Source organism: Cannabis sativa, chromosome 5, assembly GCF_029168945.1.
Source record: "Cannabis sativa cultivar Pink pepper isolate KNU-18-1 chromosome 5, ASM2916894v1, whole genome shotgun sequence".
NCBI classification, from domain to species: domain Eukaryota; kingdom Viridiplantae; phylum Streptophyta; class Magnoliopsida; order Rosales; family Cannabaceae; genus Cannabis; species Cannabis sativa.
Genome location: NC_083605.1, coordinates 71,054,316 through 71,176,544, shown reverse-complemented (window position 1 = coordinate 71,176,544; position 122,229 = coordinate 71,054,316). Strand labels below are relative to the sequence as shown.

Sequence of the window (122,229 nt, the reverse complement as noted above, 5' to 3'; positions counted from 1 at the left end):
CATTCGTCCAAAAAAAAAAGAAAACTCATGCGGATTGCCAGCGTGGCAAATCATTCCCTATATAAACCTGAATCTGCACCAAATTCAAAATCCAAAACAGTCTTTCCCTCCAAAAAACCAAAGAAAACCTTCAAAGTTTCTGGCAATGGAAAATTGGAGTAAGAGATTCTTGATTCCTTATGAAAGATTTAAAAGCCAAATTTTGATTTAACTCCAAAGAAGAAAAGGGTTTCTCGGAAGAGAAAATTCAAAAAGAAAATATAGGGGGAACACGACTAAGGCATTTTTTCACATTGTATACCAGTGAATCACCATAACCATTGCAAAGTCATTAATAACAATGGGGAACAAAAAGAAATACAATGTTACTAATCGAGATGTTTTGTTTTGTTTTGTTCCCCATTGTTACTAATGACTTTCCAATGGTTATGGTGATTCATTGCAGGTACAAAACAAAAAATTGCAAAAAAATGGAAATTAGTTAAATATGGTGAAAAGTAGAATTTTATTTTTAGAAGCAGGTGGTTCCAGGATTTACAACAAAGGTTTAGCATTATTTCAGCATTTTGAAGTAGGGACACAAAAGAAAATGCTATGCTGAAGCAATGCTCTAGCCCCTGGGAGCATGTGAAGTTAGAATTTTTGGGGGGTTTTTAAAATCTATTCTCACTGATCTGGAGGTTTCGGAAAAAATGTTGAAATAAATGTTTACTTATTTAACTAAATACCCCTAAATCTTTAACCCTAAAACCCTTTCACTAATCTATCAACTTTTCATTTCAATTTCCCTTTCCAGGAAACACCTAACCGCACCATCTTCTTCACCTTAACCCCATATCCACCATTTTCATCTTCTTCCCTGAGCCTCACACTTATCTTTCACCTTCACCAACCACCATTCTTGATCATTTCGAGCTCCTCTCTAGTTTGGTTGGAGTAACACTATTGAGGAGGACGAGGACTCTCCTAGCGAAGAGTTTGAGTAACTCGAGGGGTTTTTCTTGGCTTGACATTTTATTTTTAGTTTATTTTAATTAGTTTTTGTTTTTTTTTTGTTCATTGTTCTGTATCTTGTTGTTGTCTGTATTAGTATTGTTGCTATTATTGTGTGTTCACTGTTGTTTTGAGAGGATTCTGTTTGTTTAGTCTTGTTTAACATGTCGCTCGATGATGGAAATTGTTGTGTTTCCCTCTATTTGTGATGTGCCTGATCTCTTTGTGTCTTATGTGCTTGTTTTAAGTGTTCTTGATATCTAAATTTCTTGCTAGTAGTGATTCTCTAAGTAGGTGTGTGCTTATAATATCCCACTTTGCTTTGAGTTTTCTAGAATAACGACACTTTGAGAAAGTTTTTGCGAGTAGAATTGTTTAGTGTGGTCCTTAAGTAAAAATCCTAGCTAGCATTACATCTTAGAAATGATATAGACCATTTTAGACGATTGAGCCTTTTGAGCTATCCCGTTGAATCGTAACTTCCCTTAGTCACCCTTATTTGAGCTGATTTGCCTATATGTTCTTAACAACCATCAATGATTGTAGTCCTTGCCCATGAGTTCTTTTATCCTTCAATAACTAAACTTACCCTCTGAAATTTTTCAAGAACAAATTAGATGCGAGTTGTTAGATGAGTGGATTCCTCTTGGTAATATTGTGGTGAGCTCTTCCTAGTGTTATTTGTGTAACAACATTGGGGACAATGGTGGGATTTAAGTTGGAGTATGTGGGAATGAGCTCACAAGACTGTGTATATAATTCTCTTGCTATATATATATACACACACATGCATCTACTATATTTGTCAGATTTTAGCAAAAAAAAAATGAAAAAGAAACTATATATATAGTACCAAAAAAAAAAAAAACAAATATATTATCAATGAGAGCCAGTTTCTTGAAACTAAGTTTAAGGTGTATCACCCCTTTTTCAAAATTAATTTGTATTAACTCTCTCTGTTTATATGTTAGTTGGAAAGTAACAATAGCAAGAGAATTAAAGTTGAATCAAATCATTCATTGTGGGTTAAAACTACATTTTGGGTGAGAGCTTGAGAGAGAAAGAAAGGCCATTGATAAATTGAGGAGGTTAGGTTCCAAGCCATAGAAATACTAACTTTTATCCTACCCTAATCTAAGCCTCACATTACAAGCCTAATAAAGTCCTTTTGATCTTGAGTGTAAAGCTAGACTACATTAGTGGAGAGGATTGCACTAATTCAACTTATGAGAGCAAAATTTTTAAACTTGAGGATCGAAGTTAGTTATAATAGGGATTCAAAAGTTTTTGTGGGAACTATTTGCATACTTTATTGATTAAATTGCTCAGCATAGGCATTAACGATATCTATAACATTCGAAACTTGATTGAGACACATAGGTTTAAGGCATATTCACTACCATCATTTCCATCCATTCCACATATTTTTTAGAGCATTTTCTTCGCTAAACCAAATCTAAATGAGTTGTATCGTTTTGTTACTAGTATTTTTATTGTTGCTATTTCGTTTGTTTTTATTGTTTCTGTTTTTCATTACTCGAGGATGAGCAATACTCTAAGTTTGGGGTGTGATAACTCTATGGTATAGATTTATTTTTAGTGGCTTTAAACCTAAATTATCATAAAAAGAGTAATGAAAGTGTGTTGTTTGTTAACTTTAATTAGTTTTTATCTTTATTTCTTATTTAGTAAACTAGCTTTTAAGTCTTGTAAAAATTATTATTTTTAGTTGTGCTTATTTAATTAAATGTTGCTTGTTTGCTGTTGGGAAAAAAGAGTTAAAGTACCAAGGAAAAGAAAAGGATGCGAAGTCAAAGTGGGCATAGATGTTGAAACTTGTTGAATTGCTGAGCAAATGCTAAAACAAATTCAACATTCTGGGCTGACATGGTCAAAGTTATAAAGAGAATTTCATCCATCCACATCAACACTCGTGTGTCAGCCCAAACCTAGTAGGCCAAAAATGGAAAGAAATAAGTTTCTATTTTAAGGTATTACATTGTACCCTAATAACCTAACAACTAATGAAGTACAACCACCTTCATCAATTTTCTTAGCTCAACTGCCATTTTTAGAAGGAATTAATTGCAAAGAAGAAAAAATACAAAACAGGAAGGAGAAAAAGGGAGCTTCAAATTTAAGGAGAAAGACAAAAGGGACAAAAGGAGGCCTCATCATTCTTATTTATAGGATTTGTCTTCTTCTACTCATCTCTACTATTTTTATTCTGCAATTTGGTTTGATATAAGAATATATTGAACTAAGTGGTAGAACTTACTTTGTGAGTTTTGAAAAAAAATCTCATAAACACAAAAAAAATTATGTTATCTCTGTGCAACTTTGCTGAAAGAAAGCTGTAACAACTGGAAAAATCCTAACTAAAGAGATTAGTTATTCAAGTCACTTTTAAATATAATACAATTTTTGGAAGTGTTTTTATTGTAATAGCAGCCATATTTTTTTTTTTTTGCAGTTTAATTACAGGTCTTTTAAATTTGATTCATTACCCTATCATTCTCATTAGTTTCCATTTACTTAAGTTGTGATTAGTTGAATTTTGGAGACAATCTTACTTATCACTTTATTACTTGTGTGACTGCGTATACTTACGTACTTTAATTTTCACAACACTCATCCCAAAAGATCAACTACACAAGCATATAATGCTCCATCTTCGATTTCGGAAAGTGTTCTGAATCGACGCTTCTAAAGATCTCGACACCCTTATCTACCAGCCGAGCATGGGAGAACAAGCTGAAAGAGCACCAAGGAAAGTCACAAAATTAGGGCCAATGTGATAGATTTCTTGCATTATTCCAAAGAGCTCTAGAGCATCACATTTATTACTAACTAATTACATGTTTGTTGTAAAAACAAACCCCTTTAAGCTATTATGGGGAAATATCAGGAAAAGCAATGCTTGTGTTCCACCCTAAAATTCTTTACTTGAATCACTACCATTTATAGTTGATGGAATGAGAGTATCTTTAATTTGTATGCAAGAAGATGAGCCAGAAGCACATCGCTGACAAAGGGAGCTGTGAATATCTATCTATGCATATTTGCAAAGAATGACTTTCTAGCATCAGTATAAATGCAAATTGCAACATAAGACAACCATTTTCACATCAACAGAATCATTTCAGAGATTAAATCCAAAAGACCAAAATCTCATTAAACCCGACCCATTTTAGAGATTAAATTCAAAACTCATTTCAGAAATTAAATCCAAAAAAAAATCAAATGATATGTTGATAAGATCAACACAATGAAATCAACACACTACATCAAATCATTAGACATTGGAGTAAAAGACCACAGAAGGTTCAACTGAATCAAATCATGTTAAAAGGGTTACTAAAGAAAGAGCCCCTAAATAAACCAAAAGAAGAATTGATATAACAATTTCAACAAAAATATGCCAAGAAGCAGGTGAAGAAAGAAAAGTGTGGGCACCAACAGATGCAAGCAGCAGGGGAATCAATGCAACTTGCCTGGAAGGTAATGCCTTTTTCTTTTGTTATTTTTAATGTAAGAGAAGGCTCTCAAGAAATGGCTAAATCCTATGTCATTTCCCTCTTCTCTTCCTTCTCATTTACAAATTTAAGAAAAATATATATACTAACTGAAAAATTGTGAGAAATTCGGTAAGCAGATTAGTCAACAGAGATCACAACAACCGGCCAGCAAACTCCTCGGCGTACAGCCACTTTGGCAAATCAAGATCAAGAGTAAGAACCATTATCTTGGTACATGTGGCTGGCTAGACTATGTAATAATCAGATAACACACTTAGTTGGATTTACTAAATAACAGAAACAAAAGTAAAATTGGTTTTTCTGGTTTTTCCAGACTAATGCTGTTGATGCACATGCACTCAAACTAGGCAAAACCATCTACTTCAATGGTTTTAATATAGCACAGTTATGATCATCCAATAAATTGAGGTAAGGGTAACCCCACATTTGTTTGAGCCTTCAATTCAACTCAACAACAATTTTCCCAGCTCAGTGGTCATCGACATGCTCAAACTCGTCGATATAATTTATCAGAAAAAAAAAAGTACAAGTGTGAACATTAAATAAAGTTACCATGCTTCTTCATGGCAATAATGCTGACTTTAGAAGAAGGTCGGATCATCAACTTCCTCTTTCCCCTCTTCCAACTATTTTCCCAAACTCAACATGAACTGCAGAAGCGCCTCAAACTCTGCTGCTTAGGGTTTTGCGGGCTCGAGCATTCTTTATTAGTATAAAGGTTCATTTTAATATAAGAAATTGGAGTACCATATTAACACATTTAAGCATTAATAAGGGCTACAACAAACAATCTCACATGTATGATGTATATATATATATCAATAACATGTACATAGCATATGATGTAATTCAAACTAGAAATCTCTGCTTCTTACTTCATACTTAAAATTATTGTAAATCTATAATCCTTAGGTTTGTATACAAAAATTTAAGAGTACAATCATAAGTTATGAAGCAACAAACACATTCTCCAATCAGAATTAAGTGAAAGTGAATAACCTGTTTAAGACACCATGACACTTAATAGCATCATGGGCAGCTCCCTTGATGACCCCAAAAGCAACACTCTGAAATTGCGGCATTAACATGAGAAGCTTAAAGTGTGAACAAAGGTGATTCCAAGTTAATTTGTAGGCAAGAAAGTAAGTTTCAGCTTAGATTCTAAGCCGGAAAATTTCAATCCAAATACAACCAAGTCTGCTGTCTTTTTCTTCATATGTTCAATTAGTATTTCATCATACACAATCGTCCTGGCTTCACTTAAAACTTTGCGCTCTCTCAAGTTCGAAAAGACCTTCCTTGCCTCCTCTATAACATCATGCTTACACATTCCAAATATAACAGCAGAGCATACAACATCATCCGGAGGACATCATTCTTGCATCATCTCACTTACCACTGCAAGGATATCTGCAGCGTTTCAAGCATGAATAGTGTATCTGATGGAACACAAGACATCTAGATTATCCTATTGTAGCAAGCACAAGCCTCTTTAACATTTCCATCTTCAACAAAAACACTCTATTGCAATAATATAAGTTGATGAGTCTGGCTAAACATTCATATCATTCATTTCATCTAAAAGTGACAGTGCTTTAGTTGCCATCCCAATTCTATGGAAAGCCTCCATCAGTTTATTGTAGATTGCAACACACTATAATAACCTCTGACTTTCCAGTCCTCAAACACTTCCATTGCCAGAATTTGGCAAAATCATCCATGACAGAAGATCCCAACTTCTTCATCTGCACAAGCAACTCACAAAACTCATCCATTTTTTTCATCTCTGCATAAGACACCACAATGGGATTAAAAGTCTCAGAGTTTGGCCCTAGAAAGAGCTTGTGTGCCTTGTCAACTCGATTAACATTACTCTGAATCCATCAAATCCTTCAATTCAACAAATGACAAGCCTATCCAACTCTCCCATCTACAACAAAAGCCTGAACCAATGTCCCCTCCCTCCTTTACACAAACCATTGATTATAGTTGTATGAGCTATAACATCAGGTTCAACTCTGTCTCTTCATTTCCTTCCAAACCTGTGAAGACCCTTTATCAAAATCATGAAAGTAACACTCTCCTCTCCTCCACCAAACCATCATCCTTAAAGTCCTCATAAATAGACAAAGCCAAATCTAAATAAGCCATTTTAATTAAAGCATCCATTATCCTATTATACAAAAAAACAAAAAACAAAAAAACTCTTGCTTGTAACATTTTTGCTTACCAGCCCAATGGAAGAACTTTGAAGCTAAAGCTGGTTCAGTTTGTACCTTAAGGACATTAGCCACAAGTTCTGGGGTGACCCTTCGGAGCTTCTTCAGCTAAAAAACGACAGGTGGCCTCCATTTAGAGAGATCGGGCGGCTGGGATTGGTGGCCACCTTGGACAATGGGGCGGTTCTATAAGTTTTGGGGATTTTGGTCTGTTCTTAGCTCTTATCGTTTATTTCTTTCTTCTTCTTTTTCTTCAGTACATTATGGTAACACTGGACAAAGTTGGAGAAGAATGCTTCTTCTTAAGCTCATTGAACTCACCTATACACCAACACTATTTTTTTAGAAGTGATAATTCCAATCTCTTTCACGCCCGAAATATATATCAGAATATTTTTTTATAACTGTATTTATTATAATTATAAATTAATTTTTATAAATTTTTGAAAAATTTTAAATAGTTTATAGTACCAAAAATAGAGTGTGATATTTCAATTTACTACCAAAAAACTTCAAACTAATTTTCGGTATTATAAACTATTTGAAATTTTTCAAAAATTTAAAGGAATGATGTTGTGAGTATAATAAATACCGCTATGAAAAAAATATTACAGTATGTGTTTCCAAGCAAAGAGGTTGATTAAGAGGCAATTCGTGAGTCCAGATCAACTCCAAAATCAATGCATTCATGCATGCATGCATTCTAATCAAGAAACATATTTGAATTGAATCTACACTTGTATAAAGAAAAATATTCCCATTTCACCACAGATGCCCAACAACACATATTTCAAAAAAGTTGGTACTAACTAACTGAAAAGAAAGCTACCAAACTTTATAACATTCCCTCACCTCACCTCATCTCACCTCAAGGTTCCATCTCAATGCATTTGCAAAATATAAAACATTTTAAGGTTAACTAACAATGAAAGAAAGCATATCAGTTCAATGACAAACAAAAGCCACAGACTGATTGATATTCATGTCAATTGTAAAATAACAATAATAATAGTAATCAAAATGAGAAACTAAACATGTATATAATCTAGTAGAGTGCATAGTTCTCCGAACCAGGCCCGGGGCAGATGAGCTTGTAGATACTCCTAACAACTGGAAGAATGGCAAACAGTGCAAGTTGGAGCTGTTCTGAACTGCTTGTTCGAATTGATATCTGACCACTAAGCTTGTTGTTCAACCCTGCACGAACGGCTACCTTGTAGTTCCTTCCAAGAGAAAACTGAGACTGCAAATTAGCCCCCAATGCAAGGTCCCCTCTCCACTTCACCAAAGACAGTCCAAGAGAGGATTGATCTTGGCCAATGGGAAAATCTGCCTCCCTCAGACGCACTTCTAAATTCGCTCCATATGCCGAGTCACTCTGTGATTTGACAACTCCAGTGCTGCCCACCAACACAACCCGCTTCCCAAGCCCAGTTTGGTTCTCAATTTTGAATCCAGTGGAAACATTTTCACCTAAGAATGTCACAGATGTTCCAGCAGTTGTCTTGTTCTTTCTGAAACTTTTGAACTTTGTCTCACCACGGACGATGTATGCAAGTTGTTTTCCAATGTTTTGAATGTCAAAGCCAGCCATACTTGATCCATTGTCCCCATGCTTAGCAGCAACTGAGGAATCCAGATGGATATTGAATTCTTTTTTATCCTTGGTTACTTGAACAGCAACAACCCCTGGAAAACGGTTGACAATGGCAAGGGTTTGCTCAAGGTTAACACCGTCATAACCGCAATCATGATCCCAGCCATGGGTGTCCAATACCGGCCTTGCCAGCAATTGAGAAGTGGGCTCCAAGAACCGGTACCTGTAAGCCGGATTATCACCATCAAAAGAAGGAGGCAGAGCCATATCAGGTAAGGCAACTGGAACAGCAGCAGGAGTTCCATTTTCGGGGTCATCTTCACCAGCAAAAGCCAACTCTTCAGCACTAACCTTACCACCCCTCTTCTTCATTTCTTTCATCCGTTTCAACTCCTCTCTCCATTGCTTCTTTTGAAGGAGTTTCACCCTGTAATCATACTCCTCCATATATGCCTTCTTCTGCTCTTTGCTAAGCTTAGCAATCTGGAAATTCCTGAGAGGTTTGAATGGTGGAAGCTGATCATACTCATCTTCTTCTTCACCATCAGAATCAGACAAGTCATCCAAATCAATATCAGAATCACCAATCTCTCCACCTTGATCACCTGAAAGTTTTGGATGAGCACGCGACTGCAAAAGCCAGGACAACAAGTATGGAAGGGGAGGCGAACGAGAACGAAAGCCAAAGAGCTTCTTGTGATCCACTGACTCCTGTGGTTTTGAGAGGTTGCTTGCCTCAGATAATATCTTCATAGAATAACTCAAGAGCAACAACTGAGATCGCCAAGCTTGACCATTCGGGAGCACTTTCTCACCATCCCTATTCTTTCTACAAGAGGAATGGTTCTCAGCCAGTGATATAGGATTCATCAAACTTGGACTCATAGTTCTAAGATCACCAACAGCTTGTCCAATGGTCTGCTGAACAATTTGAGACCGCTGAGCAACAAACAATTCATAGTTCAGGGGCGTACCCGATGGTCCATCGGGTGGAGAGGATGCAGCATGAGTCAAAGTAACAATGACACTTCTCCAGATCGAAGGGCCGAGCACAGAAGTGATTGATCTTAACATTGGCATGTCATTAAGATCTCTGCTATGAGTGTCCAGCCTATCGACATAGAGAACAATATCAGGTGGGCATTTCTTTGTGACATTCTTCACTGAAGACAAAATATTTCGATTAGCACTCTGTTCCATTGCAGCTGGTTTGAGACCCGGAGTATCAAAAACCCTGATCTTGACTCCATCCACGGTTCCAACAATTTCCTTCACACTGGTTGTGGAGGGTCCAAATGCATGAATTGGGATCTTCTCTTCTCCGAAAATAGAGTTTATGGTGGCACTCTTGCCAACACCTGTTTTCCCAATAACAAGTATGTTCAAGGAAAAGTCCAAATCATCATTCCCCTCTGATTCAAGCTGGAGAGCCTTGGCCTTTGCACTTTCCAGGCTGAATGCTTGGCCAGCTTGCCTTCCCGAAACAAGTGCCAACCGGTATAGAACCTGTCTTGCTATTGAATCCTCAATTGAGCCACCTACTCTCTTAACAAGTCTTAAGTACTTCACCCTTAACTGTTGAAACTTCTCCAATCTCTGTTTCTCTTCCTCACTCAAGCTTTTCTCTGAGTCTCCACCAGCAACCAGATTTGATGGCGAGAAAAGGCTCGAATGAGTAGGAGTAGGACGGGAGGCCGGCCTCACTGATGGAAGTGAGGACCCTAAACCAGCAGGACGCTCAACAGAGAAAAGTCTGGATCCATCTGAACTAGTTATAGTGATATTGCCACCATCCGAGGAAGCACCTGTAGCTGCTTTCAAAAGAGTTTGCCAATCTTTGCGAGAATCAAACATCTCTTTCCCACCTCCCTCATCATCATCAGTGTCTACTTCTTCATCCGAGTCTGTCACAATTTGACCGTCAATTCTCTGCGAATGATCATGCGAACTATCAGCCCCGGAATGAGAACCTGCTCCTGATGCTCGTTCCAACTCTTCCAAGAACTGCTTGGCAGAGCTTCCAAAGACAATATCTTCATTTTCATCATCTGTACCAGAACCATCAATCTCACCATACTCCTCAGGAAGATGTTTCTCCTCATTTTCACCTTCTACCATCATCTCACGGTTTATAATTGAGGTTGGCTCTTCAATACTACTTCTAGTATTATGAGTTAACTTTTCATCCTGTTGCAAAGTTTCATCTTTTGGTAAATCAGAGACAACACCGTTTTCAATCACGAGGTTGTTCTGCTGAACTTCTGAATCAGCTTCTTCTCTTCTTGATACGTTCTTGGTGTCAACTTCATCAAGACCACCAATAACAACAGGTTCCACTGAAACATTTCGATTGAATTCAGGATCTGTAAGCATCGATTTTGGGCCAACTGTGTCAATTGACTGAACTTCTTCATCATTATCACCTTTCTCAACCACAAGGCTTCTGTTCTGAACATCAGAATCAACTTCTAACACCCCTTCTTCTTTCCCTGATATGTTCTTGGTATCAACTTCATCAACACCACCAACAACAGGTTCCACCAATTCAGAATTTTTAGGCATCGACTTTAGATCAACAGTGTCAGCTGACTGGACTTCTTCATCATCATCACCACCACCTTTCTCAACCACAAGGCTATTTTTCTGAACACCAGCTTCTAACGCCCCTTCTTCTTCTATTCCTGATATGTTCTTGGTATCAACTTCCTCAACACTACCAACAATATCAGGCTCCACCACAATATTTACATTGGAATCAGAATCTAAAGGCATACCAGAGAAAACTTCTTCATCATTTGCACCTTTATCTACTTCAAAATCAGCTTCTATCCCTCCATCTTTTCCTCCTTTGGTATCAACTTCATCATCAACACCACCAATAACAGACCCCACAACAATATTCTCATCAGATTGAGAATCTGGGACAACTTGTTGTACCAACTTCTCTTCTAAACTCACATAGCTATCTTTAACATCATTTCCACTATCCCCAATTTTACCTTGTTCAACTTCTACATCTCCACTGACCCTAAACCCTGACTCCCCACCATATTCTTTAACCAATTTCTCAGCTTCTAATTTTACCTCCTCACCATCAAAATGGTCACTTTTCTCCACCACCAAAACCTTATCCCCTTCTTTGTCATCATTACTAACACCATTGTCAGCCACCAAATCCTTCTCCTCCTGTTTCTGAGGAGTAACACCTCCACCCTCTAATAAACTCTCAACCCCAAGTACTACAGCCGACTCTTCCTTAACCTCCAAAACCCCAACTTTCGAACCATACAAAACTCCATCGTCATCACTTTCATCATCAACAACAACATCATCGTCATCAATGGAAACCTTGGCAATTGGTCTCACACCACCACTAAGCATATTAACAACCCCAGCACCCTTCTCACCATTATCATCAAAATTGTAAGGAGAAGAAGCATCAACAAGGTCGGAATATTGAAAAGGAGAAAACGAACCTGTTGAGAATGAAGAAGGCGGCGTCATGGTGGTTGTTGTTGGTGTTGTGGAATCAGGCGAAGAGGGAGACTTTAAGGGCTCCATTGGAGAAAGTGAAAAGGGGTATGGAGGAAAGAGATAAGGGATTTGAGGAGTGTGGGAGAGAGTGAGTAACTTCGATAGCTCTGTTTAGTTTGGTTGGGAGGGAGAAGAAGAAGAGAGATAAGGCTTACTTTGGTTTGGACGAAACCTTTCTCTCTCTGCCTTTTGTCTCTACTTACCACCCTATATACATACGGCTTTTAAAACTTTTTTTACTTTTATTTTTGGTTTTCATTTTATATATGTATATATAGTTTGTCTTTTTTATTTTTGCTTTAAATTTAATTTGTGTTGCCATTTTCTCACCAAACTTCTCCCTATTCATCTTAGTCTTTCGTCTTCTAATTGTTATAGCAAACAATTTTTAAAATTGAATTATAAAAGGTTGCAGATGAATTAAAATATCAATAATTTGATTGCCCATATTATGTGTGCCAATGTCAAGCAAATTCTTCGTCTTATACTTTCAAAATGATCAGATGTGGCGTGATATGCAGTCAATGAAGGAAAAAGCGTTTACTTTCCTAGATCCAGAGTATATGCTGATGGAATTTTGTAGAGGACTGCTTAAAGCCAGGAAGTTTTCTCTTGCTAGAAACTATTTAAGGGGTACAAACAAGTTCTGTTGCCTTGGCATGAGAGTCTTGTCATTCAAGCTGCAAGGGAATATTTTTTCTGTGCTTCAAGTCTTGCTTGCCCTGAAGTAAGTATCAAATTGGAGTAAATAGTTTCTCTCTGCTTCAAGTTTAAGTTGTTTTTCTTTTCCTTTTTATTTGGTTGTTTACAATGCATAATAATTCTTATATACCATCTTGCATTGTGTTATGATGATGTGTCAATATCCTTAAAGTTAATTGCATCTGCATGTTATTTAATAAGCATGTTTCATAGTCAACTTGGCTTTTCTATTATTGTTATTGCTTTTTTATTTTATTGTTATTCCTTTAGACTATCTTGGTAATAGCCTCTTATTAACGTGCAGGAAGCTATTGCTAGAGAAGCTGCATGCAGTTGCTGGTGATCTGCGACTGGCACTTGATCTCTGCCTTGTTTTGGCCAAGAAAGGACATGGTCAAGCTTAGGACTTATGTGCTGCAATAGCAAGGGGTCCGGCACTTGAAAATATGGATGTTAATTCTCGAAAACAATTACTTGGTTTTGCTTTTAGCCACTGTGATGAAGAATCTATAAGCGAGTTGCTTTCTGCATGGAAAAATCTAGATATGCAAGGCCAGTGTGAGTGAGACTTTAATGACGTTGACTGGGTCAAACTCTCCAAGTTTCTCAATTCAAGGTTCTTCAAATATGTTAGTATCAGACGGCATAGTTCACCTAAAAGGTGGTTTTAAAGCAGTTGAGGATCGAAATGTACATATCAGTAACATAAAAGATATTCTTTCTTCTGTTTCTAAAAACTCTTACCTCTTTTAGTAGAAAATGGAAAACTTTTGTCATTTGCTGCTTTGCAACTTCCATGGTTACTTGAACTGAGTAAAAAGTTCTAGAACACAATATGTGAGTGTGAGAACACAGGCTGTGGTTACCGTTATTTCTTGGTTAGCAAGAAACGGTTTTGCTCCTAAAGATGATTTGATTGCCTCTCTATTACTGAAGAGAAAGACATTATTTGCTGTTCCTTTCTGTTAAATCTTGTGGATGCTTTTAGTGGTGTAGAAGTAATAGAAGAGCATCTGAGAAGACGAAAAGATTACCAAGAAATTAGTAGCATCATGAATGTGGGAATGATATATTGCTTGTTACACTACTACGGGGTCGAGTGTGAAGGTCCTGCTCAGAGAAAATTTAAAGAAAAACAGACACCAGGTACTGGTGATTCGCTTTTCCATTAATTATTAAATGTTCCACATTCTATACATGTCCCTGATATCTTTATTTTTTTTTTCTATCATATGCTTGCAAATCTATGAACACATTGATGAGAGCAGCTTGGAAGTCTTAGCAAAGATGGTAAAAAACCTCCATAGCATTTATGCTGACTCAGTGCCAGATGGCCTCGTGTCATCAAAGGATGTGTATAAACATTATGTCCTCGGTTTGTTGAAGAATTTGGAGACAAAGTCTAGGACAGATTTTTCTGATAAGAGGCCTGAAAACCATCAGGGGTTTGTATGTCAACTTGAGCAGAGCTTTGAATTTTGCAGAAAGTATATCAAACTTTTGGCCCTGTCTGATGCTTTGGACATTATAAAGCAGTATATGACTGTAATTATACCTCTATATCATTCATTTGGCACTCCTCCAGATGATTCAACTTGGTAGGACTGCCTTCTGATCCTCTTAAACTTTTGGATGCGACTAACTAATGAAATGAAGGAAATTATGGCTCTTTCTGATGCTGAAGAAATTCTTGTATTTAGTCCAGATTGCTTAAGTAGACATCTTAATGCTTTCATGAGGCTTGTGATTGAGGATAATGTTTTGCCAAGTCAGGGCTGGAGCACGGTTAATGTTGATTATGTAGTGTTGAGAATCATGGGGTTATGGATTAACTGGTGATCCTGCTTTTGAAATTTTCATGTTCGGGAGAGCTATGCTTTTTTCAGGCTGTGGATTCAGAGCTGTTGCAGAAGTTTATTCTGATGCAATAAATGCTCCAAATGGTGATGCTGAACTTCAAGATCTTCCCCCATTTCTACTTAAATGTTTTGGAGCCCATTCTGCAAGAATTGGCTGTTGGTGAATCTCAGAAACGCCAGCACTTCTATCATATTTTGTCTTCTGTGAGTAAATTGGAAGGTGATCTGGATGATTTGAAGCAAGTCAGACATGTAATTTGGAAGAGACTTGTAAAGTTCTCTGATGATCTACAGATATCGGGATCTGTTAGAGTTTACATGCTAGAGATTATGCAATTTCTCATCCGAGTTACAATCCAATATTGTACCATGGGAAGGGTGGGATGAGTCACTCAATACAATCGAGTTTCTTATTCTCATATCCTCGTCTGGAGTCATGTCTAATATCATCTCCAATTCTACTTTTTAGGAGGATCATCATGCCATATTTTGTTTTGGAGCTCGTTAAGGCGGATCAGCAACTTTTGGCAGGAATTATTGTGACAAAATATATGCACACAAATGCATCTCTAAGTCTTGTTAATATTGCAGAGTCCAGCCTTAATAGGTTTTTGAAGAAGCAATTTGAGGTACTGCAAGCTGATAAGATTACCCTTTTACAGGCAACTTCACATGAAACTTTAAAGAACTATGTTTCCAGCTTAGTGTCCAAATTGGAAACTCTGCTCCAATCTGCAAATTCCTTAGTTTCTAATAATGTGAAATGAAAAAGATAATCAGAATAGTTCTTTTTTGGGTTAAATGAATATAGAAATATTAGTGTTGTGAGTAGTGCTAGTAGTGGTTGTACAAAATGTCTCCATATGTAATCCATTTTTGTTAATTTGCATTTTATAGGAACTATGAGAATTAAGAATATATTACCTGAAGAAAACTTGCATTATAATAAAAATGTTTTCTCTTGTTTAAATGAGTCGACAATATGATGTTGTGTTACTTTATTTAATTATTTTAATACAAATCTTTCTTCTTTCTTTTTTGTTCCTTTCTCTTCTCACATATTAGCAAATTTAGCATTATTTTTACGTCTTTGGGTACTTGGCAAAGACTCTTCTTGTGTTTCACCTAGTCCCGGAGGCATAGCCTTTGGATGCACGTTCGTGAAGTGAGGCAGTTATTATTATAATTTTATGTCAGTGTGTGTTGCCAGTTTCTTTGACAAAAAAAAGTCAGCAAACGACAGTGATATCAAAAATATACATTTTAAATTATTGAGTTTGAACAAAAATATACAGTATCAATTACTTTTAATTTTTTTTAATAAATTCAAAGCAAAATTAATGAAATTGAATGAAAATTACAGTACTACTAACATAAAACACGTTGAAAAAATTAATATTGAAGTTGTTTGTTGTGGTTTTTGTTTTGTGATCGTGCTATGGCGTCAAGTAGTCATAGTGCTAGTATATTAGCTGATCAATATGACCAAATTAATATTGAAGATGAGGAGGAAGGAGTATTGATTGAAGGGGATACGGAAGGTGAGGAAATTATTTTTGATGATAGATGGTGTCTTGTTGGGAAGTTTTTGACTGGAAGATCTGTAGATTTTGATGCCATGAGACATTTAATGGCCTCCTTGTGGCAGCCGGGGAAGGGAGTGTATGTCAAAGAATTAGAGACTAATCTATACCTCTTTCAATTTTATCACGAACTTGATATTCAAAGTGTTATAGATGGTAGTCCATGGACGTTTAATAAGGCTCCATTGATCTTTCATAGGCTGAAGAGTGGGGAGAACCCGAGAATGGTTCATCTACACAAAATAGACATGTGGATTCAAATACATGATCTTAGAACCGGGTTTATGATGGAGAAAGTTGTGCGTAGTGCAGGAGGGTATGTGGGTGCCTATGTGAAATCAGATCCGAAGAACTTCAACGGGATTTGGCGTGATTACTTGCGGGTTCGAGCTACTATTGATATTGAGAAACCATTGAAGCGTCGTATGAAGCTATGCAAAGAAAATGGAGAATGGATCTGGGCGAATTTCAAATACGAACATTTGCCTACATTTTGTTTCATTTGTGGGATCATTGGTCACTCTGAGCGCTTCTGTCCTAAATGTTTTGACCACGATTTTGATCAACTTGGGAAGCCATATGGCTTAGGAATGAAGGCACAAATGCGAAGGAAGAATTATCTGATCGGAGCACAATGGTTGAAGACTGGAAATGAAGATTCTTCATCGGCAACTGGAGGCTCTGTTCGTCGGTCAGAAGCTGCAAATTCGGCTGAAACTTTGGCTGATACTGCTACGAAAATCATGGAAATTGATTCCATGAAATCAGGCCATACGGATTACACTGCACCAGCTGGAGAAAATGGCTGTGATAATAATGGAAAGGAGAGAGTTTTGGAAAAGTCTGGGGAGAATATTGATAGCAATAAAGTGGAAGAATTAGTCAACCTTAGTGAGAAGGATATGACTATTATGTTGGAAAATAAAAAAAGAAGAATGGATATGGTAAGTCTGAGGGATCACGTGGCTATGGGCAACATGGACAAATCATTGTTGGGAAAAGAAAGTATTGTTGGGTCTGAGCCAAAAAACATGTTACAGGTGGGTCTTGGTTCCCAAGCCCACCAAGCATTATGAGTCTATTATTTTGGAATTGCCATGGGCTTGGGAACCCATGGGCCTATCAATTCATTAAGGACCTTGTGGGTCAAAAGAAACCCAACTTTGTTTTTTTTATGTGAAACTCTTTCAAAAAAGGATACTGTGGAGAAGCTTAGAGTATCACTTGGTTTCGATGGGGCGTTTTCTGCGGATGTTCAAGGTAGAAGTGGAGGAGTGGCTATGTTATGGAGACATGAGGAGGAAGTCCAACTACTTGGTTATGGTCCAAACTACATTGATGTATTAATAGAAGCTAGGGAGAGTGGGAGATGGAGATTAACTGGTTTATACGGGGAGCCAAATAAAGCTTACCGTAAGAAGACTTGGGATCTTATCAGCGGTCTAAAAGCTAAGTATGATTTACCTTGGTGCATTGTGGGTGATCTTAATAATGTTACATCGCAACAAGATAAACATGGTGGAAATCCATATCCGAACTGGTTAATTGAAGGCTTTTGTGGGATGCTAGATGAGTGTGGACTCCATGATCTAGACTTGAGTGGTTACCCGTACACATGGGAACGTGGGCGTGGCACGGATGAGTGGATTGAAGTGCGTATAGACCGAGCTCTGGTTTGTCAAAGGTGGTTGAGTTTGTTTCCTACGGTCAAGCTATACAACTTGGAAGTTTCAACCTCGGACCATTGTCCTTTACACTTGGTACCCGCTAACTTGAGTCATACGACTTCTACTAACAAAGTTTTTCGTTTTGAAAATTGTTGGCTGAAAGAGCCATTATGTTATAAGGTGGTTGAGGATACTTGGAGTCAATATGAAAGAAGTTCGATTATGGAAAAGATTAAGGGTTGTGGAGAGGTTCTTGTTGAATGGGGAAAGGACTACTCGGGTAATTTTAAAGCAAGAATCAAGGAATGTAAAGATGAAATTCGTCGTTGGAAGAATGGGAGAGACTCGGTGGCAATTAGTAGTTATAAAGCAGCCCAACTTAAGCTTAATAACGTGTTACTGCAGAGGGAGATTTTTTGGAAACAAAGGAGCAAGCAGCTGTGGCTTAGGGAAGGTGATCAAAACTCGAAGTTCTTCCATGCCAAAGCTACTGCTAGGCGGCGTAACAATGTTATCCAAAAATTAAGAGATGATGTGGGGAATTGGGTTGGTTGGGAGGATGAACTTCCTACTGTTGTATCTGCCTATTTCTCTAAGCTTTTTGAAGCTGAAGCCGTGGACTTTGGGGCTGTAATTGCTTGTATACAGCCCCGTATAACAGCAGTTCAGAATGATCAGTTGGTTAGTGATGTTACAAGCGAGGAGATTAAAAAAGCCTTGTTTCAAATGCACCCAGAAAAATCTCCTGGACCGGACGGAATGACCCCGGGATTTTATCAGAAATTTTGGCACATTGTTGGTGAAGATATTATTACTATGGTACGAAACTTTTTCTCTACTGGAGTTATTCCTAGTGATTTAAATAAGACAAATATTGTTTTAATCCCTAAGAAAAAACTCCCTGAACATATGAGTGATCTTAGACCAATTTCCTTGTGTAATGTCTTATATAAGATTATCTCTAAAGTTCTTGCTAATAGATTGAAAGAAGCTCTACCTGATGTTATTTCTAATACACAAAGTGCTTTCTTGCCGGGTCGTTTGATTTCGGATAATATTATGGTTTCCTTTGAGATCATGCATTATTTGAAAAGGAAAAGAATGGGAAAAGAAGGCTTTATGGCTCTTAAACTTGACATGAGTAAGGCCTATGATAGAGTTGGGTGGACTTTTTTAGAAGCCATGCTAATCCGAATGGGTTTTGATTTTCATTTTGTTGCTCTAATTATGTCTTGTGTCACTACTGTGTCCTACAATGTCACACATGGGGGGAGAGTAATGGGCCCTATAATCCCAGGCAGAGGAATTCGACAGGGTGATCCACTTTCACCTTATCTTTTTCTGGTGTGTGCTGAGGGGTTATCTTCACTTTTGAAACATTATGAACACAATCGTTGGTTAACTGGTTGTCAAGTTGCAAGGGGTGCGCCTCGTGTTTCTCACATGCTTTTCGCTGATGATAGCTATGTCTATTGCAAGGCTAATAATGAGGAGGCTGCAAGAGTGTTGCAACTTTTCAATGTGTATCAAAGAGCCTCGGGTCAACAGGTTAATCAAGCCAAGTCCTCTATTTTTTTCAGTAAAAATGTTAATGAAGGTACTCGGGCAGGATTGTGTACTACTCTGGGTATAAATGAAGCCATGGAAAATAGTATGTATTTGGGATTACCTTGTACAATGGGTCGAAACAAGAATGCAATACTTGGTTTCCTTAAAGATAAAATGCAGAAGAAAATATTCTCTTGGGAGAGTAGATTTTTATCTAAAGCAGGCAAATAAGTTCTTTTAAAGTCTGTCGCCCAAGCGTTGCCTTGTTATGCTATGAGTGTCTTCTTACTCACTAAGGAAATCTGCTCTAATCTTGAAGGAATGATGTCCAAATTCTGGTGGAAATCTCAGTCTAATTCTTCTAGTAAGGGCGTGAGTTGGATGAGTTGGAAGAAACTTTGTCGCCACAAGTATGAGGGTGGTATTGGCTTTCGGGACCTTCGTAATTATAATCTTTCGTTTCTTGGAAAACAGGGATGGAGATTATTGACCAATGAGAATTCTTTGGTAAGCATGATTTACAAAGCTCGATACTATCCTACATGTACATACCTCACGGCTGAGATGGGTCCAAATCCCAGTTTTATTTGGCGAAGCATTTTAGAAGCCAATGACCTGGTTTGTGCTGGTGCAAGAAGATCGATTGGAGGAGGGACATCTGTTAGTATACTGCGTGATCCGTGGCTTCCCCACAACCAAAATCCCTTCATCGCTTCCAGCCACCCTGCTCTGGTAGATAAAATGGTCTCTAATTTGTTTTTCGGTTGGGCAGAAAAACTGGGATATAGAGGCGTTGAATGATTTATTTGAAGAAAGGGATAAAGAGCTAATTATGGCAATTCAACTCAGCGACTCTGTGGAAGAAGATCTCTGGTTTTGGAACCAGTCTTCATCTGGTTTGTATACAATTAAGAGTGCTTACTCTTATTTGCAGCAGGAAACTACCACGGCTGACTTGGTGCAGAACACAGATGGCTTTAAAAAGCTGTGGCAATTGGATATTCCTCAAAAGGTTCAACATTTCTTATGGCGTGCAACATCGGGGTGTCTTCCAACTAAAGTTCAGCTGAACACAAAACATGTGAATATTGAAATGATGTGTCCATTTTGTAATTTTTCTGCTGAAACAATATTTCACATTCTTCTTGGCTGTAGCTTTAGTCAATCGTGCTGGTCCTTATCTATAGTGAGCGCTGCTGGTGCAAACTATACTGAATTCAGCTGCTGGTTTTTCGATTTAATAGCCTCTAAACCTCCGGATGTGGTGCGAGAAGCAGCTATGGTTAGCTGGAAGATTTGGGCGGTCCGTAATGATCTTGTGTGGAATGATAAAACTTGTTCAGCGTATGAAGTGGTACGATCGGCTAGAGTCGTCCTTGACCAATGGTTAAGTGCTCAAACACAAAAACATGGGGCATTATTAATTGATGATATTAATAATGTTAATGAGCACTGGCGGAAACCAATGTTAAATACGGTTAAGGTTAATGTTGATGGTGCCATTTTTCAAGCGGAAAACAAGTTCGAATTTGGTTGTATAACGAGGGATCACAATGGACAACTTATTGAAGCTATTTCTGGGAGCCGAATTGGCTTGGTTCAACCTGAAGTTGCTGAAATGATTCGGGTGAAAGAGGCTTTAAGTTGGATCAAACGAAAGAAGTGGTTAAATGTAGTGATAGAGACCGGTGCTTTAATGGTGGTTCAGGCGATTAAAAGTTCGATCAATATGCCATCACAATTTGGTCTAATTGCTAGAGACTGTCGAGAGCTTCTTTCTACTTTAAATAATATTTCTTTAATGTTTGTTAAACGGTCTGCTAACAAGGTTGCTCATTGCATTGCAAGAGCGTCTAGTTTAAAGTCAGATTGTATTTTCAGTGAGGCTAATGCTCCTTTAGAGTTAAGGTCTATTGTAGCTACTGAAAGTTATTGAATAAACACTATCTTTTATTCAAAAAAAAAAAAAAAAAAAAAACCTTAAAACTTAAGGCACAATTATTACTATTGATTGTGTGAGATTACAATTATGAACCAATAAACGACAGTGAAATTTAAGTCAATAAACGACATAGAAAATACAAAAACGACATCAAAACAAATATCTTAAAATAAATTGACAGCTGTGGGATTTGAACCCACGCCCTTTCGGACCAGAGCCTAAATCTGGCGCCTTAGACCACTCGGCCAAACTGTCTGTTTTTCATTCTCTGTTAGTTACATATTTAATATATAAATAAAATAACTACAAATTAGAGACAAAAGTCAACAATTATATTTTCAATTTACTTGAAGATTATTATCAAGTAATTTTGACTTTTTTAAATTTACTCACTAAATCCAGAGGTGGTCGGCGGCGAGCCCTGATCGGAGTAAAATAAGGTAGCGGCGGCAAATGGGTTTAGAGAGAAACCTTGGGAAATTGGCTACAACAATCGAAAAATCCTCTCTTTTCTGTTAATTGTTTGAATCGAGACTCAACACATTATGGACAGCACTGCTCGCAGAAGATTGGATTGTATTTCTCATCACCTTTTACAGCCGTATCAACCCACTCATTTTCTTCAACCAGTGAGTTTATTGTAACTCCTTTTTGTTTTGTTTCTTACATTTTGGTTGGTGATTTCCTGTGTTTGATTATTATTGTTATGTTTTGTGAGAAAGGGGTTAGTCAGTAATGGGCAATTGGAAAGTGAAGTGTTTGAGCCTGTGATCATTGGTGGTATGGTTTTGGACATTCATGCCACTCCTTCAACTCCTGCAAGTCCAAGGACCACTACTCCTGGAATGGTATACAATTACTCTTTTAATTTCTACTTCAGTCGCTCGTTTGATAATGTATTGTATGTATTTTCATTCCAGGCCTTTTTAATGGCTATGAAAAATGCATTATTTTCATGTTGTTGTAATGCCCATTTGAATAATGGCTGCCATTTCATTGTGGCTTAAACTTTGTTTTAATGGAATGGATTTGCAATTTCTATTAGAGGCATTTTTCAGATAGAATAAATAGGGCTGAAAAAAATCATGCCCCTTGAATTATTATTGATGTTATAGTGAATTATGAGACTTGTGTTAAATATTCTCCATCATATTTTGCCCCTCAAATTTTTCGAGTGTCAAATCTTATCCCTTTTGTTATAGCAAATAAAAGTTCCGGGGGCAAAATATGGTAGTGATTATACTTCCGGAGATGAAATTGTTAAACATTCAAAGCTGAGGGGGAATATTTAACATCGCTAATAATTTGGGGGGTACAAACTTATTAAGGACAAAGTTTAGAGGGGAAAAATACCTATATATTCTTTCAGATAATAGGTTCTTGTTACAATATATGAGAATTATATAATTCTTTCCTTTGGGATCTTTTTACTCTCAGATAAACTATGTATTGGGTGGTGTAGCAAGAAATGTTGCAGAGTGCATGTCAAAGCTTGCAACAAAACCTTTTATGATTAGTGTCTTGGGTCTTGACATGGCAGGTACTTTGCTACCATTGTTTATTATTGTAATTTATAGGCTTAGTGCAGGCCATATTTATGTTGTTTCTCAAAGAAGAGTGAAATGCTTAAATTCTTATTTTTCATCATGACCAATTCAGTTGTAGAGATTTTATACACATAAGTTTATTCATGCCATTTTATCTGCTGATTAAAATTCAGCTGTATAAATATACTAGTATTTGTGACACTGAATGTATATTTTCTTGGCCAAGGAAATATGTTGCTGGATCACTGGAAATCTGCTGAGCTATCAACCAAAGGTAACCCCAAATATGCTTAGTCCATTGAGACTTTTGATTTGGTCTCATTTTAATTACATGTTGCCTATATTAGTTTCTCTCTCTCATCAAAATTTGGTGTTTTATCTCTAGAAGGTTTTGGCCAATGTAAGTTCCAACTATTTATTTAGTTTCTCTCTCTCTTCAAAATTTGGTGTTTTATGTCTAAAAGGTTTGGGCCAATGTAAGTTTCAACTATTTATTTGGAATAATGGTTTTTGAGTAGGAATTCTGAGGCAGGATGTTATCAAGACTGCTGTTGTAAGCAACATATTTGATGTTACCGGAGAGGTGGTGGCTGGTGTTGCAAGCGTGGAAGCTATTGTAAGTACTTAAACACGAAGGATTAAATTTTGGCAGCATAAAATTAGCACTCCCAAAACTTGATCTTTGTATTATTTAATGTAGTTATTTCCATTGAGTTAAGCTGATTTTATGGTGCATGGTGTAGGAGAAGTATCTTACACCAGATTGGATCCAGAAATTCAAGCACAATATTCATTCTGCTCCTGTTATGATGGTTGATGCGAATCTGAATCTTTCAGCTCTAGAATTTTCTTGCCAAAGTACTTTGCATAAACTCTTGTTCTTTATCCAATTTCCCTTTGTTCTCTTCTGTTAATATATTGTTAATATGGGTTCCTTTCACTTTCTCAGTAGCTGCATCATCGAATACTCCAGTGTGGTTTGAGCCTGTATCAGTTGCAAAATCTCGAAGAATTGTGTCGGTTGCCAAGTATGTGAGTGTTGTACCACTTTCCCATTATATCAAGATCATCATATGCTCTATTTTATGGATTTTCTTTTATAACAATTGACATGTCTTATGGTGGATTTCTTCAGGTAACTTTTGTTTCGCCAAATGAATATGAACTTATTTCCATGGCTAATGCTTTAACTGGTGGAAGCGAGTTTTCTTTCTCTTCATTTGAAAATGACAACATAGAATCTTTGCTCCAAAGGTGGTATCAAATTTGTTGTTGTCACACTTGGCTCGAAGGGAATGTTATTATGCTCTAATGGAGAGCCAAGATTTACGAGCGTTGATCATGAAGGGTACAAACAAGATGTTACTGGAAGAAATTTATATAAGACCGTCGCTTCAGCCTGTCCTCGTAAACTTTTCTCTGACTGTACTAAATCAGAGACTCTTCTATTTGCTATCATCTTCCTGCTCTTCCTGCATCAGTTGTGAGGCTTACCGGGGCTGGTGATTGCTTGGTTGGCGGGACACTTTCTTCCATTTGTGCTGGTTTGGATGTGATACAAAGCTTGGCAGTCGGCATTGCAGCTTCAAAAGCTGCTGTTGAAGCTGAGGCTAACGTCCCCAATGCTCTTGATTTGGCCTCAATTGCAGGTATGACAAGCATTTGTGTCAAACTCGTTTTCGCTTAATGAATGGCTGAATTATGTTCTTATTATATTTCATATTAAGGGTTAATTGCGGCATAACTACCTAAAGTTTTGAGTATGTAAATGGCATAAACTTAATAATTTTTTTAGCGGCATAAGTACTGTTAGTGAAAACTATAAATTTTTTTTTCATTTGAATTTATTAAAAGAATATTTAAAAATAATTTATACTACATGTTTTTATTAGACCTATAAATGATTTAAAATGTGGGCTTTATAATGAAGTCTGTACTCATAAAACTAGATAAAAATTACAGTTTTACAAATATTAGTACTTATGTTGCTAAAAAATCATTGAGATTTTGCTGGTTATAAACTCAAAAATTTTAAATACTTGTGCCACTATTTACCCTCATATTAATAAGGCTGGGTGTGTGTTTATTTCGAAAAGCACCTAGAAACAAGATAACAACCTGTAATCAACACTGGTTTTTCTATAAACTCGTTTATGCTTATGCAACTTATCTTTTTTTTAAAAAAAAAAAATGCAGAGGATGCAAGGTTGGTTTACTCTGCAGCCAAAGTTGTGTGCATGGAACAATGGTCTGAAATCAATTTTTTTCTTCATGAAGCGAACCATATCGAAACATTCAGCTGCGTCGACGAACAAACTATCATTCTCCTGTACTTGAAAGCAAATGCAGTGTAGGTTTTCATAATTATACTCAAGTTAATTCATGAAATATGCATTATATTTGTTACTGTGATTCAGTTTCGAGCAATCTCATTTATCAATGAGTCATATCATAAATATCTCAATTTTAATTTGCTTGAGCTGAATAAGCCTTGGAGAAATTTTTGTCAAATTTTCAGGTTTGTTTGGAAGGAGATAGACTTTTTTTCATATAATAAAGTGCATTAGTAATTAAATGTTAATAAACATATGGATTGCTATATTTATTGGCAGTTGATTTTTTTAGACTTTTCCTTTAATTTAAAATTTATACCTTTTTGTCTAAATTTAATAAATAGATTTAGGGCGTGTTTAGAAAGTTACAGTGTAATTGGATTTATGTGTAATTGAAGGTAATTACACAATTTGACATGTTTGTTTGACCATGCAATTACATTCTAACAGTGTAATTGGAGGTACTTGAGGTGTTCCAATTACACTCACCAATTTTCATGGCCCCTCATGAGAATTGAGTGTAATTACTAAAAACTTTCTATTTTAAACATTAACTACTAAAAAAAATTTATTTTTCGGTGTAATTACTTAATTATTTTTAAATAAGATATTAGGAATTCATATGTAATTACTACCTCATATTCAAACACACTTTGTATTTTAAAATATAATGTAATTATTAGACTCTGTAATTATTGCTCTATTAATTACAGTTGCTAGTAATTATACAATTACTTTCAAACACACTCTAAATATATGTATGTATGTATTTGGAAAATTGACCAAAATCTAGGTTAATTTATTGTGTAAAAAGGGAAAAAAAAGAATTCATAAGACTAAATCTAGTATTAAAAATTTGTCAAAAATATAATAAAATCTAGTATATTGTTATAAAATAATATAAAATAGATAACAAGAAAAGAAGAAGAAGAATATGAAGAGAGAAAGAGAAACTCAATAAGAATTTTTTCAGTTTTTTATTCTAATGGGGCGAATTCCTATTCAAAAATATGACTAAAAGAATGAGAAACAAAATCAATGTAATAAAGGAAAATACAACCAAGCATTAATATTGATAATTAATTTGGTAATTTGGACATCCATAAATAATATTTCATAATACTCCCTATTGGATGTCCACAAAAACTATCTCATTAAAAACCTTACTGGAAATACTTGGCCAAAAGAAAAAGAGTGCAGTATGAATTAACTCCCCCTCATTAAGGCATTCGTGGAGATCTTCTAATCGAATAATTTCAATATGTCGTCTTTTCAAATGTTGATGCTAGTAATAACTTTGTGAATAAGTCTGCAAAATTGACACTTGATTGAATTTGTTGAACACTAATATGCATTTTCTTGAAATGTATAAAGAAGAATTTGGTGAAATGCGTTCTAATTATATTTCCTTCAATGTACCTTCCTTTTAGTTGAGCGATGCAAGCAGTATTATCTTAATAGAGAACTGTTTGTGTTGATACTTCTTTATAGAGTGCAATTCATATGTTTCTTGAATATGCTATGTCAATGATCTCACTCCCAGACATTCTCTACTTGCTTCATAAAATGCAAGTATGTTAACATGATTTAAAGTTGCTTCGTTAAAAACCTTGTCAGGAAAACCCAGTGGGACAAAACCTGATCTAAGGAAAAAAGAGTGCAATATAAATTTCATATTCATAACTATTTGCAAGTTGCCTCGTTAAAAATCTTGCCAGGAAAACTCAGTGGGACAAAATCTGAGCTAAAGAAAAAAGAGTACAACATGAATATGTCTTCCCCTCATGCACATATGATCCGTAATTCTTTTGGTGATAATATATCTCATAAGATTATTGTTATCACTTTTAAAATATCATCGTATATTATCTATGATCGTATTTCTATAACTCTTCCAGAGTATATGTTGACTTCTAAATTATTGAAGGGTTCCTGGAACATCAATATTTATCCAACTAATTGTATCATTCATGTGTGTATACAATTTTGTTCATACTAAAATTTAAAATTTTAAGTAGATATGAACATAACACATTAATGATAATATAAATTTTTATTTGTGACAATGATGGTACTCCAAGACCATATATTTGTTCCATTCTTACTGTATGATCTTAATTTTCTTATCAAATGATCAAATATCTATAATTCTTGATGCATATGAAGTACTTCAGGACTTCTTTACTAATGAACAAACTATATACATTTAATATTTCTCAATATACAGAAAGAAATAAAAGTTTGTTCTTCAATTAATCAAAAACTCTTCAAGAGTCTATCACAACGTATAATTTACAAATTTATATTGCATAGACAACCATACGTGTTTTTCAAATAATAATTTACTTACATGTCTTTATTTCATACAAAGATCTTTTTCATATAGTGCGTGCGACTTTAAATTTATATCACTTAAGACGTGTATTAAATTCTTCTAGAATTTTTAGATAAGGTTTATTTCAAATTCTCACTATATTAGGAGCTCTAATTAAATAACTTTTTGTTACAATATTTATGTGACACTTATAAATCCTTATAAAATATATTTCAGGCTATAATCAAATCATGATTATATTTTCTCAATATTTAAGCTTTATTTCAATCAATCTCATGTCTATGCAAACTTTGTACAACAATTCATTATGTACAAATACATATATGCAAATTTTTTATTAGAAATATTTATTTGCATACTCTATAGGTCTTACTTCACTTTATGCGAGTAAACTTGCCTGAACTGTGTCATAATATTTTGGCCAAAAACAAAATGTATGTCGATAATTCTCGACAAATCTAATGTCATGATCATTGCTATATCATGTTAGTTTATTGCATATGCAAACATTCCTCCCATCTTGACATAAATTATAGAGATCTCTTTAAATTACATATTTTTCAAATATGTTTATCATTTATAGGTATCTATATAGAACCACTTCATGGATTCAATTATAATCAAATATGTTATGTCTAACTTCTCTAGGGAGTCTCTTCTAGAGTACCGTTTCCATCACGGTTATTATTTTTAAATTATCAATACTTTATATTATTAAGGTATCTCTAGGAGCACATCTACATTTAACAACTTCAGGACAAATCAAATGAACATTTATTAATAATTTCAACATTGTTCATTTACGCTTCAGGCGTTTTCAACTCATTCTAACTCAACTTTAAATAATATTGATTTGCAGTTGGTATATATCATTTTGAACTATATCGTTCTTATATACTTTGTGGAAGGATCATTTTTCAAAAATTATCATTGATCCCAACTGCTCCTCTCCCCCTGATCGAGAATTTTTAAAAATTGTGATATCTAATAATATTAATACATCTGTATGGATTTCAATATATAACAATGAATCAATATTTGTTTAAACCCATATATACTAAATGACATTGAACTTCGGGTTTAAGTTCAATAGTTATGAACTTAAAAGAACAAGATACCTTAAAAGAACCATGAATCTTGGATTACATTATCAGAAGTTCTTAGCTATCCTAGAAAGATACAGCAATGCTGACTGGAATACTTTATCAGATGATTCCAAAGCAACCAGTGGCTATATTTTTAGTATAGCTAGAGGAGCTATTTCTTGGAAATAAAAAAAAAAAAACAAACCATTTTGGCAGAGTCCACCATGCAGTTTGAAATGATAGCACTAGCAACTACTAGTGAAGAAGCAAGTCGGTTGAGGAGTCTGCTAGCTTAGATCCCTTTATGGAAAAAACTGATACCAGCTGTGTTAGTCCACTACGATAGTACTGCGGCTATTGCAAAAGTTCAGAGTCGTTATTATAACGGTAAGAGACAACAAATACGTAGTAAACATAGTACTGTTAGAGAGTTCCTCTCTATTGGAGCAGTAAGAGTGGATCATGTACGCATTGATGAAAACTTAGTCGATCATTTGACGAAAGGATTAGCTAAAGTGAAAGTTCTTAAAACCTCAAAAGGCATGGGACTATTGCCCTTAGAATAGATGAGTCACTCATAATGGTAACCCGACCTTTAAGACTGGAGATCCCAAGAAATAAGTTCAATGGGTAATAACAAGTTATGATGTGATAAAGAATGAGATCATGCTATGTAAAGCATGAATTCTTGAAGTAATATAAGGTTGAGATAATAGAAACTCTTAATGAGATCTATAGTCTATGTAGAGTGGAGTACCGAACTACAGGAGTACGCTTGATAGACTCACCAACGTGAATGTAGAAGTGGGGTTGCTTCCTATGAAATTTGCGCAAATTTCTAGAGCGTTCACTACATTGGGATAGACGTGCATGGCCATTAAAGCTTGGGCTTTTGGACTACACCCGAGAAAAGTTGTGTGTGGTACATCGTTAGAGATAGAGTTCAAGACTACGAGTCACTCTAGTATATTCTAAGTTGTATTCATAATGCAAAGGTTCAAATCGAAAGATACATTTGCTCAATCTTATTACTTAGGATACTGCTCGAGAAAACATTTTTAAAAAAATTTAAAGTGGGGGATTGTTAGAATTTTATGAAATCTTATAAGAAAAAAATAAAATATGAAGTGTGTGAGTAAATGGAGTCTCGCATAGGATAAAAATACTTCATTAGAAGTGTATATAATTTTCAAGTTTGGAACTTGGGTTGGGGCCCCAAGGGGTACCCAGTTTTGTGCGCATGGGTGAGGACTCACACACCGGACTACCACACGCGCGCGCTCGCCGCCGCCACTCTCTGTCCATGTCGCACCGAGCTGGCGGGTAGGTGGGTGTCACTTTGTTTTTCTAGAGAAAATGTATTTATTAAATTATTATTATTATTTATTTAATTAATTAAAACAGTTTTTTTAAAACGTGTTTAATTAATTGGTAAACAAAGGCTTCCTAATTTTTAGCATCGTTCCCACGATCTCACATTCTAATGTTCCCTTCAGTAACGTCTTTCTTCCCGCTACTACCTTCGGTGTATTGCCTATATAATGCATCCATACCAACGGGAGAAATACATCTCTCTTTCTCACTGAAAAACATATACGATATATACATACGATTATATTACATATATATTCCAAGCAGTAATCGATTTTTGGGTTTGGTATTTCGACAGTTCTCTATCATACAATAAAGTTCTGATACAATTTGTTCGACTGTGCTATTTTATCCTGAGGACGACAAGGTTGATAGTTTGTTTGCACATATCTAAGCAGTGCCTCGAATGTCTTAAAGAGAACGACTTAATTCGCAACTTAATCTGAATTCTAATTCAATAAATTCGTTCCTTTTATTTTCTGCGATAACTATTTTTACAACAATACATTTCATTTCAAACTCAGATCAAAATGTTATCTTAAGCCATTTCCTTTAGTTTAATGCAGTATCTAATTAGTCCAAGAAAGGGGCTGTTTAGCCTTGCTAGCTAGTCAAAAGTTGAAATAGATGGGTCGGTGGTGTTTCCAATTTCTGTATACCATAATCTAATATCCAATTCCAATTTCCAAGTCAAGTCATTTTTGTAACTTTGTTATCCCCAAAATACTTTTTAAATTAGACCCACAAACCAACAAAACAAGATCCTAGCAAAGTATGAAATATTATGAATGGAATCTTCTCCCTAGCTATTGGTTATACAATCATAGGTTTTTGACCCCTTTTTTAGGCTCATCAATTTTTTCAAATTGGACAACAAAGTCACGAGGCTTCTGTCTAATTGTGTGGAAAATCATGTTAAGCTTACATATATGCACTATAACATATATGTACGGTCATGATCATGATCATGATCATGAATATCTCTTTTAACTTGTGGTTGGAGCTGGAACTTGGTGCCCATTTCTAAAAGATTTTTTTTTTTCTTTTACATATATTTATAATCATGTATATATAAAATACATTGTGTTTTATTTAGATAGTAGTTATAAAAATTTATAATTACAAGTACTCTCATACCACGAGTAATTTATTTTTATGTATATGTATTGATTCATTTATTTATATAAATATATATGTACCATTGTTTTATGTATTATTTGGTTTTGAGATAAAATAATGTGATTCTACTATATATTAATTGCTTCAACGAGGAGATACTTGACCTAAATAGCAATAATAGACCAGTTTTAAAATTAATAATAATAAAAAAGTGTAATTAGGTGATTCTACTATTGATTGATTATGGTGATGTCAATGACTCAATTTACAGGACAGGAAATATCTTGTAGTAGTGGATCTTAATAATTAATTACAAGAGTAACTTTTTTTTTTTCCTTTTTTGAGAAAAAAGGTCTCATGGAACACCAAAGCAAACAACTCTAATAATGGGAGAGAGACACAAAATTGTATTCATTAGTGTTAGAATTTCACCAACACCACACAACACAGAAACCACACAAGAATAACATAAACATGAATTTTAACAAACAGAAAACAAACAACACAATGCGTATAGAGCTTCAAACTTTCCCTCAATTAATTGTGAAGAGCCTATTTCTCTTTCTGAACTTCCTTGGACATGGTTCAGTTCATTTATTACTAATCTTAGTAGTAGCACAATTACAATCACACTTGGCTATGGGTAGAAGCGGATTAGACTTGTGCTTAGGACCCACTTAGTTCAAAGACTCAAAATTCTTTTAACCCTTTTATAAATTATTATTTTTTTTCAATTAAATAAGGGTTCAAAAATATTTTTTCCCTATGACCCACTCAATTTAAGGGTCGGCCTTGATTACAATCAATGGCAATACTAATGTTGGACCTCGTTCTTCCATCTTGTTGGGTTTTCAGCTCACCTTAACACCCACATTAGTATGATATTGCCCGTTTTAAGCCTTAACCCTCACGATTTTATTTTTAGGCACATTCCCAAAAGGTTGCAAACTAATAGACTAAGTGGAACACTTATGTTCAATGCAACTCTTGTAGGTTTTATGGTACTAAATCAGGTACGAGCAGAATAAAAGTTTCTATCATCGTACCACATCTTCATAATCACCATATGTATATATATTATACTCCTAAAAGTAAATAGATGAAAAGATAATTTACCTCTTGAAGCTTATCAAGTATCCTTGATTCTTTTTGTATGTTGTATTATTGGTTGATCTCAAAATACTCACATGGTAGTCTTCTAAATCTTCTACCATACACAGGGACTAGTGTGGGCTATTAGAATAAAGTATATACAAAATTTTTATTCAATTCTCAACACATGAGCAAGAGTTATTCTATAGTTATGTAGTTATGATGGAGAGAAAAGATTAATCAAATTAATCCTTTTTAAGCTTACCAAAAATAATACATATGATTTATTCGTTATATTTAAATAAAAACGTTTTATTTAATTAATTATTTAAATTAAATTTTTTTATTAAATTATATTTAATTATTTGAATAAATAATATAACTGAATCCTGTTACATATTTATTTCCTATAATCGATTGAGAAGATCTCTCAACTACCTTGAGAGAATATATCAACCGATAAAAATATCTATAACAACTTTTTAAATTCAAATTTTAAATAAATATTATCTTCTAAATTAATTAATTAATTAACTCAAAAATAAAAATAAATTATTTATTACAAAATAAATAGTTACTATATATTGACAAATCAAAATAGATTTTTTGAGCTTCTATATATAATTTTTATTCCTACCCTTGATAATATTTTAAGGTGGCGATCTGGAATCATGGACCAATAATTATAAGTTCTAATACACTAGATTATTTATTGAATCTAATCAATCAAATAATCATGTTTATTAATTGTATAATTACTTTACTATAAATATGGAATTGAACTCTTAGTATAGAATTATATTTACTAAGTTTTATTATAGTGACCATTGATATAATAAAGTCAAATGACTAGCCCTCCTTGTATCGATTCATAATTAGTTTTGGTTAAATTATTGTTTTACCTTTCTAATTACTTCTTTATTTTTTAGTACCGTTAATTCACCAGTGAAAGTATAATTTATATCCAATCTAAATTTGTGCACAACTTTTCAGTTCCAGAATTAACACTTTAATGGAACCAACATTCGATCCGTTAGAAAAGTCATAATTCCGTAATTGTAGATCATGTTCCCAGCCATCCATATTATTAGATTCCTAAAATAAAAATTGTAAGAATCATATTCTCTGAAATTTTAACGAGTGAATCAAAGAAACTAATAACATAAACAAGAGTTCACGATTACTCAAGATTTATGTCGATCTACTATTGATCATCTTTATCATATATATATGAATTATATCTTTATAGTAAACAACATGTGTAATAAAAACAACTTAATTACATATCGATTATTGTCATATATAATCTCTATTATGTACAACCTTGACCTAGATGTCATTTTATACATCAGCAATTTGAATTGAAATTGTTTGTACCACATAACGGGCATCAGTGAATCACACTAACAACCATTGATTAAAAAATTTTATAACTTTAATATATTATTGACTGCTTTATTCATGGTTAATTCTCTTTACAATACAAGTCACAACAATATGTATATATATATATGAATAAAAAAATTTATGATATTTATATATAAATTATTTAATATTAAATATTAATAATTTTTTTTTGAAGACATTAATAATTTAACATTCAAGCATATATTAAAATGTTCAACTTATATTTATAAATATAATTATTTTTTCAGGAGTATCGAATTGAAGTAATTAATATGAATCAACTAAATACACATACTTAATTATTATACATTATTATTCTATTCTATATTATATACAAATTCTTCTTAAATTTATTATCAATTTTTTTAACATTCGACACAACAAGAAAATTGTGGTTGGATAGATCACTTTTATTTGTACTGATTTGTTACGTTATCTTATAATTATTATTATCTGCTAATATAATGTTGCCTATTAATTAACTTTGTTCATGAATGAACCTTATGTATGGTGGTATTGTTTTTTTCTTCTTCTACTTTTATTTTAAGGCTGATATTGTTATGGTTCTCTCCCTCCAAAAAAAAAAAAAAAAAAAAAAACTAATCACGAGATTGAGTAAAGAGTAATTTTTACTCTCTCATTATTAATTTTGCTTAATTAATTAGGCCTCTATAATTTTTTCTCAAGTGGTCCCAACAGGCGTACGAAATAGTCATTAGAAAAAAGAGGAAAAAAAAACTAGGGAGGCATGATTGATCTATTATATAAGGAAGGAAAGGAAGTAGATGTTATATATGGGGGAGTAGTTCATAACTCTAGCTTAGATAGAGTAAAAAAACATATCTAGAAAAAAAATCAAAGGAATTAAATGAGGAATTATGGCCGTTTGATAAGCGCGATGGCGAGTTTGATGGTGGTGATCTCGACAATGATGATGTGTTATGGGGCGGAAGTTGCAAGCGCGCAGCTTAGCAACGCGCAGTGCCATGAGGAGAGAAGGATTGGGCTGAACGCGTGCAAGGCGGTGCTGGTTGGGAGGCCTCCCTCGGCGGCTTGTTGCCAACGAGTAAGGGTGACTCATGTTCAATGTGTTTGCCAAGTTATAACGCCCAAGCTGGCTGCTTATATCGATCTCAAACGTGCTATTCCTCTTATTCAAGGCTGCGGTCGCCGTGTTCCTCGCCACTTCAAGTGTGGGAGTAAGTCAATTAATCAATTATAAATACTCTTAATTAGTAGTACATATGATCACTCAACAAAACTAGGTTCCACACATTAATTGAGCATCATTCCAATTATATCCATGGATTTTGTAAATTATTATAAGGTTAATAATTAGTTATTAGTTAGTTTTCTTTTTTATTTTAATAAAATTAGAGAATATATAATAGTGTCCCATAATCAATTGAAAGACAGTACACTTAATTATAATAATGAGACGTGCTACCGTTAATTTTGCTATTACAACTTCTTAGTCAATTTCCGTACTTAAAAATACATGCTAATTTTTTTTTTTTAATTTTTTTAATAACAATATTCGTTATAGTTAAAACATCATTCTTGTAAATTTTTAAAAATTTTAAATAATTTATAATGCCAAAAATAAGTTTGAAATCTTTTGAATATTCTTGATAGACTGGAATATTAGTAACTCTGTTTTCAATATTGTGAATTATTTAGAATTTTTCAAAAATTTATAAAGACGATATTATAACTATAACGAACACTGTTATGAAAAACTTTTAAAGAAAATATTTCGACATGTGATTTCTAATATAAAAATTGACTAAAAAATTATAATGAGAAATTGTAATTAGTACTCCTCAAATTATATATATAAATATAATACAATTCATTAATGGTGATGAATAATAAATTGATGAACTTTTGTATATATATTATTTAGATTTTGCTGGGAATTGAAGTATTTATTCTCATTTTGGTATGTATGCAGGCATCACTACTCCATGAGATGAGAGGCTATATACATGTGTAGGACGTTATTGAAGAGAGGCGTTTAGACGTTTTTATCTATATATGTGTAATAAGTGAGTGGCATGCATATGATGTCTGATGCTTAATATAGGAATAAGGAAGGAATCATTGTTAAAATTAATAGTACACATGCATCAAGTTATTAATTCAGATCCATTTAATGGTGTCAAAATAAGCTCACCTTCCATTTTAATTTTGATGTTATGTCATCATGACTACTTGTTCCTTAATTAAGTTGCTGAGCTCACTACACACAGCCACTGCATATATACAATTGCATGAAATGAATAATATCATGATTTATTAATATTATTCAATATTCACAAGCCAACAAACAGCCAAATCAATACAACTCCAACTAAACAAGAATGATTTCACTAATATATGATATGGACAAATTAACAGCCAAAAAAATTAAGGGCAAATAAAGGAGACAGAATTACTCATTTCATCACCTTAATTTACAAAATTTTAAAAATAATAATAAAAAAAAAAACAAATCAAAAACTTGCGTCTGCCGGGAGTCGAACCCGGGTCTATTGCTTGGAAGGCAATTATCCTAACCGTTGGACTACAAACGCTGTTGCTGAAAGTTCTAACTTTAATAAAACATATAAATTAAAGTTCAAACTAATAACATATTAAATGTTTTTTTTTGAACAATATATGAATGAACTGCTTCTGTTAATCACTACTTGACAACTAACACCAAAACAAAATTCGCTAATCTTCTTAACATCCCCAACTCAAGCTTATAAAGATAAAAATAATTGGCTTATTTGTATTTTAGGTCCTTAAATTGTGGCAAGCTAGTTCTTAAATTTTATTTTTGGGACAAATTAGTCCCCAAACTATATAAATTTTGGCAAATTGGTCCTCAAACATTATGTTTTGACAAATTGGTTCTCAAACTTTTATTTTCTTGAAAACATAAAGTCTTCACTCTTTAATGATGGTATTTTATTTATTTATTTAGTTTTGTATTAATTTTAAATATATTTATATTAATATACGTTATTAAATTAAATACATACATATTTTTTTATATATATATGTACTTTTTTTAAAATATGTCAAAGAAGAAAAAAATAAACCAAGACATATTTTTTTAACATATGCTAAAATAAGAAGAAAAATATATATTTTTATTTATATGTATTTTTTTTAATAAAATCAAGATATATTTTGAATATTACAAAACTATATATACATGTGAACCAATAATTTTTTTATGAACAACACTTACACAAAATATTTCTACTGCCGAATAATTCTTTTGCACTTCATGCAAATATTCATTCTCATCAAATAGTTAGATGTGTATACAAAAAAAAATCAACTATATATAAGTCAATAAAAGTTTTTAGATGCTTTAATCATTTCTTAATTATATAAAAGAACTTAATATGATATCTATTTATATGTGTAGTAAAATATTATTTTGTAGCTAAAATAATATTTTTTTTTATAAACTTACATTATATTAACTTATATTCAGCGACAAACTCATGAAATTTTACCAAATGTAAATTTTAAATAATTAATAAAGATATAGATACAATTAAAAAATATTAAAATTATAATACTATATATTCATAAATCAGTAATAAAATATACTATAAATGTTAAAATATAAAAACGTGAGGGGGCTAAAATTTCTTCTAGACATTATAAGGGTTCCATTGTTTATGTTTTTTTTTATTAATAATATATATGAATAAAGCATATTTTAAGTATTTTGGTAAAAGATTAAATATTATATGAATACTTAAAAATAAATAAATAAATAAAATATATTAATATAATTTTATCAAAGTATTAAAATTAAAAAAAATGAAATTATTTAAATTTAACACAAAAAAATAAATTAAAATAAGTAAAATAAATAAAAATAATAAAAAATATTCATATCTAAAAGTAGTGACTTAATGTTGCTAATAAAATAAAAATCTAGAGATAAATATACTAAAAAATAAAGTGCAGTGATAAACTTGCCAAAATATATATAGTTTGGGGACTAATTTGTCAAAAAATAAAATTTAAGAACCAACTTTACCTCACATATTTATATTATATTATTATTAAAGTTTCTTTATTTTCTCCATATCATATTAAAATTATTTATTTTAATATATTGTATTCATTTGAAAAAAATAAATAAATATAATAATATTACACACATACATTCTAAATGAATTTGAAAAAGTAATATAACATTTTTAGCTGAATGAATTGTAATTCTTTATATGTATAGCTAAATCTTTGAGCTATAACAGCTCATTCAATGGAGCAACATTTTTTACCTCTTTTAGCTAAATTTTTTTTAACTATCAACTACTTTACCTCTTCTATTGTGAGTGTTCTTGTACTTGATCAACTTTACTTACTAATATGAAATTCATGTTTATGAATGAAATGTTAGAATTAATATTGTGGACTAATATAATCATAAGCTTAATACCATAAACACAATCATTAACTATGTGCCCAATATTTGTTCATAACCATAATGGGATGGTTGATAAATTAATTATGTATTAGAGGCACATGAGAGCACCATTTATATTATAATTGGCCCATTAAATTATAGTATACCATAAAAGGACCACTTAAGCCCTATTAGTGAGTAACCCCTTAGGGTTATAAGGGTATGAGATGTATGTATATATATGTCATTGATGGTAGAGTGGTTTTAAGGTGTATGGTAATAAGAAAATAGGGGATTGCTCCACATTGTGGCTCTAAGGGTTTGGGTTCAATCTTGAAAACTTGTTGGTGATTCTTGTTGGAGGCATTCAAGCAAAATGACTCATGTGGATGGATTGGGAGGTATGTGTATTTATGAATTTGATGCTCTAAATAAATATTGATCTTGGTTGATGATTATGAGTAATAAAGATTAGCATTTAATGTATTTTTGTTAGCTCATAATATGTTGAAAGTTTAACAATTGGTATCAAGAGCCAAATTATTGATTTTAGAGCTCAAATTTTTATAAACCCTTTTTTATTCAAATCTGAAATTTGTGATAATTATTTTCGGATTAATGTGTTAATGTTGTATAAATATGAGTTCTGTGATTTTAAATGTGTTCATATATGTTTTGGGAATTTTTTTTTTATATTTTCCATGGAGGAACATGGAAGTTTAACAATGGAGGAACCCATTTCAGATTTACCATTTTTGGTATATCATTTTGTGTTTTTTGAATTAAATGGGTGTTGGAAAATAATAGAGGGTTGAAAATGGAACAAAACCCCTCAAACGGCGTCGGATTTGGTGGCCGGAGGTGGTATATCCGTCCGGGTCACGAACTGGGTCGCGCCGATCCGGCTTGCAGACCCGCGGACCCGAATGTGGGTTTTTTTGGTGACAGGGACGACAGAAACGACATGTCGTTTGCCACTGTCGGGCAAAAACGACATGTCGTACGCCCTTCGGTTCAGCCCCCACGAGCAAAAAACGACATGTCGTTTTATTGGGGCTCTGGTTGTCGTTCGCGTTGAACGACATGTCGTTTCCAAAAAACGACGTGTCGTACTAACGGGAGACTCAGCCCTTTGCAGCGAAAAACGACAGGTCGTTTATGACCCAGCTGCATGTCGTTTTCAGCAAACGACATGTCGTTTTTCATAAACGACACGTCGTACGTCAGATTCCAAAAAAAAAAAAAGGCAGGAGCGTGGGGGCGCGTGCATGGTCTTTTTTGGACCATTTTTCACCAATTTATTTTTTTTCCATTTTTAGCATTCTATCATTCTCACATCTTTATTTTATGCATAATATTAATTCATGAATTTATTCATAATCTTAGTTATTAATATTATCTTGTGATGGCATAAATTAATGTTTATTTAAACAATTAATGCTTATTTTCTTACCTATCGTAAGATTAAGTATGGAAAATTATTTGGTAATGAGGAACATTTAAATATTAATTTATTTAAATATTGTATCTTCCTCCCATATAAGATTAAGATCCTTATAAATAATTAATTATCCTATCGATAATAATTGTTTGCTAAGGATGCTTAATATGGTGAAGAAAATTTTATTAAATATTATGAATCACAATTTATCTATCCTTTCGATAGTAAATTAATGTATTTGATTATAATATTTAATAGATTGTTCTTACCTGTGTATGAGTTCTACTTTATTAATTTTGTCTAAGAACTCTAGCATACATGATGATCATTTGTTATTTTGCGATCATTTATTTATGAGAGAAAGAGCACAAATGACATGATTTTGTTGTAACATGCATTTAATGGTTATTGCTCTTGTTTCTCATTCAGCTTTGAGCGTTCCAAGAAACTCTGCCATGTTGACGCTAAATGGAACCAACCATAAGCAGTGGGTTGAATCCCTCATGCTAAATTTGACTCTTATGAGAGTGGACTTGGCCTTGAGAATGGATGCACCTCCTAAACCTGCTGATGATGCCACTGAAAAGGATAAGAAATCCTATGAGGATTGGGAGCATTCCAATCGTTGTTGTTTGATGCTTATGAGGTATCACATGGATGAGTCCATTCGTGATAGTATTCCTCAGATTGAAAATGCAAAGGATTTTCTTGCTGCCATTAAGGAAAAGTACAAAAAGTTCTCAAAGAATGAGAAAAATGAGTGCTTGACTTTGTTCCATCGCACTAATTATGCTGATACGGGTGATATTAGAGCCCACATTGACAAGCTCATGGGTTGTTACCAAAAGCTCAAGGGCATGGGATTGGATCTTGGTGAGGATTACATGGTGTGGTTTGTGATGGAAACCATTCCTTCTCAATTTGATTCGATCAGATCAAGCTACAATGCTCAAAAGGAGCAGTGGACCGTCGAGGAGATGACTGCTATTCTTGCCAAAGAAGAAGAGGACATGAAAAAGGGGAGAGCAAGAAGTATCTCCATGGTGACCAATCCAAACAATTCTCATAAGAGAAAATTCACTCCCAACAACTCTAGTGACCAAAGGTTTCATAAGAAGAGAGCCACCAATCCTAAGGGAAATGGACAAGCAAGCTCTTCTTCAACTGGTCATAAGAATGAGTTTTTCAAAGGGAAGTGCAACTTTTGTCAATGCTTCGGGCATAAGAAAGCTGATTGCCGAAAGCTCAAAGCTCACTTAGAGAAGAAAGGTAATTGTCTTGTGATGGTTTGTTTGGAATCCAATATTATTGATGTGCCCTCAAACACTTGGTGGTTAGATACTGGTGCTACAATTCATGTTACGAATTCTTTGCAGGCAGTGACAAGTCGAAGAAGGCCGAGTAGGTTGGAGGAGTATGTGTACATGGGAGACGATACTAAGTCAGAGTTGAATTTTTTGGAATTTGTTAATCTGGTTGAATGTTTGGGCATTTTTTGGAGTTGCATGATGTTGCTTATTTACCCTCTATTAGGAGGAATTTGATCTCTGTATCTATTTTGGATAGACTAGGTTATAGTCTTCATTTTGGAACTGGAAAACTGACTTTGTATCGTGACTCTATGTTGATTGGAAATGGAACTTTGTGTGGAAACTTATATAAGCTTGATTTGCTTGATGTTGTTCCTGTTACTTCTCCCTCTTGTCCTTCTTCTTCTTCTCTTAATGCTGTTGTTGGTTCTAAACGTGCAAGATCAGATTTGAAATCTTCCATGCTTTGGCACAAACGTTTAGGCCATATTTCTAGAGATAGAATGGAGAGATTGGTGAAAGATGGTGTGCTTCAGGATCTTGATTTTTCGACTTTCTTTGCTGTGTTGATTGTATAAAAGGAAAGTTGGATTTGCCAAGGTTAGAAAGAGTAAGTCAGACAGGTCTGCAAATGTGTTAGAGCTTATTCATACTGATATTTGTGGGCCTTTTGTTCCACCTGCTATGGGTGGATATAAATACTTTATCACCTTCATTGATGATTTTTCCCGATATGGTCATGTTGAGCTCATTCGTGAAAAATCTGAATCTTTAGATGCTTTCAAGATTTTCAAGACGAATGTTGAGCTTCAAAAGGGAAAGAAGATTAAAGCTGTCAATTCGGATAGAGGTGGAGAGTATTATGGGCGTTATGATGAGACTGGAAGGAACCCTGGGCCTTTTGCCAAATACTTGCTGGAATATGGTATTGATGCAAGATATACAATGCCAGGGACACCCCAACAAAATGGAATTGCTGAAAGAAGGAATCGCACACTTCTTGACATGGTACGTTGTATGTTGATTCATTCTAGCTTGCCAGAATTTTTATGGGGTGAGGCATTAAGGACTGCTGCTTATATCTTGAATCAAGTGCCTAGCAAGTCCGTCCCAAAGACACCATACGAATTGTGGTCAGGCAAGAAACCGAGCTTGCGTCATTTTCATGTTTGGGGATGTAAAGCTGAAGTAAGGCCCTATAACCCACAATCTAAGAAGCTTGATCCGAAGACTATCAGTGGCTATTTTGTAGGCTGCACTATTGGTTCGAGAGGTTCTAGATTCTATTGTCCTTCTCACACCACCAGGGTGATTGAATCAGATAGAGCTGTCTTTTTTGAAGAAGAATTTAGTTCAAGTCAAGGGTCAAGAGAAATTGTGTTCAGGGAAGAACGTATTTATGTCCCTGTACCTGTTGCTTCCGCTTCCGCTCCTACTATTGATCCCGTGATTGAACAAATTCCAATAGAAGCTCATGATGAACCTCAGAATCATATGCAAGATGAAAATCCTGATATTGAGGGTGGTGAAGTTGTATTGAGAAGATCTGAGAGAGCTCGCAAACCTGCTATTCATGATGACTACCTTGTCTATTTGCAAGAACATGATTATGTTGTGGGAGACGCTTCTGAACCAGTTGCTTATCAAGAAGCCATGAGAAGTCCTCAATCTAAGTTATGGTTGAATGCAATGACAGATGAGTCAAGTTCCATGTCGCGAAACAAAGTATGGAACTTAGTTGTTCTACCGAAAGGTTGCAGACCCATTGGGTGCAAATGGGTTTACAAGATCAAATATGATTCATGTGGACAACCAGTGAAGTATAAGGCTAGACTTGTTGCTAAAGGATATAGCCAGAGAGAAGGTATTGATTACAAAGAAACATTCTCACCTGTCTCTACCAAAGATTCTTTGCGAATCATCATGGCTATGGTTGCTCATTTTGATTTGGAACTTGAACAAATGGATGTGAAAACTGCCTTTCTAAATGGAGATTTATATGAAGATATCTACATGACTCAACCTGTTGGTTTTGAGGAGCCTGGCAAGGAGCATATGGTTTGCAAGCTCAATAAGTCTATTTATGGACTTAAACAAGCATCAAGACAGTGGTATCTCAAGTTTGATGCAGTTGTCACTGCAAATGGTTTCATGGAGAATAAAGTTGATCAATGTATATATATGAAGGTCAGTGGGAGCAGCTTCATCTTCATGGTACTGTATGTTGATGATATTTTGCTTGCTTCTAATGATAAAAATCTATTGTCTGAGACAAAGCAATTATTATCTGACCATTTTGATATGAAAGATCTTGGTGAGGCTTCATATGTACTTGGGATACAGATCCTTCGAGATAGAACTAAAGGTATTCTTCGGTTGTCTCAGAGAACTTACATTGATCGGATTTTGAAAAGATTCAATATGCATACTTGTTCACCTGGAAAGGCGCCAATAGTGAAAGGTGATAAATTCTCAAAGGGCCAATGTCCACAAAATGACAAAGAGAGAGATGAAATGAAAGTGGTTCCTTATGCGTCAGTTGTGGGTAGCCTGATGTACGCTCAAGTATGCACACGTCCTGACATTGCTTTTGTTGTTGGCGTGTTGGGTAGATACTTGAGTGATCCTGGACTTAGCCATTGGAAAGCGGCTAAGAAGGTCATGCGGTATCTTCAGGGTACCAAGAATCATGTGTTGACCTATCGGCGAGCTGACACTCTTGATATAGTTGGGTTTAGTGACGCCGATTATGCAGGATGCGTGGATGATAAGAAATCTACATCAGGCTACATTTTTATGATGGCTGGAGGAGCTGTTTCGTGGAAAAGTGTCAAACAGACACTCACAGCATCCTCAACAATGGAGGCAGAGTATATGGCGTGTTATGAGGCTACTTGTCAGGCAATATGGCTGCGGAACTTCATTTCAGCATTGGGTGTTATGGACTCTATCTCAAGACCGCTGAAATTGTATTGTGATTATTCCGCAGCAGTAGCTTTCTCTAGAAACATTGACATAAAGTACTATTTTGTTAAAGAGAAAGTTACAGAGTCTCTTATTTCCATTGAATACACGCCTAGCACTGACATGTTAGCAGACCCACTAACGAAAGGCTTACCCATATGTGTATTTTTGGAGCATGTTGCTCGGATGGGATTGTTAGGAGCCTAGCTGTTGAGCTCAGTGGGAGTTTTTCTATTATGTATTGAACATGCTAGTATCTTGTATGGAATGCTTATGATTTGCGTTTTTGAACATGCATAATGATATTGTAGTCACTTCTAGTTATTGTTGACATATACATGCATATATGTGTTGTTTATTGAAGTGACAGGTACAAATGGAGATGAATGCGCATAGTCTCAATTTTGTTGTACCTCATGCATGTTTGGTTTGATTGTTAATGATTGTTATTGAATTAAAATGTCTTCAAGGTCAATTCATACATAATATATATATCCCGTCGATATGATACTATGTATGTTTTTTAATTGGTTACCTTATGTGTGGTAGACAATGTTATGGTGATTAATTATATTGTCCAAGTGGGAGAATGTTAGAATTAATATTGTGGACTAATATAATCATAAGCTTAATACCATAAACACAATCATTAACTATGTGCCCAATATTTGTTCATAACCATAATGGGATGGTTGATAAATTAATTATGTATTAGAGGCACATGAGAGCACCCTTTATATTATAATTGGCCCATTAAATTATAGTATACCATAAAAGGACCACTTAAGCCCTATTAGTGAGTAACCCCTTAGGGTTATAAGGGTATGAGATGTATGTATATATATGTCATTGATGGTAGAGTGGTTTTAAGGTGTATGGTAATAAGAAAATAGGGGATTGCTCCACATTGTGGCTCTAAGGGTTTGGGTTCAATCTTGAAAACTTGTTGGTGATTCTTGTTGGAGGCATTCAAGCAAAATGACTCATGTGGATGGATTGGGAGGTATGTGTATTTATGAATTTGATGCTCTAAATAAATATTGATCTTGGTTGATGATTATGAGTAATAAAGATTAGCATTTAATGTATTTTTGTTAGCTCATAATATGTTGAAAGTTTAACAGAAAACTATAATTAATCTTATGAATGAAAAATTTCAAAAAATTTAAGATATTTGGTATGATGAATGTTCTTATATTTGATTAAATATCAATTGAAGATAAATAATTGGACAGAAATCTGAGAGTTAGTCTATCATTGTATTTGAGAGTAGTGTTGCCGTTAACTTCTTATTACAACTTCTTAATCAACTTTCGTGTCTGAAAATATATGCTCAAATATTTTTTTCATGATAGCGTTTGTTATGCTTACAATATTATATGTATATTTTTTAAAAAAAGTTAAATAGTTTACAGTGTCAAAAATACATTTAAAATTTTTTAAATACTTGTAGTAAATTGAAATATCAAAAACTCTGTTTTCGACATTGTAAACTATTTAGAATTTTTCAAAAATCTACAAAAATAATACTTTAACTATAACGAATACTGATTGAAAAAAATATTCCGACATGTAATTTCAAGTGTAAAAATTAACTAAAAAATTATAATTATCACTCCTCAATTATCACTCCGATTGTATTTGTGATGAAACCAACAAGCCGACATGCATTATGTTTTTGATATTTACTCGAAGAAAAAACAAAAACGACAAAATAACGACTCAATGCATATGCACCAAAAAGTCACCACAAAAAGAACAATAATACATATACTTTAAAAGCCAGTCAGAAATCTCAGCTTATATTATTATTATATATAACCTTACATATATTTTTATGATCACAACCCCCTTGTGGTGTGTACTAGGAGAGCTAATATTATAATTATTAATTAACAATGAAAATGATGATGAGGGGAATAATGGGTTTGATGGTGGTGATGATGATGATGATGATGATGATGATGAGTTATGGGGTGGAAGTTGCTAGTGCACAACTTAGCAACGCGCAGTGCCATGAGGAGAGAAGGATTGGGCTGAACGCGTGCAAGCCGGTGCTGATTGGGATGCCTCCCTCGGCGGCGTGTTGCCAACGAGTAAGGGTGACTCATGTTCAGTGTGTTTGCCAAGCTATAACGCCCAAACTGGCTGCCTATATCGATCTCAAACGCGCCATTCCCCTTATCCAAGGCTGCGGTCGCAGGGTCCCTCGCCACTTCAAGTGTGGAAGTAAGTCCCATATTTAATTATTTATCTTAAAACACACAGCTTTACATTTTCTTTTATTTTCAAATACACAAAATTATAAATTCTCATTTTTTGTTTTGTTTATGCAGGCATCATATGAGGAGAAAGAAAATAGCAGAGGGAAAACAGAGCTGATTTTCTATTATGAATTCTCTGCATAATTTTACAAAAGAGGGCTGAGCTTATATAGCCCCAAATAATCAAGAATTGTTAGTTGCATAACTAACTTACAACCGAATTGGCTCCAGCATTTAACAAACTGATTTAACATAATAAAACAACCCTAACAACTCTAACTAACTTAAGCAAGTGGTTCCTAAAAGCCCCCCTCAAGATGGAGTGTATATGTTTATTAAACCCATCTTGGATACAATGTTGGAGAAAGGGGTAGGCAATAGAGCTTTGGTAAATATGTCAGCGAGGTTGTTGTGAGAGGAAACATGGAGTAGTTTGATGGAGCCTTGTTGCACCTGTTTCTCTCTTGAAACCTGATGCATTAAACATCCCACCAGCTGGTTCTATACCCGATTCTGCTACAACAGTCCCTATACCAGATGCTACAACAATTCCATCTCCCAAACTTGTTGCATCAGACATTACAGCAGCTGGTTCTTCACCAGATTCTGCTCCAACAACCGATACTTCAGTTGGTTCATTACCAACACAAATTCACATTGACCAACCTTGTCTCACAACTTCAAGGACAGGAAGAGTCATAACAAAACCAAAACATTTGACAGATTACATCTGTCATGCTTCCTCCACCGCTCACCCGATTGAGCAATACCTTTCCTATATTAAACTTCATCCTACCTTTCGAGCAGCTGTTCTTGCAGCATACTCAGAAATTGAACCTCAATCTTATGCTGAGGCTTCTCAATTTAAACATTGGCTCTTGGCCATGGACAAAGAAACTGACGCCCTTGAACGCAACAACACTTGGGTTGTCACAAAATTACCCCCTGGCCACAAAGCCATTGGTTGTAAATGGGTATACAAAGTCAAATATAATGAGAGTGGAGGGGTTGAACGGTTCAAAGCCCGTCTAGTAGCCAAAGGCTACACTCAAAGACATGGCATTGACTACTCTGAAACTTATGCCCCGGTGGCTAAGTTTAACACTCTTAAAATTTTTTTAGCTCTCGCAGCCATGAATAATTGGAACGTACACCAATTAGACATCAACAACGCTTTTCTTCATGGGGAGCTCCATGAAGAAGTTTACATGAAAATTCCTCCGGGTTACAAAGCTCCTCCCAACACAGTTTGCAAACTAAACAAAAGCATTTATGGCCTCAAGCAAGCCTCTCGACAATGGTTTAGCAAACTAAGCCAAACTCTCATTTCCGATGGTTTCTCTCAATCACTTTCGGATAATTCGTTATTTACAAAAAGAACCACCACCTTTTTTCTTGCCATCTTGATATACGTAGATGACATAATCATTGCTAGCAACAATGACAATGCCATCTCCCACTTTAAAACTTATCTCCATGACAAGTTCAAGCTCAAAGACCTTGGCACTATTCGTTTTTTCCTTGGTCTAGAAGTTGGTAGAACAAAACAAGGCATTTCGGTCTCTCAAAGACCTTTTACCATTCAATTACTCAAAGATACTGGGTATATGGGTACTAAACCCGCTTCCACTCCCATGGAGACGAACCTCAAACTTAGCAAAGATAAAGGGAATCTCCTTCCCGATCCCACACCATTTCGAAGCCTCATTGGCAAATTAATATACCTCACCATCACAAGACCTGACATCACTTATGCGGTCAATCACCTTAGTCAATTCTTGACTTGCCCTCGCATTCCACACCTCCAAGCTGCTCACCGCATCTTGCAATACTTAAAAACAACACCTGGACAAGGGCTATTTTTTCCCTCAAACACAACACCATCGGTTTCTGCCTATGCCGAAACTAGTTTATCCCCTTCAAATGTTCAAATCTCTTTCTTTTCTGACGCTGATTGGGGGACTTGTCAAGACACAAGAAGGTCTATTTCTGGTTATTGCCTCTTTCTTGGCAACTCCCTTGTGTCATGGAAATCGAAAAAACAACAAATCGTCTCTCGTTCTTCGGCCGAAGCCGAATATCGAGCCATGGCTAACGCAACCTCCGAACTCACATGGGTCCTCGCTCTCCTCAAAGACTTTGGCATCAATCATTCCACCCCGGCTTTGCTCTATTGCGACAACACCGCTGCCATTCACATTAGTGAAAACCCGGTCTATCATGAACGCACTAAGCACGTGGAAATTGACTGCCACTTCATTCGAGAGAAGGTCCAACAAGGCTCCATCAAACTACTCCATGTTTCCTCTCACAACAACCTCGCTGACATATTTACCAAAGCTCTATTGCCTACCCCTTTCTCCAACATTGTATCCAAGATGGGTTTAATAAACATATACACTCCATCTTGAGGGGGGCTTTTAGGAACCACTTGCTTAAGTTAGTTAGAGTTGTTAGGGTTGTTTTATTATGTTAAATCAGTTTGTTAAATGCTGGAGCCAATTCGGTTGTAAGTTAGTTATGCAACTAACAATTCTTGATTATTTGGGGCTATATAAGCTCAGCCCTCTTTTGTAAAATTATGCAGAGAATTCATAATAGAAAATCAGCTCTGTTTTCCCTCTGCTATTTTCTTTCTCCTCATATGACAATGTTTAGTAGAATTTGGATGTGAAATATTATGTTCTTTATTGAAAAAACTTGAAATACACATCGAAGGATGTCCAAGGCGATTGTGCCATTGGTTTACATTGATTTTATTGAAAGAAAAAGGGAAAATGGCAGCGGCTGTAGCAGAAGGATTGTCTTGTTGAATCAAGTACAATTTCCCACTTCTTTTAGCTGTCCCAATCACCACATTCAGAGTAAGATCCTGGATTTCACAAGAATTGCGATGAAACACAATATCATTAGAGTTATGAAGCATGAAATCAGTAATGGAAAAAAGATTTAGGTGAAACTGTGGGATATACAACACATTATGTAGGGTGATGTTGTTATTAATCTTGACAGTTCCAACCTTTTGAACAGGGACATCTTGTCCATTTGGTAATGTAACAACCTTAGGGAAAGTAACATTAGTAAATGAGGAAAAACATTTAATGTTGAAGCACATGTGGTGAGTTGCACCACTATCGATTATCCAAGAAAAGGAATGAGAATTTATACCTGCATGATTCGAAATTGCAGGGTTGCTGGCTGGGTTTTCAGCATTGCTGGTATGTCCTAGCTGCTGGCTTAGAAGTGATATGAGATGCTGGCAGTGAGAAGTAATATCAGCATGTGTAAGCTGGTGATCATTCTCAGGTTTCGGGTTGTGTGTGGAAGCAGTATTTGCCTTCCCTTTTCCCTTGTCTTGCTTCTTCTTATCACCATAGCCGGGGGGGAATCCATGCAAAAAGTAACATTTATCAACCAAATGGCCTGGTTTGCCACAGTTAGAGCATGATGGCCTAGGCTTCTTTGCTCTTGGGGGATTGGTTGAAGACGAGGCAGCAGCAAAAGGAACAATTTCAGAGGATCCAAGGGATCGTTGACGCTCTTCTTGAATGATCATTGCAAAGACTCGGGATAGGTTTGGAATAGGTTCATTTAATAGAATTTGAGCCCTAACCGAGGCATAGGACTCATTCAAACCAGTCAAGAATTGAAGGACTTGGTTTTGGTTGTAGTAATCCAAGAAAATTTTCATTGCACCACAAGAACAAGTGGTTATGGGTTGAAATTCTTTCAACTCATCCCATAGGGATTTCATTTTGGTGAAATAAGCAGAAACCGAAGAATCACCCTGCTGAAGCCGAGTGAGTTGGGTTTGCAACTGAAAAATTCTAGGGCCATTGCGGACTGTGGACACGAGGACAAGGCCAGGGTGGTCACCGGTGCTCAAATAGTAGGGGCTGGAATGATCTTCAGCAATCGAGCGAGGGTGAGAAGCTTGAACTGCGTTGTCGTCAACAATGGTGGTTTGGTCCTGGGGAGAAGGATCTGTCGATTGAGATTGAGTCCGAATCTGTGGGTTGCGAACAGGAATGGCGGAAGAATTGGGAGCTTGAACGGGATCGGAATTGATCTCGATTGTGTGATTGTCGACCGTGGAAGGAGGAGCTCCATCCTGGGAACGGGTCGAAGGTCTGGCCATGGAAGCTGGAGGCCTGATTACGTCTGATACCATATGAGGAGAAAGAAAATAGCAGAGGGAAAACAGAGCTGATTTTCTATTATGAATTCTCTGCATAATTTTACAAAAGAGGGCTGAGCTTATATAGCCCCAAATAATCAAGAATTGTTAGTTGCATAACTAACTTACAACCGAATTGGCTCCAGCATTTAACAAACTGATTTAACATAATAAAACAACCCTAACAACTCTAACTAACTTAAGCAAGTGGTTCCTAAAATGGGGTTCCATCTCAAAACCAATTGGCTCCAGCATTTAACAAACTGATTTAACATAATAAAACAACCCTAACAACTCTAACTAACTTAAGCAAGTGGTTCCTAAAACATCACTACTCCGTGAAAGGCATAATTAAGATGTGGTTATTGAAAGGGACGCATAAATTTATTATCTATTTGTGAGAATAAGTGTGTGTGGGCTAGCCTTTCCCCTAGTATTTGATGTTGCCTGCAATTTTACTTCAATATATATCAAGAGATTATTGCTAATGTGTGGAATGATAATAGAATATATAAAAAAAAATGCGCTCTCTTTCTATTGTCAATTAATTTTGAGATAAAATCTCATTCACCTTATTTAAAACTCTAATATAATTAAAAAAAAAAATCAATTGTAATTCGAAGATAGTGAGAAAAGAAACCACCCCAATTAATTTTGAAATTAACCCTGTCCACTTTATTCAAAATTCTAACAAACACAATGACCAATAATCAAGTGTAATAAAATAATAGTAATTTTTTCCCCTGAATTTTGACATGTATTAAATCGTGCCTTCTGAACTTTTTTTGCCGTTAAAAATTCCCTCCGAATTATTGAGATTGTTAAATTTAAGGACTTTTGTCTAATTTTAGTAAAAAATTCTAACATGGATAAAAGTGTTAGACAATTTATATGTATAAACTGAAATATATGTATGTGTATATAAAATGCGGAATTAAACAAATATATACACTATATAACTTAAGGATCGAAATACCTCCAGCCATTGAATCTTGAGCTTCAAACCCACATAAGCTTTGATCTGCAAAGGAAATTGACTACCATGGGTAATCGGGCTTCCTCGCTCTCTCAACTCTCTTTAGATGGAATTTGCTGTTATGAACAGAATGAGTGAGGAGCTCGGGGACCGAGACCCTATATTTATAGGTGAGATACTCCATCAGTATCTGTGCCACATTAATTGTCAGAATATTTTGACAATTAATTCAGGAAATCAAATCAGGTAATGAATATAGAAATCTGACCATATATAGAATATTACGTAATTGATTTTGTCCAGATTCAATGAATATAAAATATTCATTTATCAGAAAATCAATTATTTATTTATTTCCTTAAATAGAAATTTATTTCTTTAAATAGAAATATATTTCCTTAAATAAAAATATTCTTATATTCTCCCACTTGGTTAGCATTTAAACTAAAACATTCAAACCCAAACGTTCCTCATTATATAATAAACATACGAATCATAGCGACATGTCCTCATTATAAATCGAGTATTATCTTCCATGTATTACGATATATTTATTATATAACAATGTACTTTATGTGGCAATGTACTTAAGCGAATAAACCCTAACACTTATGTTTATTCAGGTCCTCTTACGATAATTTTCTCAGATGAAATTAAGGTGCACATAAATATGAGAAAATATCGAAATTAGAGTTTCATTAAATAATTTTTGGTTGTACAAATAAAAAAACTGCATATGGGTTAACTGAATCCCATATTTACTTTATGATCCTTGAATTTGTATTGCGGCATGCCTTTAGTCAAGGATCTATGCGATCACCCAATTCAGTTTGCGTGATTAATGACCACTTATCACGCCTTTTTATGGCTAAATACTTAATGTCGATATGCTAGCTTCGACCAGTACTCTTAGAGTTATTAGCCATAAATATTGTAGCTGAATTTATCGCAAAATTTTCTTAATGGCCTAATGAAACTGTAATTCTGAACTCTAGGCCTACTATGAAACTCTATAATACATCATACGAGATGTATCCTCAAAACAATAAATGAATCTGACTTCTATAGTGGAAATAACAATCAAGATTCTCTACAATATAACTTACTGGTAATCTTAAGGACGTAATAAAATATTGATTTACGTAAATCAATACAACCAGTGAAGTATGTTAGAATCTAATTGGTTAACTATACTTCCAGATGGTCAATTCATCTTAACAAAATATGTATGAATATAATTTTTAGTATCTTAAAGACACCTCATCACTTTGTATGAAGAATAAAGTGGTCTTAACTTTAGTTATTCTGATACTACTTAACGATCCTGAAACAAATGTAATGCAAAGTCTTATTCAGACTCTTAGGCATACATTAGGCTTCAAAAATAGAAGCAAATGAATGTTCTTAATTTATTCTTACTCCAAATCATTTTTTCAGATGCTGGTTCGAGTTGAATTTATCACACTTAAAGATAAAAGTTATATTAGATGAATAATACATAATTTTATTTAATCAGAGATGCTGTGGCTACTCTCTAATTAATTAAAATTATATATATTATTTATATTCCTTATCTCAAAATAATAATTTGAGATGTGAATTATTTCAACTTATATAGAAAACTTTTATCATCATTTGCAAGTAACATATTGTCTACGTATAAAACAAATATTACTCCCACTAACCTTCTGGTATATAATTATTTCCATAATTCTCTTTTCAAACCTAAAGGAAAAGATGATATAATACCAATTTGTGAGATGTTTGTTTTAATCTATAGGTAGACACTTTAAGCTTGCATATGTTCACCACTATTAGAGGAAAATCTTTATGGCAGTCTATATACCTTCTCCTCTAGTTCACTATTTGGAATTGATTAATGAATTAAAACAAGCAACAAATGCCAAGGTCTATAATAGAATCTTTTATAAAAACAATTGAGAATGTAAATCTCCTTTGTTATTGATTCTTAGTTCAAAATGAACTTCTTAGCAATGAATATTCTTTTATATCTTTATGTTTCTCAATGTTGCCTAATAAATATTATTGGTGAAAAAAACCTATGCTTAATTAATGTTCTCCACCCAATTAGGCAACTTTACTAAAGATAAACTTTATTGCTATTTAAGATATTCATTTCTTCATTCATGGCATATTGTACTACAACTTCAATTCTTTATCATTCTATAATTTAATTTGTGTCTCAAATTAATATTGTAGTTGAACTCTTATTGTACAAAATGTGATCACTAGAAAACATTGATCTTACTGTTCTAATAAGTCATCTTAAGGATGGACCAACAAACTCTTAAAAGAGCAAATGGTTCAATAACATGTTATTTTAGAAATTGTAAGCAATTACTAAATAACATAACTTATTAGAATTTTACCAATGACTTGTATATTATTAATGATTAGTTATGAATTCTCAATAACCATTAATCTTAAGGGTTGTTGTGAATCATAATTAATCTAACACTTGAGGTGGAAGTTTGAGAAAATATGAATGATCTTTCTCGGAAACTAGGTTCCTAGATTGATCACTCCCACTGATCAAGTCAATTCTTAATTTCACAATTCTAGTGTTGTGAGATGGATAATAAAATATGTAACCCTTAAACCTTATAGCTTTTCAAATGAAATATGCTCATTTATTGTTTAGGGCCCAGATCTTTTCTTTGACAATTGTACTCTAACTATATATGGGTATTTATAAAATGTGTACATGTCATCAAGTCGGTTTTCAACCTTATCACAACTCAAAATATGTTTGAGAAACAACTTTGGTTAGAACACGATTCGATATGTACACCCCATTGTTGAGTATCAATAGACAAAGATTTAGGAAAGATTGGAGTTTGCTATGTAGGCTCCACCCCATGTCCAAAAAATGCTTAGTTTCTTAAATCTGTTACACACTATAATTTGGGTGTACCAAGCATATGTATCGGGCAATGAACCCATGCTTTTAAAGAAACTTTACAAATACACTGGGAGTTTATCCATACTCACGAATTTTGATGTAGTATTCTCCATTTTATATTTGATCTCACTATCTTAATATGCAAAATGCACCATTTCTCTACTTAAGATTTAAATGTCTTTGAAACATATAAATCCATACTTTTGTAGAAAAATTATTTATGTGAGTAATCGTTAAAAAAGAGATGCAAAATTTGAGTCCATGTCTTCAAAATTAATTGACTTGTATGATTTCTAATATGATAGAATTCTAGTATGCACCGATTTTGACTTGTTGGAATACATATTCTTAATGAAATTCACACAAGTTCTAAATAAAGTTAGTAAAATCAAGTGTAATGAAGATCCCCACCATTTACTAACATTTATTCTATTTATGGAGATATGTTCCATAATTTTTGGTGCTATAATGTAGAAGAATTCTTATTAATAACACATTTCTTATTGTCAGATTGAACTTGCATATCTTTATGAGTGACATCATTTGTAGTAAAGACCTCTAAATGTGTCTAAATCAAGTTTCAATAGAATCTTGGAACATAAAGATCTTTGCCAATTTTAAAACAAAGTCACTACTATATTGCTTGTTCCTTAAACTTCTAAATGTGAGAAGTTATCTTGTCTGTGGATAAGATTTGCTCACAGTTACTGACTTTCTTAGGTTTATTTGTAAACCTTGCAAGAAATTATGAATGTGGAATAACAATCTAAAATAATCCACTATGTGTTAATAATCACATTAACTATATTAGAATGAATTCATACACAATAAATTAAAATTTATTGGTGATAATAAAGTGTGATTTATTTTTCTTAATTATACAGTAAAAACTGTATATGCTAGATGAAATTATCGAATAAATTTTGAAAATTTCTACGTTATGGAAGAAATTTTCTACTAGTATGGAAGAAATTTATGAATAGTGATGTAATAAAATTACATATATAGTTTTGAGGTTTAAATGAATCATGTTTTTACCAATGAATAAACATGCTTAAATATGAAATCTTATTAAACAAAAATTGCCTGTGGGCTAAATTTTTAATTTAATAAGATTAGATTTAGATGTAGATTATGATAGATTTACACAATTTATGAAAAACTTAAAGTTTAATATTTCTATCTTAATGAAAGGTATGAAACACTTAATCATTTATAAATGTTTCAAAATTTTATACTTTATGATAAAATTATTAAATTAAATCTACATAATTTCCTGTGGGATAAATTAAGAGAATTTAATTTAACATATTAATCATGTGAATATAATAAAATCCCTGTAGGGTAAGATTATTATGTTCACATAATTCATGTCCATTATGTGATCTTAATCCACTTAATATATATAATTTTATATAATTAAGGATGTTGTGGCTACTCCCTAATTATTTAAAATTATGTGGTTCACTAGACACCAAAGTATAAACTGAAGATTAAAATTTTACTAAATCCAAAATTGCCTGTGGGCTAAATTTTAAATTTAATAAAATTAGATGAACTTTATGATAGATTTAATTAAACAATTTGTTTTGGAAAATGAAGGTTTATTATCTATCTTTAATTAAATTTGTGATAACACTATTAAATTAAATCCCCATAACTCCCTGTGGGGTAAATTAAGAGAATTTAATTTAACATATTATCCTAATTAATTATACAAATATAATAAAATCCTGTGAGGTAAAATTATTATACCTATATAATTAATTACAAGTTATGTCCATTAAGGTGAATTTTAATTAATATATAATTTTATACAAATAAGGATGCTGTGGCTACTCCCTAATTATATAAAATTATATTTTCACTTTGACATTAGGTATTGGGCTCTACCTAAAAGTAATTTCGTTATTAACATAGTAGACAATCACTGAGATTAATGCTCCTAGTGTGGTCGTCCGAAGATCATTAAAAACCGTTCTAGATATGAGCATTTGTCCCAAATTCATGTTTTCTTATGTCAAACCACAAAATTACTTACATTTTATTCATATTTTATTCATTTTAGGAAGTTTTATGAATATTTTATGAAATTTTATGAAACTTAATGTGCTATATAAAATATTCAACCTATCTTAATGTTTGAATATTTCTAAATATATCTAGCACTATAAAAGAAATTTATGTATAGCATTTAAATCATACAAATCTAAATTAATTGCATTAAACATAAATTTGCCAAATAAATACAAATTAATACAATTATTGTATGATAATAAATTAAATGCTTAATTCCATAATATATTATTAATTATGCATTTATGACCATATAATATCTTAAATATTTATACTAATAATTAATTTGTATAAATAAGGTAATTATACAAATTAGTACAATTAATTATATGGAATGAATTAAATGCAAAATTAAAGACTATACTTAATGGCAGATTTTTCAAATTTTATTAATTTAAACAATAAATTACATAAATTTGGTAATAAATAATTAAATGCACAATTATACAAATTGCACAATTATTACATGCCTAAATAAATCATGTAATTAATTACCATATTGAAACAAATTTCCATTTTCAGTTTATACTAAATAACATATTAATTCTAAATATATGTATTAAATTAAAAATGGAAATTAATGAATGTAATTTATTGACTAAATTAACAATAGGAGAATAATTTATATTTCCAAATAAATAAAAAATATATAAAAAAAAAATCGAAATTTTTTTTTCCCTTTTTTTTTTTTTTTTTTTTTTGGAAAAATACACTGCCATAAACGACATGATAAAATTTCCTTAAACTTCCAAAAATCATGAAATCAATTCCAAATGAATCTAAATGCAAAAATTAAGACATTCATATAGATTTTATGCATCGAAAATACATAAAACAAAGACTTTAAAAATCACCAAAATTTTCTGAAAAATAATTTTGAGATTTCTTTGTTTTTTCAAAGTGAATTTTCATGTTTAGAACAATCTATATTAATATATGAATGTATTAATACATATACAATATATATATAAATATGAAATGTATATATGTATATATTTGTATATAGCATTTAGATATATAAATAATATATATATATAACATATATACGTAATGAAATGAAGAAAATATATATATATATATGTATATGAATATATATATATATATATGAACTGAATGAATAAACAAGTATATATGTATGAAAATATATATGTATATATATATAATTGGGATTGAATGAATATGAATATATAAATATATACACAAACGAAAATAAATATATATATCAACACTGAATTAAATATATATATAAATACTGTATATACGAGTATATATATATATATGAAACTCAAACTAAAATCAAGGCAGAGATAAAAACCGCTCTGATACCAACTGTTAGACAATTTATATGTATAAACTGAAATATATGTATGTGTATATAAAATGCGGAATTAAACAAATATATACACTATATAACTTAAGGATCGAAATACCTCCAGCCATTGATTCTTGAGCTTCAAACCCACATAAGCTTTGATCTGCAAAGGAAATTGACTACCATGGGTAATCGGGCTTCCTCGCTCTCTCAACTCTCTTTAGATGGAATTTGCTGTTATGAACAGAATGAGTGAGGAGCTCGGGGACCGAGACCCTATATTTATAGGTGAGATACTCCATCAGTATCTGTGCCACATTAATTGTCAGAATATTTTGACAATTAATTCAGGAAATCAAATCAGGTAATGAATATAGAAATCTGACCATATATAGAATATTACGTAATTGATTTTGTCCAGATTCAATGAATATAAAATATTCATTTATCAGAAAATCAATTATTTATTTATTTCCTTAAATAGAAATTTATTTCTTTAAATAGAAATATATTTCCTTAAATAAAAATATTCTTATAAAAAGTTCAAGAGACATGATTTAGTACATATCAAAGTTTGAGGGGCATGATTGGGTAGATATTAAAGTCTGGGGAACATGGTTTAGTACATAAACAATTACTGAAACAGTAAAATTGAATGAAATTAGATAAAAGTCCTTAAATTTAACAATCTCAATAGTTCGAGAGGAATTTTTAACTGCCAAAAAAATTTAAGAGGCACGATTTACTGCATGTCAAAATAAAAATTACTAATTCTCTCAAAAACAAAACTATTTAATGTCGGCTAGAGTGAAGACAAATTCCCTCAAAAACAAAACTATTTTATACGTAAATATAAAGATTTTTACTACCTTTCAGACAAAACAAAAAAAAATAGTATATATATTTATTTGCTTTTAATTTCACTAATAGCACTAAAATTATTACATAGTTGATAGTTCTGCAGCATCCCATTCCCAGTAGTGGTCATTTTTTTTTATTGTTTATTGTTTTTAATTTATTTAAGATCTTTATGCAGTTTTGCGAAGAATTTACTGGTATATTGATTTATTGATATTGTTTTTAAAATTAAATTATTCCCTAGTTTTTTCTCGTCTTTGGTCATATTATATATAATATTTGTTGAGTGGTTTCTCAGTTGTGTTGTCGTTTATAAAATGCTTTTGTATATTTATTTTATTTCTGTCTTATTATAAACTCATTATAAACTCAGAGACCCTTAAAATTAAAATAGGCGTATTTAAAGAAAGGAAAGTGGAATACTAGATATGAATATATATAATATATGTTATTTTTAAAAAAAAAAATGAAAGGAAGTGGAATACTAGATATGATTATATAATATATGTTATTTTTTTAAAAAAAATGAAAACTAAAATAGGAAATAAACACAAAAAAGTTGGGATTAAAGCTTGGGGGTATTGAACCCGACGTGAATCGAACACGCAACCTTCTGATCTGGAGTCAGACGCGCTACCATTGCGCCACGGATCCCTTGTGTTGTTACCTATCTAATTAACTTAATAACTGTTAATTAAAATATTAATTATAATTAATAGAAATAGATGATAATACTCTCAGGTTTTAATAGTTTAATTTAATTGATTATTACAAATGAATGATATTTAAAGTAAATAATTTCAAAATACTTATGACGAATATTCTTGAAGAATTTAACTAACGCTAGTGGTAATTGGTTTTGTTTGTAGATGTACTACTGCTGTTATATATGTATCATGTCCAATATAGTGAGTTTTGTCTGCTTTGTTAGTTTTACGATCATTATAATAGTTAGCAATTTTTTGGGGCCCAACCTGCAACAAATTATGCAGACTTTTTCAAAAGTCTTGGAACCCATACTTAAATACTAGTAAAGGAATTAATCTAGAATATTAAAAACAAAACTTTAAAGTGTATAAATCAACAAAAAGACTTTAAAGTGTATAATTGGATTGTCCAAATGCCAACAAAATTTAGTTAATTTAATTCCTAACCTGTTAGTTTTAGAGAAAATAAAATGTGTAAAAATGTATTCTCATTGACTAATGAAGCTTTAATTACAAGCTTAATGTACATCTCAGTAACTAACTGGTTACTAAACCAGTACACTCCATCACTAACAACTAAAACCCAACTACCTCTTGTAACAAGTAACAGATTTGTAACTAACTCAATTCTAACACTAACTATGCTCAGCACCATTATGCAGATTTGTAAGGTACACACTTCGATTATTGATCCAGGTGCTAGCAATACCAAACCAGTTCTTCTAGAGGTTATTGGGTATTTGTTTATATAGGAAATCAGTCTCTAAGTCATTATTCAAAACACTTTCTTATTTCTGTTATGTTTCCGAAACACTTTTCCTTTTTTGCAGCACCAAATCAATTATTTATAACTTAAGGCAACAAACAGCAAAGTCATGAATACAACTCCAAAATTATGTCTGCTTTTCAAACTTACAAGAATGATTTCATTGAATACAAAAAACTAAGGCCAAATAAAGGAGATATATCTAACAAGAGAATTACTCATTTCTTTATTCTTTTATAAAATTTAAAAGAATAATTGCGTCTGCCGGGAGTCGAACCCGGGTCTATTGCTTGGAAGGCAATTATCCTAACCGTTGGACTACAAACGCTGGTTTTGTTAACAAATTTTAAAAAAAATATAAATATTTTAATATAATTAACATATTTATTAACTGTTCTTGTTAATCACTTCTTCACAGCTAACACCAAAACAAAATTCACTGGTCTTCTCCTCAACATCCTCCCAACTCGAGCTTAAGAAGACAAAGATATATACCATTCAGGATTAACCCAGTTGAATTATCCATTGAGATAAACAATTATATGTACTTATATAGCTAAATACTGAGTAATAAGATCATTAATTGTTCATTATGCTAAAGATGGCATATTACTATTAGCATGTATATATATGCCATTTTTATTAATAGTATTTTTCTTATAATATTTATTTAGAGCTTCAATTTTAATTATATATTTTGATCCATGAGTAATTTGTAATGATTATATATACTTAAATTTTATGAAAAGGGTATTATGGTTAAAAATTTAACTTATATATTACCTTAAATAAGAGCCCAGTAAAATATTTTAATGGGAAATTTGATTTTCTATACTTAAAAGTTTTCAAATTTTTTTTTTTGAACCAATACATTTTATACTATGAAAAATATGCCTACTTTACCTAAATCCCAAAATTACCCCTCTCAAAATCCCACACCCATCAGCCCTCTCTCTCTTTCGCCTCTCTTTCTTTCTTTCTCTCTTTCTCTCGGTGCCGCACCCACAGACCCACGCCGATCGACCACCACCCACGGTGAACCACCGCACCCACGGTAGACCGCACCCACCCACCGACGGTAGACCGCACCCACCCACCCTAGATCGCACCCACCCACTCTTGACCGCCCCCACCCACTTCTTGCGATTTTCTCTGAAACTTTTTTTTTTTTTTTCCTGCGATTTGAGAGAGGGAAGAACACAAAGGTCCGATGGTCGGACCTTGGGGGTCCGATGGTCGGACCCATCGGACCCCCAAGGTCCGACCATCGGACCTTTGAAATTTTTTTTTTTTTTTTTTTTTTTTTTTTTGCGATTTTGGAGAGAGAGGAAGAAAGGGTCCGATGGTCGGACCTTGGGGGTCCGATGGTCGGACCCCCAAGGTCCGACCATCTGGACCTTTGAAATTTTTTTTTTTTTTTTTTTCCTGCGATTTGAGAGAGAGGGGAAGAGAGAGGTCCGATGGTCGGACCTTGGGGTCCGATGGGTCCGATTGGTCGGACCCCATCGGACCCCATGGTCCGACCATCGGACCTGGGGTGTGGGATTATTGGGACCGGCTAGATAGAGAGAGAAAGAGAGATAGTTTTAGTTTGGGGGTATTTTTGGGGTTTTGAAAAAAAAGGTATAGTTTTTTTAGGGTTTTAATTATTGGTTTAGAAATCAAATTTTTTGATTTTCTAAGCATAGAAAATCAAATTTCCCTATTCTAATTACAGATGAAATACTACACAAGTTGATAAAAAGATGAAATAAGTGCAACTGGTTTGGTAGGTTAATTCTTAGCCTAAGACTTCCTCAAGTTTGATGGAACTCACAATACAACTTAAAAAATATATTGGAGAATATTATCCCACATGAAATAAATGTAAAAATATTAAGTCTGATGAAAAGTGCTACACATTTCTACACTTTTCTTCTCTAGAAAATTCTAGTATTAACTACACAAAACTAAGAAAATTAGAGAAAACTAGAATTACCTAGAAACTATATTTGTAAGCTAAGAAACTTAGAAAATTCTAGAATATCTTAGTTGTAATTCAAAATAAGAAAAATCTAGAAAGTTGTAGTATCATCCTTAGCTCCCTATAAATACCAAGCTTGGGTTGAGGAGCTAGTGTAACAAAATAACCAACACCAAAAAAAAAACCAAAGTTCCAAACTATCAATAAAAGTTTACTACTTTCTCAAACAACCCTCTCTTCTAAGCCAAACTACTTTTATATACTAAATCTACAACTACTCATCAACATCACTACTTCACTACATTACCACAACAAACCATTAACCACATATCTACCTATTCCAAATCTAAACCAATACAAATTTATTATCAAACCATCAGTGGTATCAGAGCTCCGTTCGATCATATATCACTGGGCGTAATCTTTTCCACTCATCAACATGAGTTCGGAGTACAATCGCTCTTCACTACCTCTTCCAATTTTCCATGGAGAAAACTATGATTTTTGGTCCATCAAAATGAGGACCTATTTTCGATCACAAAATCTATGGAAAATTGTTGAAGAAGGAATCACTATTCCGGAAGATATTACATCTCTTTCGGAAGATCAAAAGAAGGCGGACAATCTCTTTCGGAAAATTGTTGAAGAAGGAATCACTATTCCGGAAGATATTACATCTCCTCGAGGATAATCAACAAAAAGATTCTCATGCATTATACTGCTTGCAACAAGCTATGGCGGACAATCTTTTTCCACGAATAATGAGCGTAGCAACGGCAAAAGAAGCATGGGACACGTTGCAAGAGGAGTTCCAAGGAACAGTCAAGGTACGCACAGTTAGACTACAAAAGCTTAGAAGAGATTTTGAGAATCTTAAAATGAAAGATAATGAGACTGCAAAAGATTACTATTCTAGAATTAAAGAAATAGTAAATCAAATGGGAGCCTATGGAGAAATAATTTCTGACAAGAATATAGTACAAAAGATACTAATTTCTTGTACAGAAAAATATGATTCAATAGTTTCTGTGATAGAGGAAACTAAAGATTTAGAAACTCTATCACCAACTGAACTAATGGGCTCTCTTGAAGCATATGAAAGTAGACGAGAAAGGCATAAGGAAAATGAAGCTGAAAATGCCTTTCAGTCTAAAATCAATCCGCGATCTCAAAAACCAAAAGTTGATGGGAAAAAGACACAAGAAAAACAAAAAGAAAATAACGACAAGTATCCTCCATGTGGCATTTGTAAAAGAAAAAGTCACTTGGAGAAAGACTGCTGGTTTAAAGGAAAACCACAGTGCCGAAATTGTAAAAAATTTGGCCACACTGAAAAAACTTGTCGTTTAAAGAAATCCCATCAAGCTAATTTTTTCGAAGAGAAAAATGATGAAAATAATCTCTTCTATGTCTGCCAAGCTGCAACAGAAGAAGGAAAAGACACTTGGTATCTTGATAGTGGTTGCAGTAACCACATGACGAAAAACGAAAGCATCTTTTGTAGTCTTGATAGATCCAAGACTAAAGTCAAAATCGGTAATGGTGACTTCATGGAAGCAGTCGGCAAAGGCACCATTGCCATTGACACTAAAAAGGGCAAGAGATACATCAATGATGTACTCTTGGTACCCAACATTGATCAAAACCTACTTAGCGTAGGTCAAATGATTGAAAAAGGGTACTCTTTGCATTTTGAAGGAGATTCTTGCACAATCTATGATAAGCAAGATAAATCCTTTCAAATTGCAAAGGTGAAAATGAAAGAAAACAGATGCTTTCCCATACAATGGAGATATGCAAACAATGTGGCAATGCAAGCGCAAACAGATGAATCATGGCTATGGCATAGAAAGTTCGGTCACTTTAACTTCCATGGGCTAAAGATCCTCAAGCAGAAGAATATGATGCGAGACCTCCCAACAATCAAGGAGATCAACACAGTCTGCGAAGGATGCATGCTCGGGAAACAACATCGACAACCTTTTCCATCTGGCAAAACTTGGAGAGCCAAAAAGCCACTGGAGTTAGTCCATACTGACGTCTGCGGGGCAATGCGCACTCCATCAAATGACCAAAACAGGTACTTCATTCTCTTCATTGATGACTTTACTAGAATGACATGGGTTTATTTTATGCAACAAAAATCGCAAGTCTTCGATATTTTCAAAAAATTCAAATCCCGTGTCGAAAAACAAAGCGGTCACTACATCAAGACAATTAGAAGTGATAGAGGCAAAGAATACACTTCTAATGAATTTAACAAGTTCTATGAAGATGAAGGGATGGAGCACCAACTCACTGTTGGATACGCACCAGAACAAAATGGCGTATCTGAAAGGAAAAACAGGACTGTTATGGAGGCAGCAAGAGCCATGCTGCTAGAGAAAGGTCTCCCAAAACGATTTTGGGCAGAGGCAGTAAGCACTGCAGTCTACTTGCTCAACCGATGTCCAACCAAAGCCGTGCAGAATAAGACGTCGATCGAAGCTTGGAGCGGACGTAAGCCTTCAGCAAAGCATCTCAAAGTCTTCGGCTGCATATGCTACAGTCACATTCCAAAAGAGAAAAGAGGCAAGCTTGATGAGAAGGCAGAGAAAGGAATCTTCTTAGGCTATAGTACTCAATCAAAAGGTTATCGAGTCTATAGCTTAGAAACAAATAAGCTAATAATCAGTCGAGACGTAAAATTTGACGAAGATGTTGCATACAACTGGGAGAAACAAGAAGTTGAAAGAAAGACAGTCAATATTCCTCTACCGCCAAGACAAGAAACTGATCAAAATGAAGTTCTTACTCAGCCAAGAACACAAGAACCTGCACAAGTCATAGAATCTCCGCCAGACTCACCAGTAAGGCGAACAAGACCACTATCAGAAATCTACGAGACATGCAACTTAGTACTTATGGAGCCAGAAAGCTTTGAAGCAGCTCATAAACAAGAAGTATGGAGAAAAGCTATGAATGAAGAGATAAAGATGATTATGAAGAATGAGACTTGGGAGCTTGTAGATCGTCCACAAGACAAAGATACTATAGGAGTCAAGTGGGTTTACAAGACAAAGCTCAACGCAGATGGCTCTATCCAAAAGCACAAAGCAAGATTAGTTGCGAAAGGATACTCACAACAATATGGAGTCGACTACAACGAAACATTTGCTCCAGTTGCACGCCTTGACACTATTAGGGCTTTAATAGCTCTAGCCGCACAGAAGAAATGGAAGATTTTTCAACTCGATGTGAAGTCAGCATTCCTAAATGGTTATCTTGAAGAAGAAATTTATGTGGAGCAACCTCAAGGGTTCGTGGTACAAGGACATGAAGATAAAGTCCTCAAATTGAAAAAGGCTTTATATGGCCTAAAGCAAGCTCCGCGAGCCTGGTATAGCAGAATTGACAGCTACTTTACCGAGCAAGGATTCAGGAGGAGCAAGAGTGAGCCAACTCTTTACATCAAAACTCAAGGTACGAATGATACACTATTTGTCTCTTTATACGTTGATGATCTCATCTACACATGCAATAATGAGAAGATGATAAAGAAGTTTAAAGAATACATGATGAAAAATTTTGAGATGACCGACCTGGGATTAATGCACTACTTTCTCGGGATCGAAATAACTCAAAAAGAAGATGGGATCTTCATCTCACAAAAGAAGTATACAGAGACACTATTGAAGAAATTCAAAATGGAGGGATGCAAGACTGTATCAACTCCATTAGACAACAACAAAGCTCTCAAGAAAGAAGATGGCTCATCGAAAGCTGATGAATCAAAATTTCGAAGTCTAATTGGTAGCCTACTATATCTAACTGCTACAAGACCAGACATAATGTACGCAGTTAGTCTCCTATCAAGATTCATGCATGATCCAAGTCAAGTTCACTATGGAGCAGCCAAGCGAATCCTCAGATACTTGCAAGGAACAAAATTCTATGGAATATGGTACAAAGTTACAAGTTACTCAAAACTTGTTGGCTACACAGATAGTGACTGGGCAGGATCCATGGACGACATGAAGAGCACGTCAGGATATGCCTTCACACTTGGATCAGGAATATTTTCATGGGCATCAAAGAAGCAAGCAACTGTTGCACAATCATCAGCTGAAGCAGAGTACATTGCAGCAGCGATGACTACAAGCCAAGCTATATGGCTCAAAAGAATACTTGAAGACATGGGAGAATTACAAGAAGAAGCTACAAAGATATATTGCGATAGCAAATCAGCTATAGCAATAGCGAAAAATCCAGTATTTCATAGTAGAACTAAACATATAAGCATCAAATACCATTTCATCAGGGAAGCAGAAGCAAACAAAGAAATCGAGCTCAAGCACTGCAAGACTGAAGAGCAGGTAGCAGACATATTCACAAAGGCACTACCAAAAGGCAAGTTCGAGCTACTACGAAACATGATTGGAGTTACAGAAATGTGTACCAAGGAGGAGTGATGAAAAGTGCTACACATTTCTACACTTTTCTTCTCTAGAAAATTCTAGTATTAACTACACAAAACTAAGAAAATTAGAGAAAACTAGAATTACCTAGAAACTATATTTGTAAGCTAAGAAACTTAGAAAATTCTAGAATATCTTAGTTGTAATTCAAAATAAGAAAAATCTAGAAAGTTGTAGTATCATCCTTAGCTCCCTATAAATACCAAGCTTGGGTTGAGGAGCTAGTGTAACAAAATAACCAACACTAAAAAAAAACCAAAGTTCCAAACTATCAATAAAAGTTTACTACTTTCTCAAACAACCCTCTCTTCTAAGCCAAACTACTTTTATATACTAAATCTACAACTACTCATCAACATCACTACTTCACTACATTACCACAACAAACCATTAACTACATATCTACCTATTCCAAATCTAAACCAATACAAATTTATTATCAAACCATCAAAGTCATATATAAAACATGGGTTACTCCACTCATTGCCAATTGGTTTTGAGATGGAGCTCATAATTCTCAACAAATGTAAACACCCTCTATTTCGTAACCTTACCATACAATAAATTAACAATCTATTTCGTAACCTTCTATAAAAATCAGGCTGTTTAAGCTGCTACAAAAAACAGGCATTGTTATAAAAAACAGACGGTCTATTTCACAAACTTCTATAAATATCAAACTACTCACACTACCTTTCGGCAACCTTCACAGTTTATCAAGCTTGTTCTTAAATCATAAGTTCCCCTATTTATAACCTTTTTTTGTTTACAAACTCAATTATACTTTCTAATATATATCCTATTTATCTACTAAATACTCACAAAAAACCAACCTAACAATCTTAGTTATGATATGACATGTGTTCAAAACTAGTTATCTTATAGACACTATTTGCTTTTTCTTTGTAATTTTTCACAATAATAAAGATGCAGTATTTACTTCTTACTACCGTAGACAAATAAAATTTGTTTAACTACCTAAATTTGTGTCTATTTTTAATATATAATATATATATATGTAATGTATATTTAAATTCATATATTATATTCACATATATATATAGGGATATGATTTTGTTCCGTGATGTACTTTCACGGAATGTATTCCGTGGTACATTAGATGGGTCTCAAAGTACATTAAATGAGTGTCAGGGTACGTTTCTACTTTTTACCCCTAATTACCTCTAGATCAATCTCAGCCGTTCAGATCAAATAACCCCCTCATCTGACGGCTGCCGTACATTACGGATTGTAATCCGTGAAAGTACAATAACGGGACAAAATCATATCCCTATATATATATTTATAAATGTTTATCTGATGTATATCTATAACTATATAAAAAGGAGAATGTGGCTTTGGGCTTCCCAAAAGTAAATTACAAAATTCTCCTTTTTTTTTTCTATCTATAACCTTTATAAAAAAAAAAGTTTTTGGATTCCACTAAGTAAATTACTTAATTAACTTTTATTAAATATTAAATTGTTCTTTTATAACTCAAAAAAAATCTAAGTCAAACAACCTTACATATAGTAATCTTTTTTTTTAAAAAAATTATTTTTGAAATCTTTTTATATCCCACATTTAATTAATGAATAATAATTTATCTTTCTACAAAATAACTTAAAAGTATATTATTTTATACAAATTTTTTTTAAAAATTATTTCAATTGATGGAAATAATTTACTTATTATTTTATTAAATAAAAAATAATAAAAAAACACAATTTAAGTTATATATATATATATATGTGATAATTACCTTTCACTCCGTCACTTTAAAATAATAGATTTACAAACCCATTTATTGATGTGTGAGGGCCATAACCTTTATTAAAAAAATATCACACTTAAAAAAAATATATGTATTTTCTAATTTCATAATTGTAAAGTAAAATAGTAAAAAATCTCTACAAAATTAATTTAGTATAAGTGATTATAATTTTTGTTTAATGTGGACAGTGAGCACAAATATCTTTAGGGGAATTTTATTTGCACTTTAAAAATTTATAAATGCACTATATTTTAATAATTATTATTTTAAATAAAATTTATATCTGTATTTATATTAGTTTTTTTTTTTATCAAAATTCCTTCAATTCAAATTGTTAAAAAATAAATCTATCAAAAAAAAAAATTAAATATTATAATAAAAAATTATGCGAAATTCTATTAGAAAAAAATAAAAAAAAATTATATAAATTTGAAAAATAATTATGACTTTTTTTAAAAAAAAATAAATACAACAATTAACACAAAATAATGTGAGAAAAATAAATCAAAAAAATATTAAGAGTGATTTTGAAAAATTATTTTCAGGTTATTTTTTATATACTTATTATACATTATAAGAAATGTCACTTTTACCAATACAATTCGTTTACTTTTACCAGCGCATTTCGCAAACTATACTGGCAAAAAGGTCAAAGTTTTACCAGCGCATATTTGTAGTGACTAAAATCTAACTTTTTTCAGTGCATTTACGTACTGAGAAAAGTCATTTTTGCCAGCGCTTTTCATTTTGTGCTGGTAAAAATTCTAATACCAACGTTGATTTGCCAATCTCTTTTGCCAATACATCCGAAGTAAATTTTATTTTACCAGCATAATACTAAACTTTTGTTAGCACAAAAATGTGCTGGCAAAAATAACATTTCTTGTAGTTAATTTGTGGAATGTAAATAAAATTTTTTATATTTTTATAATAAATGAGTCCCTTCAAAATAAAAAGTCATGTTGAATACACGTGCGGAGCACGTGTGCCTCCGACTAGTATATTAAAAAGACTTCATGAGCGATACTGCTTTGCTGCAAACTGATCAGAGATACGAAAAAGATTTTTACGACCTTTGAGACAAAAAATTAGTTAAGAGAAAGAGAATATATTATTTGCCTTTAATTAATTTCACTAGCTATTAGCAGTGGCACTTATAAATTTATAATAATATGTATAAATTGTACTACAAAGTTATTATTCGCTGCAGCTCTAATATTGGTTATTATTGATATATTACCGTTGTACTTGCATTCCTTTCTAGTGGTAAGTGGTCATTTTTGGTGCTTTGTCGTTTTTTAATTCCATCAAAAAATTTATGCAATTTTATAGTGAAGAGTTTGTATAAGGTCTTTTTTTTTCTTTTTTTTATATGACACCAATCTTATTATAATAAAAAAATCGTATTAAATATAAATTACATAATATTTGTTTTTAAAGGAGAAAATAAAGGACAAAAAAGGTGGGATTAGGGGGATTTGAACCCGACGTGAATCGAACACGCAACCTTCTGATCTGGAGTCAGACGCGCTACCATTGCGCCACGGATCCCTTGTGATGTTTTCTATCTAATAACGTAAATAACAATGTAAATATTAACATCTAATTTCTATGGTTCCGTTCGGTGACTTTCAGATTCCAAAATATCACATCTAAAATGATTATTTTGAAGAGAAGGATGAGATCCTTTCAATCCTACAGTATGATCGGAAAAAAAAAATGAATTTATATAAGTTTGAAAAAACAGTACTTTGAGACCTTTTTATTCATTATAAAGAAGAAAAAAAAGATACACCAAGGATAAACAGTACTATTTCCATAATATCATATAGGGTCTTCAAATCCGATATTGGATTGGACTATCATTATGAGTTTCTTTTGTTATAAACTCACTTTTGCTCTTACATCTTTAAAATCCTTAAAGACAATCTTTTAAGGGAATGGAGAATATCTGAAAAAACAAAAAAAAAAAAAGGAAAAAGAGTGGGATTAACTTTGGGGTATTGAACCCGACGTGAATCGAACACGCAACCTTCTGATCTGGAGTCAGACGCGCTACCATTGCGCCACGGATCCCTTGCTCAATTTCCTATCTAATTAGGTTAATATCAAAAATGTAATATTAAACATCTGATTATAACGAATATTCTTGAAGAATTTAATTAACGCTAGTGTTTACTTAGTTTGTTGGTAAATATCCTCTGCTGTGTTATTATGGTTCAATATAGTATCACTTAATTTTCTTCAACCTTTTCCCTATCTGTAAGTGCTTTAGTTAAACTGTTAAAACTTTTAAGCTGTATATTCTTAATTTAGAGAAATTATTTCAAACTATTGGTTTTTGAGAATAATTAGCTTAATTCCATCACAAGCTGAAATAACTTTTTTAATCCTAATTTCGTTAGAAGACATAACAAATAACGTTTGATTGTCTTTTATTGTCCCAAAAAACAAAAAAAAAAAGCCTTTGTTCTACACCTAAACCTTTTTTTGTTTAGTAAAGTTGTCGTTTGCTTGTCGTTCGAAAATTAAGAGCCGATGAATTTAATGGACTAATAAATTTTATATAAGATTAATTTAAACAAAATATAGAACATCGTAGCGTTTGTAGTCCAACGGTTAGGATAATTGCCTTCCAAGCAATAGACCCGGGTTCGACTCCCGGCAGACGCATTTTGATACTTTTTTTTAATGTGCACTTTTCTTTTTCCTACTGTTGTAATCTGTAGTGTACTTATTGATGATGTCATTTTAACTTTTAAGTCTTTTTGGGCAAATTTGCATTATAATGAAAAAGATAATTAGTCGTTTTCTTTTTGTTACATGAAAAGAAAATAAAATTTTAAACTGTGTGATCAAAATGATATGAAGTTGATAATTGGTGCTAGAATATGCAAATTAATTAAACACTTCATATATGAAACAAACAATATGTTTAGGTGTAAAATAAATAAATTTATACAGCTAATTTAATATTGTTTTAACAAACAACAAAAGTGTATCTTGTTCAATCATTCATATTACTGTTTTAGTTATGTTACCTACCTACCTACGACGTCGTTTAACAACGTAAAAGCTTTCAGATATTGTCGTGTCGTGGGAGACCGTTGAAAAGTTAAACACATCTTCGAAAAATACCATTAATTGGAATTAGTTAAAGTCATCCTCACCTGGCTGCTCTGCTTCTCCTCCTGCTACTATCTTCTTCTATTCTTTCCTCGGAATCTAAATCCATTATTATTAAAAAACACTCTGCTTTGCTTTCCTTTACTTTTTGTTTCATCTCAATAGTCAACGCCCCCCAAAAAAGGGAAGAAAAAAAATGTCAAAAAGTGTCTGATTTCTTCCTCAAATTCTGAACCCAAAACCAAATCCACTTCTGGGTATTGTTCATTTCCCTCAAATTCATCAAAATGCCTCGAAGAAACAACGACCCAGAAGCCACAACAACCGGGTCCACCTTCGTCCTCTTATGTTCGGCTCTGATCTCCTGTCTTCTGGTCTACGGTGTCTTATCCGTGGTCCTCAGACCCAACGACTTATACACCTCGTCAACACTTGAATTGGCTCAAGGGGATGGTGGGAATAGAGATTCGAGGGGTGAGAATGGAGAGTGTTGTAAGGGAGTCGAGAATCTGGAGCTGTGGGGAGCTGCGGTTAAGTGGGGATCCGAGTTTAAGTTCAACACTTCTGATGAGTGTTGTAAGGCTTGTAAAGCTATGTGTACTGGCAATGATGGCCCTTGTTTATGTGACACTTGGGTCTTTTGCGGGAATCAGGAGACTTGTGGCTCCAAATTTGGTGAGGTGAGTTAACTTAACTTCAGTTTTGAATCCTTTGGATACATGGTCAACGGTTAATTTTCTTGAAATGGTTTTGGTCTTTCTTGCTTTCTATTGAAATTTTCTGAGTTTAGCTATTGTGGGGTTACTTTTTATATTGGCGTAAGTTATAAGCTATGCTGTTTTATTTAATTGGTAATAGAAATTTAAAGAAAGATTTAGTCTTTATGTTGTCTGCATCTAATGAGTGATGCACAAACTGTGAAAGCTTTTCCTTTTGTCTAATTAAGGCTATTTAATTTTGACATGAATTTCACTTTGTGAATGCAGTGCTGGTTGAAGAAACAGAAGGACACCTATGCTCCAGATCGGCAAGAATCAGATCATGCAGTTAGTTGGACGTCTGGGATCATATTTGGGAAAGGAGAGGTATATAAATCTGCATTAATATGTATATTGATTGAACATTGTGTAATTGAACTGGCATTTATTGTTCTAATTCTTGTACTTATTTGCAAAATGTTGTAATTCTCTAAGGTGAGTTTGTATAAATTTTATTGCTGAGTTTGGTCATAGTTATTAATGAGAGTTTCATTTGTAACTGTTGTGCTCAAATTGAAAAAGTAATCAAATTAGGCCACCATGGTTTACTTAAACAGCTGCTGAGTAAGTTTCCCGGCCACGAGTAGGCTCGCTGTGAAGTTTATCCCCTCATTTGGAAGACTAGTCAAGCTTGGTTTGGGCTCTAGGATTATTATATGAAACAAAGTGTGTGCTTCAGCTAGCCAAAGAATCTAGTTTAGTTGCAGAACGTAAATAAACTTTCTTATTTGGAAATAGGATTGAATTGCATCAAAGATTGTAACGTTCGGATTGTTGTTGTTAGAATTTGCAGTTATTTGCCCATGTTAAAATTGGAGGGTCATTGTTATGATCTTTATTTGTGTATTTTGTTATCTTCACTCTGTTGTTGTTGAATTTCTAGCAGTTCACCATGTGACATGTCTTTCTTGTTTTCAGGGAATTATTGGGATGAAAACAAAATATGGAACTCTCCACATAAAGGTAACTATTAGTGAACTTGGTAGCTAGAAAAGAAAAAGTTATAGATGAAATTTATGTCCCAAGATGACTTGACTTCAATATTTTTAATTGCAAAAGCTCTAGTCTTATTAAATGGTATTGTGCTTATGAAATCATATGCTTAGGAGGCTAAAGTAAACTATATTATTGCAAATGCTGATATCGAAACACACAAGTCTTGTTTCTATAATTTTATTCTTGGATGTTAGATTTTTTTTGTTAAATCACTTATCATTCATATTTTTGGAGTTTGGAACTCAATGTCTATTTACTTTATCTTATTTAATCAAGTAAAATGTCAAAATACTAAAGTAGTTGATTTCGTGTTAGTTAAGATCCTACAGTTTCGATTCATCTGATAGTTACTCATTTGATGCAGCTTTTCCCAGATTGTGCTCCTCATTCTGTAGCATACATTCTGGAGCTCTTGAAATTGCGGCATTGTGCAGGTTGTGAATTCTATCGCGCAGAGAGCCGAGGCGAATCCTGGGATTTAGAAGGAAACCACATAGACAAGGTTAGACTTAATTAGTCTTCTTACTTTGCCAAAAGTTGATGTATGGATGGATCACCACCATGGATATTTGAACCTGCGTTGTACAATCTTATGCTATCGTCTTATATCCTCTATGATCTATTCACTCGTGGTCTGATCTCATGTTTCGAAAATGTGGTCAATTATGACTGGTGATCTCACATTGCCCTGCCAATAAAAGTCTTTTATTTGATTTGATTTGTTTGCCTCTGAACTTTCTTTCGAATCATGTGAAGTTTTAACAGACCGGGCAATGTGTTTGTGGATATTTTATGTTCATGTTCTACTCACTTTAGTTTTCTCTTTTGTTTTTGCAACTGAACATTTTCCCTTTTTAATTATCATTAGGCTCCATATGGCCCTCCATTTGCACTGATCCAAGGAACATTAGAAGCCGTGGGAACTACATTCAATAAGATCCCAACTGAGGTTTGTCCAACAATTAAAAGGGGTTCGGTAGCCTGGATCGGTTCTGGCCCTGAATTCTTTATAAGCCTTGCAAACCACCAAGAATGGAGGAAGGCATACACTGTTTTTGGTTCTGTTCTTCCCGAGGACATGAAAATTGCCGAGAAAATTGCTCTCCTCCCCACTGTACCGGATGTTTGGAAAAATATCAACGTCTCCATCTTGGAACAACCTGTACCGTTGTCGTTGCAAAGGTTCGAGAGGAGCCATGGAGCTCTTGGCACAAGTGTAAAATCAGATTGAGAAGTCCATAATTTTTTTGACATTTTTCGTATAAGTTCGATCTTTTCCTTTCTCTGAAAAAAGAAAGAAAAGAAAGAGAAAGATAAAGGAAAAGATTTCTGTGGCTTTGAACTAGATTCAAAATATTTACTTCTTTCTTGGAGCAATAACACACAATCTTTTGGTCTACTTGTTTGTCTGATGGGGTAGAGTATTACAGAATCAATCCAATTTTATTGTTTTTATTTATCTCTAACTAATAAAAGAATAACAAATCATTATGAATTGATATACTAAAATTAAATTGAGAAGCTTTATAAACCATAATCTGTGTATAATGTTTCAAGTAATTATGTTTTTTGTTTTTAATTTGGCAAATTATCATTAAATACTACTAATTGTACCTGTAAGCAGATTATTACACTGGTACATGTGCATTCCAAAATAAATACATAATTATTTTGATTATATTAACTATTTTTTTATAGTGTTGTAAATACTGGTTGGATTTTTTGACACGACATGAAATCGGCATGAACCCAGAAGGTACAAGCACGATTAGGCACGAAAAAATACGGGCTTGAGTACGACACGGCACGAGAAGCATAAAAAGCACGATACGTAAGCACGAATAAACTAGCCCAAAAAACACATCACACAACAAGCCCGAAAAGCACAACACAACATATTAAAAACTTTATAATTTAATAATAATAATAATAATAATAAAATATGAATTTATCAATTATAAATAAGTTAAAATAATAATAAAACTTAAATATAGTACTGAATATTATAATTCTATAATTAAAATTTTTAAAACATAAAAAATTAAGGTTATATATTAATTTATTTATAGAGTGTGATATAAAAATTAGAGTATTTATAAATAAATATTTAAATTCTAATGATATTAATAATTTTTTTTATATAATTATCTGTAAAATATTGTTCAAAAGTTATATAAATATAACTAAAATTTTGAAATATATATATATAATTTAGTAATTGTAAAACAATATAAATGAAAAAGTAAAGTACAAATTAAAGCCCAAATATCAAAATGGGGTGACCTGTTTAAAAAATACGGGCCGGTACGAGCAAAGCATGACACGAATCTGAGCACAGCACGAAAATATTAGGCATACCCTTTAAAAATATTAGCACGACACGACACGTCCCATATTTTTTGTGACACAGCACGACATGACTCATTTTTTTTTTCTAAAGCACGGATAAATACTTTGACAGTCAGTAGTCCCGTGATCTGTAAGGGGAAATATCGGGTGAGCTGTGCAATCCCACATCGCTTGGGGAAGGTCAAGTGGGATGATTCTGAGACTTTGTAGGTATGGGACTACACAGTTGAAGATAGCTTAAATGGATTGATTGGTACTACCTATATCAACAAGGTGCATCTTGTTTTTCGGTAGCCCATCACGAAAGAACTCCACAGTTAAGCGTGCTTGACCTGGAGCAATTTTAGGATGGGTGACCTCTTAGGAAGTTTTCCCAGGAAGCGTGTGAGTGAGGACAAAGCACGCTGACAATACTTGTGTTGGTCTGTAGGGTCAGTCATCAGTCCATGAAGTAGCCAGAGTGCGTACTCGTGTATATGAGCCATTCATTTCGTGGGGTGTAAGGACCCAATGGAGGCTTGAAGCAGGGACGTTACAAATGGTATCAGAGCCTTGACCAGGCCAGAAGTGTGGTCGACGAGGGCGTCGGACCCCGTAAAGGGGGTGATTATGACAGTCAGAAGTCCTGTGATCCGTAAGGGGAAACACCGGGTAAGCTGTGCAATCCCACACCGCTTGGGGAAGGTCAAATGGGATGATTTTGAGACTGTGTAGGTATGGGACTACACAATTGAAGAGGGCTTAAATGGATTGATTGATACTACCTATATCAACAAGGTGCATCTTGTTTTTCGGTAGTCCATCACGAAAGAACTCCATGGTTAAGCGTGCTTGACTTGAGGTAATTTTAGGATGGGTGACCTTTTGGGAAAACTTCCCAGGAAGCGTGCGAGTGAGGACAAAGCACGCTGGAAACACTGGTGTTGGTCTGTAGGGTCAAATTGTCATTTCATAAAGCAGCCAGAGTGACGTACTCGTGTATAAGAGTCATTCATTTTGTGGGTGTAAGGGCCCAATGGAGGCTTGAAACGGGGACGTTACAAATACGAGTTGGGCCAGCACAACACACACAAACTTACGTCACCATTTCTTTATACCTTGATTGCTTAAAAACGATAAAAGAAATATTTTGTTTTTTCTTCCACAGTTTCTAATTTCTGGTAGATCTTTCAATAAGATTCGAATTTAGATGAAGTTTTGATCATCCATCAGAGAAAAAAGAAACAAATGAATCTTGTAAGATTTTTAAAAAATTCTTTAATATCTTCTAAAAGCATTGAGGAATATCCAAAAAATATTTAAGAATTCTATTTGATTCTGTTTCTATTTCTTCGGTTTGAAGAAAGAAATGATCCTAAAGAAATAAATATATTTAATTTTAGAAATGCTAAAGGCCCTACTTTTGTGTTTAGCAAAATATGCCATTTAGTTAAATAATAAATTATCCTGGTTAGCATAGTCAATTTTTGATCTTATTAAAACATTGTTATTGGACATTAGTGGTACTCAACACTTTTTATAAGTGTGTCTTATAATTGTTTAATGCTATTTTTTTTTATAACTTTTTTGTAAACAATAACAATGACAATACGACACAAAACAAAATTCTAGACAAATAATGCTCAATTCTCTTTTTTTTTTTTTTTTTTTTTTTTTTTTTTTTTGAAGAAAAGCGTGCATATATTATAACAAAAGCAGTTAGACCTCACAGTTACAGAATATAGAGTTGGGCATCAAGGAAATTGGCACGGAGCCAAACCTCTGATGTGAAAACGCCCACTTAGCCACATTATGGGCCATATAATTACATTGTCTGCTAACAAAATGAAAACTACAGCCAGTAAAATAGGAGGAGAGTTTTTTACAAAATGAGACGTAATTATCAAGCTCCCAGCGGGACTCCATCCCATTAAGAGCGTTGATTACCACCCTCGAATCACTCTTCACAATAAGGAACTCGACACCACGAGCTTTAGCCTCCTCAAGAGCCAAACAGCAAGCTGTCGCTTCCCCACAGAGAACATTAGAAAATTCCAGCTTCGAAGTAGCCACCCAGATCACCTTGCCAGCATGATCCCTTGCAACCACAGCAGCGCACATGCAATCCAATCCCATTCTGATGTCGCAGTTGAGCTTCAACCAATCTTGAGGGGGGGGACTCCAAGAAACCGACGGCCGCAGGATGGGGCAAGGGAGCAAGGAAGCATGGTGATCTGCAAAAGAGAAACTAATAGTGTCAATGCATTTAAAAATATCCACTTGGCAATTATTATGGTGATCTGCATTTAAAAAATGATGACTTAGAAAATTTTCTTCCTATTGTATTACTTTCCCTCCAAAAAAAAAAAAACAGTCAGAAAGTCAGTTATCCCAAACCAAAGTTCTCATTTTTATTTATTAGTTTCGTGTATATAGAAGACTCTCTTCCCTCCCTCCTCAAAATCTCAATCTCCAAAAATGGTACAATTCCATGAACAAATAATTGCAGAGCTTATCGAAGAACCTCCCAATGGCAGCGGCCTCGTTATCCTCTCTTCCGGCCTTTCTCTACCCAAACTCATCTCCTCTCTCCTCCTCCTCCACTCCCCATCTCAGGGTACCCTCCTCCTCCTCTCTCCCTTCTCCCCCGCCCTCAAATCCCAAATCCTCCACCACCACAACCCCCATAACCGAATCTCCGAAATCTCCTCCGAACTCCCCGCTCACCAACGCCTCTCTCTCTACTCTTCCGGTTCCCTCTTCTTCATCACTCCTCGAATTCTCATTGTCGACCTCCTCAACTCCAAAATCCCCACCTCTGCCATCGCCGGGCTGGTTATCCTCACCGCTCATTCTCTCTCCGAGACCTCCACCGAGGCTTTCATCGTCAGAATCTTCCGCTCCCTGAACCGAGATGCCTACGTCAGGGCTTTTTCTGATAAGCCTCACTCGATGGTTTCAGGGTTTTCTAAAGCTGAGAGGATCATGAAGTGTTTGTGTATTAGGAAGTTGCACCTTTGGCCTCGGTTCCATGTTTATGTGTCTCAGGAGTTGGAGAAGGAGGCTCCTGAAGTGGTGGATATTAGGGTTCCGATGGCTAAACACATGGTGGCGATTCAGAAGGCGATTTTGGAGGTCATGGATGGGTGTTTGAAGGAGATGAGGAAGACGAATAAGGTTGATGTTGAGGATCTGACGGTTGAGAATGGATTGTTTAAGTCTTTTGATGAGATTGTGAGGAGGCAACTCGATCCCATTTGGCATACTTTGGGGAAGAAGACCAAGCAGCTCGTTTTTGACTTGAAGACACTCAGAAAACTCTTGGACTATCTTGTTAGGTATATATACATATATGAATTTTCATTATTTAAACTAATGCAGTAGTTTTTTAGATGAAAGTTTGCTTCTTTTCAGTGCCAATTTTGAGTTAATAATGGGATTTTCTGATTGAGCATGACTTTTTAGTGCAAGGGAATTATATATACAGACAGACACATACATATGAAACTTATATCCCATTAGATTTTTGTTAGCTTAGAATAGTTACTTTGCCATGTAAATTTTGATATAATAATGGGTTTTGGTGATTTATTTTGATTTGTTATTGGGGTAGGTATGATGCAGTGACTTATTTGAAGTATTTGGATACACTTCGAGTTTCAGAGAGTTATAGGTCGGTTTGGATGTTTGCAGAGTCAAGCTACAAGATATTTGAGTTGGCAAAGAAAAGAGTATATCGTTTTGTGGCATCGGATGGTTCAAAATTAATCAGTCCCAGTAAGAGTTCAACCAGTAAAAAGAGAAAACTAAAGGGGACTGCTGATGATAATGAAAATAAAAGTACGAGATGAGTGTTTTTATATTGTTGAACATTTCACCCTCATTGCTGTATTGTTGCTTTTCTGAATAGCTATTTCTTTTCACATTCCTGTGTAGAAGTTGGTGGCTCTTCATCAGCGAACCCAAATGTTTCGATTGTTTTAGATGAAGTTTTGGAGGAAGCACCGAAGTGGAAGGTGTTACGTGTGAGTGAGTGAGTTCCTGTTTCTATGTGTTCCGTTGGATTCCTCAATCATTTTGTAGCTATACTGTTCTGATCAATTTGATTAAAAGCTTAGAGCTTTGTAATTAGATATATTTTACTTCTTATTTGTCTGATATCATGGGATAGATTTGTCTAAATCAACATTCTTAATTTATTAAGGAGGTCCTTGAAGAGATAGAAGAAGAAAGACAAAAGCAAGCTTTATCAAGTGAAGAACTTGTTAGAGACAAAGACGATGATAGTGGTATTGTTCTTGTGGCATGCAAAGATGAGCGCTCATGCATTCAGCTTGAACAATGCATCACAAATGGTCCAAGAAAGGTTTGCTTTTTCTTTAATTTTGTACATCAGTTTGGTTCACTTTGTTGCATAAAGTATTGGAAAACAATCTTGTATGATGATTCTGGTCATGCGCTGATATTTTCACAATGTTTGTTAAAAGGCTTGATTAATTCTTTATTATGAAGTGTGTGAAACTTTAAAGTTAGCTAAATGTACAAGACATATTTTTTTCCATCTAAACTCTATTTGTCTTTCAAATCTTTGATCTTGATTCACATTATTTTGGTGTCAAATTGATTAGTTGAGATCACAGCATGTATTACAACTTGGAACTCATTGGCTACTCATAATTTCAAGCATTTTTGTGAAAATGTTACCTTTTTTTAGTGCTAGAAAGGGTGTATTATTAATTGGGTAAAGGGCGTTTTGGAATTTGGAGTCTCTTTTCATCTATTTTTTCTACTTCTCTTTCCAACTGAACACAAATACTCTTACAGGACAAGCTAACTGCTTATCATTTAAAAAGAATAAATTGTAATTTGCTTATTTTTTTTGTGAAGGTCATGCAACAAGAATGGGAGAACTACTTGCTGAACAAAGTACAGCTGCGTGACTTGCAAACACGCTTTAAAAAGAAACCAAAGGAGCCCAAAGGTTTTGGGATTCTTGATGGAGTTGTACCTGTATCACCTGCAAAAAATGTAGAACCTAGCAGCATAAACAAGCAGGAACATGATGCACTAGTAGCAGCAGCATCAGAAATTAAAAAACGACTTAAAAATGAAAATGTTGGAGTTGATCCTCAGCCTGAAGCTAGTGGCCAAGGAGGTGGAAGAGGAAAGCAAAAAGTGAAGAACAAAAAAGAAACCCCAAACAATTGTAAGAGAAGTGGTAATAATGATAATAAGAGTAGTATGAAGGCAACCTTAGATGGATCTAGCTCAGAAAATAATGATAATGAAGTTGATCCAGCAGCTGCAGGTGGTTTTTCAGAAGCCACTTGTCATGTTGCATCCACAGACAAAGTGGTTCTGCGCAGACATGTTCAAGTGCCTGAAGCTACAGCTTCTGGAAGTGCTAATAAACCAATACCTCCAGCATACTTTTATGCCCTAGAAAGTGGTCAACCTATACTTGACATTTTGAAGCCTTCTGTTATCATTGTTTATCATCCAGATATGACCTTTGTTAGGGAAATTGAAGTCCACAAGGCTGAAAATCCCTCTAAGAAGTTGAAAGTTTATTTTCTATTCTATGAAGATTCTACAGAGGTGCAAAAATTCGAGGCTAGCATACGTAGGGAGAATGGAGCGTTTGAATCATTGATTAGACAGAAATCATTGATGATGATCCCAGTCGATCAGGTTTGGTCTTTCTTCCACCCCATCATAGGATTTTCTTTTTGGTATTCATTTTGTGAGATAACATGCCAATACAATCATGTTCACATAGATTTTAGAACCACAATTATCTAAAAGTTTAGCCTTGGTCTTCTTGCTATCTCCTTTCAACTTTCCCTGGTGTCTGCTTTATCTTCCAATTTTTATTTATTTATTTCTCGGTGAAAAGTTTCATTCATATAGCCTTCTTTAATTGTGGATCAATAACTGGATTCTTTATCAGGAAGCAAATTACCTGGGATTGAATTCTTCTGTAGAGGCACAAGGTACATCTTCCCAAAATTCCATAACAAGAAAAGCAGGGGGAAGAAAGGAAGTCGAGAAAGAAATGCAGGTGAAGGATTGCACCCTCTGCAATATGTTTCTCTCGTCACACAAGACTATATGCATAATAATCTGTTTTATTTCAGGTCATAGTTGACATGAGGGAATTCATGAGCAGCCTTCCGAATGTTCTTCATCAGAAAGGCATGCGAATAATTCCAGTGACATTGGAAGTTGGGGATTATATTCTTTCACCATCTATATGTGTGGAGAGAAAGAGTATCCAGGATCTTTTCATGAGCTTCACATCAGGCCGCCTGTACCACCAGGTTGAAATGATGGTTCGGTATTATAAGATTCCCGTCCTCCTTATTGAGTTTTCACAGGATAAAAGCTTTTCATTTCAGGTAAGTAGATGAGAAAATATAGAATGGGGATAGGAGTTGAAAACTCAATTGTTTTGAATTTTAATGCATTTAATCAATTTTGCAGTCTGCAACTGATATTGGAGATGATGTCACACCAACCAACGTTATATCTAAGCTGTCATTGCTAGTTCTACACTTCCCTCGCCTGCGCATAATCTGGTCACGCAGTCTACATGCTACTGCGGAGATATTTGCTGCACTCAAGGCAAATCAGGACGAACCTGATGAGGCGAAAGCAATGAGAGTTGGGGTACCCTCAGAAGAGGGCATTATCGATGATGACGTGAGGTAACTGACATGGATTATGTTTTGTGTATTATTAATGGTGGGAGCTAGGTTTTACAAAACTCGTGATCCTTCTCGATATTCCTTTCTCATTTGCATTGTACATCCACACAACTCTAGGTAGAGATGCATAGCAAAAGCCTTCAACCTAAGACATGATATTTGTTCTTGTTATTCGTTTACATTTAAAGATAAGATAAAGATGCCAAGTTTAATGTTTTACAATTTGGTTATTATATTACAGAGCTGAAAATTTCAACACATCGGCGGTGGAGTTTTTGAGACGGCTACCAGGTGTGAATGATTCAAACTACAGGGCCATTATGGATGGTTGCAAGAGCTTGTCGGAACTTGCACTCCTTCCGGTAGAGAGATTAGCTGAACTAATGGGTGGTCAAAAAGCTGCTCGGACGCTTAGAGAATTCCTTGACGCCAAATATCCAACCTTGTTATGAGATTTCCTTCCATTTTCTTCTTTCCAATTTCCAGTCAGTAGATTTGGTATAACATGCTTTTATTTTTTAATCAACCTAACCCATCCATTGATGTCATTGTTTAAATCTGTTGTATACATTGTTTGTCACGTTATTTAATTTTGTTTCCTCTGAATATTTACTGGTTAATTGCATGTGTAATATTTTTTTTTTTGAAAAAGGACAGTGGAGTTTGCCTTGTCCTAGGATAGGATGGCATTCTTTTTTAGTTCTGTAATTCCCATTAGTTTTTTTGAAATGAAAGCCTCAGCAAATAAATCTGTGGGAGTAGTGCCCTCCACCAAAGGATTCTTTTTTATTTAATTGAGCACTAGTGAGGTTAGAGAAAGTGGGTCGGACTCCGGCACCGAGTTTGAGTCTAGGCCAGGGTCTAGGGTTTGGATTTGCATTTGAATCTAGTCTAGGTCCGGGCCAAAGATCGTGGTTAGGGGTTAGGGTTTGAGTTGTGACTGGGAGCTGTTATTCGAGGTCTAGATTGGGAGCCAAGATTTGAGTTCAGGGTCCAAATATTAATTAAAAAGAATTCAAATAAACTATAATTAAGAAAAGGTTAATTAGGAATTTAGAATTTTAACATGTATAAAATCATGCAATTAAATTTTTTTTTTCTGAACTATTGAGATTGTTGGTTTTAAAGAATTTTGTCCAATTTCATTCAATTTAACTAACTCAGTGATTGTTTATGAACTAAATGTTCCTCGGACTTTGATATCTAACCAATTATGCCCTTAAACTTTTATTCATGGTATTTTTTTTTTACTAAAATTAGACAAAAAATTTTAAATCCAACAATTTCAAGGGAGTATGATTTTGTATATGTGAGCAAAAATCTTAATTAACTTTAAGAAAATATATAAATAAATTTTAAACGTAATTTTTCATTATTCTTAAAATTTTAATACTTATTTATAAAAAAATAAAAAATAAAAGCAATTTTTTACAAAATATATTCTTACACAAATGGTTTTTTTTTCTCATTAAAAAACAACAAACAATTAAAAAGTGGTTACAAACACACGCAAGTAAATTACAATTTTATTTTAATCTCAAAAAAAAAAAATTACAATTTTTTTAATACATAAAATATACCATGTGATTGTGTTCACAGAAAAAAATAAAGACCTTCCGGGGTAAATTACACGTGGAAGTAAGACAGTTTTCCCGCGCTTACAATAAATAATATAATAAAGTTTTCCCGCCCAAAAAAGTTTCCCGCCAAAATGGAGATGTTGTGTAAAGTGGGTTATAGGGTTTACACAGTGAACGAGGATAGGTTAGTTGGGCAAACACACTCAACACAAGGGTTTTTCCATTTCACTCAAAATGTCTGGTAATCCACCCTCCACGCCCGATTCTCCCACCTCCGTCGGTTTCAACACCGATCAACTTCCTCACACCAGTCGCACCTCCGAGAATTTCTCCGACGACGAAGAGGCTGCCGTCGATCCCGAAATCATCCGCGATGACCCCGAAGAGCTCCCTAATGAGGAGGAAGAGGAGGAGGGCGAGGATCTCTTCCACGACAATTTCATGGAGTAAGTCTCTGGATGAATAAATTTACTCCTCTTTATCTTCCGTATTCATGGAGGGAAGCTTGATTTGTTTGTTCTTTGTGTTTCTGCAGGGACTACCGCCGAATGGACGATAACGATAATTATGAGTCTGTCGGTCTGGATGATTCCCTTGAGGATGAGAGGGATCTTGATCAGATCATGGCTGACCGTAAGGCTGCAGAATCAGAGCTTGATGCTCGTGATGTTCGTTTGACCTCTCGCAAGCTTCCTCACCTTCTTCATGATCAAGGTAGTCAAGTCTTCTACTTTGAAAATCCTGTAAATTTCTACTCTTTATTTTCTTGTCGTTCCTTTAATTTATTTGAATTTTGTGCAGACACCGATGATGATAGCTATAGACCTTCCAAGAGGGCTAGGGCTGACTTCAGGCCTCCATCTGATGCTGACGGTTTACAGAGTTCACCAGGAAGATCGCAAAGAGCTCATTCCAGGGAAGATTTGCCAACTACTGATCAAACTGATGATGACCCCTTTGAGGTGTGGTCTTAAGCTCCATTCCAAAGGCATATCAAATTTCCATTTTATCATTTTGGGTTTGTTTCCTCATATTTGCTCACATTTATTATTAATACTTAGGATGATGATGATGAAGATGGCGAGTTTGAGATGTATCGTGTGCAAGGAACTCTCAGAGAGTGGGTAACTAGGGATGAAGTCCGCCGTTTTATAGCCAAAAAGTTCAAGGAGTTTCTGCTCACTTATGTGAATCCAAAAAATGAAAGTACTGATTATGAGTACGTCCGGTTGATTAATGAGATGGTCTCAGGTACTTGTTGATTGTCTATACTTGTTGCGTACTTGTGTTAACCAAAGTTCAATCTTTTTGTTTTCTTTTCTTAACATTGTTTTGGTAAATTGCTTAATTACAATTGCAGCTAATAAGTGCAGTCTGGAGATTGATTACAAGCAATTTATCTATATCCATCCCAATATTGCCATCTGGCTGGCTGATGCCCCTCAATCTGTCCTGGAAGTCATGGAGGATGTTGCAAAAAATGTTGTCTTTAGTTTACATCCTAACTATAAAAATATCCATCAAAAGATTTACGTACGGATCACCAACCTACCAGTGTATGATCAGATTCGTAACATAAGGTGCTGCATAATAATTCATATTTTATCCCACTCAGTTTATCTTAGTTTTCTATTTGTTTTTAACCTTTCATTCTTTTTCCTTTTGAGTTGTGCAGACAGATTCATTTGAATACAATGATCCGTATCGGGGGAGTTGTGACCCGTCGATCTGGGGTCTTTCCCCAATTGCAACAGGTCAAGTATGATTGCAACAAGTGTGGTACTATTTTGGGGCCATTCTTTCAGAATTCATATTCTGAGGTGAAGGTTGGTTCTTGTCCTGAATGCCAATCAAAAGGGCCATTCACCATCAATATTGAGCAGGTGAGTACATTAGGTTTTCCTTTACATATGATTGTTGTGAACATTTCGTATATGGATGTTAAGCCTGTAATGAATAAATTAGAGGGAAAAAACCAACATTTCAATTATCAGCTATGAATATTATACATTAGCAAAACCTGCAGATTGTTTATTGTATTTTGGTTTAATGTATGCCTGCATACCTTGATGCAGACTATATATAGAAATTACCAAAAGCTTACTCTTCAAGAAAGCCCAGGAATCGTACCAGCAGGCCGTCTTCCTAGATACAAAGAAGTTATACTGCTGAACGATTTAATTGATTGTGCTCGCCCTGGAGAAGAGATTGTATAATTCTTGCCATGAACTTGCTTATTTTAATGTTTTTATGGTCCACGTCAGTATTTCTGATACTTCTGTTCTGTTTGGTGTACTTCAGGAAGTTACAGGCATTTATACAAATAATTTTGACTTGTCTTTGAACACAAAGAATGGATTCCCAGTATTTGCTACTGTGGTGGAAGCCAACTACGTCACAAAGAAACAAGACCTCTTTTCTGCCTATAAACTTACCCAGGAAGACAAGAAAGAGATTGAGAAGCTGGCTAAAGACCCCAGAATAGGAGAAAGGGTATGTTTTTGAAAATTTTTAGTCTTACTATTTCCCTTCATATTATTGTTCAATATTATCCATTATGGATTTTGTTTATTAACTAAAGATCATTTAATAAAAATGAAGATTGTTAAGTCGATTGCCCCATCAATCTATGGGCATGAGGACATAAAAACTGCATTAGCCCTGGCTATGTTTGGGGGTCAAGAGAAGAATGTAGAAGGGAAGCACAGACTACGAGGAGATATTAATGTACTTCTCCTAGGTGATCCTGGAACAGCCAAATCACAATTTCTCAAGTAAGAACTGGGGCCGAACAGTTTTTTATTTTATGATGAAGATAAGTAATAACCAAGGATATCTTCTTTTCCTTTTTTTCTTAAGGTATGTGGAAAAGACTGGACAGAGGGCTGTGTATACTACTGGTAAGGGAGCTTCTGCAGTGGGGCTTACAGCAGCAGTACACAAGGACCCAGTCACAAGGGAGTGGACTCTTGAGGGAGGGGCCCTTGTTCTTGCTGACAGAGGATTATGTCTTATTGATGAGTTTGACAAGATGAATGATCAGGACAGGTAAGGAAATTTACTGATTTTGTAATTTGTCTGTCTTGATAATTCGCCCCCATGAGCCAACCAGGAAAGAGGTTTAAACAATTTTTTTTCTTTCTTTCAGAGTGAGTATTCATGAAGCTATGGAGCAGCAGAGCATTAGTATATCCAAGGCTGGGATTGTCACTTCACTCCAAGCACGCTGCTCTGTCATTGCTGCTGCCAATCCTGTTGGAGGAAGGTATGCAAAAGAAAATAATTTAGCAGTTGGGAGATACATTGGAACTGCTTACTAATTTTACTATTCATGATAGGCCATGTATGAACAGTGAATTTACTGATGTTGTTAATATGCTTATTTGCTAGCAGAAAGTTGTATTTTCAGCTCAAACTAACCATTTGAACTATGCTACTTTTACAAGCCAATCTATCGTCGTTTGCATTAGTGCTTTCACACGTTTTTTAAGACTTTTGACATTTTCTTTGTCTATATTCCAGATATGATTCCTCAAAAACATTTTCACAAAATGTTGAATTGACAGATCCCATCATCTCTAGGTTTGATATCCTCTGTGTTGTCAAGGTATTTGTGCAAACTCTCTTCTTAATTCATTCATGCTCAATCAGTTCACATGTTGACATGGAAGGAAATTGATGCAATGCAGGATGTTGTTGATCCAATCGCTGATGAAATGCTGGCTAAGTTTGTAGTTGACAGTCATTTTAAATCACAAGCCAAGGGAGCTCATATCGAAGATAAGACTTTCAGTGAATCACAAGATGATGTCCAAATGTCAGGCGAACCAGCAGACCCAGAGGTTTATAAAATGCTCCACCTGTCCAGCTAATTACTTCCATATTTTCTTTTCGCTTCAAAGCCTTCTCATGTGCTTCTGAATTTAATTGTGATCTTACACTTGACAGATACTTTCTCAAGATATGCTTAAAAAGTACATAACTTATGCCAAGTTGAATGTGTTCCCGAGGTTGCATGATGCTGATATGGAGAAACTTACTCATGTTTATGCTGAATTGCGGAGAGAATCCTCAGTGAGTTTCTATGCCTTTTCTGTTTTGCTTGGAAATTTTAGTTGATGGTTTAGCTAGTACTTTGATTATTTATTTGTATCTGTTTTTCTCACACTTTTTTTTTTAATTCTAGAATGGACAAGGAGTGCCAATAGCAGTGAGGCACATTGAGTCAATGATTCGGATGTCTGAAGCACACGCAAGAATGCACCTGAGACAGCATGTGACTGAAGAAGATGTGGACATGTCAATTCGTGTTCTGCTTGATTCATTTATCTCAACCCAAAAATTCGGTGTGCAGAAGGCTCTACGAAAGGTTTGGAAATTGTCCACACTTACCTTATAGAAATCTGAATCCGCCTATATGATTCCAAATGAGTTTCCAATTTTATTTTATTTTTAGAAGAGAACTGAATGCTGTTTATTAGAATTCTTTACTCTTAGATAAGGCCTCCTCTGCCAAGAATCACCTGTTCTTTATGAGTTTTTTTTATTCTAATGGAAGGACCACATTTTAAGTAAAACTTATCTATTGCAGAGCTTCAGAAAGTATATGACTTTCAAGAAGGATTTCAATGAGTTCCTCCTGTATCTTCTCCGCGAGCTTGTGAAGAATGCGCTGCATTTTGAAGAAATCGTGTCTGGAACTACTTCAGGACTGACCCAAATTGATGTGAAAGTAGAGGATTTGCAAATCAAGGTAAATTTAATCCCAATGTCAAAACAATTGAACCTTTATATCTTAGCCTATAAGTATTAAGTACCATATGACTAAATGTAAACCCTTTTCTTGTTACAGGCACAAGAACATGAGATCTATGATCTAAAACCATTCTTTACTAGCACACACTTTTCTCGAGCTAATTTTGTTTTGGATGAACAACGTGGAGTAATAACACATCGTCTATGAGAAGATGCTTCATTCAATTTGAACCATGGGACAAACATACCCAACTCTTATTTCGTCACTTTTTATTTTTTTGCTCTTAACTTGCTCAATGTTCTTATAAATCATTATTTACTAGAGAAAATTACTATATATTTATTTATTGTTATTGTCATTGGCAATCTATTTGCAAATGTAACACCATGTTTTTTTTTTGTACGACAAAGTATTTCCATAGTACCCATGTTAGATGGGCATCGTTAGCTGCTATGCTTAATTTGTTATTGTAGTATCTGATAATATTGGTTGAAACTTAGGCAGTTGATTTCTTAAAGTGTTAATAACTGCAAGTTTAAATCTAAGAGGAGTTCTAAAAAAACTCTGTATGGCATTTTCTATGATCAATCTAGCTCATGACAGTTCAATCAGATTGTTCTATTAGGATCAAGTTATCATCATCATATTCCTTTATAATATAACTTTTGTCTTTATGTAATTGGAAGAACTAATACAGTAATTTAGGAAAGCTTACTACGAGTTAGATAATGAATAGAAATAGGTTGAGAATTATTCATATCTCCTAATCAATTATCTTTTACTTGATGTATGTATTTTAACAAAATACATTATAATAATACGGGTAAATACTGTTTTGAATTCTATGTTTTGTAAAAATTACCAATTGGACCTTGTGTTTTGTTAAATGGTAAAATAGATCTTGTATTTTTTAAAATAGTACAAATAGGACCTCTGAATTTATTTTTAAAGTTTAATTATAATCCGATCTAAAAGTGCTATGACAAAACTGTTTATATTTTTTGTATCTGTTCTTATAAGGAATTGTCAAGTTAGTTGTATTAAAAAAAAAATTATCAAAAATTAAGCTTAGGCTCCTATTTTTACTATTTTAGAAAATACAGGGTCTATTTTGTCATTAACAAAACAGAAGGTCCAATCTGTAACTTTTGCAAAACACAAACTCTAAAATGGTATTTACCTAATAATACACGTATGGATGAATATTGCTGCACTATAATTGGACTGAGCTATTCATTCAACCCAACATAATGAACAGTTGAAATTTCTCACCGTTTTGCATATAAAAACAGTGATTGGACAAGCCTTTTATTAATTTATTTTATTGGTATTTGGTAGTACAAGTACAAAATCATAATTATATTTTGAACTTTTTCGAGGACTGAATATACTATATTTTATATCTGATCTCTTCTCTTGCACGTGAAGAATAAAATAAAATGTAATGTAGGAAAAAAGGTTTCGTCTTGGATTCCTTTACCTAACTCATTGCCACGCTCACCTGACTCATTTGCCACTCTCAATGGATTAAAATCCAAAACAGCATATATAGCATATTTGTATTTTTACTGAAAGAATTATTAATGGGCACCAAAATATGATGAATTTTTTTAATCTAGAAAAAGGCCATCGTCTTTTTTTCTTTTTTTTTTTTAAAAAAAAAATAGAAAATAAAACTTAATGTTTGAAAAAAAATACCAAAAGAAAAAACACTTCTACTTGAAAAAATGTACTCATCTTGTTTTATCCATCCCGCTGAAAGTACTACAAAATACACCAATAAAAAAATTAAAGCTAAAAATAATATGAAAATTTCATACAGGAAGAAACATCTTCCGAAAATAATTGTTGTTAGTTAATACTTATATGTGAAGTGTCATCAGGTAACAACTTAAAAGCTCTAAACAACACAAAGCTAATATGGTGTTAAATAATACACAAGTGTGTGATTAAGGTACATACATGTACTTCTATTTTAGAATTCATTGATAATAAGATGAATGGTCCATACATTTTATATATGATATGGATATGATTTTGTCCTGTGATGTACTTTTACGGAATGTATTCCGTGGTACATTAAATGGGTCTTAGGGTACAGTAAATGAGTGTCAGGGTACGTTTTTACTTTTTAACCCTAATTACTCCTCGATCAATTTCAGCCGTCAGATTAAATAACTACATCATTTGACACGGCTGCCGTACATCACGGATTACAATCCGTGAAAGTGCAATAACAGGACAAAATCATAATAATATAGGACTCTAACACAAGAACAATAATGAGAATGAAAATAAAAATTGGAATGTGCATAAAAAGATTGATAAAAAAATGGTTAATTAGGATTTTTGCCCCCTGAACTTTGACATATACTAAATCATGCCCCCTAAACTTTTAAAGTCGTTAAAAATACCCTTAAACTATTGAGATTGTTGGATTTAAGGACTTTTTTCTAATTTTAGTAAAAAAGTATAATATGGATGAAAGTTTAGAGAATATAATTTAGTACATGTCAAAGTTCGAGGGGTATAATTTGGTAGATATCAAGGTTTGGGAGCATGATTTAGTACATAAATAATCTTTGAAATAGTAAAATTGAATGAAATTTGACAAAAATTCTTAAATCCAACAATTTCAATAGTTCAAGGAGCATTTTTAACAATCTTTAAAGTTCAGGGGCATGGATTTGGTACATGTCGAAGTTTAGGGGGCAAAAATCCTAATTAGCCTAAAAAAATTATCAAAATTATTTCTTATTTTACATTAAAATGATAATTTTTTTTTTAATTTTAAAATAAAATAGTTATTCTATCAAAACGATGAAAATGACATTCCAATACTTTAAAATGCAATCAACTAAAAAAATAAAATAAAAATTATTTTCTTTTCATTCAATTCCATTTCATTACATTCAATTAAACGCCACCTAAATAATTATCTAGTCGAAAAAAATAACTAGTATACAATTGTATAAAATCTAAAACATAAATATTCATGCAAAATTATGTAAAAATTCGATACATATTTGAATGACAAATCACTAATTCTTAAGTAGGAATGTTCATCCGATCCAATCCGCACTTTTTTGGTCAAACAACATCCAATCCGCACTAAGTGCGGATTTCATATTTTGGATCCAATCCGATCCGCATAAGAGTTTAAATCCATTCCAATCCAATCCGCAATAGTGCGGATTGGATCGGTTATTTTAGATCGGTTATTTTTTTAATAATAAATTAATTAATATTTCATAAAAAATAAATAAATAAAGACTATTGTTTCTTAATCTCCAATAGTAATCTATTTCCATCTCTATATATACAAATTAAACCAATATACATATATATATGTATATTTATCTTTAGATTTACACTAAAATATATATGTATATAATTACTAAAATAAATAAGCTAGTATATATATATTTAAACTTTTATGTGTACGTGTTTATGTGAATAAGAATTATATTTCTTGTGTTTTTTATTACAAAATAAATAAAATGCACCAACTCAATATATTACTAAAAAAGATTAAGAAATTAAAAATTTGTATCTTTTTTTTAATTAATATAGATTACATATTATAATTTTTTAAAAATATATATAATTAAGTGCGGATTGGATTGGATCGGTTACTTTTTGATGTCAAACAACATCCAATCCACACAAGTGCGGATTTTAGATTTTTCAATCCAATCCAATCCGCACAAGTGCATATATCCGTATTTTGCGGATTGAATTGAATTGGATCGTACGGATTAGATTGGATGGAATACTTTGTGAACACCTCTATCCTTAAATGACATTTGATAGGAATGAATAAAAATATAAAAATAGAATTGTGAATGAAAATAAAAATAAAAATTAAATTTAAAATACATAAAAAAAAATTAATGAAATTTTTCACATCTTACATTAAAATAATTATTTATTCTATGTTAAATAAAATAATCATTTCACCAAAATAATAAAAAAATAATTCTAACACAATGACCCTAAACAAAAGAATCTTCATTATCTTTCTTAATTTTATCTTTTGATATTCCAATCTTATCTTTTAATATTGAATTTTTTTTTTTTTTACATAAATCTGTATCTTTCAATTTATTGTGCACTTATCCATGCATTATTCATTAATATTTTCTTTATTAGGTGAGAAAAATAAAAATTAAGAGGGAAAACTAATAAAGATGATTTTAATTTTTAATAGGATAATTATGAATTGGTACTGGCAATCTTTGAAGTTTCCTTATTTGTCAGAAATAAATGGTACAAATTCACACACACATGAAAATTGAGAGTTGAAAACTAATCATAACAACAACAGTTACGAATTACGATACGAAACCAGAGAGCGTGCATCCCAAACGCTCTCTTTCCTCTGTCTGTCTACTCTGACTTTCTTTCTTTCTTTCTTAATCCATTTTTTTATTTGGTCTACTCTACTCTACTATACTTCTCCGATATAAATTACTTCAACCAAGCTCAGATTGGATCGGATTCAATTCTGTGATCGAACTCTTACGGAAGAAGAGGAAGAACTCTCTCTGTGTGTCTACAATGGCGTCGTCTCTCGGTGTTGTTGGCTTCGTCGGTCTCAATGAGTTTAGCTTCGAAATGGCTACCAAGCTTCTTCAAGCTGGATATCAAGTTCAAGCGTTTGAGGTTTTTTTATTGATCGGAAGAGTCAACTGTATAATTTGTATTTAAATTCAATTGATCATGCTTAAGATTGAATGGTGCATCTGTGTGCAGACTAATGAGCCTTTGCTAAATGAGTTTTTGACGCTAGGTGGACTTAGATGTGCCACTCCACTCGACACAGGGAAAGGTATGTATATATTTATATATATTATATACACTTATAGCAATATTAGGATCATGCAACGCTAATAATTGAATTGCTACGAAAATGTTTAAGTTTGAATGTTTTTTTTTGGCTGTGCGTGGTTTCTAGATGCACATGCTTAGTTTGATTCTGTTTACATTTTCCCGTTTTGATCAAAATGACAATTGGTTATGAGTGTATGAGAGTGGAGTGAAGTGGTTGGTTGAGCAAGTCTACAAAGTAAACTGGTGTGGTTAGCCACTTTTGAGAGTCTAGATCAAGTTGTTAGGTTTGTGAGGGTGCTAGTGTGGGTTTATTATTGGAGTTAGCCAGATGATGAGGCTAGCTCGAGTGATTGATTGGTTGAGTGTGTGAGAGGGTTCAAATTGAGGCTAGCTTAGTTGAGGTCAAACTCTTCCTAAGTGCAACTTTTCAAGATAAATCGAAACAATTGGGTAATGTACAATGTTATAACTGTTTAGTAAGGAGTTGTAAATTTTAATCACTAAATAGACGTGTAACTGTTATAGTCATGTAGAGTATGTGATATTTGGATATGTAGTGTTTTGTTTCAATTACAGTTTATGTTGTAGGATTGATTCTCGAACCTTGACTAAACTTGAAAGCATGATAGATGGACTTATCTTCTTTTTTTCTTCCTTGCTTGCAGATGCTGTTGCTTTAGTTGTGTTTATTTCTAATGCGGATCAAATTGACGATGTGATCCTTGCTAACAATGGTGCTTTAGAAGGTCTTATTTTATTCAATTCAATCAATGTTATATGCATTTGTATATAAAAATTTCCATTTGTATTTCTCATTTTCTATGTCAATATGAAAAATGTGAAAAGTTTATGGATACACAGGATTGCAGAAGGATGCGGTGTTTATTCTTCAGTCATCAACCTTATTGCCATCAGACATCAAGAGACTTGAGAAGTGTTTTACAGGCAATTTTCAACTTGATATTATTGGTTATGTAGACAGTAGTGATTGTATTTATAGACATTCCCTTTAGAAAATATGATATTTTTCTCCATACATTTGCTTAGAAAAAGCACTTAGATAATTCTTTAAAGAATAGTAAATTTCTTTCTAACTGACCTGAAATTCAGATTCTTCCACAATCTCACAGATAAAAATGAGGCAGCTTATTTTGTGGATGCATATATTGTGAAGGGAGTGTCTGAAGAACTAAATGGGAAAATAATGGTGACACTACATTCTCATCCTTGCTTAATATTATACCCTAAACTAAAATTTGTCTGGTGGGGGACGTCTAATCTAATCTCTTCTATGCTTAACATCAGTGCTATTATATATTTTTTATTTAGATTACATCTTCAGGAAGGTCCGATGCAACTGCAAGGGCACAGCCTTTTCTGTCAGGTAATTCGGTTGTTCTAAATTAAAATTGTCAGTGTACAATTCTCTCTTTTGTTCTTTTTTTGGACAATTCTTAAACTCAATTTTCTTGATATTGCTGTATGATTGTCTGTTGAGGTTCTGTCTTTTGTTTGCAGCAATGTGTGAAAAACTTTACACTTTTGAGGGTGAAGTTGGTGCTGGAAGGTTTGTATTCTCGTTAGTTTTACAAAGTTCTTATTATCATGAACAAGCCTAACAGTAAAATGTATTCTTTTGGTACCTTCTCAGTCCTTGATCTGTACTTCTGTTATATCACTTGAATGGAAAATGAAAAATTGTATTGTGATTTATTATAACAATCAATTTTTTTAATATGTCAAATTTTATTACAAGATTTGAAGTTGTTTTCAGGAACTCATGGTTTGTGTAATTTGATTTAATTTTAGGCTATACTCTCTTACCTTCTTTTTGTATCTATTTTGACTGTGGTAGTAAAATTAATCTGGTCAATGAACTGCTTGAGGGTATTCATCTTGTTGCTTCTATGGAGGCAATGTCACTTGGTTCGAAAGCTGGAATTCATCCGTTGATAATCTATGATATTATTTCAAATGCCGCTGGGAATTCATGGTATGCAGTTCTGCTTCAACATAGTCCTTTTCCCCTCATTTAATGTTGTCATGCTCCAAAGCTAATGTTGGCCTACTTACGTATGATTTCAGAAAAAAAAGATATTATATCAAAGTAATTGGGAGAATTGTTGAGACTACTACTTTCCCAATATATATGTCCTTGAATTTCTACAGAATTGATTATAATTTGTGTACAGGGTTATTCCTTTTTCTTTCATTCATGAAGTTTTTCCTAAATTACTTATGATCACCTTAGTTTATAAATAGAAGGATGAATTGTTTTAATATCATCATTTAGCTATTTAATTAATGAACTTTAGCCTCAAAGAAATTTCTCTTCATTTAGAATACCTTCACTTTGTCTTATAGTCTCAGCCAAAACGAAAAATGTACCTGGTAAAAGATAAAGCTTCTAAAGTGCAGCAAACTCTCCTCGGATCATGCTCTTTTACTTTATTTTAAAAGATTTGTTTCCATTCAATTTTCTTTCTCTCTCTCTGTATGTGTGTGTCTATATATAATGATTATATACTATCCTTTGACGAGGGAGGTTCTTTTTACTTAATATGCAGGGTTTTCAAGAACCAAGTTCCCCAGTTTCTACAGGGCATTACCAAACAACATTACCTCAATACTTCTATTCAAAAATTGGTAAGAAATTCTCATTAAAGATAATCTTTCTTTTTCTCTGTTACTAAGTGACATTGGTAGTCCTGTTTCTTCTGCATCATTAAATTAAATATATAAAAACACATTATTCTTTGCTATAGAAATTTAATGGCACACTCTACAAGTTTTAGACTTACAGAGTTTTTCAAACTTTCAGCTTTTCATAATACCAATCTTAGAACAAGCCTCACTGGCCTCTGCATTGGTACTGTAACCCTAAAATAAAAAAAAAGATAGAATTTAGATATAAATCACCAAGTTTACATGAAATTCTTCATTTTTAAATGTTGAAGATGTGCAGAAGTTCAGTTATGAAATTAAAGATAATATAAATGTATGAAAAAAAAAAATCAGCGATTATGGAGTTGGAAAATGAAATTACCAAGGGATTTGGTAGTATTATTAGAGGTAAGATTTTGTGCACTTTTCTGTGTGCTATGGTGGCAAAACCATAAATTAAAGGACATAAATTTCAAGAGGATTTCTTAATGGAGTGTAGGATACAAAGAACCCTAGAATTCATCCCCGATCATCACTTCTTGTTGAATTAGTTTCGTAGTTCCGATATGCTTAGCAATTGCCAATTGTTATTGAAGCTAAGTCTCTGTTTCTTGGTGTGCTGATACTGCTGTATCAGTTCTGTACTAACATTTCAATACAGGAAGTTGGATGTTGGTGAGCCAAACATTCATAGTTTTTTTTTTTTTTAAAAAAATTTCTTGTTGGCACCTTTTGATTACATCAAGATTATTGTAACGTCCGTACTCCAGGGTACTGTCTTGGATCAGGCAAAATCCCTTACGTTTCCTGCTCTTCTATTGTCAGTTGCACACCAGCAATTAATCCTTGGTAGGGATATATATATATATATATTTATATTTATATATATATATTTTTAAGCCCTGAATTTGCTTTTATATATTATTGAATGAATCTTTGAAGTGTCATGGTTAATCTCATATGTATACACTTAACCTTTTCAGGATCTTCCCACATTGGAGAGGGTGAAGATGCTTCATTAATAAAGGTCATTTCAAATGATTTGCAAAAATAATTTAATAACGACATTAGTGGATGGATTGAATTCATGCCATATTACAGCCCAAATCATCCTATAGATGTTTTTCATATTTATCATTACAGTTTTCTGTTATTCTATGACATACAGGCCTGCGAAAGAATGATGGGAGTAAATATTTCAGCTGCAATGAATGTTGAATCTTACAACCCTGAGCAGCTAGCGAGCCAAATAACTTCCAGTGCAGATAGTGTTAACCGAATTGGTTTTATTGGTCTTGGGGCAATGGGATTCGGCATGGCGTCTCACCTTTTGAAATCAAACTTTTCAGTTATCGGTTTTGACGTAATTCTCATCCTTCATAACTCAAATTTTCCTGACTTTACCTGATTGAACTAGTGTACTTTTCTTTTTGAGGTAGACTTACCACTTTTAAGGTTATTTTTCATACCTCTTAATCAAATATAAGATAAAACTTATCAGGAATAAACTGCCAATCATTCTAGTTTACACCCATTAGAAACTAATAAGCTGTTGGGACTGATTTTAGAACTAAATGAAACCAAAGTACTCTTAACTCTTAACAGAGAAAAATGTCAACCTCACTGTCATCTTCATTTTTCCAAATTTTTATCAGTTGAAACCTTATAGGACTACTTCAAATTAGTAAAGGGAACCCTTTTTCTTAGCTATACCATATTTGTAATAAATATATATTCTCTTCTTTCATTAGGTAAATTATTTGTTGTCTGCATCTGTTTGCTCCTCTGAGTGTTCTTGAAAAATTATATATTTTTGTAGCTATAATCATAACTTTGTCATCCTTGTTCTGACTTTTAATATTTGCCTGTAAACTATGGTCATGGCTTAATGATATAAAGCATGGTCTGTTTATGTTTACATATACATGCAAAAAGCATGGTCTCTTTTGGGGTGTGGATGCATGTTTCACCTTTCCTTTCTTTCTTAATGATGTACATATTCCTTATATGCCATACATGATGTATTAAAGGTCGAGGTTTGATTCATCATCCCTCTTTGCATCTTTCCTTGGATGCAGGTTTATAAACCAACACAAACTAGATTTTCTGACATTGGTGGTCTAATTGGAAATTCTCCAGCAGAAGTTTCTAAAGGTACGTTGGAGGAGGTTAAAAGTTGTATAAAGGCATGTGAATATGAATGAAAATGAAGAAATGGTCGAAAGCTTAACAGTCTACTCTCTGATGTTTGTTTATTTTCTTTTTCCCACTGGCTATATTTTTGGAGTGTTTCTCTTTCTAGCGTATGCTTTATGTGTTTCTGGTTATGTATATATTAGGACTCCATTAAGAGAAAGTTGAAATATTTATGTTAGATGCAATCTAAAGTCTGCAGTATGGATTCTTGCCTTATCCACACTTAGTTTCATACATTCCCCCAAGATAACAAGATGTCTATTAGAAAATCTCTGAAGTCTCTCTATTGGGAATAAGTATTTTCATTTATCTTTTTGGTTTCTTATGCATTCTCTTTTAGATGTCGATGTGCTTGTAATCATGGTCACAAATGAAAGTCAAGCCGAGAATGCTTTATTTGGTGATTCTGGTGCCATTTCAGGTGCGCAAACACCTCTTGATATTCTTCCTTTTTTTTATATACTTGATATTACTAGAAATTGCCCTATATAATTATATATATGTGTATTCATATATATTTTTCTTATTTGCAGCCCTTCCAGCTGGGGCATCAATCATACTTTCATCCACAGTTTCTCCAGGATTTGTGAGCCAACTAGAACGCCGCTTGCTAAGTATGTCCTATGTCCAATAACAGTCTGTTTTATTTATGTGAAGTGGATTTTTTTTTTCTTCAGATAATTGCAATGACATACATTTAAGATTATTTTTATGCTGTTTGTTATATTGTGTTTCTGGCTTCTGGTCATGTAATTAATAGTCTGTAGTATGTAATAAAGATAAAGTTGGCCATTTGAATACCCAAAGCAAGAATTCTGCTTATATAGAAATATTTGATAACGTATTAAACCTAATTGCTTTTGATTACAAGTTTTTTTGAGGGATCCTCTTTCTCCTTTAATATAACGCTAAACCTGCTTTAGTTACATGGTATACTGTATGCTCTACTTGCTCCAGGCCTTGCACATATTGTAATGGAAACTCTAGCTAAGGGCCAAAGGTCCTGGGTTCGATATACCATCTGTGCTTTCTTAAGGGAAAGCATTGGGGCAGTTCTATAAATGTATATCTTTATATATATATTATATTTTGGTAGAACAGAGGAGATTTTATTTCAAATATGACATTCTTAGGATACGAAATAATATATACCAATATGCTACTATGTGTCATCCAAGTACCCCAATTCACAAGTGGAAATAGAATTGAAAGGCTGGGGCAGTTCTATAGATATATATTTATATATATATATATATATATATTATATTTTGGAAGAACAGAGGAGATTTTATTTCAAATATGGCATTCTTAGGATATGAAATTGATATATACCAATATGCTACTATGCGTCATCCAAGAACCCCAATTCAGAAGTGGAAATAGAATTGAAAGACTGAAATAGTTATGGCTATAATATCATAGCCTGTCTTTTTGAATGGTTTATCTCTAAGAATTTTTGTGCTCATATCTACTTTTATCTGTCATACTTGTGCTTACTTTGTGATAACATGATAATATTTAATCTTCAATACAGATGAAGGCAAGGATTTGAAATTGGTTGATGCACCTGTTTCTGGTGGTGTTAAGAAGGCCTCATTGGGAACTTTGACGGTGAGGAAAAACAAAATTTTCCGAGACCCAAACAAAGCTTAATTTTTTTGTTTACTCTGTTTTGGTGAACTTGTATACTTCTTTCAGATAATTGCATCTGGTGCAGATGAAGCTCTTAAGAGTACTGGTTTAGTCCTGTCAGGTATTGCTTCTACAGTTTAAGGTCCAGATGGATAGTCTTCCAATTATTGAGTCACAGGAATTCTAGAATTGAATTTGTTACTAATATTCGATTGTGAACTATGAACAGCCTTAAGTGAGAAGCTTTATGTCATTAAAGGAGGTTGTGGTGCTGGAAGGTACTTCTCATTCATGTTTGTTTGTCATGTAATAAGCTATTTGACATCCTGCAAGATCATTTGTCCAAAAATATTTGTTGTATTCATCCATATTTTGGTTTTAATTTTTTGATACATAAGCCTTTAACTTTCATTACTTATTTTGTCTGTTCTATAAAAAAATACTTATTTTGTCCATTTTCTCTTCTCTAGCGTCGTAAAGATGGTCAACCAGTTGCTTGCTGGTGTTCATATAGCTTCTGCAGCAGAGGCTATGGCATTTGGAGCTCGATTAGGTCTCAATACAAGGATATTGTTTGATGTCATCACAAATAGAAGGGGAACATCCTGGTACGTGCATTGAGTGTTTGGCTCTTTGCTGACTTAGTATCCAAGCAACTGTTCAGTACTTATTCTTCTGATTACAGGGAAATTCTGTTAGACTTTGCATTGCAAAATTGTTTTCTCATTAGCCTTTATGACTGAATGTTAAGTTGCATCTATGGTGGAGCTCTTGTTAAAAAAATAGATGTTTGGTTATTTTGTTTGTCTTAAGAAGTGAAGCTTAATTATGTAGACTTGTTTGATTTAGTCTTCAAGTAAGTGTGCTACTGAGGTTAGATTAATTTATTTAGTATGCATGTTGCAGGATGTTTGAGAATCGTGTTCCACACATGCTGGACAATGATTATACACCTTATTCTGCGCTTGACATCTTTGTTAAGGATCTGGTAAAATTTATATTCCCCACAATAAATTGCTAGAATTGATTCATGTGATAAGCGATTAGCAGACTGATCTAATCCTGTTATTATTATTTAAAGGGCATTGTTTCTCGCGAGTGTTCATCCCGAAGAGTACCGCTGCATATTTCAACGGTTGCACACCAACTGTTCCTTTTAGGTGCTGTGTAATCTTTTCATTTAGAATTCATATAGTTGTCATTTCTCATTGCATCAACTTGTGTGGCATTTTTCACGAGTACTCTCAAATTTATATAATAATAAATCATCATGTGCAAAACTTTACAAGAATAAAAAGCCATTAAAAATTTAGCCATTAATGTGGTTGCCCTTGTTGTTTCTCAATTAAGCTTTTGGTCAAATAAGGCATCGGGAAAGAACGTTCTCTGTCCTTGTTATGTGTTCAATGTTGTCCATTGCATGCATATTGATTTATCAAATTACCTATAATACTTACATTTGATGCAACAATCTAGCAGGTTCTGCAGGAGGCTGGGGTCGACAGGATGATGCTGGTGTAGTTAAGGTATGGCACATCTACTTTTTACTTTGACGATGGAGATAGAAAATTAAACATATAGGGAAAGATTGATAAAATGTATGATTAGTTACGGTAATGTTTGTTTTTATGCTAGCTTTTGTCAAATAAGATTTGAGCTGGTGCAGAGTATACCTTCAGCCTTCTTCCATCTTCGATTAATTATTATAATTTATAAATTATGTCTGTGACTAAACTTTAGCTGCTTAAGTTCTGGCATTCTATTCAACTTGGTTCATCAAAGTCACACATGCATTTTCGGTGAAAAGAATATTTCTTAATCATAAGGTGTCATGACTTTAAGTGTGTCTTGCTTTTCTTTTAATGGGCAGACTTCCCTCTTAAGATATATTTAAATTTAGTTAGGAAGGTCATGCATGCATTGTGTAAGATCTTTCTCTGTTTTAAAAATTGAGTTGGCGAACCTTGTTTGTCAAATTGATGATGCCTTCTGTGGTAAATAAAACATTAAGTTATCCTGTTCGAAATTTGGAACACCCTCCCCCAAAGAATAAAAAAAGTAAAGTGATTGTGTGACAGAAATAGTTATTTTGCTGACTGTTAGATCTTGTGTTATTTTTATTACTATTCTCTAGAATATTCATATTTAACTGTATGAATTCTGCTTTAATTAGAGAAGCGTCAAATTTGATTTATTTAAGAGCTACTGATCCCTATCACCGTTTCAAAAAATTTCAAATTCTAGAATAAGCTATTAGATTTTTTTTTTTTGTTATTTGAACTACCTGCATCAGCTGGATTGGACTCAGAAAAAAATGGTTTACTAAATTTTTTCATATTTTTTCAGGTCTATGAGACAATAACTGGTGTTAAGGTTGAGGGGAAACTTCCGTTACTTAAGAAAGAAACCGTCCTTGCTTCCCTTCCATCTGAGTGGCCAGTTGATCCCATTAATGACATACAAACACTTAATCAGAATTCTTCAAAAACTTTGGTCGTTCTTGATGATGATCCAACAGGAACCCAAACTGTTCATGACATTGAGGTCTTAACTGAATGGTATCTGGCCTTTCCTGTCCCTTTTTATACGTGTTCAGTTCAATATTTAAACATAATAAGTGACTAATATATGTTATTCTTAGGTGTTGCTGCAGGTCTCTTGTAATAAGTTGTTCTAATTATTATCTAATTTTCCGAGTTTCAGTTCTTTGATATAAGTAAAGCCTCTGTGAAATTCATTGTACAAAGGAAAGAGAACCTTGATTAAAGTTATTTCTCAGCTCAATGTAAAATTTTAATTTATTTTTGCAGGACTGTTAACTCACTTACTGAGCAATTCAAAAAAGCTCCTAAATGCTTTTTCATTTTAACCAATTCCAGGGCATTGAGCCCTGAAAAAGTAAGTGTTGTTATTCAATTTCTAAGCATATGTAGCAGAGAAAAAAGACAGTCTAACCAAACATAACTGTAATTTAATTTCTAATTGTTTAAAAGTGACACTGACAAGTATAGAAATGATCTACAGGCCACTGAATTGATTAAAGATATATGCCAGAACTTGCAAGCTGCAGCTGACTCAGTAAAAAATGCTGATTATACTGTAGTTTTGCGAGGTGATTCAACCTTACGAGGTCATTTTCCAGAGGCAAGTAACTTTTATATGGTTTTTATCACTGCTTTAACTCTTAAGATGTATACTTCAAATTCATAACATCAAGTGAATTTTCCTTGCTCTCTTTTAGGAAGCTGATGCTGCTAGTTCGGTACTAGGTGAGATGGATGCATGGATCATTTGCCCCTTTTTCCTTCAAGGAGGCCGTTACACTATTGGAGATATTCACTATGTAGCTGATTCTGATAAGTAATACTCTGCTCTCTTTTTTTTTTTGGATAATAGTCCATCTCTGACATGTACCAGTGTAAGGCCTTGATGGATAATGACATATGCAGGCTTGTTCCTGCTGGAGACACAGAGTTTGCAAAAGATGCTTCTTTTGGCTACAAATCTTCTAATCTCCGCGAGGTCTAAATTCATAGTCTACTTGGAATCAGTTTTCTTTTTATGCAGAATATACTATACTTTAAAGATTGTGTACTGTAATTGATACCTTTATGAAAAATTTAGTGGGTAGAAGAGAAAACAGGTGGTCGCGTTCCAGCCAGTAGTGTTGCTTCTATTTCTATTCAGCTTCTGAGAAAAGGTGGGCCAGAGGCTGTTTGTGAGCGTCTATGTAGTTTGGAGAAGGTATACTTTTGTTGCGGCAAACATGAACTTGCCACAATACATACGAGTCCAACACTTACATTTCTTGTTCCAAAGTCAATATGGTGTTTGTACGTGTTAAAAAAGCAGTGAAAAAATAAATGACATACAAATTTGGACTTTTGAACTTGGGCTTACCTACTAAAGAGCATGGCTTATTTGTTTAACATAATATATTATATTTTGATATTACGCTTCACTTTTCAGTATTCCCTGTGTAATTGAGATTTGATTGATCATTGATGCTACTTATAGTATTGTGCTTGATTGTTTAAAATATGTGCTAGTAATACTCAAATGGGAATGTGTATTTTAGCTATGTTTTTCTCTCTCTGATTCAATTTAGTAAATGAAACAGGGGTCAACATGCATAGTTAATGCAGCTAGTGATAGAGATGTGGCTGTTTTTGCAGCAGGAATGATAAAGGCTAGTAGCTTTCTACTTTGATGCTCTTCTTTGTCGTTAATTGATTTTTTTTTTCTCTTTTCTTAGCTTCTCGTCACTTTTTTAATATGCAGGCAGAAATGAAGGGAAAGCGATACTTATGCCGGACTGCTGCTAGTTTTGTATCTTCGCGTGTTGGAATTGTCTCAAAAGCTCCAATTTTGCCCAAGGATATAGGAATTAACAAGCAAAGGAATGGTGGTCTCATAGTTGTGGGATCATATGTCCCAAAAACCACGAAACAGGTTGGACTAGCAATCTGTTGATTTCTAATGCCTGCCTTCATGTATGCTATTTTCATTATTTCCTAATTGTGTCAACCTTGAACACAGGTTGAAGAGCTTAAATTACAATGTGACCAGAGTTTAAGAAGTATTGAGGTGATCTACTTACCTACTTACCTAATATTTAGATATATTTTTGTTGATGTTTAATATACAGCTCAGAAATTATTGTTACAGTTTTATCTAAGGCTGTTTGTGATGCAATAATCAAATGATTGAATTTGTCATTGGACTGACCAAAATGAGTTTCTTGTCCTTGAATGAATTATTTAAATTTACAAACTTTCCGACTTTTTGAAGTTTAATTTCTGAGAGAATTTATATTACTCTACCTTTTTGAAGGACCTATTAGTATCATTTTCTTAGAAAGAGATGAAAAAGATATGGAATGTTAACCATATATGAATGGACTGACAGTCATTTCATACATATAATATGCTGCGCATCTGTGGTTGAACTGATAATGGGATATCAGGATTGAATTTGGTTTCATATTCTTTTCACCTTCTGTACATACAAAATCTGAAAATGACTTGTCTTTGTCCATAGGTGTCTGTGGCTAAACTTGCTATGGGATCCACAGAAGAGAGGGCTGAGGAAATTATTAGAGCAGCTGAGATGGCAGATGCTTACCTAAGGTGTCGCAAGGATACCCTTATAATGACCAGTAGAGAGCTTATCACTGGAAAAAGTTAGTCTCTCTGTTATTTTTTATTTTTTTTCTTTTCTCTTTTTCTTTGATATCATGTAGTTCTTTTTATAGTAATGAATCATATGCAAAAGAGCTTCTTCAACTTGTTTAACTGTTAGCCAATAAATATTTTTTTTGAAAAATATGAATGTTTAGGATAAATATTATACTAATGGATCTAATTCATGAGAGCATCATCAACTTTCTTTTTCTTAATCACTTGACTTTTTACTAGAAAATAACATGGACTACTCATTCCTTTCCCCACTCTAATTACTTTAGCTTAAGTTACGTATTCTTTTATTTCTTCTTTCATTATTCATCAAATGCAAAATTATTTTTGTTCGCAGCTTCCTCTGAGAGTTTGGAGATAAACTTCAAAGTGAGTTCTGCACTGGTGGAAATAGTTAGGAAGATTACTATAAAACCACGTTATATTCTTGCCAAGGTAATTCCAAGTTTTCAAATCATCATATATTTCCACATTTTATATGGTGGGTGTGATAAATTACAGTCCTACTTGCTTAAGACCACACTGGTATGACTAAATAATGACTTAAAATGCCCTACAAGGTTAACGAGTTAGAATGTAAGAGTTCTGATTATAATATGGAGAATCAAGTAATCATCATTAAGAGTTAATTTAATGAAAGTATGTATCCACGGAGTGAGGGTGACCTTGCTTAATACACGAAAATATTAGACTTCAGTTTTGCTGTTTTAATTTATGCTGTAGCATCTTCTGAACATTCAGGAGAAAACAGTGTGTTCTTTACTTAATAAATTGATGGATTATAAGATTTTCTACAGAAAATACTTCTTTAGAAGATGCATCAAACCTTATGAAATCTTTAGCTGTTCCTAAGTTTGCTCTTGGCTTTACTTAATGAATCGTGTACAAGACATTCAACGATAATTTCTGTGGTAGGGTGGAATCACGTCATCAGACATTGCTACAAAAGCCCTCGAAGTAAAATGTGCCAAAATTGTGGGACAGGCCATGGCTGGTGTTCCCTTATGGCAGCTAGGTCCTGAAAGTAGACATCCAGGAGTTCCTTATATAGTGTTTCCTGGTAACTCTGAGTTCTCAACTCTTGTCACTTTAATGCTGATATCTCCATTGAGTCTTTTACTGTTAAAATGTCCTTTTGACTGATGTTCTCAAACTGTTTGTTCTCTTAGGAAATGTTGGTGACAGTAACGCCGTAGCAGAGCTAGTGAAATCTTGGGCTCGCCCAGCCAGGCTTTCATCAGCAAAAGAGCTTCTTTTGGTAATAATCACCCAATTTAAAGTTTCATAGAATCATTGCGTCCGCCTATACTGAATTTCTTCTTCTATATAGAGTGCAGAGGAGGGTGGATATGCTATAGGTGCATTCAATGTCTACAATTTGGAAGGAGTGGAGGCAGTTGTTTCTGCAGCAGAGGAAGAACAGAGTCCTGCCATATTACAGGTTTAAGCAGTTCAACTGTTCATTGCTTTTCTTTGAAAAAAATAGTGTAGATATAATTAAATATTGATAAAAAAATGTTACTCAAAATACAGAACGTTGCATTAATTATGAAATATGTATATATATATATATATATATATATATATTAAATTCTTGGATTTCTTATGTATTTTTTGTGCATCAAACATAACACTTGGCAATCTCAAATTTATCTTTAATCCAAAGGCTGATAATAATTTTAAATAAAAACTTAATTGTTCTTTTTCTTTCTGCAGATTCATCCTAGTTCTTTGAAACAGGGAGGGATTCCTTTGGTCGCATGTTGCATAGCAGCTGCTGAACAAGCCAGTGTAAGTAGAACTTTAGATACCAATAATATGATGATAGAAAGGAGACTTTACATGCATATCATTTTCTAAATTTTGCAATTCTGAACAATATATTCAATTCATTTCCAATTTATGTACCTTTTCTTGATCAATTTTTAGAAACATAGGCGTTCTGCTAATATATAAGATAATATGTTGAGATGATTAGGCCATTTTCACTGATTAGATTATTCCAAATGAAGTAATGTACAGCTTCAGCTCTGTGATTTTGCTCAACATGTTTCGCAGGTTCCCATCACGGTCCATTTTGATCACGGGACTTCAAAAGAAGACCTTGTGGATGCACTTGAGTTGGTAAGTTGACTTTCTATCTTAATTTTTCATGATTTAGTATTGAGATTCTGTCAAATTTATTTATTTTCGTTAAGCATTACCTAATTATCTTTCATAATGTGTATCATTTTGCTCCAGGGTTTTGATTCAGTAATGGTAGACGGTTCACATCTTTCGTTCAAAGACAATATCTCTTACACAAAGTTTATATCACTTTTGGCTCACACAAAAGGGATGCTGGTAGAAGCTGAATTAGGAAGATTGTCGGGGACAGAAGATGACCTGACTGTCGAAGATTATGAAGCAAAGCTGACAGATATTAACCAGGTCAATACGTTCTCCTAATTCTAGTATCTGAGAAATCTTATTGCTTAAAACTTCCAAATTCGTGACAAAGCTGCAATAAATCTCAGGCTCAGGAGTTCATTGATGAGACTGGCATAGATTCTTTGGCAGTTTGTATTGGAAACGTCCATGGGAAGTATCCTGCAAGTGGTCCAAGTCTGAAACTTGATTTGCTTAAGGTTAGTGTTAAGATTCTTGATGCTTGGTCCATCATCATTAATAACATCCGTGTCTTAAAGTTGCAACCTTTTCTTACCTGCCTACCCTGATGTTTTATGTTTCATTTGCATGCCCAAGATATTCATAGGCCTATAATTAGAAGATGGTAATACACCATTATTTTGTTCCCATTTTTAAGCTTACTCATTTAAAACTTATTAAACATGAAGGATTTGCATACATTGTGTTCAAAGAAAGGAGTCTTTGTGGTGCTTCATGGAGCTTCTGGTCTGTCTGAGGAACTTATCAAGGTGTGTTCTTTTATAGCAAATACTTAAAAGTTTCAGTTTCATTTCCATTTCAAAAATCAGAGACACCTCATTAGACATTTTCATAATTTCAAGACAGCTTTGATCATTAAACACTTTTATCTTGTGGCTTCTTCTTTTCTTTACAGGAATGCACAGAACGAGGTGTGAGAAAGTTCAATGTAAACACCGAGGTGCGGAAGGCGTACATGGATTCTCTTGGAAGTCCAAAGAAAGATCTCGTCCATGTTATGGCTTCTGCAAAGGAAGCAATGAAATCTGTGATCGCTGAAAAGATGCATTTATTTGGTTCAGCTGGAAAAGCTTGATCACATTAATGTCAATACATAGTTGAAGCAATATATCAATTGGCTTCCCAAAAAATTGGTTTGTTTCATTAACCATTTTTTTTCAGTTCTGTTGTAATTATGATTTGAAACTGAAACTTTCATTAGCTAATCAACAATAAGAAGAGCTTCATTCCAATTTTATGCACTAGAGGTGTTCTTTCACAGTAATTTGTTTGGTGTTCCCCGTTAATTTAATTAGTCGATGCTTATTGGAAACCAATTCAACACGAGTATTATAAAATTGGCCAAGAGAAATTTCAAGGTTGCTATTGCTAACTAAATGACTTTTGAATCTTCTTCTTCTTCAAATCCACCACCTTTTCTTACTCCAATATTATTATTTTGTTTTCTTTGCCCCTTGATTAATCTTTTAAACCAAAATTGGTTTATTTCGTGTGAGTTTTAAGTCATATTAGTTAAATTTCTAATAAAATGATATTGCAAAACTTGGCACAATTAAATACTGAGGATTTGATTTCTATATATATTCATGAGTCATAAGGCAGTTACACAAAATGAGCACCAAAAACGTCTTGAATACAGCTGGCAAAATGAATAACAGAAAAGGAATATTCAGGATACAATGATTAAATCATCATTACACAAAATGATATTGCTGTTGTTATTGCCTGTTACTATGATATCATCAACATAGATCAAGACCATAATGATTACAGTACCATGCTTGTAGAAAAATAGGAAAATATCAAACTTTAAATTTTTTGAAATTCCAACTTAATAGTGTACTTTTCAACTTATCGAACCAGGCTCTTGGAGCTTGCTTCAGCCCATACAAAAAATTGTTTAGTTTGCAAACAAAATGTTGTCCCCTTTCTCTTCTAATCCCTGTGGTTGGAGCATGTAAACATCCTCCTCTAATGTTCCATTCAAGAAAACATTATTAATATTTAATTGTCTAATTTCCCAGCCACGAGTAACAACAACAATTAAAATAATTCTAATAGTTGAAGCCTTTATAACAGGGTCGAATGTCTCACCAAAATTGAAACCTGGTCTTTAGTGAAAGCCTTTTGCAACTAACCTGGCTTTGTATCTTTTATGTGATCCATCTGAGTTAAGATTGTGTCTGTAGACCCACTTGTTGCCAATCAGATTCTGACCTGGCTGCGGTGGAACAAGAACTCAGGTTTTGCTGTTTTTGAGAGCATTGTTCTCTTTTTTCATAGCCCTATTCAAGCCAGGGTGAGCAAGAGCTTCCTCAACATTGTAGGGCTTAGATGAGAGAGGTTGCCATGTAGCTTGTCCCATAAAGACTCTAAGCTTGAATATGCATGCTTTGGCTCGAGTAGTCATAGGATGACCAGTAGCAGCAGGATGTTGAACAGTTTGTGAATTGGAACCTGAGTCAAGTGGAAACATAGCTTCACTAATATCATGAAGATCTTGTGACTGGGGTAATATGTTGACTAAGCCAGGTGAATCATTTCCCCTCTCACTACCTGAAGCTAAATTACCAGATGAAGCAATAAGGGAGTGATCAAAAAGTACTGGATTAGGAGATTGTTGTATCTGAGAGTGTGTTGGTGTGGAAGGTGCTTCTTCAGGCATGCTAAGGATGCTGTGAATGAAGTACATGTGAGAAAATTAAAAGATGGCAAAATAGATCAAGAGGAGCTTTGAATAACTACTGGTTTATCCTGTTGATAATTATTGAGAAATCCTAATTTGAAAGGAAACTCAAGCTCATTGAAGACAATATTTTTGGAGATGTAAATTTTTCCAGTAGGTGTTAAGCATTTGTGGCCTTTGTGAGAGTCACTATATCCTAGGTTAACACATTTGAGTGAGTGGAACTGAAACATATGTAATTTATATGGTCTGATGCAAGGAAAACAAGCAACACTAAAAGTTTTTAAGAAAGCATAGTCTGGTTTCTTATTATGCAGAACCTCAAATGGTGATTTATGGTCAAGAATAGGTGTTGGTAGCCTATTAATTAAGTACACAGATGTTTGGAAAGCCTCCCACCAGTATTTGAGTGGCATGTGTGCTTGTGCTAAAAGTGTGAGTCCCATTTCGACAATGTGTATGTGTTTCCTCTCAGCCCTGCCATTTTGAGCTAAGAAGTGAGGATATGAGTGATGGAAATTGATTCCATTGGCTATGTATGGCTATATCTTGTAGGGCCTGATATTTCTCTCCCCAATATGTCCTTAAGGCCTTTGATTTTTCTCTCAAATTGTGTTTCAACAAACACTTTGAACTACAGAAAGGCTTCACTTGCTTCAGCCTTTGTTTTCAAAGGATAGATCCAAGAGAACCGAGTGCAATCATCAACAAAGTGTATGTAAAATTTAAAGCCATTGTTTGACATAATTGGTGAGGGTCCCCATAGGTCACTATGAATTAGATCAAGAATGTTTTTGGCTTTGCTATTTGAGTGTTTAAAAGGTAGTGCATGTGATTTTCTAAATTGACAAGCATCACAAAAGTGGTTCATTTCCTTGTTGGTAATTTTAACTTGACAAGAACTTATAACCTGACTCAAGACTTTGGGAGATGGATGATTTAGTCTCCTATGCCATACATCTCCTTCTGAAATAGAAAATTGATCAGATTTAGACTGATCTACATTGAACTTGATAGAAACACCAGAAAAAACTTGACTCTTGATTTTATTGGACTCGATTGAACTTGGAACATGAACAACAGACTTGGTTGATGGTGTTTGGAGCTGGTAGAGACCATCCTTAAGCATCCTTTGAAGAAGAACTTTCCTTGTTAGCTTGTCCTTCACAACACAACAATCAGAATGAAATTCAATGCGTACATTATTGTCATGGGTGTGTTTGGATACACTGAGTAAATTTTTGGCTATTTCTAGAACTAACATCATTTCTTTCAATAGTAATGGTTTTCCAGTGTTAGTGAATAAAACTCCATTACGAAGATGAGAGATAGTAAGCTGTGTACCATTACCAACTGTTACTTTTTCCTTACCACCATAGTCTTGTTTTTGAGTCATTGAGGCTGCATCAGAGGTGATATGGTTGCTGGCTCCACTGTCAGGAAACCAGGCCTAGGTGTAGCAACAAAAGCAGATGGGTTGTTGTTCTTGCCTTGAGTGGTGTTGTTTGGATCTGACCCCATATAATGTTCATCAAAGCGATTATAACACAATGCAATTGAGTGACCATATTTTCCACAAACCTGGTAGGTGGGTTTGGAATTATCAAATTTGCCACTAAAGATTCTCTTACCTCAAGCTCTTCCTCCTCTATTAGAGTGTCTACCACCATGGTTGTGAGAGTAGTGATTTGAACCTCTGCCTTGGCTTCCAGGTTGAGGTTTATGAGCAAAGTTGGCTTGAGGCTCAGAAAAGGTGTTTGGAAGCTTGTTGTGGTTGGTTGAGAGAGCCTGGAGTCTCTCTATCTTGTTGTCAAAGCTAAGAAGCATTTCTTGAAGCTCTTGCCAGGTGGTTTTTGGTCTAGTTTGATCAATCTGTAACACAATAGTGAGATAATTAATATCAATATCAGAGAGGACATTAGTTACCAGCTGAGATTCAGGGTAAGGTTCTCCAGCTAAAGCCAACAGAGCCCATCCTTTCTTTTGTTTGAGATAATCTGTCATTATGAAGTACATACATCACACATGCGGTATCACTCAACTGTTAGTGTGTGACTCGAGATACAACTTTTAAGAGGCATTTAATGCCCCAGACACTGAAGAGACTCTCAATCAAGCCACGTTAGATCAAATTCAACAACTAGGACACATGTCACACATTCGAACAACTTCCTAGCCGAATGAAGTGTTGGGTTTTATGCCCTAAATAAAACTCATTTCATATAATCAGATTTACTTATTAATAAAGATCAGAAATAACACCTGTAATATCTATTCAATTCAATATCACCTGTTGACCCTAGATCAAATGATCTTAATCCTGATATGGTTAGGTTCAATCTCAAGAGTGTTACTCGTGTTCTTTGATTTGTTAGTTAAGCCTACTTTTGGGTCAGGGTGATACGTACATTTTGGGAACACGGTAGTGCAATTGAGTGGGAGCGCTAACATAAATATGGAATCTATAGCTTCTATTTGGCAAATAGAAAGTAAAGGATAATTTCCTTCGAGCTTAACCAAACGAAGATAAATGGTGGAGATCTCATTTCACTTAGCTGAAATATCATTTATACAGGGTTAAGTATTTTAAGGATAAAATACATTGAAGGTGTAGCGGTAACAGTAGTGCCTTTTCAGTGTAAATCATCTATATAGAGGATCATTGATCACATTAGGGTTATAACAATGGATAACTAATGACGTGTCTATATCATGGAACATATAGAGCGTTCTATATGACTGAGAGTGCAATTCCAAGTTCTAAGTGTGGATTCAATGAGGAATTAATAAGTTATGGAATTTACTTGGTAAATTCAGTTCAACTTATTGGAAGCTCGGTTATATAGACCCATGGTCCCCATACTAGTTGAGACCATACTGCTTGTAAGACTCAGTTAATTGATTTTAATTAATCAATTAAAATTCTAAAAGTTAGACTGTGTCTACTTTATGAATTTTCACTAAGCAAGGGCGAAATTGTAAAGAAAAGAGATTCTAGGTTTATTTATTAATTAAGAGACTTTATATGTCTAAATTAATAAATATATTAAATGACAATATTATTTAATAATTATTTTTAAGTTATTAAATAATTAGAATTGGCATTTAAAAGGTTAAATTGGAAAATTGGCATTTTTGAGAAAATGAGAATGAAAAATAACAAAATGGTAAAATTGCAAAGTGAGGCCCAATATCACTTGTTTGGCCGCCTACTATGCACAGCAATTACCATTTATAGTTTTCATTATTTTAATGCCATACAATTCTAACCTAAACCTAGAGGGAATTCTATAAATAGAAAGTGTTGGCTTCAGGAAACACACAACTTCTTCACACATTGTTTCCTTCAGAGAAAAGCCACAGGCCACTTTCTCTCTCTTTTCCTCTCTGTATTTTCAAAACCTTGAGTGATGAGTAGTGCCCACACACATCAAGTGGTACCTCAATCATAGTATGTAAGACTATGTAAATTCTGCATCAAAGAAGGAGAAAAGAAGATCCAGGTTCAGATCTTGATTATGCTCTGCTACAGAAAGGAATCAAGGGCTAGAGATCTGAATGGAAGGAGTCATATTATTCTGCTGCACCCACTGTAAGGTTTTCTTAACTTTATATGTGTTTATTTTTATTGTTTTAGAATTCATATTAGGTTGTTAATCCAACATACTTGTTAGTAAATCTAGATCCTGGTAAAATAATTTCCAACATGAAGTCCACGTGCACTAAAGGTCCCACACAGACTTGCGGGCAAATGTTATCCTAATTTTTGCACCGGGATGTGGCACTTGACTGGATGACACGTGTCTTATATTTCTCAATCTAGGCAGATGGTTTTACTCCTAGCAGCCCATAAAATTTGATATATGAAGATCCAAGTCATACAGACATAGTAGGATGTCCGAGCAGAGTCATTGGTGGACATCCGACCAGCTCAATTGTGTGAAAAACTTGCATGTACCAGCCATGGGATGTGAGTTGGCAATTTCAAAAGTGATCATACTATCTCCAAACTTGCATGTCACGAAGCAATCCCTACTTTTGTGGGATTAATTTTTACATTCAGAGAATAAAAGCAATCAGCCTAGATTTTCTGATTTTCTCATTGGAAACATGTTCATTTCCTATTTTATTTCTTATAAATTAAGGGAAACCATTACTATGTAATTAGCTCCTATATATAGTGGTCTCATTTCGCTATTTAGAGGGACAAAATTAATTAGAGAGAACACTCAAGAGTGGAATCATGATCTAAGAGAAAATTACTCAGAGATCTTTGTAAGAGCTTTCAAGAAGGAATACTTCATTCTTTATCTCACAAGTTAATGCAACAAAAAAGGGGAGTAGGCTATTACCATTATTACGGGGCCGAACCTCTATAAATTCTGGTATTTTTTTACTTATTATCTTTTCTTTTAATTATTTATTTAATCTTATCATTTTAATTAAGACTCACTGTCGTTGGCTAAAAGTGAGGTCAACACTCAGAATATGTTATATTTTACCCTATCAGTAGACTTTTTGTACTAACAAGAACCCTAATGGGTCTGGGTCAACCCGATTTATCAACAACTTGCCTATAAATATGGCATGAACCCCATGCAAATGGTTAGAATTTCTAGTGTCCAAAAACTAGAAATACAGTGTAAAACATCATAGCCAAGAGCTTAACAGTGACACATGGACTAAGGCTTGTTAATGTTCCAACCACGTAAGAATTAGTGTCTTAGTTTCTTCTTAATCATACCTTTTTTAGTTTAACCATAATTTTTTTGTGACTAAATGTGACTTTTAATTAGTCACAAAAAAATATTACTTGTGACTAAAATATAGTCTTAGTTACAAGTTGTCACTAATTTAGTTTTAGTCATAACAAGTATTGTGACTAAAATACATTTAGTTACAATAAATTGTAATTTTTGTGACTAAGACCTTTAGCCACACTGACTTTTAATTTAGTCACAACATAGAAATAATAATTTATAATTATAGTCACAATTATTTTATTTTTAGTTACAAGTTTTGTTGTGACTAAAAGTAAGATTTTTTGTTGTGTAACAATCTTTATCAATTGTTTTATTTAGGGCTAATCTAATCTAATTCATATTTATCAATTGTTAGTAATATTAGACTAGGCCATATATTGTTATGAAATTATTCATTAATTTTTTTAAAAGTCTAAAAAAGAATAATTTTTTTTTTCTTTTGCTTTCTTGCAGTGGATGATGTTTGTTAAGACTATAAACATATGAATATATATAGAAAAGAAATAAAGTCAACATGTGTACATAAGTTGGTCTCTCCACCACCATTGAAAAATAACATATATATCTTTATTACGTGGTGTGAACAACACAATTACACCATGGATGAAGTGTGTACGTACTATACTCGATTAATCAAGTGCTGTTTGGCAGTCAAAATAGGGCAATAAACATCATGGTAACCAAATATATATAAAATCCACAACTACCACAACCACATGCATACATATATATATACATATATGAATGAACATGATGATTATCTCATCATCACATCACATATCCATCGATCTCTTTCTTTGATCTTAAACTTTTTTCATTATTACTATACGATGATGATGATCTCTGCCGCCGTCTCTCCCCCTGTCTTCTTCACACGAATAAATATATATAATTGCGCATGCCCACCCCACTCCCCCAAATAAGAGCAGGTACGTTTATATCTAGAGAGTAATTATGGTATATATATACTTGCACAAATATGCACTAAAATTATACCTAGTAATAATATAGATCTTTAATATGCGACTCGTCATTTTAACGTGTTGTTGACTGATAAATATAATGTAATAATATTATTATTTATATACCATTTCATTTCTCAATCTCAGTGTATGCATATATAGATGGGTTCTTCGCTCTTCAATCTAGCTCTATCTTCACGGTTGATTAGAGATCGTATACAACTTATATCAACATATGCATATATATATATATGAGTGTGCATAAATTGATCCAATCTAATGAAAATCGACCAATATAGTTATAATCGATCACTAAACATTGAATATCTAATTGTGATCGGATCGGTTTGGATGCTATATATTTTTAAATATCCAGTTGGATCGTATCAAATGGTGGATGAGGTGTCCAGAAATTCAATACATTCTTATACAATCAAACTAATTAATATTTTCATTTAGTTTGAATTAGTAATTATATTTTATATATATTATTATACGTAAAATTTATTTATATATTTGAAAATTAACATTAAAATTTTACTTTCTTTTTCTTTAATTGGATAGATCCAGTCCAATTTAATACATTGGATCTAAATAATTGGATGGATTATCCGATTCGATCCAAAAAATAATATGTTTAAAATATTGGGTAAACCTAAATTAAATTAATAAATATATATAAATTAAATACATTCAATGATAAAACTGATCCAATCCAACATTCAATGGATGTTGAATTAATTGGATGACTGAAATTAATTAGATCGGATCAAATGGTAAAATTTAACATTCAATATATAATTAGATCAGATCTGGATAGTAGTCCAATAAATACCCTCTTATATATGAGTATTGGATATGATATTAGAAGGAGTCCAATCCGTAGTATATTAAATGGATCTCAGAGTACATTAGATGGGTCTTTACTATTTTTTAATCTTAATTACCCCTAGATCAACCCCAGTCCTCAAATCAAATAACTCTCCCATCTAACGGTTGTACATCATGAAATACATTCCGTGAAAGTACATCACGGGATAAAATTGTGTCCCTATATTTTTATTGGTATATATAATTTAGCATAGATAATTAGGAGTAATTTTAAAAATTGATCACTTTGCATGCATATGTGATCGATGAGCTCTTTCCCTCGGGTTGAAGATGGAATATCATTACAGTAAAAATAAACAAACTACACATAATAACTAGAGACTGCATGCATGCATGGTCCAAAAATTTTGTCACATCAAGAAAAGAAAAAAAACACAGCTCATAATCACAACAATCTTTTTTTTTTTTTTTGCTTTTTATATGAATTCCTTTTCTATATATGCATTTCCATAAATAGGAACTCATAAAATTCACAAACAATTAATTTACAATTGTCACAATCACCCCCCTAAACCTTTTACACAATAACAAACAATAAGATACAAATTAGAGAAACTATATATAAACTTTTGGTTAGGGGGAGTTGTAATTAATTAATAATTAATATAATATTCAAGCAAAAAAACACATTAATTACATCATCAGTGACCAAGTCATCAAACTTGGGTAATTACAGACATAACTTGATGATTATTAATATTGTCCAACTTATTATTATTATTATTAGTTTGGTCATGACTACTAATAAGATCAATATTATTATTATTATTATTTATTATTACCACCATGTCATGATGACGTGTACTAGTCTCCTCAGCTTGATAAGTCCTGTGGACCCCATAAAGCATATAAAACAAAGTAATTAGAATAGTCCAAATCCCAAACCTCTGGAAAGACAACTTCTTGAGAGTGGTCATTAGAAATGCATTGAGGAAAATAGACAAGGCTGGTGGCCAAGGCATGTAAGGGACTGACCAACCAAAAGATGCCACGCAAGGCACCTTCACGTAGCACTGGAATAGGAATACTATGGTGAGGTTGGACCCACCAAAGAGGAGTAGACCCCACCAGTGGTAGTATTTCCAAGAGAAGGAAAATCCAATGGCTGTGATTGAGAGGAGGAAGAGAAAGAAGAGGATTTTATATGAAGAGTTGTTGCCTATGATAACGTAACGCCGGTAGATGAGAGCATTGGCTACTAAGTAGAATACCACTAGTGTGCCGATCGAGATCATTTGCACTACTATTTCCAAGTCTGTGAACAGAGCTATTGATGCTGTGCAAAATCCTATATTATATACATATAAATCATTAATTAAGAATTGCAATATATATATTTATTTGGGTAGTGCTGAAATAGTTAATTATATATGATCAGTTATATCTTAAAAAAATCTATTTGTTTAAAGATTTAAAGAGAGAAGTTGCATGGGAGGGTTTCTATATGTTTTAAGAATTATAAATTGTGGTTTTTTGTCTTGATCTATATATATGCACCCAAAAAACATATTATATATTTTAATTAGGTCAAAAAAATTAATTAATAATTATGAGGCCACTATATGCAGGGTAACACTTTTGTCTCTACTAATATATAACAACATCTCTTATGTTTTAAATACTATAAGAAATTATAAATATTCATTTTTTAGGATAGTTTATATATTGTAGTTATAGTACATATTTTATATTAGATTTTAATATATTTTAAAAAATTATTAATATTGAAAATACAGTTAAAAAAATCAATTACAAGTACATGAAAAATACAAGTATATGCTTGTGTCAAAAATGTTTAAATCTTATTTTCACTATAAATTATATTCTCAATTTTTTAAACACGAGTACATGTATATACAAGAAAATTTGAATTGTATAATTTATCTAAGTATTGAGAAATGGAGACTCCTTATCAATAAAGATAAAAATAGTGTACCTATATAGTGTGATTATTTTATATATATATCCATATGTAAACACTTGATTTATTTAGAGAACAATAAGATAATAGTAATAAGGATTATATGTATAATTAATTACCCAAAAAGAGTGTGGCATTCATGGGGGTGCCTGTTGAAGGGTGCACCTTAGCTAACCATGATGGTACCAAACGAGCCCTTCCAATCACACAAAGGTACCTAGCTTGGCCTAACATGGCCACCAATAGAGAAGCTACAATGCCCAAGCTTGCTCCTGCTCCTACAACATTACCAGCCCAATTCCACCCTATGCTCTCAAAACCCATTGAAAATGATGCTTTTTCTTCTATCTATATACATACATATTTTAATTTCATTATGATGCACATTATATATTTATATATTTATGAGAAGCTTTTTAGGTGGGACATTAATTTCACTTTTATTGTAAGGGTGTTTTCTATTATATTTTTATTTCGGTCAAATACTACAAGAAAGGTCACTTTTATCAGCACACTTTGCTACTTCGCTGATAAAAATAACTTTTATCAGCACATTTTGCAAACTGCGTTGGCAAATAGATCAATAAGTTTTACCAGCGCACATTTGCAGTGACTAAAATCTAATTTTTACCAACGTATTTACGTGCTGAGAAAAATTATTTTTGTCATTGCTTTTTATTTTGTGCTGGCAAAAGTTTTAATACCAACGTTGATTTGTCAACCCCTTTTGCCAACACATTAGAAGTAAATTTCATTTTACCAGCGCCATATCAAACTTTCGCCAACACAAAAATATGCTGACAAAAGTGACATTATTTCTTGTAGTATATATATGATGGTATAGTTATAGTAGATATTTGGTGATCAGTTTTCAATTTTTTAAAAATATTTTAGGTTATCAAAATAAAGTTAATTTAGTAGTACTGACCTCATTATAAGGGACCATTAAACACAAAGAGAAGCTCATTAGGCAATAAACAAGAGAGGTAATGACAACTGAACCAACAATCCCAATTGGAAGACTTTTTGAAGGGTTTTGGATCTCTTCTGCCATGGTTGAAGCTGAATCATAGCCTATATAACCGAAGTAGACTATTGCTGCCCCATCTACAACGCTTCTAATTCCATGGGGAGCTAATCCATTAGGCTTTACCAAGTTCTCCAACCTCCCTTTGGAAAACCCACCAATTATTATGAACCCAAAGAAAACCACGTGAAACACGGTCATCACCAAGTTCAACATCGAACTTTCCTTTGTGCTGCAAATTAATATAACAATATTTATATATACATATATATTATTAGGGTCACTTTCAAGATCCACTACTCATGATGATGATCAACCCATAGCCCAACATAAGACCATGTATTAATTATATTATATATATGTTTCAACTACATAAAAATACGATCTCAAGAAATATATATTTATATATCTATAATAAATATATACATTGGAAAATTGGGGGTACTATCTTTGTTCCCATCTAGATATATTTTAGTTTTATAGTACTTAGATAAATTATAACTTAAATTTTTCTTTTATTATTATGTAATTATAGTAATTATAATAGATCATATTATCTCATTTGGAAAAATTTAGAATAATTTATAACGTATTATAAATTGAGTATAAATTTTTTGTTGCATATATGTACTCAGATTTTTTTTTTTTACAAAAAAAAAAGAAAGAAAATATAAATAGTGATAGAAATAAAAATAGGTTTAATTAAAAATACAGATGAATATTGTACCGGTAGAAACAAAAATAACAATCTTATACTATATGATTGTTTCTTATATATTTAGGATTGCTATTTGGGTGCTATCACCATAAAGATATATATACAATGTATCCAATATAAGAATGCACCTAATAATATGTTATACTTTAATTTAATACTTTTCTAATATATAGCTAGCCCCTACATACATGTATATAAACACAAAAAGACAAATAATTATAACTATAATAGCTATATAGAAGTAGATAATAAGTACGTGCTCCACTACGAATGAAATATGATGAGTGCTATACTATATATATACTAATTAATAATAATCAATTAAGAAAATGATCGAACATATAGATCCTATAATATATATCAAACCAAAAAATAAATTAAGAAATTAATTAACAATTAACCTGTGGCATAGGCAGAGAGTGAGAATGAGAACAATAGCAACAGCCGTGAAATCCAACTTATCATAGCCCTTCATAAATTCTTCTACACCAATTCTCCAACTATCTGGCTTTTCTCCAAATGTAATACACAAATACTCAGTGAAACTTCTTGCCACAGCAGCATTTGACAATACATACTCCATCAATATATTCGCCCCGGCAAAATACCCCATATACTCTCCTATATCACATATTTTAATTTAATAATTATTATAAAAAACTGCCTCTACAGAATAATAAACAGCGAATCAATCTTACCAAAGGTGAGTCTTAGATAACTAAAGGCACCACCAGCAACAGGGATTTGGACAGAGAATTCGGAGTAACACAAGGAAGAAAGAAGAGCCGCTACGCCGGCAATGATGTAAGAAATGAAGACGGCGGGGCCAGAATAGTTCTTGGTGACTTGGCCGGTGGTGACGAAGACTCCAACCCCGAGCATTCCGCCTACACCAAGAGCCATTAGATCATACCATTTGAGCTTTCTTTTCATGTCAGCTCCTGATCTTTGGCGCACTTGGTTTAGCTCTTGGTCTGGAGTCCAAGTAGCTAGCATTCTCTTTCTTAGTCTGTGTGGTGTTTGTAAAAAAGACTTGAAATAGTATGAGAAGAAGAAGATGTTAGTAGTACTACTAGTAGTAGTGGTAGTAGTACTAGTTTCTAAATTGGTAGTAGCCATAGCATGAGAGAATTGTGATAGGTGAAATGGGGTTTGAGGGAGATGGTTTAAATATGCATTTTGGATGGATAGAGAAAAAGAGAAAGAATGAAAGTGATAGAGAAAAAGCACTATATTGCTTGATTCTCTTATGAAAGGATTGATTATGAGAGAACCCAAATGGGGTTTTTTTCCTTTAGCTTTATTCAAAAGTACTTATCATTACAATTATATGTGACATTATTTGAGTATTCTTTTCCCTTTTTTGTTTTTTTTTTCCTTTTCAATTTTTGAGAAATAAAATTATATATATGGGCATAAATTAGTTCATAGTCTGACGCAACAGTTAGCTTTTATTTTTAATTTTTGAGTCCCAAGAACAACCCCTAAAAAAGGGTTCTTCTGTTGTGGAAGCATGCATATAAAAAGAAGCTAGAAAAAGAAAAAGAGTTAGCAAGGCATTTTGAACTACATGGTAACATGTACAATAGCATTGACATTAGTAACTAGTGCTTTAATACTACTATATTATTTTGGTAGTATTTTATAAATAGTTAGTGATTTTTTATAATATTAAATTAATATGTGAAGCTTACACCTTGCAGTGGTAAGTGACAACTAATACTTTTTAGTATTTTTCATATATAAATAAGTAATGTTAATCACTTGAGGCTAGTTCAAGTGGCTATTGGTGGGTATGTTTGTTTTAGAGGTCCTGAGTTCGAGTCCTAAGAAAAACATATTTGTAATATATAAACACTTAAATAAAAAAAAAAGTAATGTTAAATTATACACTAAAACATTACATAGTGATGGTAATTTATTATTCAATTTGTTTCAACAATTACATATCCTTTAGTAGATGAGATTATTTTAAAAATCAATATCACATCAGTGGTACTATTAATATCAATAGTGTAAATAAGTGTGTGTCAAACCGACTCCGCCTATATTTTAAAAAGCCCATAATAATATGGTTGTTTGTGCTGACTCATAAAAAATATGGGTCGTACGTGATCTATCAGCCTATAAAAAAATATAGATCATATCGTGCTAATATTTTAAAAGGTAAGCTCGACATGATTTGTAAGTTCATTTTTTCGTGCTGTGCTCTAATTTGAACTGGTCCATTTTTCATATATGGATTAGTCCATATTTTTTTATACAAGTTTGAATTTGAGCTCTACTTTACTATTATTTTTTTTTTATAATTAATAAGTTAATTACCAAATTATGTATCTTTTTTATACTTTTAATTATTTTTATATAATTGTTTAACAATACTTTAAACATAATCAATTAATCATATAAAAAGATAATTAGAATTATTAGAATTTAGATAATTATTCATAAATACTAT

General features: G+C 33.6%; 11 protein-coding genes, 8 non-coding genes and 1 pseudogene across 21 annotated transcripts; 9 read left to right on the top strand and 11 right to left on the bottom strand.

The window, feature by feature from the left end:
* Positions 1-4,420: 4,420 nt before the first annotated feature.
* On the bottom strand, positions 4,421-6,415 carry LOC115716381 (pentatricopeptide repeat-containing protein At4g20740-like; annotated as a pseudogene).
* On the bottom strand, positions 4,625-4,702 carry LOC115718289 (small nucleolar RNA snoR109). Its single transcript, XR_004011871.2, has one exon. It is a non-coding gene; the product is annotated as a small nucleolar RNA snoR109 (small nucleolar RNA).
* A 1,073-nt stretch (positions 6,416-7,488) lies between the features above and the next one.
* On the bottom strand, positions 7,489-12,096 carry LOC115716380 (translocase of chloroplast 159, chloroplastic-like). The gene has a single exon (XM_061115926.1). The coding sequence runs from the start codon at positions 11,907-11,909 to the stop codon at positions 7,797-7,799; it is 4,113 nt and encodes a 1,370-aa protein (XP_060971909.1). The 5' UTR covers positions 11,910-12,096; the 3' UTR covers positions 7,489-7,796.
* Positions 12,097-21,358: 9,262 nt separating this feature from the next.
* Positions 21,359-21,438, bottom strand: TRNAL-UAG (transfer RNA leucine (anticodon UAG)). Its single transcript has one exon. It is a non-coding gene; the product is annotated as a tRNA-Leu (tRNA).
* A 91-nt stretch (positions 21,439-21,529) lies between these two features.
* LOC115717236 (pseudouridine kinase) lies at positions 21,530-25,354 on the top strand. The gene is given in 12 exon segments (XM_061115917.1): positions 21,530-21,812; positions 21,906-22,031; positions 22,621-22,723; positions 22,957-23,004; positions 23,249-23,346; positions 23,474-23,588; positions 23,680-23,762; positions 23,866-23,966; positions 23,968-24,182; positions 24,185-24,379; positions 24,927-25,080; positions 25,249-25,354. Coding segments are annotated over 12 exon segments (1,371 nt in total). The 5' UTR covers positions 21,530-21,728; the 3' UTR covers positions 25,298-25,354.
* An 8,864-nt stretch (positions 25,355-34,218) lies between these two features.
* Positions 34,219-35,791, top strand: LOC115718038 (uncharacterized). Its single transcript, XM_030647003.2, has 2 exons — positions 34,219-34,671; positions 35,427-35,791. The coding sequence occupies exons 1-2, from the start codon at positions 34,341-34,343 to the stop codon at positions 35,441-35,443; spliced, it is 348 nt and encodes a 115-aa protein (XP_030502863.2). The 5' UTR covers positions 34,219-34,340; the 3' UTR covers positions 35,444-35,791.
* Positions 35,792-35,976: 185 nt separating this feature from the next.
* On the bottom strand, positions 35,977-36,048 carry TRNAG-UCC (transfer RNA glycine (anticodon UCC)). The gene has a single exon. It is a non-coding gene; the product is annotated as a tRNA-Gly (tRNA).
* Positions 36,049-39,333: 3,285 nt separating this feature from the next.
* On the top strand, positions 39,334-40,768 carry LOC133038009 (uncharacterized). Its single transcript, XM_061115911.1, has 2 exons — positions 39,334-40,605; positions 40,713-40,768. Exons 1-2 carry the CDS (start codon positions 39,729-39,731, stop codon positions 40,739-40,741), a joined length of 906 nt encoding a protein of 301 aa, XP_060971894.1. The 5' UTR covers positions 39,334-39,728; the 3' UTR covers positions 40,742-40,768.
* A 4,608-nt stretch (positions 40,769-45,376) lies between these two features.
* LOC115716809 (uncharacterized) lies at positions 45,377-50,531 on the top strand. The gene is made up of 2 exons (XM_061115060.1): positions 45,377-45,840; positions 50,378-50,531. The coding sequence occupies exons 1-2, from the start codon at positions 45,509-45,511 to the stop codon at positions 50,391-50,393; spliced, it is 348 nt and encodes a 115-aa protein (XP_060971043.1). The 5' UTR covers positions 45,377-45,508; the 3' UTR covers positions 50,394-50,531.
* LOC133037683 (uncharacterized) lies at positions 48,538-49,533 on the bottom strand. Its single transcript, XM_061115059.1, has 2 exons — positions 49,043-49,533; positions 48,538-48,746 (listed from the first exon to the last, which is right to left on the bottom strand). The coding sequence occupies exons 1-2, from the start codon at positions 49,428-49,430 to the stop codon at positions 48,712-48,714; spliced, it is 423 nt and encodes a 140-aa protein (XP_060971042.1). The 5' UTR covers positions 49,431-49,533; the 3' UTR covers positions 48,538-48,711.
* An 8,247-nt stretch (positions 50,532-58,778) lies between the features above and the next one.
* TRNAW-CCA (transfer RNA tryptophan (anticodon CCA)) lies at positions 58,779-58,850 on the bottom strand. Its single transcript has one exon. It is a non-coding gene; the product is annotated as a tRNA-Trp (tRNA).
* A 1,075-nt stretch (positions 58,851-59,925) lies between these two features.
* Positions 59,926-59,997, bottom strand: TRNAG-UCC (transfer RNA glycine (anticodon UCC)). Its single transcript has one exon. It is a non-coding gene; the product is annotated as a tRNA-Gly (tRNA).
* A 9,345-nt stretch (positions 59,998-69,342) lies between these two features.
* Positions 69,343-69,414, bottom strand: TRNAW-CCA (transfer RNA tryptophan (anticodon CCA)). The gene has a single exon. It is a non-coding gene; the product is annotated as a tRNA-Trp (tRNA).
* Positions 69,415-69,867: 453 nt separating this feature from the next.
* Positions 69,868-69,939, bottom strand: TRNAW-CCA (transfer RNA tryptophan (anticodon CCA)). The gene has a single exon. It is a non-coding gene; the product is annotated as a tRNA-Trp (tRNA).
* A 525-nt stretch (positions 69,940-70,464) lies between these two features.
* On the top strand, positions 70,465-70,536 carry TRNAG-UCC (transfer RNA glycine (anticodon UCC)). Its single transcript has one exon. It is a non-coding gene; the product is annotated as a tRNA-Gly (tRNA).
* A 383-nt stretch (positions 70,537-70,919) lies between these two features.
* Positions 70,920-74,142, top strand: LOC115717158 (uncharacterized). Its single transcript, XM_030646107.2, has 5 exons — positions 70,920-71,669; positions 71,976-72,074; positions 72,666-72,710; positions 73,108-73,245; positions 73,612-74,142. The coding sequence occupies exons 1-5, from the start codon at positions 71,277-71,279 to the stop codon at positions 73,972-73,974; spliced, it is 1,038 nt and encodes a 345-aa protein (XP_030501967.1). The 5' UTR covers positions 70,920-71,276; the 3' UTR covers positions 73,975-74,142.
* A 3,324-nt stretch (positions 74,143-77,466) lies between these two features.
* Positions 77,467-82,549, top strand: LOC115716894 (DNA repair endonuclease UVH1). Of its 2 annotated transcripts, none has more exons than XM_030645810.2 (9): positions 77,467-78,409; positions 78,685-78,911; positions 79,011-79,096; positions 79,276-79,437; positions 79,959-80,762; positions 81,022-81,132; positions 81,209-81,469; positions 81,555-81,778; positions 82,020-82,549. In XM_030645810.2, exons 1-9 carry the CDS (start codon positions 77,550-77,552, stop codon positions 82,228-82,230), a joined length of 2,946 nt encoding a protein of 981 aa, XP_030501670.2. In that variant the 5' UTR covers positions 77,467-77,549; the 3' UTR covers positions 82,231-82,549. The 2 variants fall into 2 exon arrangements, with proteins under 2 accessions (XP_030501670.2, XP_030501669.2); XM_030645809.2 differs by having other exon boundaries at positions 77,468-78,409; positions 79,008-79,096.
* Positions 82,550-83,290: 741 nt separating this feature from the next.
* LOC115716407 (DNA replication licensing factor MCM2) lies at positions 83,291-88,558 on the top strand. The gene is made up of 17 exons (XM_030645193.2): positions 83,291-83,804; positions 83,894-84,072; positions 84,160-84,320; positions 84,420-84,609; positions 84,719-84,938; positions 85,034-85,241; positions 85,434-85,568; positions 85,660-85,851; positions 85,960-86,132; positions 86,218-86,406; positions 86,507-86,623; positions 86,881-86,965; positions 87,048-87,200; positions 87,307-87,432; positions 87,545-87,727; positions 87,950-88,111; positions 88,211-88,558. The coding sequence occupies exons 1-17, from the start codon at positions 83,593-83,595 to the stop codon at positions 88,319-88,321; spliced, it is 2,796 nt and encodes a 931-aa protein (XP_030501053.2). The 5' UTR covers positions 83,291-83,592; the 3' UTR covers positions 88,322-88,558.
* A 3,608-nt stretch (positions 88,559-92,166) lies between these two features.
* On the top strand, positions 92,167-108,044 carry LOC115716025 (uncharacterized). Of its 2 annotated transcripts, none has more exons than XM_030644713.2 (42): positions 92,167-92,779; positions 92,870-92,945; positions 93,613-93,693; positions 93,809-93,892; positions 94,078-94,154; positions 94,277-94,331; positions 94,466-94,514; positions 94,803-94,940; positions 95,515-95,593; positions 96,382-96,460; positions 96,595-96,638; positions 96,780-96,974; positions 97,690-97,765; positions 98,148-98,228; positions 98,341-98,421; positions 99,342-99,418; positions 99,506-99,560; positions 99,669-99,717; positions 99,910-100,047; positions 100,346-100,427; positions 100,521-100,599; positions 100,919-100,965; positions 101,786-101,997; positions 102,250-102,337; positions 102,464-102,583; positions 102,681-102,799; positions 102,889-102,961; positions 103,064-103,183; positions 103,560-103,628; positions 103,721-103,891; positions 103,979-104,026; positions 104,480-104,621; positions 104,972-105,069; positions 105,550-105,694; positions 105,804-105,892; positions 105,965-106,075; positions 106,351-106,425; positions 106,693-106,758; positions 106,876-107,064; positions 107,151-107,261; positions 107,472-107,552; positions 107,699-108,044. In XM_030644713.2, the coding sequence occupies exons 1-42, from the start codon at positions 92,675-92,677 to the stop codon at positions 107,876-107,878; spliced, it is 4,134 nt and encodes a 1,377-aa protein (XP_030500573.2). In that variant the 5' UTR covers positions 92,167-92,674; the 3' UTR covers positions 107,879-108,044. The 2 variants fall into 2 exon arrangements, with proteins under 2 accessions (XP_030500573.2, XP_060971897.1); XM_061115914.1 differs by having other exon boundaries at positions 92,307-92,779; positions 102,464-102,587; positions 102,685-102,799.
* Positions 108,045-116,652: 8,608 nt separating this feature from the next.
* LOC115715989 (cationic amino acid transporter 6, chloroplastic) lies at positions 116,653-120,992 on the bottom strand. The gene is made up of 5 exons (XM_030644675.2): positions 120,470-120,992; positions 120,173-120,392; positions 118,955-119,285; positions 118,146-118,374; positions 116,653-117,393 (listed from the first exon to the last, which is right to left on the bottom strand). The coding sequence occupies exons 1-5, from the start codon at positions 120,888-120,890 to the stop codon at positions 116,762-116,764; spliced, it is 1,833 nt and encodes a 610-aa protein (XP_030500535.2). The 5' UTR covers positions 120,891-120,992; the 3' UTR covers positions 116,653-116,761.
* Between the last annotated feature and the right edge of the window lie 1,237 nt (positions 120,993-122,229).

Excerpts from the sequence above, each read along its gene's own strand:
- LOC115716380 (XM_061115926.1), bottom strand. The coding sequence starts at position 11,909 with ATGGAGCCCTTAAAGTCTCCCTCTTCGCCTGATTCCACAACACCAACA.
- LOC115718038 (XM_030647003.2), top strand. The coding sequence starts at position 34,341 with ATGAGGAATTATGGCCGTTTGATAAGCGCGATGGCGAGTTTGATGGTG.
- LOC133038009 (XM_061115911.1), top strand. The coding sequence starts at position 39,729 with ATGCATTTAATGGTTATTGCTCTTGTTTCTCATTCAGCTTTGAGCGTT. Across the intron at positions 40,606-40,712 it reads AGCTCACTTAGAGAAGAAAG|GCAGTGACAAGTCGAAGAAG; the intron begins GTAATTGTCTTG and ends AATTCTTTGCAG.
- LOC115716809 (XM_061115060.1), top strand. The coding sequence starts at position 45,509 with ATGAAAATGATGATGAGGGGAATAATGGGTTTGATGGTGGTGATGATG.
- LOC133037683 (XM_061115059.1), bottom strand. The coding sequence starts at position 49,430 with ATGATCATTCAAGAAGAGCGTCAACGATCCCTTGGATCCTCTGAAATT. Across the intron at positions 48,747-49,042 it reads TGCAATTTCGAATCATGCAG|GATCTTACTCTGAATGTGGT; the intron begins GTATAAATTCTC and ends TGTGAAATCCAG.
- LOC115717158 (XM_030646107.2), top strand. The coding sequence starts at position 71,277 with ATGCCTCGAAGAAACAACGACCCAGAAGCCACAACAACCGGGTCCACC. Across the intron at positions 71,670-71,975 it reads GTGGCTCCAAATTTGGTGAG|TGCTGGTTGAAGAAACAGAA; the intron begins GTGAGTTAACTT and ends TTGTGAATGCAG. Across the intron at positions 72,075-72,665 it reads TCATATTTGGGAAAGGAGAG|GGAATTATTGGGATGAAAAC; the intron begins GTATATAAATCT and ends TCTTGTTTTCAG.
- LOC115716894 (XM_030645809.2), top strand. The coding sequence starts at position 77,550 with ATGGTACAATTCCATGAACAAATAATTGCAGAGCTTATCGAAGAACCT. Across the intron at positions 79,097-79,275 it reads CGAAGTGGAAGGTGTTACGT|GAGGTCCTTGAAGAGATAGA; the intron begins GTGAGTGAGTGA and ends TAATTTATTAAG. Across the intron at positions 81,133-81,208 it reads AAGTCGAGAAAGAAATGCAG|GTCATAGTTGACATGAGGGA; the intron begins GTGAAGGATTGC and ends GTTTTATTTCAG.
- LOC115716407 (XM_030645193.2), top strand. The coding sequence starts at position 83,593 with ATGTCTGGTAATCCACCCTCCACGCCCGATTCTCCCACCTCCGTCGGT. Across the intron at positions 84,610-84,718 it reads GATTAATGAGATGGTCTCAG|CTAATAAGTGCAGTCTGGAG; the intron begins GTACTTGTTGAT and ends TTACAATTGCAG. Across the intron at positions 85,569-85,659 it reads CTCGCCCTGGAGAAGAGATT|GAAGTTACAGGCATTTATAC; the intron begins GTATAATTCTTG and ends GGTGTACTTCAG.
- LOC115716025 (XM_030644713.2), top strand. The coding sequence starts at position 92,675 with ATGGCGTCGTCTCTCGGTGTTGTTGGCTTCGTCGGTCTCAATGAGTTT. Across the intron at positions 102,338-102,463 it reads GGGCATTGAGCCCTGAAAAA|GCCACTGAATTGATTAAAGA; the intron begins GTAAGTGTTGTT and ends AATGATCTACAG. Across the intron at positions 106,426-106,692 it reads CAGCTGCTGAACAAGCCAGT|GTTCCCATCACGGTCCATTT; the intron begins GTAAGTAGAACT and ends CATGTTTCGCAG.
- LOC115715989 (XM_030644675.2), bottom strand. The coding sequence starts at position 120,890 with ATGGCTACTACCAATTTAGAAACTAGTACTACTACCACTACTACTAGT. Across the intron at positions 119,286-120,172 it reads ACTCTCTGCCTATGCCACAG|CACAAAGGAAAGTTCGATGT; the intron begins GTTAATTGTTAA and ends ATTAATTTGCAG. Across the intron at positions 117,394-118,145 it reads GAATGCCACACTCTTTTTGG|GATTTTGCACAGCATCAATA; the intron begins GTAATTAATTAT and ends TATATAATATAG.